At 43.8% G+C, this 120,246-nt stretch overlaps 8 protein-coding genes and 2 long non-coding RNA genes across 21 annotated transcripts; 2 read left to right on the plus strand and 8 right to left on the minus strand.

Moving 5' to 3' along the window:
* The first annotated feature begins 1,434 nt into the window (after positions 1 to 1,434).
* YTHDC1 (YTH N6-methyladenosine RNA binding protein C1) lies at positions 1,435 to 22,629 on the plus strand. 2 transcript variants are annotated; one of them, XM_050338802.1, is made up of 17 exons: positions 1,435 to 1,544; positions 5,462 to 5,563; positions 6,188 to 6,516; positions 6,649 to 7,003; positions 8,284 to 8,373; positions 8,875 to 8,928; positions 9,534 to 9,628; positions 11,435 to 11,543; positions 11,644 to 11,761; positions 12,870 to 12,954; positions 14,869 to 15,035; positions 17,513 to 17,595; positions 18,993 to 19,029; positions 19,122 to 19,161; positions 19,264 to 19,326; positions 20,873 to 21,007; positions 21,618 to 22,629. In XM_050338802.1, exons 1-17 carry the CDS (start codon positions 1,517 to 1,519, stop codon positions 21,840 to 21,842), a joined length of 2,115 nt encoding a protein of 704 aa, XP_050194759.1. In that variant the 5' UTR covers positions 1,435 to 1,516; the 3' UTR covers positions 21,843 to 22,629. The 2 variants fall into 2 exon arrangements, with proteins under 2 accessions (XP_050194759.1, XP_050194760.1); XM_050338803.1 differs by lacking the exon at positions 8,875 to 8,928 and having other exon boundaries at positions 1,462 to 1,544.
* A 1,609-nt stretch (positions 22,630 to 24,238) lies between these two features.
* LOC126652179 (UDP-glucuronosyltransferase 2A2-like) lies at positions 24,239 to 43,454 on the minus strand. Of its 6 annotated transcripts, XM_050338808.1 has the most exons (8): positions 43,385 to 43,454; positions 36,196 to 37,094; positions 33,724 to 34,346; positions 29,658 to 29,806; positions 28,216 to 28,347; positions 27,702 to 27,789; positions 26,892 to 27,111; positions 24,239 to 25,622 (listed from the first exon to the last, which is right to left on the minus strand). In XM_050338808.1, exons 2-8 carry the CDS (start codon positions 36,933 to 36,935, stop codon positions 25,346 to 25,348), a joined length of 2,229 nt encoding a protein of 742 aa, XP_050194765.1. In that variant the 5' UTR covers positions 36,936 to 37,094; positions 43,385 to 43,454; the 3' UTR covers positions 24,239 to 25,345. The 6 variants fall into 6 exon arrangements, with proteins under 6 accessions (XP_050194765.1, XP_050194761.1, XP_050194762.1 ...); XM_050338804.1 differs by lacking the exon at positions 33,724 to 34,346 and having other exon boundaries at positions 36,200 to 37,094; XM_050338805.1 differs by lacking the exons at positions 33,724 to 34,346; positions 43,385 to 43,454 and adding an exon at positions 40,668 to 40,799 and having other exon boundaries at positions 36,200 to 37,094.
* Positions 41,132 to 43,692, minus strand: LOC126652180 (sulfotransferase 1B1-like). The gene is made up of 8 exons (XM_050338811.1): positions 43,385 to 43,692; positions 42,728 to 42,879; positions 42,375 to 42,503; positions 42,176 to 42,273; positions 41,873 to 41,999; positions 41,692 to 41,786; positions 41,434 to 41,614; positions 41,132 to 41,360 (listed from the first exon to the last, which is right to left on the minus strand). The coding sequence occupies exons 1-8, from the start codon at positions 43,675 to 43,677 to the stop codon at positions 41,248 to 41,250; spliced, it is 1,188 nt and encodes a 395-aa protein (XP_050194768.1). The 5' UTR covers positions 43,678 to 43,692; the 3' UTR covers positions 41,132 to 41,247.
* A 226-nt stretch (positions 43,693 to 43,918) lies between these two features.
* LOC126652184 (sulfotransferase 1B1-like) lies at positions 43,919 to 46,463 on the minus strand. Its single transcript, XM_050338814.1, has 8 exons — positions 46,243 to 46,463; positions 45,383 to 45,531; positions 45,070 to 45,198; positions 44,879 to 44,976; positions 44,646 to 44,772; positions 44,452 to 44,559; positions 44,208 to 44,387; positions 43,919 to 44,134 (listed from the first exon to the last, which is right to left on the minus strand). The coding sequence occupies exons 2-8, from the start codon at positions 45,528 to 45,530 to the stop codon at positions 44,022 to 44,024; spliced, it is 903 nt and encodes a 300-aa protein (XP_050194771.1). The 5' UTR covers position 45,531; positions 46,243 to 46,463; the 3' UTR covers positions 43,919 to 44,021.
* Positions 46,464 to 47,842: 1,379 nt separating this feature from the next.
* Positions 47,843 to 50,761, minus strand: LOC126652182 (sulfotransferase 1 family member D1-like). The gene is made up of 7 exons (XM_050338812.1): positions 49,288 to 50,761; positions 49,088 to 49,213; positions 48,885 to 48,982; positions 48,663 to 48,789; positions 48,469 to 48,563; positions 48,205 to 48,385; positions 47,843 to 48,080 (listed from the first exon to the last, which is right to left on the minus strand). The coding sequence occupies exons 1-7, from the start codon at positions 49,427 to 49,429 to the stop codon at positions 47,968 to 47,970; spliced, it is 882 nt and encodes a 293-aa protein (XP_050194769.1). The 5' UTR covers positions 49,430 to 50,761; the 3' UTR covers positions 47,843 to 47,967.
* A 143-nt stretch (positions 50,762 to 50,904) lies between these two features.
* Positions 50,905 to 52,843, minus strand: AP5S1 (adaptor related protein complex 5 subunit sigma 1). The gene is made up of 2 exons (XM_050338813.1): positions 52,604 to 52,843; positions 50,905 to 52,155 (listed from the first exon to the last, which is right to left on the minus strand). Exons 1-2 carry the CDS (start codon positions 52,759 to 52,761, stop codon positions 51,729 to 51,731), a joined length of 585 nt encoding a protein of 194 aa, XP_050194770.1. The 5' UTR covers positions 52,762 to 52,843; the 3' UTR covers positions 50,905 to 51,728.
* Positions 52,844 to 54,633: 1,790 nt separating this feature from the next.
* LOC126651848 (uncharacterized) lies at positions 54,634 to 61,493 on the minus strand. Its single transcript, XR_007631792.1, has 3 exons — positions 61,274 to 61,493; positions 60,556 to 60,750; positions 54,634 to 55,960 (listed from the first exon to the last, which is right to left on the minus strand). It is a non-coding gene; the product is annotated as an uncharacterized LOC126651848 (long non-coding RNA).
* On the plus strand, positions 60,011 to 71,206 carry SH2D4A (SH2 domain containing 4A). The gene is made up of 9 exons (XM_050338217.1): positions 60,011 to 60,688; positions 61,455 to 61,614; positions 62,133 to 62,292; positions 64,100 to 64,165; positions 64,566 to 64,701; positions 65,901 to 66,117; positions 66,509 to 66,639; positions 67,060 to 67,280; positions 68,808 to 71,206. The coding sequence occupies exons 1-9, from the start codon at positions 60,514 to 60,516 to the stop codon at positions 68,898 to 68,900; spliced, it is 1,359 nt and encodes a 452-aa protein (XP_050194174.1). The 5' UTR covers positions 60,011 to 60,513; the 3' UTR covers positions 68,901 to 71,206.
* Positions 61,499 to 64,494, minus strand: LOC126651849 (uncharacterized). The gene is made up of 3 exons (XR_007631793.1): positions 64,271 to 64,494; positions 61,994 to 62,218; positions 61,499 to 61,551 (listed from the first exon to the last, which is right to left on the minus strand). It is a non-coding gene; the product is annotated as an uncharacterized LOC126651849 (long non-coding RNA).
* A 923-nt stretch (positions 71,207 to 72,129) lies between the features above and the next one.
* CSGALNACT1 (chondroitin sulfate N-acetylgalactosaminyltransferase 1) lies at positions 72,130 to 116,362 on the minus strand. Of its 6 annotated transcripts, XM_050338213.1 has the most exons (14): positions 116,352 to 116,362; positions 115,838 to 115,914; positions 114,733 to 114,801; positions 114,086 to 114,209; positions 101,943 to 102,098; positions 99,721 to 99,979; positions 89,416 to 89,672; positions 86,847 to 87,768; positions 79,858 to 80,074; positions 78,595 to 78,696; positions 77,626 to 77,804; positions 77,173 to 77,267; positions 73,963 to 74,044; positions 72,130 to 73,604 (listed from the first exon to the last, which is right to left on the minus strand). In XM_050338213.1, the coding sequence occupies exons 8-14, from the start codon at positions 87,478 to 87,480 to the stop codon at positions 73,321 to 73,323; spliced, it is 1,593 nt and encodes a 530-aa protein (XP_050194170.1). In that variant the 5' UTR covers positions 87,481 to 87,768; positions 89,416 to 89,672; positions 99,721 to 99,979; positions 101,943 to 102,098; positions 114,086 to 114,209; positions 114,733 to 114,801; positions 115,838 to 115,914; positions 116,352 to 116,362; the 3' UTR covers positions 72,130 to 73,320. The 6 variants fall into 6 exon arrangements, with proteins under 6 accessions (XP_050194170.1, XP_050194169.1, XP_050194168.1 ...); XM_050338212.1 differs by lacking the exons at positions 115,838 to 115,914; positions 116,352 to 116,362 and adding an exon at positions 115,290 to 115,431; XM_050338211.1 differs by lacking the exons at positions 115,838 to 115,914; positions 116,352 to 116,362 and adding an exon at positions 115,057 to 115,212.
* Positions 116,363 to 120,246: the final 3,884 nt, after the last annotated feature.

Raw genomic sequence — 120,246 nt, forward strand, 5'->3', positions numbered from 1 at the left:
AAGAAAAGAAACCAAAAGAAGACTTAAGGGGTGGAGATAAGGGGGGTATAAAAAGTGAAGTGTGAGCTTGCCTCCGGGCAGACCATTGGTGGAACAGGAATTTCCTCTGGTCTCCCAGGGCGCTGTTTTGCTTATTTGCTTTTAATAAATTTCTACTATATTTTCAAAATACATCTGGTCTTTTGACTATAACACATCCACAGCCTTTCCCTCATCCACTAGGCAGGACACCTGGTCATGAAAGGAGACAAGGTTGGTCAAAGATGACCTGCCTTTCCTACACCCATGATGCGGGTCTGATCCCCTACTTGACCTGTAAGTACTAATAAACTACTGAATGCCACCTAAGTGGCCAGGCTTCTTCATAAGCTGCCTGAAAAAAGGGTAACTAAGATGAGGTGGTAAAGTTTTCTCCTGGGTTATGGTAGGAAAGAATGATACCCTAACCCCACATTTCGTAAAAGATAATTTGGATGGATGAAGCACACTTGTTTCGTATTTCATAGAATCACAGGATGGTTTGGGTTGTGAGGGACCTTCAAGATCGTCTAGTTCCAACCCCGCTGCCGTAGGCAGGAACACCTTGCACTGGACTAGGTTGCTCAGAGCCCCGTCCAACCTGGCCTTGAAAACTTCCAGGGATGTAGCATCCACAACTTCTCTGGGCAACCTGTTCCAGTGCCTCACCACCTTCAAAGTGAAGAATTCTTTCCTAATATGTGTTCTAAATCTACGCTCTTACAGTTTGAAGACTTTCCCCCCTGTCCTATCACTACACGCCCTTGTGAGAAGCCTCTCTCCGTCTTTCCTATCGACTCCCTTCAGGTACTGTAAGGCCACAGTTAGCCATGCTGAAGCCTTCCCTTTTCCAGACTGAACCATCTCAGTTCTCTCCGTCTTTCCTCATGGGAGAGGTATCATATCCCTCTGAACAACTTGGTGGTCCTCCTCTGGACTCACTGCCAGGAGAAAGAAGGGCGTTGGGGGGGGTGGATGGGGAGGGAAGGGGTATAAAGCTAAAAAACAACAGAATCCCAGAGAACAGGAACACTCAGCGCCAGGGGAAGCCACGGTCGCTTTGCCCCACTCAAGGCTTTCAGGAAGGGCTCGAATCAACACCCGAGGGACCCGCCTGGGCACAACAGCCCCGTGCCGTGTGCCCTAGTGGGGCGACCTGCTCGGGCAGGGCGCTTGTACCGGGGTGACCCACTGCGGTCCCTTCCAGCCTTATCCATTCTGTGCACACGTATCTGTGCAGGGACGAGAAATAAAAGCCTCGCTTTTTTATTTGTTTGTTTTGGTTTTTTTGAGAGGGCGGGGGGGTAAAAAAAAAACCCCCAAAAAATCAGCTCAGGGGCACCCCTGCCAGGGACTAAAATGGCGGGCGCGCCCTCAAGCGCCCGCCCCCTCCGCCGTGACGCGCGGAGCGTAAACAAAGCGGCGCCCTGTGGGAAGAGGGAAGCGCTACGTGCAGGAAGAGGGAGCCTCCATCTTAGGCGCTCGCCGCGGCGGCGGGATGGCGACGGATAGCCGGGAGGAGAAAGGTATGAGGCGGTAGGAGCGCCAGCACTCGAGCTGGCCCCGGGGGGGAGGAGGGAAGGCTCGGGCGGGAGACGGGGGTTCCCCCGTCTCCCGCCCGAGCCTTCCCTCCTCCCCCCCGGGGCCAGCTCGAGTGCTGGCGCTGGGCCTTCACATCGGGGGACATCCTCCTCCTCCTCCCGGAGGGGCGTCGGGGTCGGGAGTGGGTCTTCGAGGGCGATTTTCACAGGGGAGCGCTCCCTGTGCTGCGCTGGGGGTGCTGGGGGTGGCGGGGCCCCGGGTGACGGGGGCAAGGGGGCAAGGTGACTCGGGCGGGGGGGATAAGTTCGTGGGCCCTAAGTTTTGCCCTTTCGGCAGCTCCTTGATGTCTTCCCGCAGAAAGTACCCTCTGTTTTTATTACTATTATTGTTATTATTATTATTGTTATTTTTAATTATTATTATTATTAGGCCTTTTTTTTTTTTTTTTCTTGCTTTTTTGCAGGATTTTCTGTAGAGGGATGAAGTTGCTTTGCTAAAGCAGGAGCTGGCGTTGGAATATTTTTTTGGTGGTTTTCAGGATTGTCAGATTTGGCTTTTTGCAGTCAGCTCTGCTTTCTGGGTGCTGCGGGAAAATGTGTTTGACTTGAAGGGAATCTGACGTTTTACAGGCTCATTGCTCCGGAATAATAATCTGGGTTATTTAATTAATCTGGAATAATTGCTCTGGAATAGTATAATCACAGCTCTTATAACCGACTGCCGCTATGCGGGCAAGCTGAAGTGATCCGCGTGTTATCTGTGAGATTATATCAGTCACACCTCACAAAATTGTCCATTTAACAAGCAAACCCAAAGTTTAGATGTAGAGGATTGCCGTTTGGTGGTTAGTGCAGATAGTGGCAGAGTTATAAAAAAGGTGAAGTATCACTGTGGTGTTGTGGTTTGCTTCGTCTTGGTTTGGATTTCTGTGGGGAATACGTTCCCTGTAAAGATTTTTGCAGGACATGTGTCCGTGAAACAGCTTTGTCAGAGTGGTGAAGGTTTTCTGTCTCTAATATTTAGTGTGAAACTGTATCACATGGAGTATTCCCAGTAGATTGTGTTAGAGCTGATACATAAAGTTATTGCTGGTGCTCGATCCTTAATGGCATCATTGTAAGTTTGGTAAATTAGGATACAGTCAGGTTGTGTTGAAGCAGATCTGATCTGCCACCGTGGATGAGCAGTGAATTTGAAATGTTTGCTGTTGTCCTCTATAAATTTCTGTTCATGTAATTATTTATCCACTTAGGCTTGAATATTTTTTTTTCTTAGTATTTTTTAGTCACTGACAGTGGTCAAGTCATGGGTAGCAGATGAGATATTTTTGGTTTGTGCTTTAATTTGCTTTTAATTCTTTGTCCTATGAGGACTTTTTGGCTGAATAGCAGGTGTTGATGCACGTTTGTTTGCAACTGAAGCTTTGGCTGTTTGTGCTCCCTTTGGAAGAGAAATGCTATTTCACTGCTTTAAAAAGGTAGAAATAAACCTTGCAGACCTGTTTAGTTTGAAATCATCTGGTCTTATCTTCTGTGTAAGCCAAATCAGATTTTTGCTTGACCCTTCTGGTGAATAGATCTAACACTAGTGGCCAGTAGAGGAGAAATGGCCTCCAGGGCTACCTTACTTGCTGTTTTGGGTGAGCTACACTTGTTCATGGAGGGATCAAAAAAAAAAAAAGATAAGTTGCAGGAGAGCCCTGTTAGGACTATCTGTAATGAAAAGGACTCAGTTGGTCCTTTTCCCTTCAGCAGTGATGAACTGTAAAATAATCTGTCCTCTTCCATTTTTCTGCTTCTGTGTTTTTCCTGATACTTCTCTGAGATAATTTAGCTCATCGGGTTGTACACTAGCAGTGGCAGTTCAGTGAGAGGAATCATTTTGTGGAAGTCAGCTGAGCAGTGTTTTTAGATAAAACAGGTCAATATATCTACAGAAGGGGATGGGGGAAACTTGTCCTTCTCCTGTCTCTTGCGTACTTGTTTAAGGTTCCAGCTACAAATGAGGCCCATCTAACATGGAAGGGATTTATCAGGGTGTGTGCCAGACTTGCATTTTCTGTTAAATTTTCCTTCTGGTTTATTTCTGAATGAGCTGATACAGGAGTCTTTTACCACCTCTGAATGCTACTGCAGTAGGTGGGTTAAATGTCATATACTCAAGTATGCTGCTGTCTCACCAAGAGGGAAGTAAACCTGACGTTCAATATGTGTGATCTGAGATGGATGTTTAATACATTTAATATTTTAATCCTAGTGCACCTCTTTTTCATTAGTATCCAGTTAAAAAAGTCTTGTACTCTGGACTTGACAAGTCTTCCTTCTGAGGGGAAGTGGAATGCTGCAAGCCAGGAAATTGCAGCCCACGTTTAGCAGTTGCACACCCATGAATCTGACTCTCATATATTTATCAGTAACAGCAAGAATATTTGCTGTGGATATATAAGTATCTACAAACATAAAGGGCTGTTCCCAAGAGAATTGTGATGCAGGTTTGTGTTGCATTTGAATGCCAGCCATCTATAAACTGCCAGGAAAGGTTTCATCCACCTCTGTCTGCACAGCTTCCTTTGCATTAGCTACACCAGTTGGGCAGCTCAGGGATCACTGCATTCCCCCGCCACTGCAAATGTGGAGAAATGCCAGCAGGAAAGTTAGCACACATGCTGGCTTTAGATTTGGTAGTATATAGTAGAGAGATAATTATAATACTAGCTTTTAATTGTGTGAATTGTGTATTTTTTTTAATATCAAGCTGAAAAACTGCTTTTGTTTCTCGGCTCAAGATTTTGTGATAGACAAGTTGCCAAACTGTGGAGGGCTTGGATTTGCTGCATTGTCCCAGTTTCATCCAGTACAGGAGTCCTTACCTGTGTCTTCTACAGACACTGTCAACTAGCTGAATTCTTGGAATTTGCTTTCTTTTTCATGAACATAGAAAACAGAATTGATCATAAAGTGAAAAGAACTAAGAATTTTGGAGTTTAGGAGAAAAAACAGGAGATTCCAAAATTAATACCTTTTTATTATTTTTCCCTTCATGTGCTTAGGCTTAGTTCACTCCTGTTTTTTAAAGTGCTTGAAGCATAGATCTGCTACCTTAAAGCTGGTGCGTCCTTCTGCTACAACCACCATATATCCTTTGGTTTCCGGCAAAGTGAAACAGTTGGAAACAGTTGAAACAGATTTTAAAAGTTGTGTGACCAAGGGTAGTATTTACTGCTTCTAGCATGGATTTTCTTAAACATTTGCCCTTTTGATCAAGGTGCATTTGTTGTGTTGGTTTTTTTGTGGGTTTTTTCTTCAGAGCAGTTCAAGAGTTAATGATGCAGCAAATAAGTACTGCTTTCCCCTTCTTCAGTGGGGTGACCTAGCTTATATTCTTGTTGTTAAGTTACCCTGTTGCGTTTTTTTCTACTTGTAAGTGAACCACAAACCTCACCCTCCTAACACATCAAGGACAACAAAAATAGTGGACCAGGAAGGGAAATAATTTAAGGTGCAAGTTTCAGGATTTTGAAGAGATAGGGGTCCCTCCTCTTTACTAATGGCACTCAGACTATCTCCCAGTCTCTCTTTTTCTCAGGTTTTTTACAGGACTTTATGTTAAGCTTTCATTTGTAGGTCAGCTTTCCTGCAAAGCTTGTGTGACGTGAGGAGCCAACTTGGATCTTATTCAGAGGTCTAAGTGTGTCCTGTGATGTATTTTAATTCTTCTATTTGCTTTGCTTGCTCTTTCCAGTTGAAATCGTGGAAATAAATCAAAAAGACGTTAACTTTTGCTTTGTGGCAGGTCTCTAACCGTAAAGGAAATGTTTGGGCTTCTAAATACTCGTTCTGTAGTTTACATGTCCAGACTTCTTATAGTCGTTTTTGACTTTTTTATTTTTGTGTATTTTCAGATGGTGAACTGAATGTTCTGGATGACATTTTGACCGATGCTCCTGACCAAGATGATGAGTTGTATAACCCTGATAGTGAGCAAGATAAAAGTGAGAAAAAGGGTAGGTGACTTTGGTAGTGAATGTCCCTAAGGAACATAAATGGTAAAAAATGCCTGTCTTATTATAGTTTTAATCTTTGGAGTAGCAGATTTTATAACCTGATTCAAGGAGTGAGAGTTTCAAAAGTCTTTATTTCCACGAACATGAGTTTTTTTCATCTGACCTTCCAAACAAACCGTCAACTCTGTTTCCTTTTGTCTCAGAAGCAATTGCTGAGTCTGGCTTGTTTTGAATTGATTTGCTGTTAGAAAAGGACTGTCCTTTTTGGTTTGATGAAGTGAGATGGAAGTGGAGTAAGGAGGTCCCAAAATCTGGTTCCAGCTTGGTTGTTGATTTGGCTTTAGGCCAATCCCATAAGCATTTAATTTAAAATTCCTGTATATAAAATTTAGAAAACACCTACCAAAGCCTAAAGGATTGCTCCGATGAAGAAAAATATATGTTTTGGAACATGAACTGTTCATGAGAAGCAGTTTTGAGTGTTACTGCAAAGCCTGCAATTGGGAAATGCTTCCTATGACTGCAGCAGGGGAATTAGCTAAAATAGAGGAAGTAGGAGCCTCTGAGCAGTTTTTGTTTTGACACAGGAAATAACATTGAACTTGATATTTCTTTCTATTTAAGGATCAAAAAGAAAAACTGACAGGATGGAAAATGCTGAAAGCAAGAGGCAAAAACCTTCTGTGCATTCATCAAGGCAGATGATGCCAAAGCCTCCCAGTTCATCAGTTAGCAATAACAAGAGAATAGTGAGTACCAAAGGAAAACCAGTATCAGAATACAAGAACGAGGAGTATCAGAGGTCCGATAGAAACAAGCGCCCGGATGCCGATCGAAAGCTGCGCATGACAGCCAGTTCCAGGGAACCTTATAAAGGGCAACCAGAGAAAACCTGCATGAGGAAGAGAGATATTGACAGAAGGGCAAAATCTTCTACGCCGGATGGTTCAGAGGTATTAAATATTCTTGCTGCCTTATAAATGAAGCGGTTTTGTGAGACTTTTATAAGGCACGTTCTCTTAGGACTGTGTGTGCATCCTGACAATGTTGTATGACTGCTGATTCACTTTTTCTTTAAACATCAGAGAATCAGGCATGATGTGGATAGAAGACCAAGCAGATCTAGCCATTCTTCTAAAGAAGAGGTGAACTCTGAGGAATATTGCTCGGATCACGAGACTGGCAGTAGTGGTTCCTCTGAACAAGGCAACACAGAGAATGAGGAGGAAGGAATGGAAGAGGAGGAAGATGATGAAGGGGAGGAGGATGAAGAGGTGGAAGAAGATGGGGAGGAAGACGAAGAAGAGTACGAACAGGATGAGAGAGATCAGAAGGAAGGAAATGACTATGACACACGGAGCGAAGCCAGCGATTCTGATTCTGAGTCTGCCTCTTTCACAGATGGGTCAGTCAGATCTGGGTCTGGTTCAGATGCATCAGGTAGGCAGCATCATGCATGCTAGTCTGAAATACCTTACCATTCAAAGTTTGGCTGCTTTTAAAAATAACCACTTCCTGACTATGTCAAAAGTAAGCTGTGGTAGCACAAGTCAGTAAGATGTTAATTATGAAATACCATAGGCAAGGAAAAAGTACACTGGAAAGTGGTATTTTCTTACACCCAAACTTTTGAATATCTGGATTACCGTATTGAGGATTCATAGTGTTCTTGACTGATTTGACCTTGCTGTTCAGTGCTTTAAAACATTAAAATCAGTGTTTTCTTGAGTACCTAGTGGCTTAGCTTCCCACGCAATTCATTCTAAATTGGTGTTAAGCTGTTCAGTATTCATCGGGATGAGTGACCAGGCAGACTGGTGTAATAAAAGCATTGTCTCCTCGGGGAAGTATGACTGAATCCTAAACAGTGACTGCCTTCAGTGCAGGAAATCTAAACCTAAGTTGAAAATGTTACCTATAAGGGCAAATTTAGAAGGAGAGAAATGTTTTAAGCAGAAACTGGAAAGAAATGCTTTGCAGTTGTATATTATGACTGGTCCTGACTTACAGATGTGAAGTACTAATGACGTAAATACTTTTGGGTTTGGCTGTTCATTGTTTGTTTTTTCCAGGAAAGCAACTTGCAATCCTGTTAAGATTCCTATTTTGTATCTTCCTTGTCTGAAGTCTCCATAGGTGGTCATCCTCCTTAACATGCTGCCTTTTTTAGCTCAACTCTGCTGTTTGGAATTAGAGAACAGCAAGGTGTAACCTAAAGACAAGTTCTAGAAGCTGTAATAACTGTTCTAAAAAGCCCTGTGGTATAACGATAACACTTTTTTAGAGTGGAAATGATTGCCTGTGTGCCACGGTGTTTTGTTTTCTTATCTCTTGCCATTTTGTTGAGCTCTGAGCAAATGAGCCCATATCACTACTGCAATGCAGTTTGTGCTTGATGTTGCACATTTGGGTAAAGGCTGGAGAGAAGAGCTAACCCACCCTTACTAAAACACCTGGAAGATAAATTCTGTCTCTAAACATTGCATAGAATTACTATTTTTGTGGTGGTCATCATCTTTTGTGAATGAAAAGCTTGAGTAATCAGCATCTGCTTCTTTTGCGCATGGTAGTTTTGCAGCAATGACCACAATTTTAATGAGCAAACCAAATGCTAACTTCACTTTTACTAATGTTTTTCTGTCTCAGTACTTTTTAATCTCAATTTTGCCTGACACTTGGTGTTTAAAATATTGCTTTTATTTTTTATGGTTTCTTTTTAGATGAGAAGAAGAAGGAGAGGAAGAGAGCTAGGGGTATCTCTCCCATTGTTTTTGACAGAAGTGGAAGTTCTGCATCAGAATCATACGCAGGTATTCTTTCTTTTTATTGCGTATCATCGTGACTTGCATCAAATCTTAAGGTGTAATCTAAAATAAATGTAACTGGCTGTAGAGATTTATGGGGTATGTAGCTTTGTATAATTTGGTATTGACTTCTGGCATGTTGTGTGTGGATACCTTTTGGGGGGGAGTAGGCTTTCTTTAATGCTATTCTGTTGCTTAAGTGGAATTTTCACTTTTTTTTTTTTTTTAAACTTGGAAGATGATGATTCAGTGACTAGTTTTCTGAGTAGGAAATTGTTCAAATACTATTTTAAAAACCAATCCCAAACCAAACAACCCAAAAACGAAACCAAAAAAAAACCAAAACAAAACCACTCGTGCACATTGAATAGTATTTTTTGTGTGTGTGGGTGCGCGCCAGAAAGCATAATTTGTCATGAATGAAAATTGTATGTGACAAGGCTGTAGAAATTGTATATTATCTCTATTAAGGCTCAATCTGAACAAATGTACTTTGGCTAAACACAGGTTCAGAAAAGAAGCATGAGAAATTATCATCTTCCGTTCGTGCTGTCCAAAAAGGTATCATTTAAATTTGAATTTTTAATGCATGCCCCATAGCAAGCCATTGTCTCTGTTGATTGAATTACCTGTAAGTAGTGATGTTCCGATATAAATCAGTTTGAGCACGTAATTGTTCTGAGTATGATAAGTGAACCTTGAGCTACTTTTGCATGTGTTGAGAGTGATATGCAAAAAGTTCAGTCACTTTGCTCCTTGCAGAGGCAACAAATTAGAAAAGAAAGTGCTTAAATCTGAAAAGAGGAACGTTTCAGCATTCTCTATTGGACAACTTGTGCTTGTTGTGTGTGTTTACCCAGTATTTGCTCAAAGACTCTTTAAGCAAGGTAATAAGTCCAGTATATCGGAACATCACTGAATCATGCTGAGTTTATTTTTTTTTTTTTTTACCTGGATATCTAAGTTTTATTTTTGTTTTCATTTCCCCTGGCATTTTGTGCTCTACAGCTTAGACTTGAAGTTGGGTGGTAATGATAATATATCAGTAGGAATTGGGTGGGATACTGTGTATTTTGAAGGAAGCAAACAACCATCTACACTCAAAGCAACATGCTTGGTAACTAAGTATTTACACTTCAGCTTATTTGATACTCTGTTTTTTTCAGACCAAACCAGTAAACTTAAATACATTCTCCAAGATGCAAGATTCTTTCTCATCAAAAGTAATAACCATGAAAATGTATCGCTTGCTAAGGCAAAGGTATGTTGAATTTTCTTCAAAAACTTTGTTTTCAAACACACCCATCTTAGGATAGAAGAGCATGGGTTCTTTTCTGCATCAGATCTCAGTAGGTGCAGAGATAAAAGCTACTTCACTCTGGTGGTTCTGCTTCCACTGTAACCTAGAAAAGTTTCTAGACCGTCAGTCATTTATCTTGGTAAGAGTGGACTTAAAACGGAGCCTCGGGGTCTCTTTGATAAGGTCCTAAGCCAACATCCATCAGGAATGCTGGGGTGGTGTTTGCTCCCCTTCTTCAGCACCCCTCTTTGTATCGATGTACTGTGAGGAAGTTCAGAAGGTTGTTTTGTCTAATGCTGTAAAAGTAATTTTTCTCAGTTGATTCAGGGAGCTGAAGCCTTACTGTGGAAATGTATGCCTGGCAGTGCTTGTGTGAGTTCTTTGGGAGGAATTCCAGAGCACTGGACTTAAGTTGTTGAGGAATTGCACTAGGTGTCCGTTGCACTAGTCCACTCTGGTGGTTTTGTATTGGCATGGAACAACTTACAGAGGAAATACCGTATTTGCTGTTACACAATATACACAGAGTAGGCAATTCTATTAATGAAGATTTTTTAAAATAGGATGGCATTAAAATGATTAAACAAATCTCAAAACTCCTGGACAGATTTGGCTTGTACCACTGCCCCCACCTTTCTGTATCTGATCTGTGCAGTGAACAGCATTGTGACTGGTTTTTGCTTTATCTCTGTAAAGGGGTATATCCTTTCTGTGTCTCATCCATGCTCGGGTCTGCAGTAGTATTCTTGTTCTTAAAGTTCTTGGAGGGAATGTTTTTTTCTCAGTGTATAAGCATCAGTGCTTTGCCACTGCATTTCTGTGAAACTTGCTTTTGTGGTGCCACTACAAGACATTGTTCTACTTCACAGCAGCCTAAAGCCATACAATCTGACTGAAAGCTAGTAAAAAAACGCCAGATAGTTATCTGGTGACTCTAATGAATTGCCAGTCAAACATTGATCTGAGCTCAGAGCAGGACATGTATACACACCTTCACTAAGAACAGTAAGGGGAGGAACGTTTTCCTTGGTATATCCTAGATCCTGTTCTGAGGCTCAAGTTTGTTTGCCCAGAGAATGGGCTGAGAAGTAATTCAGTAAACTGGTATTCTGTATCTCAGCTCAGCTTGTGCCTTGAAACAGATTGGGGTTTATTGTGCATGGCTAGATAATGGCTGGTGGAAGAGGTAGTAGTTAATAGGTGGAGATGTGGAAGGCTGAACCAAGTGGTTTGAGTTGTCTTGTCAGTTTAAAATGTTACTCTGGTATCTTTCATGTTGCTGGCCTTTCACTGAAACAGTTTTAAAGTCTGCTAACTGCCCCCAACAAATCTGCAATACTATATTGAAGTCTGCCTGCCCACCTTTAAGTATATATGCTGCTGGTTTTTCATAGTTTGTGTATGTTATATAATACATGAACTCCCAAAGTCACTTAAAACATACATGAAAACCTTTGCCTTTAGTATTTTTAAGGTATCTGTCCATCATTATAATGTTTTGATTGTAATTACAGATGGTCTCAAAGCATCTTACAAAAAAAGTTTAAAAAAAATTGAAAAACCAGTGTTCTAAAAGTTTCAGCACAAGGCAGGCTAAAATTATTTCCTGAAGGACATGAAGCAATATGTTTCTCTTTGCATTATCTTCTATCCCAGTACACTGTTTTGGTCTTGTTTTCCTCATCTGCACTGTATATTTCTGTTAGCTAAATCACTTGAGATGAACTCTTATGTTTTGGTGGTGGGGTGGGTGTTGTTCTGTTTTAGGGAGTATGGTCAACACTTCCAGTGAATGAAAAGAAGCTTAATGCTGCATTTAGATCAGCAAGAAGTGTTATTTTGATATTTTCTGTAAGGGAGAGTGGCAAATTCCAAGGTAAGGAAAAGTGATTTATTACCAAGGTAAGTGAAAGTGAGTTTTATGTGCCATAGATTTTCTGTTGCATCTTTGTTACAATTCATATGAAATCCTTTAGGGTTTGCAAGATTATCTTCAGAGTCCCATCATGGAGGATCACCTATACACTGGGTGCTGCCTGCAGGAATGAATGCAAAAATGTTGGGAGGTGTCTTTAAAATTGACTGGATTTGCAGGTAATTGTTCGTTTATGTTGCTGTCAGTAACAAGGCATTATAATACCACTTCTGCATGGTACTCGCTCGAGTGCTGACCACATCCTTCTGAAACTCGATTCAACTCAGAGATGTGTCCTCCAATCTCCCCAAAACCATGCCTCCATGTTACTCTCCTTGGGACTCAGGTCTGTACCTGGCACGTGCAATGGATAGTACATTTGTTTGGTTTTTTTTAATGTAGACAATGCATTATAGAAAGAATATGTATTTTTTTAATGTAAACAATTTTTTAACACTTGATGCATTCCTTCACTGATCTTTTGCACTGAAACCAGAAAATTGTATTCTGAATGTTTGAGTAAAATAACTGCTCACTTGGACAGACAGCAGTGAATGTAAGGGAAAAAAAATCCTTTAAGGACAAATCTGTCTTCATCTGACTGAACAAAGAAAATGCTACTGTTGTAAAAGAACATGAAATAGTACAGGTATTTTGTATAATGTTCAAGTTGTGAGCAGTATGTTCATTGATGTAACTGAGAATGCTTTTTGCCAAAAAGGTTTTAAAACTCTCTTAAGGAAAAAAGTTATAGTAGTCCTGTGTGATACATAGTAGCGTGGTTGTTCAAGCTCTTCAGGCTGCCTGAAAGACTGAACACAGGAAAAGTGAGACTTTGAATTAGAGAAAAATCTAGGTTGGAAAGGTCCTCTGGAAGCTGTTGACTCTCACCTCCAGCTCAAAGCAGTTCTAGCTTCATAGTTAGGTCACATGCTCAGGGACTTTTTTCAGTAGGTACCATGAGCTACCATGTCACACAGAGACTGGTCAGTTTATTCAGATGGTGAGATAATAAACAAGCACGATCTCAGTAGTGCACAAAGACCAAAAAAATTTCCTTTGAAAAGATGGCCTGACATAGTATGGACTATATAAGTTAATACTGGAAGAAGACAAAGTGAAATCCCCAGTTACCAATACATACTACATAAGAATACGTTCAGAGACCTAACAGTACAGAGGATAACGATGTTATTTGGTATGCAATGCCCTGCTGTATGCGTTTTTAAATCTTTCCTTAATGAAAAACAGAGGCAAAACTATAAATGGTGCCACTTGCATATTTAGGCGGGAATTGCCGTTCACTAAGTCTGCTCACCTGACCAATCCTTGGAACGAACATAAGCCAGTAAAGATTGGACGCGATGGACAGGTTTGTTAATTATTACTTTTTTTTCTATAACCCATGTCTTCTAGTGCTTGCTTTCAGCTTTGTGTGTGCAGAAGATTAGAAATGTTTTAGATCAGTTGTTAACTTGCAGTAGAGGGCTGTAGCAAAGGCACTCTGCTTCTTTCTAATGCTGTTGTGGAAGAAGGAAAAAGAAAACAATATGGTGCCAGTTCTGTTGTCATCTTTGTGATTAGCAGTGTTTGCTTCAAAACTGTGATATTTTGGATTTGAAATGTAATGTGCCTTGCATTGTACAGTGTGCAAACCATATAGTATCAGTTTTTAAGAAAAAGTTCTGATGTTTCCAGCTATGTTTTGCATTGCAATCTTTTTTTTTTTTCATATGAACTATTGCATAGGAATTAGACTTCCATTAAAAAGTATATGCTAAGCATATTTTAAGTGGGGGTGGCTCTTTGTCTTGTCAGACGTATCAGAGTGCAGGTATGTAGCTGCTGTCGTCGAGTAACCGGGCCTTGGGTAAAATAACGGGTTCTGCTTTCTTGCAACAAGGTGGGAGTTGTATAATCCCCATATTGTATGGAAAATGTCAATTCTGTACTACATTGTTTTGCCCACACATGCGTTTGCTTCGTTGTGTAGCAGAAGTAAAACAGTAGTATCAGTCTTGTTTTTAGTTTAGAGTGAATTTAAAAAAAAAAAAAAAAAAAGGGATTTCAGTTAACTTTGTTTCTTTTAAATGGTCAAGGAAATATATTTTTTTGACGTTTTGTCCACTTCACAGTAGAGTTACAATCAGGACATGGGTTTCATCTTTTTTTCATCAGATTACTATACTGTTAGGTTCTGGACAAGCATTGTCTGATGCTTGCTCTCCCTGATTTCAACTCTGCTTGTTTCCTGGAGCGGCTGTCATTTATCCATTTACATTTATGTAAGTCTGAGTGGATCTCTCTTCTGAGGATGTGTACATTGAATTCTGCCTTTACAGCATCATTTGGGAAGGCATTACGCAGGCCTGCTAGTCAGCAGGTTGAAGAAGCACTTTTTTGTATTGTTTCGCACCTGGCTGCTGCAAGTTTCATTTGATGGCCCCAAGTTCTTGTACTGGAAGAGAGAGTCAGCAAGTTGATCTCTCTCCTTCTCTCCTCCAAATAACTTGTGGTGTCCAATGCTCCCATTATATCCACCTTGTTCCCTGTACCCCATGTATTTCTCTTTTAATCCAGGCTGAAGAGACACGCCATGCTCAGACATTGCATGTGGGAATTGTTACACTCATTCAGTTATTCTTGGTGCCCTGCTTTGAAGCTTTTCCTTTCTACTGTTCCCCTATTTTTTTGAGATGCAGGGGCCAGAACTGCACCCGATATTTAAGGTGTGGGTGGAACATGAACTTCCAGTGTGGTATAATGATTTTCTTGTTTGATGTTCCTTTCCTAATAATCCTGAACACATAAATTGCTTGTTTTGACTGATGTCAAACATTGAGTCAGTATTCTCATGGACCTGTCTACCATACAAAGAACTCATTTTGAGTGGTAATAGTGAACCTCATCAGGCCACAGCTTTATATGTGTAGCTGGGGTGGATTTTTTTCCTACGTCTGTCACTTTTCTTTCTGTAATAGGTGATCATTTTCTTTGTGATGAAAAACAGTCCTCTGATTTTTGTAGCAAAACAGTGATGTGGCCTGTATGTCTGATGGGAAGATATGGTTGCCCCAAGTGTTGGATTAATTTATGAAAATTCTAAGTAGTGGCTAAAGAGTGAAAGGTAATGTAAGTGAATTTTGCTCTGTCTCTAGAGATACTGAAATCTCATCAAAGTGTCTTTTTTTTTTTTTTTTTCTTAAGTGTATGTTGTCAGTGTATTTGGGGAAGAGTTTCATTTCTTCGGTTTATAAACCCCTACTGAACTTCTAACTAATTCTAGGAAATTGAGCCGGAATGTGGAACCCAACTTTGTCTTCTCTTCCCTCCCGATGAAAGTATTGACTTGTATCAAGTCATTCATAAAATGAGGCACAAGAGAAGAATGCACTCACAACCCCGATCAAGAGGACGCCCATCCCGTCGAGACCCCGTTCGGGACGTGGGAAGGTTAGAAACGTTCTTTGGACTGATAATAGGCACATGTATCAGAATAACGTGATGGAGGAATGTGATTCGTCAAAGCTTTCCCTGCGATAAAGAAGAGAGAAAATCCTCAAATCAAGCTGCATGGACAAGTTTGTGGCTTCATTGAGGATTTCACATGGTTCCCCGGTCTGTCATTTTTCAAGAGGAAAATGGGGATCTTTGCTTTGCAGAAAAAAGCTCTTAAAGTGCTGTCTCTAGTTTAGACTAGATCATTTGTTGAGCTAATGCAACATGTAATGCTAGCTGTAGGTAAGCTTGGCTTGATTATGAGCAGGCTAGACGGAGAGGAGGAAATATTTATATGCCAAAAATGTGTTAATATCTTGTAAAAGCCTTTTCTTTCAGGTGTGTCTCTGGATAAGCCTTATCAAATATGGGACTTTTATAAGGATCACTTAGAATTTTGCAGAAGATGCCGCCTCATTTTGAGGATAAAATATTTAAGTTATTTTGATATTCAAGAGGAGCATTATTGGGACTGTTTCAAATTGTGTCACCGTGATGTGTTAACCCCATTGCCAAATATTCTCTAACATGTAACCACTGAATTCACACATCTTGCTGAGCTTCTGAAAACAGTAGGTTCTTCCCAAAAGGGATCAAGTGGCCCTTGGAGACCCGGCAACAAACCAAAAAGAATGGCTGTTGCTGTGTCTGTATATACAACCTTTCCAGATGCTGGCAGTACCTGTGGACTTAAAATATTTTTAGAGGATCGACATGGTTATTGATCACTGCTATATGAACTTAACATCACTTTCCAGAAAAGAGGGGGTATAACTTGTTACAGAATTGGAGAAGTCTTGGCAAAGAACTGATATTAGCCCTTCTGCCAAACACCTTTTCCCCGTGGTAGCCACTTTGCATACAGACTGATGTATGGTTTGGGCTGAAACCTTTGGTTAAGTTTCCTTTCTGTGGAAACGTCCTGTGGTAGGTACAGAGCCCCAACAAGAGTCCCCATTTCCTTGAGCTTAAAAAAAAAAAAAAGGACACTGTAACGAGTAGGTAGGAGGAAACCTGGCAGCACCCCCCTATTTTTGGCTTTAAAGGACTGAACACCGAGATGGCTTTTGGAGTTAAGCTAAGAGGTTTCCAGTGCAATAAAGTATATACAAGTGAAGGTTTTGCAATGGACTGCAAACTATACATATAACACCACCACACCTTCTCAAGCCTGCCAGGGCCTCCATTTATGTGTGTGGCTTACAGCTTAAAGTCAGTAGTTGGACTACTATATGAACTGTTTCTATCATATTTTATACCGGTCGTAAATGCACTCTCAAAACTACAAGAAAGCGGTATGTTTATTCTTTACACCAGCTTTTATTTTCTTTGATCTGAATTTGCTGTAGATGCAACTGCTTTGGTTTTTGGGCTTATTGCTTATAGTAAAGAATCTGCTTCCATATTAAAAAGCTTAGTAACTGGGTTTGGTGGGTTTTAAAGACTGAAGTCGGGAAGCAGGGGGGTGGGGGGGTGGAAAGAAGTTACTCTATTTATTAAACTAAAAGCTATATGAGCTTGTTGCTCAGCCAGCAAGTTGCACAGTAATTAAGTGATTTAAGAAAGTGTTAATGTCTTGTCATTATATTGCTGGGGTGGGGTGGGGAAAGGATCGGATTTGTAGCTACTTTGTGTTTAGAAGCATTTATGTTAGAATTGGAGTCTCCCATTAATGTTTATGTACCTTGATGGAGCAAAATTAGCAGCCTGGTTTCAGTTCTTTATTAAACATAACAGCAACTGAAATAGAAGTTTGTAAGGAAGAGCAAAGTCCTTAACACCTCCTCTGTCAAAGAGCTTTTGTATAAAAAGGAACCCTAATTATTTTAATTACCAGGAAGCTTAAGCAGTCCTAAACTCTAAAATGCACCAATGCATTCCTGGTAGATTGCTTAGAACAGAAATTATTAGAAATAATTTAATTGGCCTACCCAATTAGGAAAGTTACAGTGAAAGAAGCAATTTCACACAGCATGCAGAGTTTTGTTTATAAATGTTATGGAAATAAGACCGTTTATAGAATTCTTTACCCCATAGCTATCAAATGCAGCACTCTCCATGCCCTGTGACTGTAATGTTCTGTGAACTTTTTTGTTATCCAGTAGGTTGTTTCAAAATGTAATGTGAAAAGTGTAATGTTAATGCCTTAGTTTGAGTTTGGTTTAGACAAAATTGTTACCTTTTGTTTGATACGAAGATACAGTTGGGTAGAGTTCCTTCCTTAACTGCCAAAATTCCTGTAGACAGAAAGTAACAGTAGAGGGTATGTAATTGAGCTGTTCCTGATTGTATCAGTTCAGATTTAAAGCTGTAGAATATTTTGAAGCAAATGGAATTCAGAATTATTAAATTGAGATCCTTGGTAGCTCAAACTATGCTGTGACGAATGCTTCAAGCAACCTTGTTTAATCTTTGATATCTAATTTGTGTAGGCGTCGACCAGAAGATTATGATATTCATAACAGCAGAAAGAAACCAAGGATTGACTATCCCCCTGAGTTTCACCAAAGACCAGGTTAATATCTTACTCTGAAGATTTGTGTGCACCAGTTCACAAATGTTTTCTTTTTTAGCATGTCCTCATTAATTCGAAAGTAAACTATTGATGCGACTGGAATATAGAAACGTGACTTGTCCCAAGCGCTGCCTGCTGATTTAACCCACCTCTCAACAAGTCAGTGACACTGTTTCACTGGTTTGAGAGAGAGCTGAGTTAACCTATGCTGAGCCCTTTGTAAGAGCCTCAGAAATGCGTACATTGTTGTGAATGATCCTCTCAAATGCTTTGTTAATGTGGGTGCAAGAATTGGTGTGATTGTCAAGATGCTAATCATCAAATGAATCCAGCTGGAAAAGTCAGCTGTTTAGAGATGACCGTAGATGTTCAGTTCTGTTTTCACAGAGTTTTTTTACAAGCTTGACATGAGGAGGTGAAGGGGAAACTTCCCTGCATTTTACAAGAGGATCTAATGATGAGTTTGAGAAAGGAATTGTGTTGTTGTCCAAAGAGAAACGTTTGCAATGGCAGTGCAGCAACAGCACTGGTCATAGGGCAGTTATTTTTTTCTCTTCATAAAGCAACTGTTAAAAAAATTGTTACTTTTAGTCTACCAAATCGTGCCTCATGGCTGTTAGAAAAGTGTATTCCACTATTTCAGTGGTAGATTTCTAAATCTCGTAAGAACCTGCCTTTATCTGTCAAGCCTGTCTGCAAAGCCTGTGTTCTTTGATGCCAAAAAGAGTGTTGTTGCTGCTCTTTCTAAGACCATCGTTTAAAGAAAAAGAAATAAATAAAAATAATGAAGCTCAGAAGCATTATTTTATTAGCACAAGCATGCCTGGTGTTTTGCACCATTTTACTGAGCTCTTTAATGCTTACTTCCTGGGATTTACTGAAGCTGTAAGAATTCTTCTCCCTGTGGGGCTTTTCCAGATGCTTCTTAGGTTGTTTTTAATTTTCTGTGTAACATTGTACCCAAAACTTATTACGAAATCAGCTTTAAGGGTTGTCCACAGGAACACATTCTACTGTTAATAATACACAGTTAATAAGTAGTAGCAGCTACGTACTAACTGCCAAGAGGCAGTACTCTTCAAATTCATGGGCATTCCCAATTCATTTGACTAAATTTCTTTATTTGCACAGTTACCCCCTTGCATATTTGTTTGTACTAAGTGCAAATTCCTGTGGGTTTGTCTGTGCCCCTTTTTTTGTTTTACATTATGGTATTTGTCTGCACTGTCTCTAAGAAGTTCAAAGTTTTTGAGAGTTAGTTTAAATGTGAGGATAATAGCAGGTATACAGAATTTCATAGCTGGCACAAAATAAAAGGACAGTTTCTATTGAGTATGTTTTTAAGAGTGTAAACTTGAGATGGTAAATTGAATTAATACTGCTTGATGTTCGAACAGGGTATATAAAGGATCCCAGATATCCTGAAGTAGACAGGTAAGGTGTGTTCATGTTACTCATTTTATGCCCTGGTAACTTGTCTGTATGGATAAATTGGATTTAGTTCTATAAATTTTTATTCCCAACAGACGATTTTCAGGAGTTCGACGAGATGTGTTTTTAAATGGGGTAAGTTGGTGCATGCAGATTTTTGGGGAACTTTTATATTCAGCTTTCTGCGCTTCCAAAGAACATTCACACAAATTTTAATGCTACTGTCTTTCATTTTAGTCCTACAATGATTACGTGAGGGAATTCCACAACATGGGACCACCACCACCGTGGCAAGGAATGGTTTGTGTCTTGTTGAATTCGATTTTTCTCTGTAGAATATGGCTTTTCATGTTTCCCTCTAGAGGAGCCTGGCATATTCAGTGTGCATTCAACTCTCTCCTTTTCCTAAAATGTACCTTTGCTGTAACTATGTAAACATTTTAGGGGAAAAATATTAATATCAAGTATTTTGAAATTCACTTAGCTCTCAGCAGTAGTCTGGCATTCTGGTAAACAGCAAGGTAGCTGAACTCTGCCTTGGTTTGAATCTACAAGAAACTGAAAGCTCTGAGGAAATAGTAGAACCCTCCTTTAGCCTACACAAGAGGGTGTAATGACATCTTGTATTCTGCTAAATGTTCATAGTAATTGGCTTTCACTCAAGCAGCAAATGCATCAAACAGGTGGATTGTTGAAGAGGCTGACGGAGTGGGCTGGTGTGCTCTAGCGCTGTGCAGTGGCTTGCTTTAGGCTGTGGCAGTGAAGCATGCAGGAACGTAGCAAAGTGGACTGCACAACATAATTAAAATAAGTCTTCCCGTATTACAGCCTCCACTGAAATGTAATCTTCTCCCAGTCAGATGAGCAGATACCTGAGTGCACATATCTACATCTCTGCAGATAGAAATTAACTGGTAGTGTGTCAGGAGGAGTAGTCAGTATGGCGAGTTATTTTGGTTACATCTAGTCTAGTAAGTCTGGCCTGATTTTATATAACTATAGTGAGTCTTTTGGCTCTTGTATACACTGGCAATGAGCAAAAAGCAGTGCCAGATGTAGAGATGCTTCTACAACCTCCAGTTTTTCTCAGCTGAAACACAGCTGTACTTTGTTATAACTGAAGGAAGTGAACAAGATTGTCATATGGGGAGAAAAATGATTTTTCAAACACAGCTAAACCTCCAGAAACTTTTTTTCACCCACCCCTCTTCCCTATTTTGTATGCTGTCCAAGTAGTCATCCTAAAATCCAGCACGTCCACTTCCTTTCTTTGTAACAAAAATGTAAGCAATGGTGGTTTCGTAATATGGGAAAGGAAGGCCTTGCTGACTGCAGAAATGGAAGCAATCAGCCCAAATATGTCATGTTAAAAAAAAAAAAAACCACCCATTTGTCAAATAATTTGTCTTGCAAAGTAGGGTTTTTTCAGTTAAAATAGAAACATACTCATAAGGAGTGACACTGAAAAGACTCATTCTGTAAGAGCTGGCTGGTTTGGACAGAATTCATATTCCATATGCATAGTTTAAAAAAACCAAGCCCACTACATTTAAGTAGCAGAAGTTTTATGTAGTATCACGTTGAGGCAGATATGGAGGGAAGGCATGTTTGGTTTTGGGGAGTGTGTTGACCAAGCTTCCAAAAGCAGTGGTAGAGAGGTAGTAAAGCATGCCAACTTAATGGAAAGTAGTCTGCTATTCAGTTAAGAGGCTGTGATTGGATATATTTAGTTGCTGTGTTTTCCATTGTAAGCAAAGTAACCTGTGTTCTTCATTACCAGTGCTCAGCCTTGTGTGCATTCCTTAGCTTTGAAACACTCAACAAACTTCCTGTAACTTTCTTGTAGCCGCCATATCCAGGTATGGAGCAACCACCACACCACCCTTACTATCAGCACCACGCACCTCCACCTCAAGCTCACCCTCCATACTCAGGACATCATCCTGTACCACATGAAGCGAGATACAGAGACAAACGAGTGGTGAGTGTCCTCAGAGACAGAGGGGGACTCAAGTCTGGCAGAGTAGGAGTCGGGGGTCCAGGTACAGCCTGACCTGAGCTTTGTTGGCTGTGATAAACTCCATTTTTATGACCTGTATTACAGTTCCTTAGAAAGATTGTTAGATTGACATTTCCAGCAAATTTGAAAACCCTTTCTCTCCCAGGTGAGGTAGAAGCACAAAATGTTTCAGACTCTTAAACTGAGAGGTGTTTTTTAAGTTGGCTTCCAGCTGTACAGCTCTGAATGTTCTCATGCTGAAGCCCAGTTTGAATAAGGACACGGCTGTCACATTGCCTGTGGTCATGCACAACAAATTACTTTATCAGCAGAAGTCTGTGTTCTACTATTTTTTATGGACACATCAGAAAACAGGGCAGATGGTTAAACTTCTGTCAGCTGGCTTAGAAGGTTGATCAGCTTTCAGGTCTCTTGCTGGCATCTGGCATTTGAACCCCAGCTTCTGCACGTGGGATTTGTTTGGGTTTTTTTTAAATACTGGGCTTTCTGAAGAGGTACAGCCAACCCTATGAATAAGGGAGGGAATTTTAATATGGGAATGGAGATAAACAGAGCTGTCCTTTCATCACAGCACGACTATGATATGAGAGTAGACGACTTTCTTCGTCGCACACAAGCAGTTGTCAGCGGTCGGAGAAGCAGGCCTCGGGAGAGGGACCGGGAGCGGGAACGGGACCGCCCTAGAGACAATAGAAGAGACAGAGAACGCGACAGAGGCCGTGATCGGGAAAGGGAGAGAGAGAGGATTTGTGACCGGGACAGAGACAGAGGTGAAAGAGGTAGATACCGAAGATAATCCATCTGGAACCAGTGCTCACTTGAAACGAAAAAAGCTTGTATTTTTTTGTGTGTTTACAAGTAGTACATTTTATTTTCAGCTGTCTACTTAAAGTTCATTGTGTAGAAGGATTTATAATGACCCTCTCTATTCCAAGCATGCAGTGAATTATGAACTGGAAAAAAACTCAAATAGGCCAAAAATAAAATACGCAAAGCTGACACTCAACTTCACGTTTCTGTTGGAACAGAGTTGGAAACAGCTAAGAATGTACATACTGACTAATTCATTCTCAATAAGTGTTCATCTACTTAGTGACTTCATTCTAGGTTTTTGAATACTGATGGATAACTGCCTTTTTTTTTTTTTTTTTTTTTGCTTTGATGTTTTCTTCCTGTAGTTTCTATGGTTCGATGGGAGAATGCTGCTATCAAGTATGCAAATATTGAAGTTTGAAATTATTTTTTTTTTTGACTGTATGGCAGTGTTGTAGCAGCCTTTTTTTTCTTTCCCCGACCCCATTTTTTAACCCCATCTGTAAAGTCAAGTGTTTTTTTTTCAGTCTTCAGTAATGAAAGCAATATTAAGAAGACACTATTGATACCTAATTTTTAGCCTTTTTTAAAAATCTTCCCATGTTCAGTAACATTTTGGTCAATTCTCTTTGTCTAGTCTCCTTCCAAAATGTACACATTGCTTGGAATGTTCACAACCTGCGTGCGTGGAACCAGAAAATATTGCTGTATTCTACATTGCTACCATTTTTTTTATAAAAATAAATTGGTAACTATTGAAATGTTTAAAACGTCACATCAGGTTTCTTTATTTTCTGAGCTTGCTAGATTTGATAGATCCTGGCAGTTCTCGGAAAACATTTGTGTTCAAAAATAGTTAAAATGTTCTTGTGGTAGGTGAAGTTGATTTGAAGCCTGAATTTAGGGAAAGGACTGCTGAAATAAAAGGTGATTGCTTTTCTGTTTTGACAGTGATGTAGTCAGCTTACAATTCCTGCAGCTCATCAGAGCTAGTAAGGCCTTACATGTTCATCTTAATTATACGATCTTTGAGCTATTGAGAGGCTCTCTTTAGCCACAATCATATCTGTCTCTCAGGAGTGTATTAGTTTTGCAAGATCCAGATGCTCCCCATGTGTTCTTTGTAGTAAAAACTGCATCACTTTTTATTTCTCTTAGATAGGAAATATTTTAACTTAAATGCCAACAGTAAAACTTGGGTGGGGAGAATGTAGGAAAGTAAAACTTATAGTGAAAGTTCTTCAATTTCTTTAGCAATTTCCAATTTTTCAAGACTTTTAAGAGTAGCACTGCTTTGGTGGACTCGATAAACTTTCTTCAGCATCTGATCAAGTAACAAAGCCAGGCTGTAGCATGTGTTATAAAGACCCAAGTTCCACCGTGCTGGGCGCTGCAGATGTTTTTATAACTGGCAGTACAGAATTGACCACAGTGTGGCAGTTGTGGAAGAGTTTGTTTTTTAGATCTGGCAATAATTTGGGCTCTTGTTTATTTTAGTCTACAATTCCAGTAAAATCTACATGTGTTAAGCAAAAAGTTAGACCTCCAGTGTGCAAGTATGTGTGGATTCTTTTAAGCAGCACAACAAACTGAACATATGTTTGGTTTCCTTAGAACAGTTTATTGTTCACGGAGAGGTGTGCACGCTAGCTGTAGGGTCAGATCAGTGTGACAAATTTAATATACCTACTGTGTCTAATGGGAGAAATACATCATAGACCACCTTCCTGCTTTGAGATCTTACTCTGCTTTATATACAGATTTTAAAATGAAGAAATGAGGAGAGGTTGTTGGTTTTGTTTGGTTTTTTTGGTTGATTGGTTGGTTTGGATTTTTTTACTTTTTAAATTCAATACTAGATAAGCTGAATTTTTCTGAGTAGGTTACAGAAAAGAAGCACCCCTCCTTACAGTGGCTATGGAGCACTTTCTCTGTCTGACTTTTCCCAGCTATCCCGTTTCCAGTGTCCTTTGTTAGCCCTGTCTGACCAACGTCCATGGAGTGTTCTAGGAGGCTTGGTGGCTTTCAGGCATCCGAGCTGACATCTCTGCAGCTGGGTGATGGGGGCTGTTAGTGACCAAGCTTGATGGAGCTGTGCCTGGGGACCCAGCTGTGAACAGTTACAGCAAACCCTTTCCAATCTGGCGCCTGGATGTCACACTGTTCCATTTTCTGTTCACTATGCATATTTCAAAATGCATATTCCTGCGTATGATTCCATCGTGACGGTAGGAACAGCGTACCAGAAATTGCCATGAGATGCAGTAGTCTTGTTCTAACCCTTCTTCAGTTTGGAAACAGTTCACTTGAGCTTTTGTACGTGTTGTAGTATGAAGAGATTTAATCAGCCATTGAAACATGACAGTGCTAATAAAAAAGTTGATGTGGTATAAGGAGTTTTATTATGTAAACAAACAATCATGTTTTCTCAGCTGGTTCTGTTTGAAGACAATTCCAGAGTACAGCAAATATCAGTTAAAATTGGAGCAGGTTCTTTCTTGAGTAAGCTGGCACATCATAACCTTACATAGAACAGGAGACCTGAACTAGCAGCATTTTAGTAGACACCTTTAACAACTGAAGAAGTACTGCAATTGGTACTGGTCTGACCTGACCCAAGAGCAGCATTATTTTCCCTCAAACTTTTCAGGCAAGGCAAGTGATTAGTGCACTGTTCCCACTTGTGATGTTGCTGCTTTGCAAGTTCCCTGTCTAGAGCTTTTCTTGCATGGCTCAGAGGCATTTGGGGGTTAAAATGGGCAAGTTCCTGACAGAGGTGGTTTTCACATCCCTGCAGTGTTGCAGTTAGAATGATGGGCCTGTGCAGCAGGACTCCAGACTGAAAGGAAAGGATAAATGGTTCCCAGAAAAATAATTTCTCTGATTTAGTAATTTCTCTTCCAGTCTTAGGACTCTGGTCTCCTCTTAGCCCCCAAGTAGTCAGTTCATTTGCCACTTGCAGTGCCCCATTTTTATGATCACGGCCCTTCAGATGGGCACTTTTAAGGAGCCTGTGATCTTAGCTTCACTGTCCTGTCTGGAAAGGGAGACTCTGACAGGAGAGGCATTTTGCTTGTGGATCATCAAGCCTGGGTGACACTAGAGGAGAGGACAGAGTTAAGGTAAGGAGGCCAGTTGCACACCCACAGTACTGCACAGAGGAAGGCTGAATTTATGGAATATACCAAAATGAATTTAAAAAATTAGAGCAGTAATTAACATGGTAGGAACCATGTATGATCAGCTAACACGGTCCCAAGGGCTAAAGCAACTATAATTCAGTTTTATTTAGGCCAGAAGGAATTTGCTGGCTAAGTGAGCAGATCTGCCCTACAACAGCTTTGTGTCATGACCCTGTTCAGTGGGGCACTTCATGATATGCCCAGATTAAAGTATATCCTAATAATTTTATTCACCAAAGAATGTTCATAAATGCCTTGCTGAATCAGCCTAGCAGAAGACAAAGTGCTGGTGAGAACAGGATGTCTATTCTTTCTTCCTCTTTGCAATCCTGCCACGTCTTCTACAGCAACATAAACAGCACTTAACAAGAATGAAGAGAGTAATGGCTACACAGGTGAACAAGAATGCCAGAACATCCAGGGAGTGGTACTGGTACCAGGTGAGATGGTGAGAAGCTGGCCTCAAGTGCTTTGCTCCTTTGTGGCGCATGACAAATTCAATCCAGAAGACAGCTCTGTCCAGAGGCTTAACTGGCTGGTCATGTTGTATCTTGGATAACTTTAGAGCATTTTCCTTATAGCTGGGGGGAAAAAAAAAAGGAAGAAACCAGGAAGATTTATCAATGATTCCTGAAACAACCCATTCAGCACTTGGCAGTCCTCTTGAGGAAGGTAGACAGCCCTGCTTTTATTTTCAGCAATCTTATCTAAATATATTTGAAACTGGTCCAATTTATTCCTGTACGCATAAAATTGGATTAAAATTACTAATGGAGAAAGCCAGTATTTTGAAAAGAAAAGTTAGTAGAAATTATTCCAGATACTCCTTTAAAAAAGCAGTGTGGAAACATTTGCAGTATTTTATGTTCCAGTATAATACAGTGTGCTGGTTTTGGCTGGGATGGAGTTGACATTTTCTTCACAGTAGCTGGTGGGGGCTATGTTTTGGATTTGTGCTGGAAACAGTGTTGATAAAATCAACAATAAAATCAAGGATGCTTTCCTTACTGCTGAGCAGCCCTTAAACAGAGCCAAGGCCTTTTCTGCCTCTCACCCCATCCCACCAGCAAGGAGGCAGGAGGTGTACAAGGAGTTGGGAGGGGACACAGCTGGGACAGCTGATCCCAACTCACCCAAGGGCTATCCCAGGCCATATGGTGTCATGCTCAGCAATAAAACTAATGGCAAGATAGGGGAGGCTGCATACACCAGGTATCATCCAGGTTGTCACAGGTCACCTCCCATATGACTAACTCCCTCAAATACTAGATATCTCCATCAGTGTTGGTCTGCTTGCTTCAGGAATTTGGAAGTTCATATTGAAGGAACTCCTGTCACTCACACTTGACAGGAGTTGCTGCCAAAGACTGAGGACTCCTGCATTTTTTCCAATTACTTTGACAGTGGCCTTATCTTTAGCAAGGCATCCAAGCTGCTGGCCTTCCTTACCCTTGTAAGTCCTGAATGATAGTTATGGTAACCTAAGGATATTGGTAAGTCAGGGGTAGGAGAAAGAACTGTTGTGACTACAGGCCGAGAAGACCTAATACAGCTAGAACTGTCACCCAGTGCTTCCAGAGGATTTACACTAGCAGAGAACTGTCTCAAGAGCTGCTCTGGACTTTCCAAGAACTCTTTCTTGAAGGGATCATAAAATATAAGGAAAACCAAACTGCTGATCTCTCCTAATTGAGAAATGCTGATTCTCAGAAATGAAAGATAGTTTTCATCTGAAACCCAAACTCAGCTACTCTGCATTTTCCGTCTGAGAAGAGCTAGCAGAATTTCTCACATCAGCAGCCCAGGATTTCAATAACCTCAGCCTACTGCAAGGCAAGAACAAAACTCACGTGGAGTTGTAAATGACTGCATTCAGTGCATCAACCAGATCCTGAGTCTTCAGTGTGCCGAAATCCACTTGAACTGCAGCGCCCTTTGCTCTTACATGAGCAATGTTGTCGTGCTGGTCAGCAAACATGGGAATCCCAACCATGGGGATCCCATGGTAGATGGCTTCATAGAGCCCGTTGGTCCCACCATGAGTAATAAAGGCCTTGGTGGAGGGATGTCCTGGAACAGGGAAGGAGAGGTGCATGTAACAGCAGCTGTGGCAGGCACTGAGTGGGATGTGAGCACTGCAAAACCGTGGGGCAAATGCACTGCCAGAGAAGGGAGCAGCCCCTGACCTCTGGCTCAGCTTTCATGCATTCCTTCATTTTAATGCAGTGTGCGAATCATCGTGTCCTGCCAGACTACCCCAGTTACTTCAGCCCTCCTGCTCTTGTGTAGTTCTAGTTTTCACATGTTACCAGGTTCACAACAGCCCCCTGCTTCAGCCTTGCTTAGGTCAAGCATTTTGAAGAATAAGCCCTGGAGATTAACTGCAGAGGCCAGATCCAGCTCCAGGGTACATCGCTACTTGGGTATTTACTCCTGCCTGCAGGTGCTTTTGAGCCTTTCTACACAACTGCCACCAAGATCTGTAAGTCAGAGCCTTTTAGGAAATTAAGGCTCCCAAGAGCAAAGCTCTGCAGCTTAAGTTATGAAACTAAGTGTGTCTACAAGTGTTATGTGGTTCTGGTCCTTGAATTAGCCATTTTAGTGGAAAAACAAACAGTTTTTCCAAGGGTACAGTCCGTCTCAGATAGAATCAGTCTTACCAAGCAGGTCATTTTGGGGTATCCAGTCATAAATCCTGGTGTTGGAGCCCAGAGTTTCTGGTTTTTTCCCTTTGTACCGCCAGAGGACCTTGAACAAAGGCAAAATAAGATAAACAGGGTTCATGCAATGTGCCATTCTATATTATTACATGTGATGTAGGGTTTTATCTCAAACCCATGTGCCTTTTCCAAGTAATGCAAATAGCTTTGGCTCCTGTTGAACTCTTTAATTAGTTATTATGTGCTTATTATAAAATCACCTGGAGTGATTTCTGTATTTTGGCCTATGGACACAGCTCCACGTAATTTGGTTCAGAGAAGGTGAAACACCAGAACTCCCTGTGAGGTAGCTCAGCAGTCTGCCTGTCTGAGAGAGCGCCCAGCATCCCGGCTGGAGCCCATCCAGCAGGGATGCAGATGAAAAACAGGCCAGTTCAAAAGCAAAAGTCTCCCCGAAGGCAACAGGAGTGAAAAAAAACACGGCAAGTTGTTTTAAGCTTGAAAGGAAATTCACCTTTTGTGGAATCTGGCTGAGGGCTTTGGCAATCACGTTACTTTTTTCATCACTTAGGTTGTAGACCATTGACCCAAGAGAGAATACCACAATGCCATGTTCTCCAGAGCTCTGAACAAATTCTTCCATTTCCTAGGAGAGGCAGAAAACATATACCAAGAGCAATTAGGCCATGCAGATTGCACAGATTTCTGTGAAAGAAGGGCAAAACCTTTTTAGCTTATCAAGTTGATGATTGTGGTGTGTGAGCACCTCCACTGACGGAAGGGTGTTACAATGACAGGCCTGGCCCTGAGCAAAACGGTTTCTCCCCAAGAATGAGCACAACAAGTTGAGACAGGTGACAGACACTTTGTCTTTTGGAAAGAAAATCTAGCAGTTTCAGGACACATTTATTTTGGAGCACAAGCAGCAGTAATGGATCCTGGCACTGTCATGAGCTGGCCGTACTCTGGGCCCCCTCCCTAGCATAGTCATGGTTCTGGATTTTCCTAGAAAAAGTACTTGTCATTACATGAATCTGCAGGAAGGGACCATGCTAAAACTGACAGGGTTTTTCACAGATTCATTGAGTCACTGCCATCATTTCATTAGTCAGACAGCTCTCTTATTTCTTGCAACACACCACATTGCTCAGCAGATTTTCTACAAATCAGACCAATAGGTTTTCCTGTTCCCTTTTTTTAGTTAGTGTCATGTGAAATGTCAGTAATATCCAAAAGAGAATGGTTATCCATTTCTACCAACCTGAACCCTTGCTGCAGGGGTGTGGGAAAGGAGTAGAGAGTTAGAAGGTTATTTTTTTAGTAGACAACTTGCCCTGAAAATGGCCTGCATCTTCTGAGGCTCCTACAGGAATGATAATCTAGACCAGATCTTGTCATGTTGCCATCATTGGTATCTGGGAGTTTCAAATTCCCCTGGAATATGGCCATTCACAGCAGAGCATGGGCTGGAGATGATCAAGTCTTTTACTCCCTTTAAAATGTCTTAAACTAAGTACAATAGAAAAAGTGTTTCTCACTCATCTCTTTCTGCAAGTCTTGACTCCATTTTAGTTAAAGAATTTGTCCTGTCACACAGTGCCCTTTTGCATCAGGTATTTCAGTGTTATCCTGGGCTGCAAGTCTGTATCTTATAATTAAATCTTACACTTAACTACTCTGAGGTAGCCCCTATTTTTCCCAAAACAGACACTGTATTCCACCATGCTGACATCAACTATCCTCTTTCAAGAGTGCAGGCTGTAACCCTGTAACCCCAGCCCTCAGCTGGAGGGACATGGACAGATACTAAACAGCTCCATGCTTCCCACCAGCAGCAGAGCATTGCTTTAAGAATGAGCTTTCTCAGGACACGGCTGGCATGGTTGATCAGGGAGAGAAACAGTCTTTGTTCTGCTGCACAACCAACCAGCCAACAGCAGAGCAAAGCTGGAGTACCTTTGGTAGTGGCTTTGCAGGCTGGCAGTGAAGTCCTCCAACAAACTCAAAGTTGGGCAGGAAGGGGCGTGGAAATTCAAAATCCCAGTAAGTTCTGATTAACCATATCTCTGCTTTCCCCATCGTCTCACACAGGGTCGTGGGCCTTCCTGCGGACAAGGTACAAGAGGTTTACAACATGCACGGGAGTTACCTTGTTTGCTGTAGATTGAGAAACAGGAGCCTTACCTTTGTCTTTTGGCACTCCCAAACAGTGTAATCTATCAAGCCATGCATAAAACGAAAACATTCACAAATCTGGACCTATTCCTTGCCCTGTCCTGTGTTCAACCTTGGCAGGTGGCCACGAACAAGGCAATACAATTGTTAAAAGGATTTTGAACCTTCAGGATTAATTTAGAGCAGGACAAGTGGGAAGCATTTATTATCTGTAATATAGGAGTGCAGTCTTGTTGCTGGAATTCTTACCACTGAAAGACTTCATTACCTGTGCTTGGAATAAAAATGCACTTTGGGGAAGAGAATGATCATAGAAAATTTAGTTCCAAATAAAAAATAAATTAATCACAAAATGATGATCAACTGTCAGGGGGGAGGAAAGTTTTTAAATTAAGTTCTGTAGCATTTTTCAAATGGTGACTCAATCAGTGGCTGCTCAGACAACAATAAAAGACAGGTACAGACATCCCTAGTTTTCTTGAGGACTTGGTCAGCTGCTTCTGACACATATTGGGAAAAATGGCCAAATCCATAGATGCTTTGAATGTCTTTTTATGCAAAATACATTGCCTCTAGAAATCTATCTACAAAAAAAAAAATGTAATGGTAATCTAATGTTTTATAGCTTCCCATTTGGAAAAATATATATTCTTAGATACATGTTGCAAGTTGTCTTTGCAGTATTTTCTACACAAAGCAAAACTGGGGAGTATAAGTTATAGAAATATTGATAAATTATTTCCCAAATGCACCCTAATACAAGCAGGAATCAAGCAAAATAAGCAGCAAGATAAAAATTATCTGACGGGCACCTCCTCATATTACTTGATCAGGGTAATAATCTACACCAGTTTTTTTTTCTTTATAAAGAGTAATGAGTGAGTTACAAAGTTGCTGAAGTGAAGTCTGTATTACATGTAGAGTGATATAAAGGTGTAATTAAGTCTTATGTGGTATTAAGAAAAAATATCAGTCCAGAGAAGAGGGACTGGTTTGCAGAGCACAGAGCGTTCTTGGCAAACACAGGGAGAGATTGGACAGCAACAAAAGAGATGCCCTTTTGTTTGCTGTTCACTCGTTATCTGCCTAAACTGGCAGATATTCTGGACAAGATTCAAAGTCCATTGAACTAAATGGTCTGATTAATGGACTTTTGAATCATGCCTGAGTTGTACTGTGTTGGAGCAAAATTTTCAGGTACGCATGTAATTTAAGGAGACTGTTTCAAATTCTGAATGGTGGATGAAAGGGAAAGGTGACAGCCCATAGTATTTCTTGTTCAAGAATCTGAACTCATGCTCAACATCCTGCACCGTGCAGCATTGCGAGATACTTCCAGACAATGCGCGTCGTGTGAGTGAAGGGTGCTTTCTTGCTCTGCAGTTGTCCAGAGACAGCCAGTGCTCCCAGTTACAACAGGACTAACTCCATCCCTATGGTGCTAATGGAGCTGTCACCAGTGCCTTACATTTAGTTAAGGAATGATTTTGCCCTCCAGCCTTTATCTTCTGCCATCTTAATTGTAGAAGTTGGTGTCATCAAGATGAAAAGGTCCTCTGAAAGCACTAAAATGAGCATACAGCTCAGTGCAAGAATTCACCAGCAGTATCATCACGGACAGAAATTAGAACTACGTGCTCTGAAGATCTTCAAGAGGAACCAGAGCAAAACAGCTCTCATGTCTGACAGACTAGATCAGACCTAAAAGGGAAAGCAGAGCCTCTGTGAACAAAACAGGATTGCTGCCTCTGCTGACCTCTGAGAAACAGTATTTTGAGACAACAGCATTGAGGTCCCAAAACATTCAAAAGGCACAACCTATGCAAGAGAAGAAACCACTCAACAGATGCCTTACCTAAGACATTACTGTAGTACTCATCCCATTCATCGCGCCAAAACTTCAAGAAAAATAAATCCGTGTAGAAGTAAAAGAGGAAGTTCTGTAGTCTTTCCATAAAGGACATGTGGTGTGTCAGCCCACTTGTGCTAGCAGGCACATAGGAAGGTGGGGATGGGAGCCCACCGCACAGCCGCTCTACCACATTCCCATCAGAGAAGCGGAAGCTGTAGACAAAGGGGATTGCTAGGATTTCTGCTACGAGCTCCCCACCTATAGACAGGGGGTCAGCAATCAGAACATCAAACTTGGCCTGCTGCAGCTTTGCTATCAGCTGAGAGTTCATCAGCAAGGTGTCACATGTTTGCTTTGACATATTGGTAAAGATCTCCAGGTCCTTTTTTATCCTCCACATGACCTCCCAGGGGAAGAGAGTAGAGACTTCGTTCAGCCAGAAATTGAGGAAGTCCTCCATGGCAGCATCCAGGGTCTTCTGGCTAAAGGGGACTTGCAGGACCTCAAAGGTGAAGGGTGAGGAGGTGTCTTGGTAGTTGATGAGCAGATTGCTTGAGGCCACGAGCACAGTCACTTCATGACCCCGGAGAACGAGCTCTTGCAGCACCACTTTCAGATTGATCCAGTGACTTGCATCAGTGGGCCACACCACCACCTTCCCACAAAATCCAGTGCTCCAGCAGCATGCACAGGCCCAGAGAAGCCAGGGCAACTTTGACCTCATCATCTCGGCATTCCGTGTACAGCTCCCGACTGACTGAACTGGAAGCAGTTTACTGCTTCACTGTGCAAACACTCAGGAGCCAGCCAATGAAAGTGGCATACATTTGGTGACAAGATTGGCAAGTGTGGCAAGAGGGCATGTCCTAACACAAAACAGCACTCATAAGAGGACTGGGCAATCAGCAAATCCTGTTCTGGAATCTCCTGCAGAGCCACAGCATTAAAGAATCCCAGTGTTATCAACACTGTTTTCAGCACAAATCCATCATGTAGCCCATGCAAACTAACAAAACAGGTATTGCACATGAAGCCTTAAATGTTAAACCCCACGTTTAACAATAAAAAAAGACACCACAAGATCCAAACAGCTCTGAGACTTACACAACAGATCACTAAACCATGCTTCTGCCAGCACAAGATTTTCTTATCGTGTCAAACAGGATAAGTATCACAAACACACAGCTAGGTACTCTAGTAGTAGGATATCTCAACTGCTTAGCCCTCAGCAGAATAGACCATACTAGTGAAATAAAAATAAAAACACTTCAAAGTCTCATATTGAAATTATATTCATTTTATCTGCCCACCAGCAATGCACATATGTTTGGCCTGTTTCCTTTTAAGTGTTACTATAATCACTTAGAGCAAAAATGGGAAAATAATTATGCAACTATTATTAAAAAAAAACCAAACCAAACCAAACTAATAAATAAATACAACTACCCTCTGGTATTGTTTTAGATACTTTCAGAAAAGCAAAGAACCGTGTTTCTGCAAAGGTCATTTTATCACTGCAAATTGCAGTTCATCTGAAATCACAGGCCTTTAAAGGACCAGAGGAGGTCTTTATCTCTCATTTAGAGATGAGCTGGAAAGCAAAAAGGGTGCTATGGGAAAACAGGTAGTATTCTTGCATAGCTTTCCAAACCTAGTACTAGTGTTTGGTGGGTATACAGCATTATTTTGCTGTTCTTAGTATTTACCATGATTCATCTATGAATAAGACTGATGAGCTGTGCTTCAAGTGACTTTACCACTGCTTTACCTATCCTGAAAGTGCCTGTACGGACTTAGCTGAACTAGTGTAGCAGGTCAGGATTAATGGGCAACGTTTGTACTTGCCTGGATTGTTTGACTTGACACAGGAATTTGAAGGAAGGAGAGTAAGTTCTGAGCTGTCTTTCTCCTAATTTGTGCCTTAACCTCTCAGCTCTGGGTATTTACTCTTGTGTTTACAGCAGATCAAATATTTGGAAGAGAGAGTAGTCTTACCTAAAACATCACTGTAGTATTGATCCCAGCCTCCCCAGAAAAGGTAATGATATAGGATATCCTGTAAAGTGTACGCGAAGATGTTTTTTAGCCTTTCCGAGAAGGTCATCCTATCTGTTAGGCTGCTTAGGGCAGCTGGTACGTAGGAAGGAGGTGCTGGGAGTGTCCCACAGAGCCGCTCCAGCGTGTTTCCTAGGGAGAACCGGATGGTATACACGAAGGGGATACCCAGCTTCTCAGCAAACAGCTCCCCACTGGGTGTCAGTGGGTCTGCCAAAAGCACATCAAAGGCAGCAGCCTTCAGTCTCTCCAGCAGCGCCTCATTCTTCAGGACCTCATCACAAATGGTTCTGCTTACATTCTCCAGCTTCTTAATTTGTTGAGCTACCTTGTAAGCACTTTTCCAGAATGGTAGCACTCTCTCCTCGTAAAACAAAAAATTGAATGTTTCATCCATTAGGGCAGCCATCTCCTTTTGGGTGATCGGCACCTCAATCACCTCAAACTGGAAGGGTGAGGGCTGCGTGCGGTTGAAGATGAGGAAGCATGAAGGCATCAGCACAGTCACCTCATGGCCCCGGAGCACAAGCTCCTGGAGCATGGACTCCATGTTCAGCCAGTGGCTGTTGTCAGCCGGCCAGACCAACACCTTCCCCCCGGAGCCCCAGCCCAGCACGGCCAGCAGCCACAGCACTGCCACCTCCTTCCCTGCCATGGCCTGCGCTGTGTGGCAATGCACCCGTGGCCTTCCTTCTCTGGGAGCAGCAGTGCTTCCCAGCTGGGCTGGGCATAGGTGACACTGCCTTGGTCCCAAGGGCAGGGAAGGTGGCCTGAAATCCTGTGCTGGATAATAGCCTGTTTTCCTGGGGGGAGGGGGGAGAAATAAGTGACTGGCACCATCTAGCACCCTCTGGTGGTAAGCACTTCGCTTAAGATGGAAGATCTGCTTCCCCTGGAGCAGCAGAGTCATCAGCCCTGGGGAGGCTCGGTCCAGCGAGGATTGTGTCCTGTTGGTAATCCCAGCCTTCCTGCCTGTCTAACTAGAGTCTCTGTGTTATTTGTTTGGTAGAAGAGGTGAATTTTTCATTCTTCTGGCTCTTTGAAGCACAGCTGGATGCACAGCAAAGATGTTCACTGACTGCATGGGCACACTTTTGCCACTGAGTGTCCTATATAGCCACTATAAAGCCACTGAGTGTCCCTTTACAGCCCACTGGAAGTGGTGATCCCAGGCTGCAGCTCAAGAGTTGCATCTCGAAGTGGATGAAACTACACAGCAAATGACTCCAGTACAACTGTCCTCAAGTGAATTTGCCTCTTCCAGAGTACACATTGTGGGAGGCCAGAGCTGGTCAGTGATTCTGTGGGCTCCCTGCCTGCCACTAACTGCCAATTATGCACTATAAGTTGAACCAGAAAACCTGTTAAACAGTTTTATTTATGGTCCCTTCTGATGTACAATTAAGAAAGAGTGTAAGTCCTCTTCACTGTGCTAAAAATCGTTATTTGCAGGGTTTCCAACCAGCTCTGTTACACAATGTTTCCTAATGTCGTTGTGCAAGGCTTTTGCTACGGTTTCCTTGCTGCCTAGAGCATCCCTTCTGGGATGAAAATGAGGGTGATGGAAACAGCTGGACTGTGAGGAGCCAAGCTGAGATATCTCATCTACTGTGCACATGACAACGGTTTGGGGTACTTCTGGAGTCCTGCAGCATGCAGGTACATGGAGGTGGTTTTTTGAACACTGAGAGATTTGCAAGTGGTCTTTCTCAAGAGCCCAGTGCAAGGGTAGTAGAAACAGCTTGTTGATCACGTGATTAATAACAAGCATATTTTTCTACATATTCACTCAAAACAGTCCAGGAAAAAAGCCTGCAGAGAAAAAGACTTGTTGTTTTCACTGTTTGCTTGTGGGTGAAGGGTATGTTTTAAATAAAACTTGTTTTGTTCAGAGAGGATCGGTTTTCTGTGACCAGTGACATAAGTGAAGTCTCTATTACAAAGCCACAATGCATTTCAGTATTGCTGCAGAGAGTGGCAAGGCTGGCTTGCAATTCACCCACTCCCCCCTCCTTGATATGGTACTGTGGACTGGGAAAACAGCTCTGTTCCTGGCTGCCTTCTGTGCAAGCAGTCATTGGAGGGGGAAATGTGTAAGCTGAGGCTCCCTTGCTGAGGGCCCTACATGGTGTGGAAGCTGTATGAACCTCCACATTAAAATTAATTATTACAAAAGTCAAATCCATCTATCGGGAAGATTCTGATCCTGCCTCAATGCAATGGCATAGCAGCACAGCACCCTGACAGGGGAGTGGGTGCAACTGATGGATCCCGGTGGCTCCTTCCCTTTTTTGGGGCATAATGATAAACCTCTTGCAGACCTCTCCCTTGACTTTGTGACCCTGCCAGGTTCCTAGCTCTGCAGGTCATAAGGGTGGAGGCCATATAATGAGAAGTGAAGTATCAGAAGACTTACCTAAGATCTTGCTGTAGTAGATATCCCAATGTCCCCAGTAGGACTGGAAAACATAGTCTTGCAGATGGTAAGACACAAAGTTTTTTATTCTCTCAGCAAAGGACATGTGGTCAGTGAGCTCAGACAGGGCTGCAGGCGTGTAGGACGGTGGGGTTGGGACCTTGCCACAGTGCCTCTCTAGAGTGAAGGCTGGAGAGAAGCGTAGGGAGTAGACAAAGGGGATGTCCAGCTTGAGGGCAATGAGTTCCCCGCAGGGGGTCACCGGGTCTGACAACAGCATGTCATAGCCAGCCCCCCGCAGGCGAGCCATCAGCTCTCGGTTGGTTAGCACTGAGTCGCACATCAGCTTGTTCATCTTCTGCCAGTCTACGGACAATCTTCCCAGCTCCCTGTAGAATTGCCAGAAGGTGAACATGGTCGGCCTGTTATCGAGCCACAGTGCCACTATTCCGTTAATCAGGCTCTGAGGGAAATCTTTCTCATAGGGTACGTAATAGAACTCAAACGTCTCCCCAGCCTTAGCCTTGGGTTCAATGAAGAGGGTAGCGTTGGATACCAGGATGGTAATGCTGTGCCCACGGTGGATGAGCTCCTGTATAATTACATTCATGTTCAGCCAGTGGCTGCCTTCCGTTGGCCAGACCAAGACCTTCCCACAGAAAACAGGGCCTAGAAGAGCAACCTGAAGAAGGAGCAGCTGGAGGTATTTCTTTGAGCCGGTGGTTTTTGTGGCCATGGCAGAGTTAAGGGTTAGATAGCCTGGGAATTTTCCCTTCCAGTTAGGAGTGCTGCACCTCTGTGTTGTGTTTGATGATTCCTTACTAGCACTCTTAGCAAAAGCAAGAGTTTGCTGTCACACAGGTGGGGCCTTTATAGCCCACGTTTGGTCTCAGATCTGGAAAGACAGAAAAAGATATTTGGTGATTCACTTTTCCCTTTATGCATTCTACCCAGTTAGTTTCCCCTTGAGGGAGCTCCTTTCCCTGGTTAGCAGGGTGGCAGCAATCCTCACTGCTGTGAAAGGAGCCAGTCCCCTGAATGCCAGCTCTGAGGCTCAAACAAATCCCTTGCGTTGTTTCCATAAACTAGCAATGCCAGAGGCAGGACAAGGAAGGAGACACCACAGGGCTAGCTTGGAAGTGGCATCCTTTTTCACAGTGAGATGCTGGAAGTGCTAGTATTTCCCATACTGAAAGAAGGCAACAAATCATTAATTTGGTTGATGATAATGCCAATAATAAATGCAGATTGTTCTGATAGGTGATGGGTGGCTTCCAGTTGGTGATGGGTGGCTTCCAATTTCTCCCAGACAACTCTCGCAGGGAGTGACTGGGGCACATCACCACCAACCTGGCTGTGTTGTTGGCTCAGTTCAGGTGTCCAAACATGGGTCTGGCCCCTCAAGGTGCTTCTCAGAGCAAAACCTACATCTTCCAGGATGGCTCTTACTTGGAAAGGTGTCCTTTGAATGTAAGCACTACACCCTGCAAGGAGGTCTTCACCACCAGGAGCCAGAATTACAACTAAAACCCACACAGATAATGATACGCTCCAACCAACACAATTTGGGGAACGAATGCCATGCAGCAAAAAACTCTTACCTAGCGTAGTCTTCCAAGGTACATAAGTATCGTGCTCTGAGTTGCAAGGTGCAATCTGCTATGCCAGTTTGCCTCTGTTCCTTGCTGCTCCCCTCCTCTGTGCCTGGGCCGCTCCAGTGGGATTGGTTATCAGGCAGAAGGAGCTTAAGTAAGTTACCCTCTGAACTGAACTTTTCACAAGGAGGAAGTAATAAAATATGGGATAATGTCAACAAAGCACGTGTTCTGTGTTTAGTTATTGCTTTGTTATGATCTGGGAATGTAATAGTTGAGATGGTCTTCCCCATGCTAGCGTGTATTATAATGTTATTACAGAGCCAGATTCTCAAGAGGACTTGGCATACTGTAGCTCAGAAATATGATGCCTGACTGCTAAAAAGATTTTTTTACTCCCCATAGGATCTAAGGTGGCTAAACAAAATTGTTTGTTAGGTAATAGATTTGTTTATAAACTGTCAACAGGAACAAGGAGAGAATCTTGTAGTTTGTTTGCAGAGGTTTTTGAAAGTCGGTATGTTACCTGTACTGGCTGTGTGGCCCTTGATTCTGGAGATCTATCCAAGTTTCTAATAACCTGAAGATATAGGAATCTAAAGGTGCATCTTCAAGGTCTTTAAATATTATCCATAATATTCAACAAGGCTTTTTCTAAACCCTCAAAATCCAGGGCAGTTTTGCCACCATGTTTCAACAGTAGGTTGGACTTACAGCCAGGAATTTCACTACAGTCTCTCCACAGACCTTTGTATGCAGGATAATTTTTTTTTTTTTCAGGCTAATTTAGCTTATTTTGTAAAGTCCTGTAAGAAATTTACAGCTTTTCCAGCAACTATGGAAAGGCCATGTTTATGTGGGCTAGAGCAGATCATAGAATCTTAGAATATCTGAGGTGGAAAAGACCCACAAGGACAACCCCAAGAGTCACACCATGTGCCTGAGGGTATTGTCCAAACACTTCTTGAGCTCTGTCAGGTTTGGTGCTGTGATCAGTTCTCGGACAGTAACTAGGGTTTTGTTTCCAATCCCTTAGTAAGGAATTCCTCCATAGCAAATGAGAGCTATTGCTAGGGGAACCAGAGGGTTAAACTTGTCTTGTTTCCACGGCCAGCTTTTAAAGATGATACTCAGATTACTCAGATCAGGGAAGATAAGCATTTTGAGAGGATTAAAGGACAAAATCCAGCACATGAAGAGAGAAGTGGGGCAGAATAAATACAGGTTAAGTGCCTGTATTTCACACATCTAACATTACTAAGTAGAAGTGCTGCAGACAGTGATGCAACCCCCAGCCTTGTTAAATAACAACAGGCTTTTCAAGGCTAAGGCCCTTAAGCAAAAGTTAGGCAACCGCAAAGTAGTGGTTTCTTACCGTTCCCTTCACCATTGTGCTGGCTGGCTGGGGGTTATGGTGTGCATGGCACCTTTAGCCAGCACCTCAAAAAGTCAGGGACAGGGTGGGAAAGGGAAGCTTTTGCCCTGAAGAAGCACCAAATGACTCTCTGGTTTCCCTTTCACTTAATGCAATAAAGCAGCTACTGGTCTGAAAGCAGACTTAAAATTTTGTCTTGGCTATCTTTTTTTCGGTGGAGGGGAGGAGGCAGGAGGAAGGGGAGGAGGCTCCATTGGGAAAAATTCAAAGCTGGCTCATCCCTAACTACAAGCAGAAGTGAGTGGATTGAGCAATTCTGCAGAGCCACGTGTGTACGTGCTCAGTAACACATCCATTTCCATGTAATCCCTAGGGTATAGGGAAACTCCAGATGAAGGTAATGAGCTGAAATAGCCTCACCATGGCCATCTTTCTCAGACAAATGGTATCTTTATAGCTCTACCCTGCAGCTACAGAATGAAAATACCAGGGGCTAGGCTTATAGTATTTCACTTGGATTTTTTGATTCAGTTTAAGATTTTATGAACTGTCTTTGCTGCTGCAATGCTGCAGGGACACCTTGGCATGTAAACATGCAGGCACCAGGGTGGTTCACAGTGGAGCCATTTCCACTCTGCAAGCCAGAACAATAAAGAAATCAGAGAAGGTTTGTGCCGAGCTTTATGTCCCTGCTAGGAATTGTGCATTGGTGGTGGAGAATAGGTGCTGCAGCTGTCCTTGTCAGCCCTACAGTGAAGAGCAGCAGCAGAGACTTGCCAAAGCTACCTGCAGATATGGTACACTGTCTTGCCAGAATGTATCTGATCCCCCAGGGAAAGCTCTATTCTATGGTGATGGGCAAGTTTGCAAACCCTGAGGGTATAGACATGATGGGACTCATCTAACAGCTCATCAGCCCACAGAGGAAGAGTTGCTCTCTCTCCTCTACCTTTTTCATGCATGTTTGCTGTTCATGCGCCCATGGCAAGCCTTTCCCGTGACAAGTCAGCTTGCCAATGATTTATAGTAGCCAGTTAGTTTGCTGATGGGGCATGAAAGAGCTGGGCAAAGAACATGCAGTCTATCATGTCCAGGGCAGCCCGGGCACATGGCACAGAGCCTGCCCAGAGAGCAGCAGTGATAGAACCTCCGCAAAGACCAGAGGTCACCACAGGCATTGCTGCACCCATTGTTGGGGTCAGGGATCCCATTTGGGGGGATAGGAGCACACTTAGTGCTCCAGGGAGGGCAGGGGATACCCATGGGGTGCCAGCATCACCCAGACCAAACACCTCTCCCATTGCCTCAGCACCACAGGGGAGCAGGGAACTGGGTCCCAGGGGTTATTGCAGCAGACCTCACCATAGGGGAAGGTTTAAGGTGGCTAATTACACCCAAAAGTACCCCAAACCCAACAACCTGGACCCCACAGCACACAGCTCTGTATGGCTGAGCATGGGCAGAGCACCCGCAGGGCAACCCAGGACACCCCTCTCACCTAACACGCTGCCGCTCTGCACCGGGAGAGTGACGGTGGGATGGTGACACCACGAGGGTGACGGCAGTGGTTTTAACAGGGAGAGGCAGGGTAGCAAGGGCAGTAATGTTTGCCAGCGCTGTGGCTGCTGGGAGGGAGGAGCAAACACAGTGAGAAGCCAGCAGCCAGTGACCTGCAGGCAGGGCCACAGTGGACATCTCCAACCTCCAGGTCCCAGACGGCGCCTCCCCACATGAGGACAGGGAGGCCACCTCTCGCTACCTGTATCCAGCTGGCAGCTTCCTCACATGCATTTTTGCCACAGCTCTCTGCAATCCCATGAGCTGCTGGTGGCAATCCCCCCACCACAGCAGCTGAGGGGAGACACCTGCTTGCCCCCAACACAAGAAGAGGCTTGGCAGCCCCAGGGAGATGGCAGGGTTGGGATCCGCACAGGCACAGGGTAGTGAGCACCCCATGCAGGGGTCAGGGACCACATTTTATTTCTCTCCAGCAGTCCCAGAGGAGGGGAAGCAGCCCCTGGTGTGGGAGCAGTGCCTCCAGCATGGGGTGGATTTGGGAGGTGTCTGGCAGCGTCTCCTCAGATCTGAGTGCGGAAGCGCAGGTCGGTGCCCGACATCTTCTGCGCGTAGTCCTGGTCGAAGCGCTCGTTCTGGGCCACGGTGAAGTGGTTCTTCCAGTCTCCGGTGGTGCCTGCGGCCGGGCGAGGTGGGGCTCAGCAGGGGCCGAGGGGACAGGGCGCCTGCAGCCCCCCAGAGCTGCTCACCTTTGCGCATGAAGGGGGACACGCTGTGGTCCATGAGGTCGGAGGGCACCTTGCTGTAGTTGGTGGTGGGGTTGTCCCGCATGGCCTCAAAGGAAGTGTGTCTCGTGATGGTGTCCAGTGCCGTCTCCGACAGCTCCTGCCCCAGGAACTGGGCCACCTTGGCAATCTCCCGGCGGAGGTCCTGTGGGACACAGGCCAATGTTCACTCCTCCTGACACCCCCCTAGATGCCACACCACCATCCACCCCAGTCCATCACCTCCTTCAAGTCCTCGTAGAAGAGGTAGAGAATGGGGTGATCCTTCCTCCTCTCCCAGTAGCCCTTGACGTGGTTGTACCAGGAGCCATATGCCACTGCATGGGGAGAGCAGCCAGGGGATGGCAGTGGGTGACAGCACCCCACAGGGTCCCCACATGCCCCCGGAGGTGTCCTGTCTCACCTCTGCCAGCCATGAACTCCTCCAGGTACTGGGCCCATGTCCCAGGGTGTGGTTGTAACTTGTTCATAAGGTCGAAGTGGTAGTAGGAAATGGCCACATCCTTGGCATTGCGCCCCACATAGATCATCTGCAGATGGGTCACAGGGTGTGAGAGCAGCCCCAGGACCCCCAACAGGGAGGATGCTCTACTCCCAGAACTCCCATGCCCACTTAGTGTGCTGAAGGGAGCAGTGGGGGATCCTGTCTCAAGGGAACAGGGGGACTTAAATGCCCCTCAGGGCAGAGACCAGGGCTGGGAGTTACCTTGCAGCGGTTTTCCCAGAAGGATTTTGGCAAGACATCTGCCGGCAGGTGGGTCTTCACCACACGGGGTGAGGGCATGGTGGCCAGCAGGTCTGTCCCTGGGGGATCCCAAAGCACTTCCTCATTGGGCCTTTGGCAGAGACCCCCGGGACTCAGCCCCTGTTGGGGTGCCCATGGTCAAGCCCCCACACACCACTACCTGCTGGTATCTTCCCAGGGGCAGAGAACTCCAGCATGGGCACCCTCTTGCTGATAATGTCCCGCTTGCACTTCTCAGGGTCTCCACCTTGCAGGATCATGTCCACAATCTCGCTGACCCAGGTGGTGCCTGGGGAAAGGAACCCATCAGGGGGCATCCAGGGTGGCACTGGGTGTCTGATCACTGACAACCCCTCAGACTTTAGCCAGATGCTGAGGGGGCAAAGGGGATCCTGCACAGCTCTGTCCTGACAGCCCCCAAATGTGCTGCATTTCCCCCACAAGTGGGCCTCAGACGTACAGCATACTCACCCACACGGTAACACAATATCTGCTGGACTCGGGAATGCTCACCAGATTTGGGGAAGGTGACCACCACAATGTCCTCAGGGCGACTCTGGAAGGTGTCGACACGTTCCCAGTTGTAGGTGAAGGCGTTGACCATGGGAATGCCGTGCACTGTGGGCCAGGGCTGACGCAGGTAGGGGCCTGGATCGGCCATCCGGCTGGGGACAGCGACATGTGTGGGGAGGCTCACTGGTGAGGGGGGCCCCCCCTCACCCTGACAGGGCAGCACCAGCCAGGGCAGCCCAGGCAACTGGCAGGGTGCCTGCCCTGGGAGCGGCAGTGACAGCACCGGCATACAGACCAGAGGTCACTGCAGCCATCGCTGCACTCACTGCCGGGGACAGGGGGCCCGTCTGGGGGGACAGGGGTCCCATCTGCAGGAGAAGGAGCACATCCACAGCAACCCAGCGAGGGCAGGGGGTACACACGGGGTGCCAGCGTCACCCAGACCAAACACCTCTCCCATTGCCTCAGCACCACAGGGGAGCAGGGAACTGGGTCCCAGGGGTTATTGCAGCAGACCTCACCACAGGGGGAAGTTTAAGGTGGCTAATTACACCCAAAAGGACCCCAAACCCACCAACCTGGACGCCACAGCATGCAGCTCTGTGTGGCTGAGCATGGGCAGAGCACCCACAGGGCAACCCAGGACACCCCTCTCACCTAACACGCTGCCGCTCTGTGCCGGGAGAGTGACGCTGGGACGGTGACACCACGAGGGTGACGGCAGAGGACAGGGGGACGCGGGGCCCCGCAGCAGCTTTCACAGGGAGGAGAAGGAAAGAGGCAGGGCGGTGAGGGCAGCAATGTTTTCCTGCCCTGCGGCTCCCGGGAGGGAGGAGCAAGCACAGCGAGAAACCAGCAGCCACTGACCTGCAGGCAGGGCCACAGTGGACATCTCCAACCTCATGGATCTTGCCTCCCACCCCCAGGTCCCAGACGGCGCCTCCCCACATGAGGACAGGGAGGCCACCTCTCGCTACCTGTATCCAGCTGGCAGCTTCCTCACATGCATTTTTGCCACAGCTCTCTGCAATCCCATGAGCTGCTGGTGGCAATCCCCCCACCACAGCAGCTGAGGGGGGACACGTTTGTCTCCAACACAAGAAGAGGCTTGGCAGCCCCAGGGAGATGGCAGGGTTGGGATCCGCACAGGCACAGGGTAGTGAGCACCCCATGCAGGGGTCAGGAACCACATTTTATTTCTCTCCAGCAGTCCCAGAGGAGGGGAAGCAGCCCCTGGTGTGGGAGCAGTGCCTCCAGCATGGGGTGGATTTGGGAGGTGTCTGGCAGCGTCTCCTCAGATCTGAGTGCGGAAGCGCAGGTCGGTGCCCGACATCTTCTGCGCGTAGTCCTGGTCGAAGCGCTCGTTCTGGGCCACGGTGAAGTGGTTCTTCCAGTCTCCAGTGGTGCCTGTGGCCGGGCGAGTTGGGGCTCAGCAGGGGCTGAGGGGACAGGGCGCCTGCAGCCCCCCAGAGCTGCTCACCTTTGCGCATGAAGGGGGACACGCTGTGGTCCATGAGGTCGGAGGGCACCTTGCTGTAGTTGGTGGTGGGGTTGTCCCGCATGGCCTCAAAGGAAGTGTGTCTCGTGATGGTGTCCAGTGCCGTCTCCGACAGCTCCTGCCCCAGGAACTGGGCCACCTTGGCAATCTCCGGCGGAGGTCCTGTGGGACACAGGACGATGTTCACTCCTCCTGACACCCCCCCAGATGCCACACCACCATCCACCCCAGTCCATCACCTCCTTCAAGTCCTCGTAGAAGAGGTAGAGAATGGGGTGATCCTTCCTCCTCTCCCAGTAGCCCTTGACGTGGTTGTACCAGGAGCCATATGCCACTGCACGGGGAGAGCAGCCAGGGGATGGCAGTGGGTGACAGCACCCCACAGGGTCCCCACATGCCCCCGGAGGTGTCCTGTCTCACCTCTGCCAGCCATGAACTCCTCCAGGTACTGGGCCCATGTCCCAGGGTGTGGCTGGAACTTGTTCATAAGGTCGAAGTGGTAGTAGGAAACGGCCACATCCTTGGCATTGCGCCCCACATAGATCATCTGCAGAAAGCTCGGTGGCATGTGGGGACTTGCAAGGTCCCAACAGGGCAGGTACCCCTCTTATCTCTGCTGGATCCCTCCAGGTGTGGTAACTCCACCCTGTTACCTTGCAGCGGTTTTCCCAGAAGGTTTTGGGCAAGATGTCAGCTGGGATGTGGGTCTTGATGATGCGAGGGGATGCCATGACCTCCAGCTGGTCTGTGCCTGCAAGGATTTCCCCCAGGAGCAATCTCACTGCCAGTGGTGTACCCCCTACCAAGCCTATGCCCCATCCAGCACTCACTGCCACCCCATTACCTGCTGGCATCTTCCCAGGGGCAACAAACTCCATCATAGGCACCCGGTTGAGAATGTCATCCTGCTTGCATTTTTCAGGGTCAGCACCTTTCAGGACCATGTCCACAATCTCACTGACCCAGGTGGTGCCTGGCGAGGAGAGGCTGGGTGTCCAGTTGATGCCACTCCCACTGGAGCCCCATCTCCGGCACCCGAGGGCCACCATCTTCCAGCATTGCCTTTTAACATCCCCTCCAGTCCCAGCCTCAGCATCTGCAGGTTGGTACCTCCCTTTCCCAAGTGTGGCCCCTCTCTGTTGCCTGGGGATGCTCACCAGACTTGGGGAAGGTGACCACCATGATGTCGTCAGGGCGACTCTGGAAGCTGTCAATCCGTTCCCAGTTGAGGGCAAAGGCGTTGACCATGGGAATGCCATGCACTGTGAGACAGGGCTGACGCAGATAGGGGTCTGGATTGGCCATCCTGCTGGAGACAGGGACACATGGCAGGGCTGGCCGGCAGCAAGGAGCATCACGGGGCCCCCTCTTTCCCTGGAGTCCCCAAAATGCCTGCTGAACCCAGCCATCCTGCCCACAGGAAGGAAACTGTCCCCTGCTTGTTGGTGTCATGGGAGGTGGCACCTGTCTTCTCCGGGGATTTTTGGGGCCAGGTGGCTGTGCAGGGAGTGTGGAGGGACATGGCTGGCTCCGGGGGGCTCACGTCATCACAGGCAATGGGGCAGCTACCTGTACCAAGCTAGTACTTTTACTTGGGTGTAAAAGCTCACAGGGGCTTTCCTGGCCGGTGTTTCAGGCTGCTTTCCCTCTGTCTTTTCCTCCCCATCTCTCAGCTGTAGGGCAGCTTGGGGAAGCCTTTTTTGCAGGGGGCTGAGTGAGGGTTTGAAGGAGACAGGAACGAGGAGCAGGGCTCCCACAACTCTCTCTTTAGGAAACCTTTCCACCCCCCAGCCAGGATGGAAACACTGGATATAGTGGCTGCAAAACACCCACGCTGAGACTTTTGGAGAGAGGCTTGGTCACTTGCTTCTGTTTTCCAAGGGTTTGCAGGGACACTGAGCCCCTCTGAGCCCCCGCACCTCTCCCCCCACCCCACCACTCAGGCTCTCTGCTTGTGAGGCCAGGGCACCCCAAAATGGGCCAAGCCCCCTGACCATGACCAGAGTCCCCCCATTACCTCTTCTCCGGGTGGTCCGGCAGGGAGGAGGAAAAGCTTTGCCTGCCGTTTACGGGGCGGGATTTGCTATTTTCCCTTCCCTCCGTCGAAGATGGAGGCTCAGGGAGGCGGGGGACACCGCTGGGGCAGGAGGAGGGCAGGGGAAAAGGTAGGCGGAGATGGGGACTGTCCCCAGATGCCTGTGATGAGCTGTGCCGTGCTCAGCAACCCCCGGTACGCACACAGGAGGTGGGAGTGGAAATCACAGCTGCCCCGTCCACCCGCAGAGGCAAACAAAGGGAGGAAATCCCGACCCACATCCCGGGGGATTTAACGTCACCCTGTCCTGATCCAGGAGTCACCTGAGTGGACGTCCCCAGTTCCTGACACAGACGTGGGGCTTGCTAGTGGGCTGTGGGGATCAGGCTTTGCTCATATCCCTACTCCACTCAAATACGGGTCCAAAGTTTGCAGGATTGCAAAGCACAAGTGCTTCTGGGAAAGGTGTTTAAAGTGCCCGTGGTGGTGAAATGCTGCTCCTTACCTGCTTCCCACAGGCAACCTCCGAGCCAGGAGGGAGTGGTGAGGGCAGGAAAGATGACAGCTGGGCAGGGACAGCAGCTCACTTGTTTTCAGCCTTGATAGAAGTCCCTGATTTGGTCCCAGGTCCAAATTCCAGGTAAGGTGGGACATGCCATGCCAGGCATTCAGGTGTTTTGCAGGCAGGTACATGCATCCCTGCCCGTCCATCTGCCCATATGCCAGCAAAATTGGCTGCATGTGCAAACACTGCAGGCAAAGTCAGGAGGTGGGGAAGCACGGAGATCTCCATTGGCATTGAAATAAATGTCTAGAAAGGATTCATTCCTGTGAGTCAAGTCCCCTCATAGCACTGCTGCTCTATAGGAGTCAGATCAGAGTTGCTTCTCTTTGGGGATAAAACAACCCCATGAGGCTGTATTGCCAAAAAGTTGCAATCTTAGAAACTCTGGATCAGGCCAGAAATGGAGTGTAAGTGGGGGACTTGGGACTCCAAAGCACATCCTTGTCCCAGTGGGACAGGGAGTGGTTTGCTCTGGCCATCCCAGAGCAAGGGCTCAGTGCAACCAGGTTGGGGGTTGCAGGGTGGTTTCCCTATCCAGCAAGGATGGTGATGTTGCTGAGCCCGGCCATATGCCAGCAGGGAGGTGTTTCCCTTCACCTTTGTTCCATAGACCATGGGCTGCCAAACTCCAGCTGGGTCAGGGAGCCTGGGGAGAGCCTCACCACCACCCACTCTGTCAAGAAACCTGCCACAACCTGGAGCCATGAAAGCTCCTGTGCACACAAAAGCCGTGGCAGCAGCACGTTTGCTGGTGCTTTGGGGTTTTTCCACTCTTCACCGGTCTTTGCTCCCTCCAGGTACCCTAGTAGGCTGGGACTGGGACACCCAAGGTGATCCACCCAATGAGGGGTTTGGGGAGGATGCACATTCCCAGTGATGCCTGATCATCACCAGCTCAAAATCCACTGTGTGCCCACCCTCTCTCCCACTGACCACGGAGGTGCTCCCAGACACTGCCTGGAATTTGGGGGGGGTTCAGCCTCCCCGCTGCCTTTTTCTGAAGGCAATGACTCACTCTCCATTTATAACAATTTATTGCAAGGAGAAAAGTAAATCAGTGCAACGATGCTCCATCTGGACCCACCCTCCCCAACCAGTGAGAGAGGAGAAGCAGAGTCCTCCTGGAAAGGGGGATAAGCCCCTCACATCTCCATCTGGAAGTGGAGGTCGGTGCCTGCCATGTGCTCCTGGTAGTGCCGGTTGAAGCGCTCATTCTGGGCCACAGTGAAGTGGTTCTTCCAGTCTCCACAGATCCCTAGGGGCAAGAAAGCAAGCGGGGCAAATCTTGAGACACACAAAATATTTGCAGCCACGGATGGGGGCTGAAACACAATGCAGGGACATTCCTCCCAAGCCCTCCACCACTGGCCAAATCCCACCTTTACGGAGGAAGGGGGAGAGGTTGTGGTCCATCAGGGCAGTGGGCATGGTCTCATAGTTGGCAGCAGGGTTCTTCTTCATTGCCTGGAAGGAGGTGTTCTGAAGGATCCTCTCCACTGTTCCCTCCACCACCTCCTTGCCCAGGAACTGCAGGATCTTCTTCACTTCCTGCCGTGGGTCCTGCAGGGCAGTTGACATGAGGTGGCTGCCAAAAAAGGCTGCGGGGGACAACCAGGGCACCTTGCCCCTCATCCCACCCTCACCTTCTTCATGTCCTCATAGAAGAGGTACAGGATCTTCTTCTCCTTCCTCTTCTCCCACCAGCCCCGCACATGGTCATACCAGGACCCGTAGGCCGCTGTGGAATATGGTCAAGGGATTAACCGAAAAGCAGGGCAGCAGGGCATGTCCTTCCCACCAGCACTTCGGGGTGGGCATCCTGTGGCTCAACCCCCACCTTTGCCAGCCAGAAAGGTCTCCAGGAACTCAGCCAGTGTGCCAGGGTCAGGGTGTACTTTGGCCATCTGGTAGAAGTAGTAGTAGGAGATGACAACATCCTTGGGGTTGCGGGCCATGTAGATAATCTGGAGACAAACAAGGATGTGGTTGGGAGATAGAGTAGTGCCTCCTCCCTGCCAACCCAGATGGGTAGAGAGGCAGGGGGCACCTGCAGCACTACCTTGCAGTCCTTCTCCCAGAAGGACTGTGGGAGGAGCTGGACCGGGAGATGGGTCTTTACCAGCCGCGGGGATGGGGTGTTCTTCAGCTGCTCAACACCTGTGGCACAGGGTGCTTAGAGGTGTGAGCCCCAGCACGCTCACCCCCACCCCCAGCTCTGCTCTTTCCCCACCCAGTCCAGGCAGCCAGGCTGGGGAAACTCACCACTCGGTATCCCAGGGACCTTCACTTCCAGGAAGGGCACACGGTTGTAGATGGCATCCCGTTGGCATTTCTCCACATCGCCATCTTGGTAGATCATGTCCATGATCTCGCTCAGCCACGTTGTGCCTGCAGCACAGGGACAGCGTTGCAAAGGCTGGTGTCACCTCATCCTCACTTCACCCTTCCCCAGGGCCACTCACCTGATTTGGGGTAGGTGGAGATGAGCAGGTCATCTGGGCGGGCTTGGAAATCCTTCACCTGTGGCCAGCCCTCGATGAATACCTTGTAGAGGGGAATACCGTGGAGGCTTCCCAGCTCCTCCCTGATACGTTCCTGCCCCATGGCTGATGGTGGGTCCTTACAGTGCTGGCTGTCCTCCCTGCTGGCAGCCTCGACAACCTCGGGACTTGCTGGTTCCTGTGGCAGCACCGTGCCAAGGGCAGTGCCCCACCAGGCAAAGTTCAGCCTGGATCACATGTGGCAGAGGTGTTGCCAATGCCAGTGCCAGAGCCAGGGGCATGGCCTGTTCCCCAGCAGGATGCCACCCTGACATTTGTGGTGCCAGCCATGCACTAAGCCCAAGCCGTGAGGGGTCAGGAACAGAGCCCACCATTACCTTTCCTCCCACCTGTCTGTGCTTCTCCCCCAGCTTCAGCCCCTTTAATAGGTGCTACAGAGAGCTACAGAGACACCGCTGCCACCCTATCCTTGCTGCAGCTGTACCTATCAAGATTCTGAGGCCTCTGGTGCCCAGGAGCCTTGGCACATCCTCCCTCCCGCCTCACCCAAGGGGTAATGGTTAACGAAAGCCGGCTCGGCTAAGGAGCATGGAGGATGGGAAGCAGGTTCAAAAGGCAGCCAGGGTGTGGGGCAGTTTTGGGGTGGGCTCTGCCTCCCTCCTCCCCTGCCCTGTGAACACTGTGTTGCCCTTGCTTGTCTTGGCTGGGGACCAGACTGGCTGCGACCCGGCCAAGGGTGCTGCAGGCAGAGGGGTGCCTCCCTCCTTGCCCTCCTGGGTGCTTCTTTGAGGTCTCTTTCCTTTAGGAAAGTGCTGAGTATACTGAACTTCTCCATCCTGGGTGATGTGACCCAGGTTATGCAGTGCTGGGACCTGGCATGGTGGAGCAGGTGCTTCTCCTGCTGCAGGAGATCGAGGAGAAGCAGAAGGATAGTGGTGCCTGGCCCAGCTCAGGTCAGCAGGGCCTGTGGGAAAGGGGGCACCAGTGTAGGATTTAGAATCTGTGCCATTTGAAAAAATATGATCTCACAAGTCTGACTTTTTGTATCCAATAAAGGAGTTGGAAGACAGTAAATGTATTTATCACCCTACAAAAAGTGAGATGTTGTAGTTGTCATCTGATGATGAGGAAGTAACATTATGACCCTTAATTAAAACTGAAACACAACTAAGAAAATAAGACCGCAACAGCACAGAAGCAGGCACATACTGTCAACCAAAGGTCAATATGGTGGGGGGCACGAAACCATCCAAGATAAGCAAAACCCCCCTGACCCATTTCCAGAAGGGTGTGGAATAATAGACTACATGAGAACTAATTTGCATAGAAAGCAAGCAAGAAATCTGTCTTCAGGGCAGGGAAACCTATCTATAAAAAGGTACCCCCAAGTCAGGGTTGCATCCTCGGGACCCTGGACATCCCATCAGTTGGATCAATGCTGAAACTAGGACTGGTGATCCCTTATCTTCCTCCCTTCCTTTTTTCTTTCTTCCTTCCTTTCTTCCTTCCCCTCTTTCTTTCTTCCCTCCTTTCTTTCTTTCTCTCTCCCTTTAATTCATCTCTTCTTTTCTCTCTTCCTTTTCATCCTACCCCTTTTTCAAAAACCCACTACCATGTGCTCGTATAGGAGGTCAGGAGGTCCTACGGGCAGAGCCATGCATGCTGCATCCTGGTTCCCTGACTCTCCCAGCACTCAGAAACTGCTCCCCACTGCAGCCTGGTGGCAGCTGGGGGAGCTGTGCAGGTGGCTGCCAGCTCCAGCCACCTCCCAAGGTGTCATATAGGTCCCCTGGTCCCAAGCAGCATCACCCGGGGACAACCACCCCGCTGTGTCAGGCCCACGGCTACATGATGCCTCGCTGCCTTTTTATTTAATCCCCCACCCAGTGAGCCTGATGCACCAGGGCTGGTGGTACACTCCCAGCTTCCCCGTGTCCCCTGGGGTTCCTCCTGTCCTGGGGTGAGCTCCCCTCCCACAGCAGAGGGGTTCTGCACTGCCTACAGCCACGTCTCCCCGGCCAGGAACCCCCCCACCTGCCCCGTAAGATCCAGCTGGGGTAACCTGGGATCCCTCTTTTAATGTCCATTCATGGCCACACGGAGCCACCACCCACTGTCATGTGCGCCCGGAGTGGTGCAAGAACACAGCGTGGGAAAACCGTGCAGGAACACGGAACTGTTCCAGCTCCAGATGGATTTATGGGGATGGCTATTAGCTCTCCCACAACCAAGGTGGGGGATAAATGGATTAAAATCCTGCTCTTTGCTGGCATGTTGCTCTTTATTCCTGAGCTACTTTTCCCATCCATCCTGCTGGGGCTTGGCGACCATCTTGGATCTTTCCCTTGTGTCTCTCCACTGAAAAATATCCAGGGGTGGTGGGCAGGGATGTCACCTGTAGCTCAGCGGGATGCTTTGATGCCCAGCTCCCGGTCCATTGCCTGGAGGAAACGTTCATTGAGAAAAAGCATCTGCCCATGGGGCAGGAGACGATCCAGGAGGGCATCGGCGGCATCGGGACGGAGCAGGACGTCAGCGCCAGGGCTGAGGAGCCGCAGGGAGACGAGCAGGCGAGGAGCCAGGCGCCGCAGGGTGATTTCGGCCAAGGACAGATTTTCCTGGGGGTCACAAACCAAAGCAAAGGCGAGGGCCATCACTGATAACCAGACTACGGTCACCCGGTCAGGGAAGGGGTCTCCAGGGGGCATCTGGAAAAGCCCCCCCAGGGCATCTTGGAGTGACACCGGCTCATCAGGCAGCTGGGGGAGTTGTGGGGAGGACGGGCGGCCCAGGGATGACTGAAGCAGCTGGCACTGGGAAGCCACTTGTCTGGAAGAGAAAGGGGGAACCCTTGCGTTAAGGACCCCGGCCTCATCCAGGGACAGAGTGACCCCCTCTATTGGAGGGACAGGGTCCCCCTGTCGAGCCCAGCACCCCCAAATAAGGCGTATCTGATGAATAAGGGGGGGTCAGGGTCACTCCTGCAGAGCCCTGTCCCCCCAAAAGGGGGCTGCCATAGTTCTGGAGGTCCCACTGAATGCAGGCTCCTCTCAGGAAGGAAGGATGTCCCATAGTTATGGGGTATCTCAGCCCTGGGGTTCCGGCAAAACCAAGGAGTTCTCCCTCCCCCCCCAAACCAAAAAAAAACAAAGGAGGCATATCCCCCCTTCCTGGGGATGCTGGTCACAGGGGTCCCACCGAGCCCAGCATCCCCAGGAAGGGGGTTTCAGTGGAGGGCGATGTCGCCGCCCCGAGGCGGGGGGGCTCTCCAGGCTACCTGGCCACGACCAGCAGCTGCTCCTTGCGGCGAAGGCGCTGCCGGGGACCCCCGGGAGGGGTTCCGGGAGGGATCCCGAAGGCGCGCGCGTACAGCACGCGGCACGGGGCCTGGCCGGCGGGCCCGCCCAGCGACAGCAGCACGAAAGCCCGGACCATGACTGGGACCGCGCCCCCCGGCCCGGCCCGGCCCGGCCCGGCCCCCGCTCCGGCGGAAGGGAGCGATGATGGATCGGGAAAGGAGCGGCGGCGGCTCAGGAAGGCGCAGCCGGCGGTGGGCGGAGGGAAGGGCGGAGGACGCGCAAACGGCGGGTTGCGATTGGCCAAAGCCCCGGGGCAGCGAGAGCTGATTGGTGGGCAGCGGCCGCTGGGCAGCGGCCGGTGGGCAGGGCAGGGAGGGCGCAAACATGGCTGGAGGCAGTACCCCTGGGCAGCGCTCTTCTGGCTGTGGAACTCTCCCGTGCCTTCTCCCGACCCATCCCTGCTCCTGCTCCTGCTCCTGTTCTTGCTTTTGCTCCTGCTCCTGCTCCTGCTCCTGTCTCTGCCCCTGCCCTGGGCACAGCCGTGACCCACGCTTCCTTGCTCGCGGTCCTTCTTACTGGCGGGTGCCATGGCAACCACTGCCTTCTCCGCGGCTCGTGTCCCGCCCTTGACCCGGCCGTGTCCTCCCCAGAGCCCCCGCCTTGTGGAGGGACACCGCGATGGCTACACCGGTGGCGGTACCGGGGGCTGCGGTGCCGCTCCCTCCCCGCCGTAGGTGCCCGGGACGGTGGGGCCTGCCCAGGGCTTTTTTCCCCGGGCGGTTTGGACACCGGCCCGGGGGTCCCGGCCTAGGGAACAGCTGCAGCTCGGCCGCTGGGGCTGGGAGTCCCCGGCAATGCTCCGCTTTCCACCGCGGGATCAGCCCCAGCTCCACCACGCCGGCGGCTCCCGGTCTTGGCTCCCAGCCATGTCCCTCTGGCAGGGATAGGGGTCTCCCGGGGCGGCCGATGACCCCTCCTGCTACAGCCCTCCCTGCTCCCACCTGGTTTCTTCTCCCCAGCTCTTTTGCGGAGCCGCTACCGGCAGGACAAACCCCTCGTCCCGGCCCTGGCTCTGCTGGAACCAGGTAGAGGTGGAATCGACCACAGCGGGAGCCACTTGTGCCCGAGAGCCCCGCGTGGGGTGTGGATGCCCCAGGAAGAAGCCAGGCTGCCTGCCCTCTGCACGGCCCGGCTCCTGGCTCAGCCTGCCCGCAGATGCTGCGGGGACTTGGCGGCTCCAGCTTGTTTGTGGCTCCAGCTCGTGGACGTCTGTGGCTACGTCCAGCTTGTTTATGGCTCCAGCTCACTTGCAGCTTCAAGTTATTTGTTTCTGTCCCCAGTCTGTCTCATGTCCAGCTCGTGGATGGGTCTGGTTTGTTCTTGCTTCCAGCACATTTTAGGCTTCAGTTGGGTTTAATCTTCCTCAGCTTATTTGAAGCTCCAGTTTGTTTCCATCTGCAGTTGGTCCGTGGCTCCAGTTCATTTCCATGCTGGCTCATTACAGCTTGTGCTTGTTCAAATTATCTTGGCCTTTTTAACAGGGCCATAAATCAATCACTGTCATGACTTGAATAGGAATGGACATAATTGTACACTGTCTAAATATGGACTAAGCTTCAGGGACCAATGCAGCCAGACCCTCGGCCTTCAGAGGGGTTCCACACAAGTGCCTCCATCCTGGTTCCCACCTTGATGAATAACAGGAGCGAAGTTCCAAATAACAAGATAAAGAACAAAGTGGTTAGGCAATGGAAGCAATAACCATGGGAATGTGGAAGACAGGAAATTGATGGCCTAAGTTCATGAAGGAGGGAAATGAAGATAAAACCCTTCTTGTCTGGGGCATGTAATGATGAGCTAGAAAAACCCCTGTTTTGACTGGTTCTGTGGTGAGAACTTGCCCAGTGATGAACTTTTGCTTTTTATAATAGTAAAAAAACACACCCCAGCTCAGGATCCCCCTGCCCACAAAAAGACCACCACTCACTGAGCATGCGCTTTGATTTCTTGGGACACAATGGCTTTAATTCAAAGCAGAGAAAGAATGAGCCAATAACAACTTAGCCAAGTAGTGACTTCAGTGAGATATGCTAATAGCCTAAGATTGTAACTGTATAAGTAGGCCTGCTTTTTTGTGTCTTGGGGTGCTGGATTTGGGAATTTACCACAGATCACCCCTTTCTGCACAGAACTATAAATTAAATTATGTGCCATGCCTAGAAAAAAATCTCCTTTCTTACAGTGGCTGAGTTTGGTTGAGTCTCTGATCCTATGTGTTAACCTATAGAAGCCCTCACCCTTTTCACCACACTGGTAATTCCCTCAGTAACTTTAATATAGGAAGATGATCAAGAAATGTTTGCACACTATTCTAGCAAGGAAGACAACTTTTTTCTTGAACATAGAGCCCTGGGGCCTCGAACTGTGTTCAGTGGCTGCTGCTGTATCAAATTATTTTTCCTTGTTGCCGTTTCCATCCATTTGTACCTGCTATAAGATAACCACTGCTCCCTCCAGGAAGATCAAGGGCCTATAGGGCAAGTTTGTTCTTTCAAGCATTATATGCCAGCGTTACTCAGAATCCAGCATCTAAAAGGGCTACAGGAGAGCTGGAGACAGACTTTGGACAAGAGAATGTTGTGACAGGACAAAGGGGAATGGCTTCAAACTGACAGAAGGCAGGTTTAGATTAGATATTGGGAAGAAATTCTTCCCTGTGGGGACGGAGAGACACTGGAATGTGTTGCCCAGAGAAGATGTGGATGCCCCATTCCTGAAATTGTTCAAAGCCAGGTTGGATGGGACTTGGAGCAACCTGGTCTAGTGGAAAATGTCCCTGATTATGGCAGGAAGGTTGGGACTAGATGATCTTTAAGGTCCTTTCCAACCCAAACCATTCTACAATTCTACGATTCTAAGATACAAACAGGTCTAGTTCTGTCTTCTGGGTGCCAAGCTTATGCAGTCATGTTTTCCTTATGACCAAACTAGTTTTCCTTTCATCTGAAACAGAAAACAGTAGGCTGAAGTAAAATTAAACTGAAAGAGAGGAATGAATCATTTCCCTATTTAGAACAGGATGAGGATTAAAAAAAAAACCCAAACAAGAACAAAACAAATAAACCAACAACCCAACCCCAAAGCACAGAAGGATATTTTGGTAGTAACCTTGCTGGTACAGCTGCTAACATAAATACTTCCTGACAAAAGTGCATTTTATGAGCAATGTGTAACAGTTAACCCATGAAGACTTGTGCACTGAGAGCAAGGTTTGGGAAGCCATTACCTTTGGCTGCACTGATTTCAGGTGGGCTTGGCAATTTTGTTTCACTTCACTTCTGAAAAAAAATCAGAAATTGCTTTCAGAGGTCTGGCAGGGAGGTGATGGCACTGGAGTGGCTGGAACTGGAGAAATCCAGCAAAACCTGAGCAAAATACTTCTTCAGTGCTTCAGGACTTAGTTTGGCAAGTGAAAGGAAATTCAAGTGCACTCTCATGGCTCAGCCTCTTAACTAGGGAAAAGAATTCCCAATGGTGTTTCTGAAGCCACTTCTTACTAAGCAGATGACCAGCTCCAAGGAGAAGCTCTTAATTCAAAATAATATAGTTCCACCATTTTCTGAACAATGTGCTCTTACCTGCTTTTTTATGGGAAAAACTACTTTATGACAATAGAAATCCTCTCAGCTCATCAGTCTGTACTCTGAAGCCGCTTTTCTTGTGTTCTCTTTTCTCTTCATCTTTGAGTTTCTTGTTCTTGGGTTATCCTTAGCATACAGTTACTGTCACATTTACAGGAGAGGTGTGTGCAGCCGGTTGAAGAAGCCACCTCCCAGAAAATCAGCACAAGACCCACCATTCAGCTTGTCCACTATTTCGTTTTACACCCTCCTGCCTGATTTCTTGGTGTATATCATACCAAATGCCTATCTATCTGCCTGTTGTTTTTATGGAGAATCTTCCCCTCATCTGGCAGCATTGATGGTGAGGACCAGGACTAGTATGCCAGAAGGGAGCGTCGGTGAGCCTGTCGGTGACTGAGTGTCACCCACTGCACACGTGAGCAGGAGCTCATGCCAGTTCTTCTGAAAAGTGGTTGTGCTTGTGTATTCATAGACTTGTTTCCCTTGTTAATGGTAGATGATTTACAGGAGCACAGGGAAGAGGCTGCTCTGCAGCAGAAAATTTAAATGCTGTGTGACCTTGCTTTTTGAAGGGTCATTCAACCTTTGTGTTGTAACTTACCTTTATGGCTTTCAAGTCAACTATCTTATATATAAGGGGCAGAGGCCCCAAAGCCCTGTTTTGGCTTCCCACCTCCCCTTACTTAATTTTTGCTGGTTTTGGCTACTCCCAGTTCCCATTCCTCCACAAAAACAGCACCCATCTAGCATGAAAAAAATACAAGTAGTAGAAAGTTTAACAAGACCTCTACCAGGGTTTTCCTATGAGTTACCTGCTTGGAATTCCCACCGTCATTACTATAATCTGCGGCTTCCCCAAATTTGAGCTGTAAATATAACTACTTGCAGCTGGAACAGCATCTGCAAAACCACTTCTCTCCAACTGATAGTAACATGGGTTTGATTCAAACTTTGAATGACTGCTGTTACAAGGACTTCCAGCTCCTAAGATCTTTAATGAAGTGACTGCTAAAAAAATACTGCAAACCTCTTGAGATGTATATGTCATTTCCCAGTGTTAAAATAGCTGTTGCTTTAAAGGGTACCTTTGGGATACAGCGTTATAAATTTCCTCTTACAACCAATTTGTTGCAAGGAGATCCAAATCCGCAAAACTGCATCAGTACTGTGAAACTTGTTTTCTGAGCACCCTTCCTTCTTGCCAACACACTCTGTCCCCAGGCATGGAAAAAGGGACTACCAGTTTGTCACCACTTTGTATGTCAGAGGACATCAAGTCCTACAAAGTAAATGCCATAGCAAAGCCATTCCCGCTCCTGAGAAACCAGAACAGCGTGGACGTGCTGCTGCATGCATTCTGCTTCTCATGTGTTGTGTCCCAGGAAGCCTAATTTAACTAAGGAAAAGACTTGCAATCCTTATAAACCCTGTCTCCCAAGTGTTTGGGAGAAACAGGTAACCTGGTCAGGCAGGAGGAGTCTGGTTGGATACAGATGATACAAGACGGAACCTTCAGTGACAGAAGCACATCCCAGAGTGAGGAAGAACACCTAAAGCATCAAGAGGCAGTACTGGGAGAGATGGAGAAAGGAATACCATTTAACCAACACAGCTTTGCTCACTGCAAATTTTAACTCTGCAACATAAGCCACTCTAGGTCATGTCCAATGCCTCCTGTGCAGCCAAGGGGTGAGGAAGAAGGCTGATGTGATGGTGAGGTGGATCCAAGCTGCCCACTGCTATACGAAGAGCAGGGTGCAGGACTCAAGCTCGTGATTTACACTTGAAGGGAATAGAAGTATCTCACCTCCCCGCAGGTAACAAGTCTCTTTTATTAAAAGCCCCTTCAATTTTAAACATTGTGATTAATTTCTGTCAGCCCATGGAAGGCATCTCTGCCACACCATCAAGCTCAGATGGACAGAGAGCTATCCTACTTCTGTTACTCTTTCAAATCCACAAAGGATGCACAAATAAGGGTTGAAGAAATGCTCAACAACATCCTCCCCACAAAAAGCTCTTCCCTTTCTACAGCTGCTACCGCCATAGCTCAAGGACAGCCCAAGCCTTTTCTGCTGCTGAGCTGCAACAATTCTGCTATTGTGGGGTACTCAGAAAGCGTTGCCCAGATCAGACCACCTCCCCAAATAGCCTTTGTTTTATTTAAATCAAGAAAGCCATTTGTTTAAACCAAATCAATACAAATTTGGAACATCAGCTTCATGCTTCCTTCTGGAATTAAATTATCATTTTTAATAGGGCAAATAGTAAACAATTAGAGAACCAAAATAGAAATGAGAAGACTCATTCCCAACTTCTGATCACTACACCTTCCCAGAGACTCTTGTTCCAGCTCCTGGCCTCTGCTGCAGGCAAGGCTATGCTGGGACTGTGGTCTGCTCTGTCGATACCTTGAGCTCTTTGGGGAACTTCTCGTCTCCCTGCCTACAGCTCCTCCAGCTGCTCCAAGCTCCTTTCATGCTCTCCCTGCTGAACGTGCATGGGGACTACACTGCACTGTGGCTCCAGCCAGCTCTGTCTCCAGCAGTTTTAATGCAAGCCATGGTCAGAAGCAGGGGGATGCTTGGGACAGCCTACCTGATCCCAGCATGGATGTGAGACAGAGGAAGGTGGACCAACACAGCATATATTGTTCTGACAGTCTGACTTTATGAAGGCTGCCGTTGTGCTGCCCCATTTCATCTAATTAAGTGTGCTCTGTGTGTGCTCCCTGGAAAGCTTCAGTACTGCACTTGCTGGCTCCTCTACTGCCTCTGTTATTTTATGTGGTAGAAACCAAGCAGTCATACTCTGAAGCTGAAGGTGCTCCCAACACTTTTCTTCCAGCATCTGGGTCCCTAGGGATTCAGTCTATCTCCTGTAACATGGCTAATTGATTTGACCCCATTACCTTAATTTAATATACTGTCCCACTTCACCCTGGCAGAGGTTCTTCTGCCATGCCTGTGCCCTTTGCACCTCCACATTACTGCCTCACCAACTCTTCCTTCCACCTACTGTGCTATGTCCTAGCATGCTTGTTCCTTAGACTCCCAAGATTTGTGCAGAAGGACATGAATAATCCCACTGGCTTAACCTCCTTGTAGACTGATGGCTACAACATTTCCCAAGAGTTTGTCCAGGAAGCCTGTGTCATCCCTGGCCAACCACCCCTGTGCTCTGGTCTTGCACTTCACACATGACTGTCAACCGCCCTGTATCACCAAAAGCACTGCCAACCAATCTCCCGATCTCCTTGAGTTTATCCAGATAAGATAAGGAAAAGAACTGGTTTCAAGGTCTTTAGTCCACATTTCTATTTTCTCGTTTGGTATCTTCCTAAGTGACAGGAAAGCTCCCATTTTTTTCAGCGAAATCCCTGTTGTAAATCCATGAGCACATAGCAGAGCTGGGTGGGTGTTAGTACCTCACCAGCGTGCACCAGGCACAAGCCAACATCCTGGGCAGGAACAGGAGTGCTCCTTCTCCCCATCTACTTCATCCTGTCAGGCAGGGATGTCCCATGCCAGGCTCACCACGTGGGCAAGGTGCATCAGCAAGATGTGTCAGACCAGGAGCTGTCTCAGACACTGACCATCCACGCTGTCTTTCTTCAAACCAGCTGCACCACTTGAGCTCCCTTGACTTGCTGCCTTTGATGGATGGGAGCACCCCAAAATTCCCACTCCTACCTCAGAAGCAGAGCTGAAAGTCCTCCCCATCTTTCTTTGGCAAAACAAGGCAAGCTAGGCTTTTGATCATCAAAGTTTTCCTGTTTGGAAGGAGGAGGAGCCGTCTAGTCATGGGTTCATTGATTCCTTGCCCAGCAGGAATGTTTGCTTGGGCACAACTCAGCCGCACCTCTGATGACTAACAGGCAGTGCTCTCTCTCTTTGATATACTATCAGCTGGGTTTATCAGAGTATCAACACAACCTCCCCACTCCTGGACTCTCCCCTTCTAGCCAGCTCTCCTTGCAGAGCAGGCAGGGGCTGCGTGGGAGCTGAGTTTACCTCTTATTTCAAGGAATCCTAACAGCAGGTTTTAAGCTACTTATTTACTTTTTTGGTCTGCGCAGGAAGTCTGAACTAAAAAAAAAAAAAGACAGAAGCATAATTACTCTGGCGTGCCTGCATTCCTACTTTAGGCTCAGACGGGCAGGGACTCTTTCTCGTTGGAGCCAGGAAGAGGATCTTATCCCTGGAGATCACCGCCACAAACGTGTGTAACTGAAACCTGCAGCCATGCTGAAACAGATATTATCAGACATGTACATCGATCCTGACCTGCTGGCAGAACTCAGCGAGGAGCAGAAACAGATCCTCTTCTTCAAGATGAGGCAGGAACAGATCAGACGGTGGGAGGAAAGAGAAGCTGCTGCGGACAAGGCTCCAGCAAAGAAGCCACTGCCAAGAAAAGGTAAGTCTTTGCCTCCTGGCTGCTTCACCCTCTGACACATATCTGGCCTAGTCAATTGCTCCCTAAAAATAGGAAGTAATGTATGTTAGAGTAATTTCTTCTCCCAGGGACATATAACAGGCTTATCTCCAAACCGTACCTAAACCCACCTGCAATGGGGTAGTTTTGGCCAGACACACTATTGTTTTACTCCCTGACCCAGACACTCTGTCCTTGACCAAATTGCTCAGCTCCCCTAGCTGGGAAGACAGGGCTTATTTGCCTCCAGGAGATGCATCTCATTAAGTTTCCCACTAAATGGGGCCTCTGTCTTTAACATAACCAGGGATTTGAATATCTCTCCTGAGGCATCAGATCTACAGTTCCCACTGAGACTTTAGATCTGAAGTTCCCTTGCCAGGCTTACACAGCATGCTGACTACTAGGAAGATAGCACTCTTCTCCCAGCTCTCCCCCACAGTGCTCTGTTTGCAGGTGGTTCACCCTCACATAGTTTGGGGAGGGCAGTGGCCAGTGATTAAAATAAGAAAATAAACAGTAGTGAGCCTTCTCCTTTGCCCCTAGATTCAGACTTCCTTCACTGACCTGGCTTCAATAGCATGAAAAAAAATGTGAAGTGTGAGCTGACTCCCAGCAGAGTGTTCCCCATGTATAGTTGCTTTTGGACAGGTTCTGTCATCAACAGCAGCCAGTAGGGCACAGCAGGTGGGACACAGACCCTGCCATCCAGCAAACAGCATTTGCCAAAGAGCTGCTTCTTTTCCAGCCAATGGAAAGTCGGTGACATGGAAACTGGGTGCTGACAACGATGTCTGGGTCTGGGTGATGGGTGAGCATCCTTCAGATAAACCGTATGCAGCCATCTGTGAAGAGATCCAGGCACAAAGAGCAGAGCGCTTGGCGAGAGAGCAAGGCAAGGAGGGCAGGTAAGCACCCTTCAGCTGGAGGACTGAGTGGGCCAACGAGGAGGAGAAGGCTTTTCTAGGGACCCAGAGGCTGGAGTCTTCTCTGTAGGGGCTGTGATTACCACTGTCACACTGGACTTGCAGGCAAAAGGCACAGGCAAAGGTTGGTTGGCTTTCTGTGGGGACACACAATGCTGGCAGAGACCAGCTCCTGCCTGAGACTTGCTCCGGCTCATTGAGCCTCCCATGATGTGGCTCCCGCGCAGGGACCACAGGAAATGCCAGCACTGTTGTTGCGCCAGGTGGTGAGCTTGGATTGCACTGATTCACTGACAGGTGCCAGTGTGCAGCCTGACAACAGCTGCTCACCACAAGTCTTTAAATTAATTGCTGCACCTACCTAATTTGGAGATATAAGTGCCCATACGCACATGGCTTCAATGCAGCGCTGCTCTGCTCACGTGCAGCTTCCTTGCAAGATGCTCATGGAGCAGAAAGTGACTCCCTCGGGTTCCTAAGTCCTCTCTCTTGCATTTCAGAGAGACTGACTCTTCTGTAACATGGTCCCCACACCCACAGCCAGGACTACTGGGTGAGACAGATCTTCATGGGAATAAGAAAAGCACTGTGGAGACAAAGGAGGAATTTGGGAGAAAAATGACTGATACAACAACAGGGAAAAGCCAGGAGCTCACAAAGGTAGTTTTCCTCTTTTCCCATAACTATCAGAAATACATGTTTTGAGATCTAGGAAGTGCAGCAAATCCTGGTTGTTGTAAATAGAAATCTGAAGAAAAAAATCTGTTAAGGCTTTTCTTCTGTAGTCAGAGAAGAAGCCATGCTGTCACATCCTTCCTTAGGACTCAGGAGGTCTCAGGTAGGAGAGATCTACTCTGTAGCAACAGATAAGTTACTCTGAATTCTTTTGCTTCCATTCTCTGTGGGTAAAACGAGGGGTGCAATAACTTCCCTCCTGCACTGTGGCTGGTTTGGATGGCTTTTGGGGCAAGACAAGGCAGGCTATCCCAGGATCTGTACATGCAAGGTCACAGCCCTTAGACAAATTATCTACTTTTATTGGAGAACAGATGAAGATAATTTTACCAGCATCATCTGACATGCATATTTTAGGTGGTTCTTAGGTTTTTCGGTCTTCTAAAATAGTAAGAAAACAGCTTATGACCCTGACAGCACAGGACAATTCAAAATGCAGTAACTACACTGTCTGCTTCACTTTGGTGTTTCATTACAGAAATATTTTTCTCCAGCAATAAATACATTTCTTCTTTTTAACTGGCTACAGAAAGCCATTTGAAGAGAACTACCCATGCAACCACAGTAGAACAGAAGGAACAGAACACCCTACCAATTTAATGGGAGAAGTCCAATCTCATTCAGCAGTTTCCATTCAGCCTTGAATGAACTTGTACGAGTGCATATTCTTTTATCGTACAGCCACCCCATATTTTGGTATAAAAAGCAAGATAACAGAAGGTTGGGTTTTGGCAACATGCTCTCCTGCTGCTACCAAAATAGTGAAGAGAATTTGGAGTGGCTGTTTCCTTTATCAAAAGCCTCTGAGTCACATGGGGCTTTTCTCCACACTGTTTGCTGAAGTTGAGCAACTGTGTGGGAGATTTTTTTTTTCGAAGGAAGTTATTAGTCACAGCTGAAAAAAAAAAAAAAAAGAAAGAAAAAGAAAAAAACCCCATGCTACCACCAAAAATCTAATTCCAAAAGATCTAGTTCCCATTTAACGTAAGGGATCCAGGCATCGTGCTTTGTCTGTTGCACAGAACAGACAAAGATCTAAGAAAGAAAGCAGCTTCACGCACATTTGAAGTTCCTAGTTTCCTGGAGGAGAAAGAAACTGTGAAGCCGTATTCATATTAAATATTAGCCAAGTAGGTGACAGAGCTAAAACAAAGCGTGTCCTTGGTAAGCAGTGTAGTACAGTTACCTCATTACTCACTGTGCCGTGGGAGCAGTCAGGGTCCAATGGGGAGGTGGGTGGGTGTTTACTCAAAGACAAATCTAACTGTTCACCTTCAAAGTCAGGTCTCAGCTAGTGACTGCTGTCAGGGTAGCCAGACTGGTTTGCAGGGGAGAGCAAACAGGAGATATGCAGCTAGTTGGGTCAGTCTGTTGAGGAGGAGTTTGCAACACCCCAGCCATAGCTACAAAACAAGCACAGGCTTGTAAAGTTGTGGATGGCAAGTTCTGCAAGGGGTTGATTTAGGGGGAGGGAGGAAAGAGACTGCTCCCTGGAAGCACTTGGAAGCTTAGCAAATCTAGACCTGCTTATGGCAATCCTGACACTCCTGAGGTCTCCTCATGTGGGATGTTAGGCCTAATATGATGGAAAACCGAATGTTTGTCAGAGAAGGCTGGCAAAATTTGTTAACAAATGTCATGACTGCCTCTGCATTATACATCTATTGCTCCAAAAGAAGAGCAATTGTCCTAACATCACATTTATTTCTCACCACTCTTTTGCTCTGCTCAGAGGGGAACCAGAGATGTTCACCAGATGCTGGCAGACTGTCATATGAGAAAACTTAGCTTTCAAAAGGTAAGTGGCAACCTATGATGCTCCTGACACATTGAGTGGGGCCCAGGCTTTATCCTAGAGTCCCAGTCAGCCTCAAAGCCTCATCTGACCTAAGAATGTTCTCACCTCTTGGACCAGTGTTGCCATACTCCTCATGTACAGTGTGACAATTGGTGGTGATAAAAAGCAGACCAGACTGGCAGACTGGGGAGTAGCACAAGGAGATGCTCCTGATGATTTCTGGTACACTGTTTTCCCTCACTTCCTCTGTTGTCACCTGGAGTAAAGACAGAGGATCTGTATGTTGTTGAAGTTGGAGAGATTCACAGTACCGAACAGAGTTCCCACTATTTGAGGGCTAGCTGAAAAGCAGGATTAAAACTTGCCTGCAACAAAGCTGAACATACTGTTTCTTTCGTAGCCAAAGGAAGCACAGAGAAGAAATTCCGAAGAGACCACAGACCCCCAGGAGGCAATACCACAGAGTCACCCCAGCACAGAGAGCCAGAGAACGTTGCAGAAATCGGATGAGAATGAGCCTGAATGGCAGGAATTCTGTAAGATCTTAGGATAACTTTTTCCTATGAGGCTTGAGAAATCCTAGGGCTCTGTGGGGTCATCTCAATCCTTCTGCTGTCACACTGGAATTGAATAATAGGTCAGTGGGTGGAGAGTATTGCCAAGAAATACAGCACTGCATTATCAGAAATATTTCTGAGTCCACGCAGCCTTGAGACTAGAGCTGGGCAGGGAAATGGAAAATTTTTCCTACTGATACTATATTAAAACAAACAACAAAGGAACCACATGAGTATAGACAGGATAATTAATCCTAAACTAGAAGCTGGCCATTTGTAGGACTTTGCAGTAACCGTTGCTCTTGAGGACAAGGATAATGGGTGACAGGAACTAATTAAAAAGAGCTTCCCTGTTATCCAAGTATGGTCCCATCTAAGCAGAGCCCTGCTGCATTATCTCGTGTAATGAATCCCAACAATAGGAAGGAAAGTGGCAAACAGTAAGAGACTTGCAGTAGCAGCCATCAGTACTGCCAAATACTTCCTGAGGGAGAACCTGATGAATTTTTTTTCCCAGTTCCTCCCCTGCTGCTCAGTAGATGGCAATGCTGTACCACCAGTTGCTTCCACTTCAGGCTAGGGGTTCTATTTTCCTGACTGATTAAAAAAAAAAAAGTTGACTGGAGAGCTGGTTTCTCCTACAGTCTCTAGGGTGAGGTGGACCTAAACAATCAAGGCAGTTTTACAGAAAAAAAAAAAAAAAAGAAGAAAGCAAAACACACCCAAGTTCTCCACATTACATAAGAGTTTCAGCAAGGCTCTCCCCCACCCTCCAAAATGGATCATCCCTTTCAAATCCTTGAAAAGTTTGATTTTAGGTCATTTCAGCAGCTTTAATTCCATATGGCCTGCCCCTCACCAGCTTACAGAAATCTGTATCTGAACCAGGAGTCAGCATCTGAAACAAAAACCAAGAAGTGTCTAAGTACAAAGGGACTTGGTATCCAGAAAAAAGCCAGATTTTAGTGTCTTGAAGGAATAAACACTGTACCCTGTTAAGTGGCAGATGCCACTTAACACGTGGGAGACACGTGGCAAATGGTCTCACAACTGAGTGAATCTTTCAGCTTGTGAAATGGATTACTCTTCCACTTCATCAAGCAGGAAGATGGCCAAAGGGCAGCAAGCTTTAAACCTGCCTGCTTGTTCGCTCCTGTAGGACTCCTTTTTTGTTCCAGTGCGGAAATCCAAGGCAGCAGATGAGAAGAGACGGTCCCTTGCACGGCAAGCCAGGGATGACTACAGGAGGCTTTCACTGCAGGGCATCCACAGAGGGAAGCAGGCAGATATTTCCAAGGGTGCCGCAGCAGGAGATCGGCGACCACTCCAGTATCCACCTCTCCCCCCCAAGCCTAAACTTCTACCTCCTGTGACAGCAAATGGGAGAGCGATTAGGTAAGGAAGCCCCTGTGCCCTGTGGAGGGGAGAAAGGATGAGATTCTTCTACTCTAGCATGGGATGGTTGAGATGGGAATGGTTAGCTCTCCTCCTTGTGTGGGAGAGACACCCCACAAGGAAAAATACAGAGCCTAGGCTATGTTCCAGCCTAGGGTGTGATGAGGCCCTCCTGGAGGGTAACAGGCTTATTTAGTAGAGTGTCCTAAGCCTGGAGTGCATATAGCTTTTATGATGCCAGATGTCTGCTAAAAAACATATTCTACACAGCTGCACTACTGTAAGCTGCCTGTTTATGGATGTTCTTGAAATCCTAAGCAAAAGGTAAGTTCAGTGCAAGGACTCAAAACCTGTTTGAACCTGATGCACAAACCACGGTCTTTTCTAACAGGAAAGAGGGAATCCAGAGGACAATCTCCAATTCCACTGAAGAAAGCATCATCAAGTGGTTCAAAGAGGAGCAATTCCCTCTCCGAGCTGGCTATCTGAAAACCACGGACACAATAGCACCTTGGTTCCATGGTGAGTCCTGAGCATTCCCACCCCAATCCAAACTGTTTAAGGAGTTGTTTCTGTTAGACGAGGCTGCTAACACAGGATGGGCCCAGGAATAAAGCTCCTGCTATGCTGGAATCAGTGTACAACAAACTGCAGTGCCATTCTCTCTCATAACACAGAAACTGTCCTTTCAAGACCTGTACGTTTGTCACCCATAGCTGGCCAAGTCTGGAGCAGTTATCACAGAGCAACTAGCCTGTGGCCATGGTCTGTTACTAGCAATGGCAGTACTGTTCTTCCTGGGCTACTGGGCAAGAAAACAAGGGATGGGAGTGCCACAGACCGGGTTTAGAGTAGTAAAGCAGATTTCTTGTGAGAACTGTTCTATCCAGTCCTGCACAAATTGCTTTTCTCCATTCAGTTCTGTGCTTTGATTTTGAACAGGTATCCTAACCTCTAAGAAAGCAGAGGAGCTTCTGGATAAAACAGTACCAGGGAGTTTTCTGATCCGGGTCAGTGAGAAAATCAAAGGCTATGTGCTCTCCTATCGAGCTGTGGAAGGATGTAAACACTTCCTCATTGATGCCTCCAGTGATTCCTACAGCTTCCTTGGAGTGGACCAGCTGCAACATTCAACGCTGGCTGACCTTGTAGACTACCACAAGGTAAACATCTATCAATGCATTCATTAACTGTTTAATTGCCTCAGGGCACTCCAAAATAAGAAAGAATAGATGCAGTTATTTTGAAGTAGGTAACTAGACCCATTTTAACTGCTGTTGGGTTTTAACTGCTGTGTGCTGCTCCAGGAAGGGTATGTCAGCCTGATCAGTACATCTCAGGAGGCCTAACACGTCTCAGACATCTTAGATCTGACTCATTCACTCTGAAGCACACAGAATACCTTGCACACAGGGCTCAAGTTACTTTCGTGCTACTTAGAAATGTTGCTCAAGTGAGAGGTGACAGCATACTCATATAGACTCCTTTCTTTCGTATCTTCTGTGGTTTTGTGGTTCTGGCAAGTTGGGTAAACAGAAAATCCTGCTTGCATCCAGCTTCAGCGTGGAAGAGAACAAGGTATCTTTATAATCTCAAAGCAGACAAGGCGTGATACTGAGCAAAGATGATAAAAAAATAGAAGGGAAGGAAGAAGGTTGGCAGATTTTGCAACAATAACAGTAGTGTCTACCAGCACTGACAGCAGTTACATGGGCTCCAAGGAGAGCCAGATGGATTGTTCATTCCTTCACTGTAAGAGCTGCCCAGACACAAGACAATACTTTTTCTTACAGGTTCATTTAAAATCCCTGTTTCTTTTCAATAAGTGCCCAACCTAATACAGACATGGCTAAACAAAATTTGAAATGAGGACCATATTTATGTTCGTTTGCTCTACAGAACTCTACCTGGGCTGCCTGAACTTGCTTCTTGCATGGTTTTCACAGTTCAGGCTGAAATTACTGAAAGTGGAAGCTACACAGCTATTGATTCCAGATCCAGGGGATTTAAAGTCTGGCTGTGCATAGCTACATGAAAGATAGAGCCATGCCCATAGTCTGTGATGAACCCTACAGAGCCCCTGCACTACAGCAGATGTGGGCAGGCTAAACCCACTCTGCCGAAGTGAGCCAGTGGGTTCTGCTTATCACCCACTGGGTGACCATGAAAGAAGGCAAGTCCCCACCATGCATCTGCTGCTAGGATGGAGAACAAGACTGGAAGCAGAGACTGTACTATCAGGGAATTCCCTGGTTAGAACAGGATTTGCCTGAGCAGACGGTATGTGCTCACTCCAGGATCCACCCTTGTCCCTCCCACAAACACAGCCAGAAGCACATGGTCCTGCTTTCCTGCACGCTGCACAGTCCTTGCTCCAGCACTTTCTAGGCAGGGCACCACTTCATGTCACAGAAGTTGTAGCTTCGTACAAAATGAGCACAGCTCTTCCTGAGAACTGCCAGAGTTGTGTCACTGAGTTATGGCACTGAGCACAGACATTTGTTATGAAGACAGAGGACACCCATTTGGGTCGTCCCCCGAGTTCCCCAGGGCACTGAGCTGGATCACACAGTGGCATGAGTGAGGCCACACACCATAACAGAGGCAGGGAGACTGCTGTCCACCCCATGAGGTTGTAACAGGTAGGGTCTGTTTGAAAACTGGTGTTTGATCTCATCCTATATCAACAGGACGAACCCATCACTTCCTTGGGGAAGGAGCTGCTGCTGTACCCATGTGGCCAAGAGGACCAAGAGCCAGACTACATCTCTCTCTTTGCATGAACCTCCCAGTCTCACTGTGCAGTCCCAGGCTTGTATTCACAAAGACTGAACTCGGAACTAGAGCTGCTGATATTCACCTGAAACCCTAAGTGCCTCTATTTTATATCCTTCAAAATGAAGCAGTAGGAGGATAAGTACTGCTGTGGGTTTATCATATCAGCTGAGTTGAAGGATGCATCTGCCCAGCAAGCTGCAAAGCACCTGGATGTATCCAACACAGTGGAGTGAATGACTTGATTAATAGTCAATTGAACAGGAGATACTGCCACAGATTTTCAGTGTGTTTTTGCAGATTTTTTTTCAGGGACTTCTGTATTCAAGCTGTCTTTTGTTCTTGAATGCAAGGTTGTGTGCCATCTGGGAAGTAGATTAGTACCTACAGTTGAATGAGATCATACCTTCCTGAAGGCACATAACAACTTGGAGAGGTGAATCAATCTTGATATGTAATTTGCATAATGTGAAGCTTAATTCTGTAAAATGCTGTGTCCTTGAAATGAAGGACAATCAAACTGAACATCCAAGCAAATCCTGAGTGCCTTTCAGTGAAAGGTGCTCTCTGTGATGATGGATTTTCATGAAGAGTACATTTTTTAAACTCCTCTAGCCTCTGAATATAGATCCTCACTCTTTTAACCTGTATTTAAATCCCACACAGGCCTTTCTGCATTGAGAGGGATTAACCTTTTGAAAGGGAAAGAAGGGACAGAGGCATTTGTATAAAAGACTACCGTAGGTACAGAGCATAAAAAATGTAAGAAGCAGCACCCATATCAGTATTAATACAGTTTACAGAAGAGTGTTTGCCAGTAAAGAATGCTATTTTCCAAAATGGAGCTATTTATTGCAAGTTGTGTCCGGATTACCCAGATGCATCTGGTGCAAACTTCATTACAGAACTTGTTCTTTCAATGTTATATTCTCTCTTCTTATCTGTTACACTGCTCTTTAAATACATCGTTCAGAATATTGGGGGAGAGGCTGGACAGAATCACATAACAAACTAGTCCTGAGATCCCCTCATGTTGTTGCACATGACAAACTCTACAGCTTGTTGTGGTTTGAATCTGCTAACATAGTGTTTTAGAGATGCTATCCTCAAATAGTGAACAACAGTCAATCCCATTTCAGTTGTTTACCTGTTTTTACCTGTTTTCTTTTTTTCTGTTAGATCAGGGCTATTCTGCTTAACTTGAAGGAGCAGTCAAAATCTTAGTCTTAGACTGATCTGTGTTTTGTGGGATACAGATTAAAAGAAATTGTAATCATCTGGTCTTAAAATTTACAACTACACTGACAGGGGATTTCCATTCAAGGAAAGGGAAAAACTCCACTCCAGTTACAGCAGGTGTACTTTGCTAGAAATAAAGCCTCAGTGTAAACTGAGATTCTGAATCTAACAACACTCTGGCACTGCAATTGACTTAATGAGCTTCTTGAGCATTATATCATATGTATCAAAGAAATAACTTCAACATAATCTGCATCAGTCATGAGAAGGGGTATTAGATTATTTGTAGGGGTGAAAATATCCCTCCTTCCCTCTTTATGAACTGTTTATTTTAGAAATATGGCCAAAACAAAATGTCCTTCAGACACCCTAGAGAAAAGCATCTGTTCTGACGTGGAGAATGTGCCATAGTTGTTATCCTGCAGGAGACAAATCATGAAGTGTTTTGCATACCTATGGGCTGGTAAAGACAGAGGAAAAAGTCTAAATGCATCTAAAAAAGGCATTTTGAGAGGCAGGGTGTTAACTTGCAGAAATAAGGTCCAGGCTGATCTGGCATGGACACAGCAGAACTTAATCAATTTTAGCTCTAAGATCTATAGTAAAACTCCTCAGGGTTTGCCCTGCTGAACAGTGGACCAGTAGCTTCACACAGCTTTATATTAAACTACTTATTTGCAAACGTTGTCTCAGTACAGCCCAGGAAAAAACACTCTCCATATTCACATCTATCCCCCGTTTGAGAGTCATGCCTCAGTTTTTCAAGGATTCCCAGCTTCACCTGTCTTCTGTGAGGAAAGAAGTGTGAAGTTTTGTACCTACACGTTAAGATCACTGCACTGACTGCAAAGGCAGCTATCCTGCCACAACAGATGCCCTTGAGACTGGCTCTTCTATTGTTCCAAAATCTAATTACCAAAAATATCTGTGGAGTAAGGCTAACTTGCTTCACATAACTTGTGAAACTTGATGGGGTCTTGATGACACGCTTGCTAAGGTACCCAAAATAATGAAGAGTTGAATTTAAAAGTGTCCAGTGCTTAGCATTGGAAACTAATATAGGTTTGAAAGGGCCTGTGGAGATCATCTTGTCTAGCCCTGCTAGAAATAGTTGAGGCTAGGCTTGAGGCAGGCTATGATTATGAAACTCTCATAATATACAACAACCAGTTTCAAATTCAGGTTAACTGGGACTGTTGGAACAGCTGCCTTGGAGCAGCTGAGTTACCATAGCTTTAATATGCACTCAACAAGCCATGCCTGTCTCCTCCTACTGCATAATATTTGTAAAGACACTTCATCAAAACAAAGCCCTTTATAAATAACTTATCATGTGTTCTGGGAACAAAACAGTTCTTTGAGTGATTGCTGAAGTTTCTATGATAAGTAATGTATTTTGGGGTTAAGTATACAAAGTTTTCATTCTTTTTGTACTTTGGCAGTGTTTTGGACCCTTTTGATGATTTGCAAGGGGAGTGCAGTGCAGATCGCTGACATCCAACAAAAGACAAACACATACAAACATGTGTCAGGGGAAAAGGTACTTACAGCGGCATGGTCTCCGTCTGCAGGCTCTGCATGCAGCGCTTTCAAAAGAGGTTCATAAGTGCTCTTCCTATTGCACAGTGGCACATCAAAAAGTGGTTCATTCATTGTTCAGTGCTATCTTTCATATTTCTTCCCTCGGCTTTTACAAGTCAAAAACCAAATTAGAATCTGTTTCAGACTGCCTTGTATTAACCTGAAGCTATAAACCAAAGAGGCTCAGAGAAACAGCATTTAGGTAAGCAAATGGGATTTCCAAGCCCATGCAGTTCTTGTTGGCTGGTATATATTAAAATGATAAATAGCAGTCAGCATTAAAAGAAAATGCTTTATAAGAGCAGTAACTCAGACTTTCAACAGTTATAGGCAATTGAAAAAAATCTATTAAGAAGATGACTAATTTTTAGGATTAGTACCTATAATTATCATAAGAGAATTTGCAGGGTCCAGTAATCCATCAAAAAAATTTATTTTGTTAATTACAAAAAGCTTTCTGTGCCCTGGGCAAGGCTCTGTATTTGGTTTAGAAGGAATACTTTGGTATAAAGTCAGAAAATGTTCATCAATTTTGGTATCTGGTGTTCAGAGTTCAAAGCCTCCTAAATCAGGACTGCAAGTTGATAATGTATTTCCTTTTCTTCAGCATGATAAAGCTTCTGTCTTCCAGTACCCAGGTTGTGTAGAAAAATCCCTTCACTTATCTGAACCCAGATCCCATCCATAGGAAACACAGATCTGTAGAGTGTTTTCCACATGTTGGAAGGCTGTACTGTTTCCTAGTAAGGCTAGAAGTAGAAAACCTGAAGTTTGACAAAATAATTCCCAAGCGAAACCAACTTCATTTAAAAAATAAATCTTGAGATACATACAGTATTCTAAAGCAGAAATACACCATCTGGTTCACATGATACAGATGTGGCTCATTGCTTTTTGTTCACCATCCACAGAGGAGAACACTCCCCCTCAAGTGCTTTGGAACCATCACATTTGATCAGTAGGGTTGTCTGTTTCTGAATTTGAGAAAGTACTTTCTGAGATACCTCTTTCTCTGGATGAACATCTCTGAACATCTCTGGATGAACTAACAGTGCCTTGTTAGTGCACTGCTATTGTCCCCCACCTCATCCCAGCCCCTTAAGAGAAAAGGGTTTTTGGTCACTCCAGCTTAACCTTCGTTAACAATCAGATGTCCTTCTCACAGCAGGAGCTCTGTACTTATTCAAAAATAGCCCTTTTAAGATATATCAGGTGAGATGTAGAAAAGAACTCCTAATTCTTGGCCTACAAACAGGTCAATCTTTTAAATAACTGTATACATCTTATAAACATTTCAAAGGAGGAACTCGTCCATTTGTTATTGTGAATACCACACTGGCATTTATGCAACATTCATTGTCTCCATGACATGACCTTGAGTCTCATCAAGTACTCAAGTCTCCCCTAGAAGAAGTGCTGAAAAGTCAGGCTAATGGAGTATTGAAAAGCCCCATTAGAATAAATATAAAAGTAAGGAGGACAAACACTTTCCCCTCTTCTCCTTTTGCTGCCATCTTGTTGAAATCTCCATCCCCTTTCAGCCTGATTCCATCTTCTCTGTTTTTACAAAACAACCTATTCAGAGGCTCTTGGCCTCCCTTTCTGGTTTCATGTCTTCTTACTACTCAGTTTCTGTCTGTGCAGATGGGTCTCAATCTCTTGCTTGAAAACAAGCATCCCAAGCTGGCCATGAGAAGCCTCGTTCATGGCCTTGGACTGCATGCACATTTTGTACTGCTCCGGGGTCAGCTCGTCCAGACACTGCTTTTCATGCCACAGATGGAAGAGACCCCTGACAGGCGTTCGGATCACGATGAGGTTGCTGTGAAGGTATTTGCGGTACAGATGTACATCTTCACCACCCCAGCCTTTAATGTCCAGGTCAAAGCCACCTGACACAAACAAAATACAAAATAAAAATAGAAATATATACTAGGAAACTCAATGCTACTAATTACACTGCAGCTGTTTTCTGGCTCCAATCAGCCCTTTAAAACAGACACATTTTCTGTGAACATCCAAGCGCCCAAATTTCTCAGCACCAAACCTTTAACTATCAGACAAAACTTTATTTGTACTGAGCAGTGCCTAGATTCTGGTAACCTCTATGGCACCTAGGAATAGTCTGAATATCTAACCACAGCACTTCTGCAATTTAGTGACACAGACACACTGGCCAAGGAAAGGGAGGCTGATTGTTATTTTATGTTTTAGTAAAAAGGCAGGTGTATTGGAATGTATTTTTCTTACCTATGTTGATAAAATCAGATCTGTACTGGCAAGTCATCCCAAAACCAAAGTCTCTCCAAAATCCAGTTTCTTTTTTAATAATCTGCATGGAGGGAAAAGAATGTTTACATGGAAGCAGAAATGCTTTCAGAGTGAGCAACAGACAAGCCCCTGAATGTGGTCAGAAATAGGAGCAACTGCCCTTTTATTCTTCCCCATGTGAATCCATGGCTGATCTCGAACCTGTTTTTGTAGATACTCATTGCATATATCTGCCTCCAAAAAACAGCTGTGTCATTAGCCATCATGGACAAAGCCCCTGATCCGAAATCATCAGATTTTGCTCCACTCCTGCTGTCATAGACCAAGTAGAATATTATCACACTGCTCTCTGGAGTTTACCTCTTTGCAGGCAAAACATCCTCCAAAATTGTTAGTTTCTTTCTGTGACATTCAAATGTAAGAAACATATTGGTAAAGCAGGGAAGCCAGACTCTGCTGTAAGAGCAGATGGTGGCACCTGGATTGCGGACCCCAAGAGCTCTGGAAGAAAACTGTAGTTCTAATCTTGATCGCACAACTGATGGCTTTCTGATTACCTTAATTTTGACAAAAATTAGGAAAGTACCAAGAATAATTTTCCATTACAGAACTGCTATATCCAGCTAAAACTGAAGTCCAGAAATGTTAGGCTATACTTCCCATAAAAGTCTTTGTGAAAATGAATGAACAGTCTACGTTACTGATATGAACCATGAAAATATTATGTATTACAGGTAAAAAATCAGAGCACTGAGAAACCATGGCTATAATTTTGAAAAGCAGAAATCTAAGTATAGATCCCTAGCATCATAAATTCCTGAGTGTGAGTGACCTAACCCAGTCTGGTGAGACATCCAAGAGCTTCAAGTGACTGGGCCAGGTGTTTAAAGCCTCTGAGCAAGTCAGCAGTACTTCACAGTCTTGAAGGTTTGGTTAGAAACCTATCCCTTAGCAGCTGCTTTGGAAAACTCTGACTTCCCTTGTGACAGAATTATAGAAGATAAGGAGACAGAATTTCCATTTCTGGATTTACAAATCCGAGTGTTTCCTTTACCAAGAAATGCTCTCCCAAAGTAGTCTCTCCTGATTTCTTGTTCATATCTCCCCTTTTTGTTCATAACTCTTGTCACTTCAATAGCTTTTTTTACTGCTCACATTGCTATTGCTTTCGTTTCTCATTTCTGCTTTCCTTGAAAAAGCCAACTCACTTCAGAAGCCAATTAAAAGGGAACAAAATTGTATCTGTCAGGTCTGCACTGTAACAAGTCTCCATAACGATGTCCTTACAGCAAGCCACTCAAATGCATTAGCATTATTATTTCGCATTAGCAAAAGTGGCTGCTGCACAAATCAAATTCTATCACAGATTTCCAAAGCTTTGGGTTTTTTTCCTCAGCAGCCCAAGTACCAGGACAGAGAGGTAACACTGTCTTGTTTTAATGGCATAGATCTGGCCTCATGCCTGGGAACCAGTGTGGGCTAAAAATATAAAAATCTGCATAAAAATGAGATTGGCTGTACTTCTTTAAATCAAGACGCTTTTCTGATGTAAGTATCACATTTTATGATTCAAATATTAGCTATAAATATTTTCACAATCCTGGCAACATACTTTGTGGACTTTATGCTTGCTTGAGAGTTGAACTCCATTTTATTCCCTAAGCACAATGCTTACAAGCTTGAGGATCCCTGACAGGGTCTCATCAGAGAGAGAAAAGCTAACATGAATCCCATGGTATTATCAGAATAAGACTCCTCTGAGAAAAAAACAGCAGAAGGGATTTTCCAGACTTTTCAGTAAAAGGCTTTCTGGCTACATGTTTGATAACACAGACAGCAGTAGACAAAAAAAAAAAAAAGTATTTTCAAACTCACATTCTTCATTTTTAAAGAGGAACTCTTACAAGGTGGGGGTAGTGACAGACGACTGGACTCAGACCCCAAGTGATCTTTTTCAGCTGTAGCTGTTTCTGGGCTCACAACACCACTAATTCCTATCTACCACCTACCCAGAACAACAATAGCAGCTGGGATGCTCTGGGGACAGTGTCCAGTCTGGGACATGATGAGCCCTGATAAGTGCAGTGCCTGGCAGTAACAGGGGCAGATGTGGCATTTTGGGACCTGAGCCAGAGAAACTGAATGAAGCTGCATAGCTGGCTTATGCTTCAATTTGAAAATTCAGCCACTTAGCAGGACTAGTGGGCAGAGGACTGTGACCCATTGACTCTGGAGAGAAGCAAGAAGCACTTCTATCAAGCCCTTAAATTCAGGACAGTGCAACACCAGAGCACAAGAGAATGGAGAACAGTGTCTGCAGCAGTGTCAAGCAATGCCTCTGTCAGTAGCATTCATGTGAACCTATCTCTGTGTGCTCTCTTTCTTCTTCACAACAGCTCCCTCCTCACCAAGGAGGCTCATGCATGCCACAATCGTATGCCTTCTGGCTATGTTTTTAAAAACACTTGCTTTGTTCTCACACCAAAAATAAGCAGGTAAGGTGGAAATCAGTGGAGTTATGCTGTGTTGTATCAGTGCCAGATTAAAGCCAGAAGGGACAGCTCCAAGCATGTCATTTGACTCCGAGACAACGTGGTACACCTCAAAAACAACCTGCTCACAGGCAGTGGGATGGGAAAAGCCACTGTAAGGTGTTCCAGTAAATGAAGGAAAAACTGTGACAGCCCCTGGAATTTTGTTTTCACTGACTCATCTAAGGATTGCTATGCTTTTTACAAACATCAGTTCTTCAAATGCAAATACTATTCAGTGCAAGGAAGAAATAAGAGCAGGATCAGGGACTGTCACCCCGAGACAGCACACCATGGAGGAGCTGTTCACTGATTAGAAAATCCCTTCTGGCAGAGAAACAGACACAATTCAAATTCTTAGGTTCCATGTAAAAACTTTAAAAAAGGGTTAAAATAAATGGTACCTGTGAAACACAAAATCACAGAATCAACTAGGTTGGAAAAGACCTCTGAGATCATCAAGTCCAACCTATGACCCAACACCACCTTGTCAACTCAACATACCTGCAGAACTCACCTTAAGGTGACTGCCATAGTTAATTTTGTCTGTGGTGGTCACTGTGCACAAGGAATAAGGGGATGTTACCCAAGAGCACATGTACATTTAAAAAATGCTTTGTTTAAATAAAAGCAGGCATTCAGAGAAGAATATACTTACCAGCTGCTGTTCTAAAGATGGGATAGAATCATGGTGGCCATAAATTATACTGGGGTTATACTGGCTGAAGAGAACAGGATAAAACACCTTCTTCCCTGGAAATGACAATGGGTTATTTTTTTAAATAGCTGTATAAAACACACTTCTGTCTCTTACAAGATACTGTCCAGACCAGACCAAATCTAGAAAAAATTACACAAATTTTGCACTGACCCTATATTCTTTGCATAATAATATGAATGTGAGGACATAATTAACAAAAAGATCCTGTTCCAGAAAGCAGATGCTGAAGGCAAGGGATTCAATCACAGTGGGAGCAGGAATTGTTACAATTGATTAACAACTGATTTACAGTAGCTTCATTACCAATTCAAAGACAGGAATACTATGGTGAAGGCTTTATACAATAGATAGAACCTGTTGAAAGATAATATACTTTGTGAGTTGCAGTACCTGGCTGGGTGTTCAACCTGCAGGAGTTCAGGAATTCAGCTGTGAAGTATATGTCCACATCGCAAAAAAAGAGAACAACATTGTTTCCTTTCCAAAATCGAGCACCAACGTCTAGTCCTTTGCCCCTGGAAAATTCTTCATTCAACTGGATGAAGGTAAAGTTCTTGAAGTTGGCTGACCTAGAAGGAAAATATTCAGCAACTTACCCTGTTCATACAACTCTTCACACAAGTCAGGGGTGGGAACCGAATATGAAAGCATTAACCTAGAAAGTTGTAGTGTCACAGTTTGAGAGCTGTTTGAGGGAAGAGGTGTCCTCTTTGACTTTTCAGAAGATTTCCACTGGGTCTACATTCAGAGCTTGACCAGTGAACTCACACACTAGCATTCCTGTCATGGACTTCCTTTGTGCAGACCTCACAAAAATCCCAACAAGGCTTAGGCTGACAAAAATATCTTTAATATGCCAGTATAAATTACCTGTGGTCATATGACTCTATCGATACAAGGGTGTTCTTCCTACATGGAGACGATAACAGAAGACTACACTGCCACATGATCTTTACAAACACAGCTATGTAAGCAAACTCAGTAGACCAGAACTGGCCAAAAGCATCCAGGTTCTGTGTGCTCCACCTGCCTTTGGAAGTCAACTTTCAGTCCTAACAGTTAACACCACTTTCAAAACCACTAAAAGCTTATCAGTGTGGGGGAAAAAAGAAAAGAAAAGCTGCATTGAGGTAAAATTCAGTAAAATCTATTTGTGGTTCTAAAAACCAATGTCACAAAACCACAGGTATGGGACTCTCTGGGTAACAATGTTTTTAGTCAGGAAAAAAAGAAAAAAAGAGCCATTTTCTCCAATGCAGTTTAGAACTTTTTGGCCCAATTACAAGTCTGAACAGTAGTGTAGTCTCCACAGTACAATCCAGTGTAAGAACAGCACACATCACATGTTCAGGTACTTACCTCGAGGTATTTTCAAGTATTGATTTGACTTCATTCATTTGTTCTTTTCCAAAGTAAACTACAGTGAGGTGAATTCTCCCATCCTGCTGAATGCCCGTTTCCCTAGAGAACAGAGACAGATCTCTGACTTGGTCCAGAAGTTAGCTTTCTTCAATAACCTACATCTGCTGGGGAAGGCAGAGTAGGGTGAACCTTGGAGGCATTCCTGAGGGCATGATTCACTGACAAGAGATCCTTGTCCTGACAAAGGAGATCACTTCTTCTGTCAGATGGGACAGAAGTCTATCTTTCAGGCAGAGTAGGATCAAGCTCTCTAAGCATTGTTTGTTATATTAACAGGAGGACATTGATAAAACAGGCCATCCAGCAGCAGCAAGAATGATCAGGCAGGCAACAACTCCAGCACTTACAAGAATATGAGAAGGGGGATTTTAATACATACCTTACCTCATAACCTTGATCTTTTGTAACAGATACTCCAGAATTCAGATCTCTGGCATTTACTAAAATCTAAGTATCAACCAGAGATCAAATGCGTAGCCTAAGGGTAAGACCAATCAGAACTAATGCTAGACACTATGCATCACTTGCACAAAGTTTAGTCAGCAAGAGTTCATCTATAATCAGCAGAGAGATCAGCATAACCAGACAGCGATTTTTCTCAGGCTAAAACAAGCACCAGTCAGATGGCTAATTTAGACAAGGAGCCTATTTTTAGATGGCTGCAATTAGGCAAAACAAATCCCATTGTAAGAGTCAGTATCTGTTCATAACACAGTCCTATGGGCAGCTATTTAAAGCTACATCTCCAAACATCTCTGTGCTGAAGATTAAAAGAAGTTTAAAAGTAACTATCCTCAAAGTTCAAATACGTTTCCTTCATGCTTCTTATTGCCTTAATATTTTATCTAATGGGGTCTGATGTCTGGGAGCACTGATTGCTCTTTTCCTTAGAAATGTTCCTTTGCAACTACTGGCACGAAATTCTTATGTTGCCACAATTGTGTGTGTCCAACAAACAGTCTGAGACATATAAGTCAGGTACATGCAAATCAGAAACCCTGATGACTGGACTATAATTGCTTTTATTGCTGATCACAGTGCATTAAGCAGCCAAATGCCTTTCAGTCTATAATCTCAAAAATTAATTAGTGGCACAATGAACTGTTATGTAGAAATAGCAGTGAGTGAGGATAACTCCCAAAGTTGCATCTTACTTCCCAAATAAGAAAAAGCATAGGCAGTACTGCAGTGGAAACCCACCTGAAATTCTGCATGAATTGCCGAAATTTGTTGGCTCTCTTGGCCAATGGCACAATGATGTTAATAATCGTGTCAGCCATATTGATATTTTCATTTTTCACTTTCATTACAGGACCAAATGGCCGGAATAAAACAATCTTCTTAAACTGATGCTTTGTGTCTCCTTTGAAAGTCAGCTCATACAACGTGCCTTTATTTTTTTCTGTGCGGTAGATCCCTGTGCAAAAACAAAAGTGAAGAGATTTTTGGATTAAAGCTGGCTCCTGGATGGAAAAACAGGATGCAGTCTTCACTTGCTACACCTAAATTGAAAACACAGCAGAAGCATGAGATATTTACTTCTAAACTAACACACGATCCACCATCATTTGGAGGAGGCCATCACTCAGGCAGGGACACAGCCCTGGGTTGCAGGAGCTATTTGGTATTCTTGCAGGCACACTTCTAGGCTTGGCTGGGTTACAAACCCCTGAAGGTTACCAACTGCTCACACTCAGTATAACCCAGCAGACATACTGTCCTTATTTTTCAGACTGCTCCAGTTGCACGCTGCAGACACGCACGGTACTGGGATGCAGAGACACTGCGAAAGGCATCCTGCCTCCCTGCAGTAGGAGTGATTAGGCCATCTCCCAGGAAAGCAATTTCCTCATGAGCACATTAATTTCCTTCATTCTGGGAGGTTCTCTGGAAAGTCCCCTAATAAAGATAGGCAACCAGGCCTCGTCAGCCATCAACTTCACCCACTGCCAATCAGGACAAAACTCTCCTGTTACGCAGCTCTTGAGAGACTTTTATTTCCTTTGTGGCAATGATGCGCACTCCTGGTCAGGTAGTGGTCTGCAAGGATGATGCTACAGAGTTTGTGGGAGGCTAGTCCCAGGACACAATCATGGAGACTGCATTAAATGGTTTCCAAGGATATTTAATTCGTACAAACATGTATTTATTTTCCGTATGGAATGAACTTTTGATATAGCCCATGGGTGAAATTGGTCCCATGCCGAGGGACAGCATGAGCTATGGAAGTCCTGGTCATACCTCACTGAAACACTATTCTGACACTTTAAGTGAGATCAAGTGTCAAAAAGGCTACAGATGTTACCCACTCTAAATGATACGTCACTCCCTACAGTGCATACTGAAATAAAGCTTTTTCATTGTCAGATCCATTAGGTTTAAGAAGGAATAATCGATGCTAATTCTAACTACTCATGAATCCACTGTAAGCATGTTAACAACTTAATCAGTACAAGAGTATAATTGCAATGCCTTCTATCTCTTGCAGGAGTTAAAGAGACAAGCAAAGAATGTCTGGAAAAAACCTCCTCTTGACTTGTTTTTCTTTTTTTTTTTCCCCTCTCCATCTGGTTATGAAGCATAGTTTCTTCTCATTATGAAAAACAACACCAAAATAATGCTTTTTTTTCCATCTTGTTCATTCCCTGATGTGTAACACTGCTATGCATCTGACCCATAGACTGTCAGCTCTGTCTGTTTTTCTTGTGGAGGTCTGTGTCAAAGTTTTCATTGAACAGCAAAGTGACACAAGCTCTTCATCTTGTATTACAGCTTTTACGTTGATATAATCAAAAGACTAATGAGGTGTGATTTTATCTGGTGAGAGTTCTGAGGACTGTCTTATCTTCACTATCACTGTGTTTTTTCTTAACGAATGCTTCAGTTGGTTAATATTTGGTTCAGATTATTGGTTCAGATTTACTGATCTGTTATTCACTTCATGTTTTATTTTTTATATCAGCTGAGTCAACAAATGCTCCAATCCTCCTTCTAGCATAGCAGATGAATCTAGGGAGATAGCAGCTCCATCATTCTTTTATTGTTAATCTTTCAAAGCTGTGCCCTTGACTCCTCCTACGTTTTCCCATATAGTCTGCCCAAGGTGCAGACCAGGAACTAGATCTGTTATTGCACTTGAGGTCACCTGAATGGTGACCCAGTAGTCCCTTCATTTCCTCCTCATGGTGGACAGAGAATGGAAATCTTGGCCTTTGAATTCTGCTCACCCATTCATCCTTACAAAGCCTGCTGATGATCCAAGTGTGTTGTTGGCCTTTGCTGAGGCAGTTTTTGAACACAGATTTTACCAAGGCAGTTTGTGCTTGAAAGGTTAAGGCAACCTTTTGACATTAAGCTAAACAAAACTGGAAATTAAATCTGATTTGCATTTTCTCTAGAGAGAAATAGATATGACTGTTTCACACGTTTTACATAGTGAACTGACATTTTTCATAACGAAGACCTACATTAAATTAACAAATTTGGTGATACCTACCACACAACATCTCAAAGTCTTTGCTTCTGGATCCTGTTCTAACCCAGACAAGAAATGACAATCGCAAAAATCCCCCTTCCCCAGAGATATGTACTACCCCATGAAGGAAGTCTTGACAAATAAGAAGTACCTTAAAGCAGAATGCATGTTGTGACCTGAGGGGGTCCCTCCTAGTGCTATACACACAGGCTGTTTCTAACTCTGTAGTTTTGTTCTTGTTCAGTAATTCTACTACAGCTGAAAGCAAGCAGGTTAGGTGAAGGCAAGGTTCCCTCACACAAAATGGTAATCCAAGAATTTATAATCCTAACATTTTATATTGAAGAGAACTGTATGCAAGTTTAATGCCTATAATTTGTTTTCCATTTTTAAGCATCTTCTTTCCTTTTTTAATTATCATCTTTCTAGAAGCAGAGAAGAAAGTGATTTGTCCAAGATCAGGCAGTGAGCTCAGAAATGAGTCTGAATGTCCTGAGTCAATCTGGGTACTCACCCAGCAGAACATCCTGCCTTTAACAATATTTTTCCATTTCTGAAGGCTCTACTTCATTTGTGCCACCAGGACTTTTTAAGTGATTCAGAAAGCAGCCTGATTTCTAAGATATGAGCTACAAGGAGAGGAAAAAAATAGTGTCAAGAAAATAAAAAAAACCACCTTTTCCTGAAAAGATTGCTCCTGAAATGAGGGCCTTGGAAAGGCTAGATGCTCACTATGGACAAAAGAAGGTTAATTGATCATCTATTGCTTCCATTACAGCAGCTACATTTCAGAATATGCACCACTCCCTTCAGAGGCAGGGAGAAAAGTTAAAGTCTTTGGAAACCCAATGTAAAAAAATAAACAGGAGCTGTGGGTCACCAGAGAGAGTAGCCCTAAAATGAAAGAAAAGAACAAGTGAGAAGCAAAAAAAGACCTCGGTTGGAGGGTTGACTAAAGAGTGGTAAGTGTCCAGTCTTCAGAGCAGCAATTTCTAGGGTTCTCTAAAGAAATGGAAAATACTTGATCTCTCTTCAACAGGACAGGCAAACAAGTTGCACCTACATGGAATGGGTAACTAGCCAATAGCCATGCATTCTTAATGTTGTTGAGTGGATGACAACTTTAGCCTCACTTCCACAGACCAAAGGTTTCAGGACTTCCAGTGTCACTAGAAACATTCTCTGGACCCATGCTCATTACTCCTCTTCTGTTAGATGTTGTAGGAATCACTTATTAGGATTTATTAGCATTCATTGTCCCCATTTTAACTCTGTATTATGATGGTCTTTCCACTTCATGTGCAGTAAAATACAACATGTTATCCTTCGAGGAAAAGCATCATCCTTTCTCCCAGTAAGCTTTCAGGGCAAAACTGTATCAGGCAGTCCACCAGTCAAGCCAACTTGAGAAAGCAAAGCTACTCTTTTCCATTTGTATTTGACACCTTATTTAAATTTTCAGTCACTAGATAGCAACGTACTTCAAGTAGAAAAACTTACAATACAGCATATTTGACAGTATCGTGGCAGGGCATTTCTTAAGCAATCCAGGGATTTTCTGGAACTGTTCCTGTTAGGAAAGAGTATCACCAGACAGTGATTTGATTCACTTATGGAACACACCACTTAGGCTTGTCAGAGTCTCCAGATTATTATCATCTCCACCTTTGAGAAAATGAATGACTCCCAAATCTATTCAGCTCTGCTGCTATTTACATAAATTAATGATCAGACCTGTTACCTGCTCACTGAGCAAGGGGCTTTCTATTGGAAACAGAGTGGTCCTTTGCCTCCTTATAATACATAGAGATTTCTGATTTTTTCCATGCTGGTTTTTCCTGACTCCCCATGGCAGAAAACTAGTGAACTTGGTCCAAAAGTGGGAGGAATAAGGGGGAGAGGGGAGCACTGTAGCAGCTGAACAGCTCAACTGCCTCTGTAAAGAGAGAAGCAAAGCAGAGCAGCAGCCAGATGGATACATGTCAGGCTCCAGGGAGAAGGTGTGGCTCCGTTGGCTTTGAATAAGGGGGGGAAAATGGAAAATTCCACTACGTGTCAGCTATTACTCTGGAAGGAGAAGTGTCTGAGAATCCTATCCAAATTTCATGTAACAGCAATTCTGCTGAGGAGGAGTGTAACTCAGATGTAATATACTAGGGTCACAGTCTAATTCCCACGCACAAGTCGCTCTGTCTAGAAACTGCAGAGGATGCAACACTTATTTTAAGAAATCCCAGCCACAGAGACAAAACATATCTCCTTAAATGTAAGAAGTGTTTGAAGAAACAGTTTCCCTCTGCAAAAGAAACAAATAAAGGCAGAAAATGTAAAAAAAAGGGAGAGATATAGACCCTAACTTGAGTTTATTACCCCATACCACCACCCTGCCTAATGCTATATGCTAGCAAGGAACTAGTATTGAAAAAGTGCCAAATATGACCCACAAGAACAGAAAAGTCTGCATAAGAGGCCCAAGCAAACAAGATTAACTTACACGACACTATGTTCTGGTGAGAGTCAGGATCAGCAACACATTTTAGTGAAGCTGGTGTCAAAGGCTCTGCTGAATAGAGAAGAAGCAAGTACACAAATCTCACAGAGAGCAGGAGTTTAGGTTTTTAATCCTGTCTCTGACCCTGATTACCTGATTTTCATTTCAGCACCTGATCAACTTTAAGACGAGGACAGTAAGGCTGCATGTTTAGCACAAGAGACGCACCCAGCTTTTGTGTGCTGTTATTGCTGAAGTACCTGGAAGATAAAGACTAAGAGGGTTAAGTGATATTACTTTCAATGCAGACCTGGGCCACATCTCCCAGAAAGCTCCAGATATCCTGGGCAGTTCCAGAAAATGAAAACAGCTGGCTTGGTGGCTGGGTAAATGCAGCTCGTGGTTGCTGTGTTGCTAGATTTATATTAAGCTGCCAGAAGCTGACATAGAATCCAGCCTATTACTAACTTGTTGTGTAGGCAGTAGCACCTGCAGAGCACTGTTTCCAAAACAAGTTCTCAGTCCAAACTATAACTGAAATATCAAAATGGAAGTGAAAACTCAGTCCTCCCTTCACTTGCTTGAGTCACACAGAGCAATAGATTGTTTGTGCTTCGATCAGCGGGTTTTGCCATTCTTGGAGAATGGAGGGTGGGGGAAAAGAGAGTAACAAGAGATGACAGAGACTTCCAGAGGAACTTGGCAGGAAATCTTCTGGCAAATCTCTTTGTTTACAGTTCCAGTGCATGGATCCCTGCATTTGCAAACAAATCGGTCTGCACTGCTGAGTGAGAATGAGAATTTGTTCCCTTGCACCTACAGAAGCAAGGGCCTGCCCTGCAAGTGAGGACACAGGGAAGGTTTCTTGAGCTCAGACTGACCTGCACATGGGGCTTCAGTTTCTTGAGCTCTGAGTCGCATGCAGGGCTTCCTCCCTCTGGAATATTTCACCATGGTATGTGAAAGCCAGCAAAACCATTAGTGCATGAAGAACCTCCACAGAGCCAGTACCGCACTGTCCATCTCTTCCCCAGGCCTTTCTGCACATCAGATTCTGCCTTGTTCCCCAAGCACGGCACTGGTATCCAGTCAAAGACCCTTGATGGTGCATAAAGGTGGGCTCTAAACTTAATGGGGAGCCCCTGGTGGTCTAGGGGTAAAGGCGCCGCGCTATCACCGCGGAGACCCGGGTTCGATTCCCGGTCAGGGCCACTCCCGGGCAGGTGGGGCTCGTCAGCCCTTAAAGGCAACCCACCTACGTCCTAAGGACCTCGCTGCCACCGTCCAAGCTCGCTTGGCCCCGGCAGATGAACCTTAGGATTAAAGGGTGGGCTCAGTTCCGCGCACACTGTGTCTCACCTAAAAAAATCCAATGCGCAGGCTGGAAGGTGTAAAGACCTTCCCCGGATCTTCGCTCGCGAAGACTGGCCATTAAAAAAAAAAAAAACTTAATGGATATTAAGCATCGTATGGCAGGAAACATCTCCCATCTTCTTACCCTCTCCCACAGAAGAGCTGATCATACATGCTTGTTCAGCCCCTATAATAAACTATAGAAACGTATTTTGAAAAGATAAACTGAACGACAAACAGAAAGGAGGAGAATGGAAGCATGTAGCTCCAGGATGCATTCAAATGCACTTCCCAGTTCTCTGCGCACCCCCTGGTCCTGTGTCTGAGCAAGAAGAATTGGACTAGAGTGGAAGAAGTGCCTGGAGCAGTGGGGAGCAAGGACCTGCCTCAATGAGATCTCCACAGTCTAAGCAACTCACATCCCTGCCATGGGAGGAACCTGCCCAGCTGGTAGGTACATCCAGCATGGCTTCAAGAACCTACTGTCACCACCAGAGAAACACACAGAGTGGAAATTAATGACTGGCCAATGCACAATAGCAGTAGTTTGTCCTCATCACATGGAGGATGCATTTTGCTATGTTCTATTCATAAATGCTTGGTGAAGAAAACAGTCCACAGCAAAATCTCTAGTGATTTGGGATCAGCACATGAGAGCAGTCATTCCATAAAAGGTAGGCATCTTACCCACATGTTCTCTATCTCTGCAGCACAAACATTTGAAGATGAGCAAGGCAAGTTTTTTCTCCTATGCTAAATTCACCTAGGTCAGATGTGGATTAAAATTCCCATGTCCCTCAGCAAATCAGTCACACCAGAACTCCTCACCAGCACTATGTGGCCCTTTTAACCTGCTGTCTGCATACAAACCTTCAACGAAGTCGGAGGCTGTGTATACACGGTGCTTTGCATTGCCGGCACCCTCTGGTTTGTTCAGACTCCCAACTCCTAATTCAATCACCTCCATCAACTCATCTCGCTTATCCTTCCTTACGGGTTTCTCTTCTGGGTGGCGTGTCAGCCCTGTCTCCAGCTGATACACCTTCTGCAGGGTGAAGCTCTCAAAGGGCACAGCCGCGTACTCCGTGGACAGCTTAACACCGCTGTGCACCTCTGCTTTGTCTACTTGGGAACGCAGGAAAGCCAGCAGGTTAGCCTGGGCCTTCTCAGGGTTGCTGTGGTCAAGCCAAACATCCAAGGGGTCTGGGTACTGGTTCTGCATCTTCTTAAGCTGCTCAGTCCTGCCCTGGAGCTCAGCCTTTAACTGGGCAATTTGTTTCTTCAAGCTGACGATGTAATTGCTGTGTTGCTCTTCTCGCTCTTGCAGAACGGCTTCATATCCCTCCTTCACAGTCGGACTGTGCACCCTGGGCAAGGCAAGCTGTTGGTTGTCACCCTTGGGTGTACAAGCCAACATATAAACAATAGACATTGAGCAACAGGCCACCACCAGCAGGCCTACAAGTCGGGGGAGAAATAGGATAAATCCTCGTCGGAGCATCATATCTCAAAGAGCAGAGTCTAACCCCACACGTGCAAAAGTTCTTACATCCATGCAGTGCCACAGAGGCCTCTGGACTTGGACTACTCTTACACAGATGCATGTATGTGCAGGAACTGACTTGTCAGCTCTCTTAAAATGTCTGCTTTGCCTCTATATCGAGTTCTCTCTGGTGTTTACTCAGCAGGACCAAAAGATAAGCTGTGAAGTAGATAGGACACCTCCTGATCCTCATGGCAACACCTGTGTTGCTGCAATGTGATCAGATGGTGGCTGATGGAGCCTGAGGATCTGAAAGACAAATGACAAAGAATTTGGTCATTCAGTTCAGATCATTTAAAGTGTTCTAAGAATTTACCTTGTTTCTCAGCTGCTCTGGCAGATGTCAGAGCTGTGAAGTGCTTGGGCCAAGACCCAAAAGATGCCTAGATCCTTATGTTGGAAACCCTGTATGAATGCCTTTAAAGTTAATAACACGACTTGGCTCATTGCCAATGAAAAACTAGTCCAGGCCTCAAAGTCTGCCATGCTTTAGAAATACTAGGAAGTGCCTAGTGGTGAGATGCTGAGTTGTTCAGTTCATCCGAGCAGTGATGGCTCTCCAAGCACTCTCATCTCTTGGAGCGTTCAAGTTTTGAAAGGAAGGCAGTCAGTCCCACGGCTACCACAGACATTTTAGCTTCCAGGCATGTTTTTCCAAAACACCAGGGGGTAAATACGGTCCATTTGAGCATATGAAGCCTGACCTTGAGCAGAAATTTGATAACCAAGAGACTAGAAACTTTTATCAAGGCCAATTAGTGCAACTAACATTGTTTGACATATCCTACCAGACGCTCCCAATAAAAAGCGAATAACTACAAACAGGATTTTTTTAGGAACATTCAGACCAAGTCTTACTCAAAATCAGGGGAAGCTTTGTTTCTGTTGTAGGAGGATGTTCTCATTGTGCACCATTTTAACTTTTCAAGGCCCTCTTCTGTTTCTCATAACATTATAAAAATGTAGGCAACAATGTACAGTACTACTGGTTTTTTTTCATGTGTACTCTCTGCCCAGGACTACAGAACACAGAGAAGGTTTAGGGAAAGATGGTTTAGGTATTTTTTAAAATAAAAGAACTTAAAACAGGGAAACATTATTATTTTTAATAAAAATTCCTCTAGTGTATGTAGAAACAGGAAAGAAAAATTAGATAACTGAACATGAATATGGATCTAGCTGCAAGCTACATTAAAACAATTGTGCTGAGAACATTAACAGTGGGATTTTTGAAATCCCTCAGTTTTGGCCCAAACCCATGCTGGTGCAAGGAACTTCATGATTTACTCAGCTGACTGTATACTTAAGGCAAGGCTGAGTAACATCCTAGATTACATGGTGGCACTGCATTGTTACACTCAAACACAATCAAATTAACCCCTCGATGCTCTCCCCTCGGATGCATGCATGACATCATGACACTCTCTTGAAAAAGAGATTCACAGACCTTTCAGGCATACATCCTTGATGGCAGACCCTTAAGTAAAAACAGTTTAACTAAGAATAAGACTTTCAGTGTTATTTTCAGTTATTTCTAGTCCTGAGTCAAAGTCTTACACAGGACTTTTTAACAAATGCCACGTGACTTCCCCTCCTCTGTCTTGATTGATTATTACTCTATATACAGCAGTTATGCAGAGATATTTCTGATGTTTGAACTGTTATCATTATTTTATCAGTTTGTAGAGCTTCTGGAAAAAAACCCCAACTTTTAGAGTAGAAATTGAGTAGGCTAGAGTGAACTTTAAAAATAGTACTGTGTTTTTCTCAGAGTAACACTGAGCATTTATAGGATTCTCCAGAAAATGCCAGCGTTTCCAAATGAAGAATTGCTGATTTTGAAGAAAATATTCAAGCAGCAGGAAAAAAAGGATGGGATGAAATTGGTGCTCTTACCTTTTTGGTGTGATCTTGTCTTTGGAACATCTTCATCTGCTACAGCTTCTTCTCAGCTTTCCAAAATCATCCCCTGTTTATCTCCCTTCTTATGCCCTTCCCAGAAAACGGGCGTACTATGAAAAGCGCTGTCAACCTCGGAACACCTCTTCATTGCTTTCACATTTGTCAGCTGCCTACATCCTCAGTCTGTCTCCTGTGCGGTGAAAGGCTGTAGTGGAGACGCTTCCTATGGATGCACTATAAAAGCTGACCTCCTGCAATGTAAAGGAGCTTGTCAAAGCAGGGAAAATTAATCTGGGCATTTCTAACTGTACAACAGATCTGGCTAGAAGACTGCAAGAAGGTAGTGTGCAGGGAGACAGGGTCAGGAAGTGGTGAGATGTAGCACATAAAACACTGCTGTGCTTGTACGCTTCACTTCACACAATTAGTCCATTGACTGAATTGGCAGAAGCTGAACATCACTGAAAGGATTAGTTGTGCTAACATGGTATAAACTGAAATTACATCTCAATGGCTTAGATAAACATACTAGTTCATTTCTATAAGCAGCAACATATTCCAGTTTTGGGTAAAGAGCTCTTCAAATGTTGACCTTAAAATATATGTGTGTGTAGATAGCTATCTTCACTAAAACATAGTATGTCTCTCTTCAGGGTACTCCTTCTTTTCTATATAGTTTTCCGGTTTGTAATCTCACCCATCAAAGATGCATCTTTATAAACATTTCAGGACAGTAAATTAACAGAGCTATTTTGTCCTTTGAACCACCATTCTCCTAATAAGGAATTGAGGCCATGGATTTTCACCCTCTTCACAGGGATTTTATTGTCATGACTGGAGTCATCCTGATAACAAGCATTCATTGCTTGCCCTCTGTTGCTGGTTCTGTCTTATTAAATTTTACTGGTGGCTTCAGTGGCACTGCCTTACAGTGACTGACATTTAACTATACAGCTGTTACTGTACTACTATCTCATGGGCATGCTTGTGAAAGCAGTCCTGATCCATGCCCGTGCCAATAAAAGCAGATTACTTTAAGTCAACACTGAAGGTGGTCATGGCTAAGGCATCCCAGCTGCACAGACAAGTACCAGAAAGCCAGGGACGGTAACTCCTCCTAACAACCGTTCTGTTGATTTCACCAGACCGACAGTTTCACACCAGCTGAGAGAGAGCCTGGGTTTAAGAGAAGACAAACTGAAATGTCTTTTTTTTTTTTTTTCCAGGAACTGACAAAAACGCCTCTGTATTTCACTGCAGTCAGCTGCATCAAGTAGTATTAGTCTCTTTGCAAAAAGAAGCTGTAATGAATACGCAGTGATTGGTCTGACAGCTGAGGAAAAGAAAGGTAATGCTAAAAAAGTCTCCTTTTGCAAAAACATCTTCAACCTCAGCTCAACCTGTTAGCCCAGCCAGAGGTCAGCCCAGCTCACAGAGGTGCTTTTCACTTGCTTTCCAGGAGCCTGGGTCCAAAAATCGATCCAAACATCGAAACAGATTCTGTCATCACTGTAAGCAGTGTGTAAACAACTCCGCACAGTGTAAGGTGATGCACCCAATCACAGGGAGAGGCAAAACTCAAGAAAGTTAGTTGGTTTGAAATTTTGGATGGTATGCACCCATCACTGTTCCTCACCAACATCTGTATTTTTAAGGGACTGTAGAGTTACAGGAAATTTATCTCTGCACAGAAATGACAATGTGTTTCAAGTTTGAATTTTTGACTCTCAAAAATCACACCAAGAATTTGTGCAGAAGAAAGGGACTCAAAATATCTCTGTATATCTATCTCCCCTCTGAGCTCCATAGTTTCCATGCTCTTCAGGTTGAGGACAGAAATGAATGGCAAAAGCATTTGCATAGTGACTGTATTTGCATAGGCAGTGATCTCTCAGCACATATGGCATGGGTAATGCCAAATAGTTCCACTTTTTCAAGTACTTTCTGCCACAGCTTCTTATTGTAGGTGTAAATCAGACTGGCAACTCTCATTTTAGCTCACAAATCGTTTTGAAATGCCTTTTTTTTTTTTTTTTTTCCAATAGAGGCAGGAAATGGCAGAAGCTGCAATTAGGTTTTGTGTAGGTGTTTGAAACATCTTCATTGAATAGCAGCACACGTCACAGGGAGATTTCACTAGAAGCATATTAATCTCTGAAATGAGCTGCAGGGAGGAGGAAACAGATGTTTCACCCAGACTTTAAGTGCCTTACAAAAATAGAGAAAGACATTCTGCAGCCACTTGGCATTTGCCTTGAACTTTTTAATTATAAGGACTGTGCGTAGCACTGCAGACAAATTAGTCTGCTTTAAATGTTAGGAACAAGATTTTTGCTCCCTCAGCTCCTTGACAGAAATTCGAGCCATGCAGCAGAATGGAACATGTCACAGGGATTAACACCTAGTTTCACACAACAGTTTAACGTGAGTGTGCACTTTATGCAAAAATAAATTATACTTCTCCTTAATGCCAAATCATGATTTTTCAACTGCTTCTCAGCCCAGTTCATCTGCCCAGGGCTGAATTAAACAAAAGGCTGAATAAAGAAAAAAATCTGTCTGATAAACTGACTGGGTGCACCTTCATAACCTTCCTAGATTGTCCCATTAAAAACTCTCTCACTGCTCCCTCTTTGGTTGACACTCACACATTCCAAACCAACTACTTAAAATCTTAACATCTAGTTTGCAATTTTAAATCCAAATAAAGGATTGTTAAGAACTAGTGTCCAGAGTGAAAATGCTAAATGCCAATACTTGAAGACAGTAAACAACTTACTGTAAAGCTCTTCATTTCCTATTCTTTGATTCCAGAGTCATCTTCAACAGAAAATCTTGCTTATATTGTCACATGTACTCCCAAAGAAAAAAGTCTCATTATCTAACCCTGCCCAAAGAAAGACAGTTATACTGTTCCCCTCGATGATGAACAATTATAGTCTGATCATCTTGCAAACAGGTTACAACACACATCTGTTAGAAGCTGACTTCAAAACAAGACAAGAAACCCTCAAAAGCATTAACATTCCTGGAAATACTATGTCTTCTTGAAAGGGAACTGAGAAGTAGCTGCTTCATTCAAGAAGTAGCTTACGTTCAATATATTGCTATAGGCTTCTCAGTCTGAAAGTTACAAAACCAAAACAGAAGTGAAAACTTTTGCCTTTGTTAGTACTCTGGATCCCACTGCTGCTAATTCAGTTGAGTTCCTCTTGCCAAGGTAAAGCAGTAACGTTATTTAACAGGACCATCTGCCATGCCCCTTCAGCTGAATTCTGAGGTCCATGTCTAGTTGTGTTAGACCATCCACTTACACGTGGTCTCAATGCTCGTGAAGGTGACTTTCCCAAAGACAGTCTAGAACAGAAATCGAGGCACTCTGAAAGCCTTCTGCTGGTATATGCAGTAAACATGCCAGAGTTGTTACAACTTTTACAGTAGCCATTATTACTATTACAGTAGACATCCAGTAATAATTATTTCTTCTACAGTACCATTACTTCTATTTTAAATAGAGCACTTAAAAGGCATATTGAGGTCCCTTTGTCCTCCCAGTGCATATACATTCTGTGTGTGGGTTTATCAATGTGGATACACAGACAAGAGTGAAAGTGCCATTGCTTTCCACTCTCCACTGTTAATCAAACTAGTTTTAAAGTTAAAAACCCACAAAAGTTAAACAATTAACTTCTAGCTACAAACTTAACACCTACAATTTAACACCCACAATTATCTCCAGTAACACCATTTCTTCTAATAAAAACTCCAATAATTTTTGTTGCTGCAACAACACTGCTTTCTCTCTCCCAGAACTGCTTTATCTCTCCCAGAACAACGTTATCTGTGAAAGACTTGGCAGTTTTCTACAGATCAATAACCAGCAATTGCAGAGGTCTGTATGTATTTTACTCATATTTCCACTTTACTGCCACAATATACTACCCCTCTCTGTTAAACACATCCTCAGTACAACTTTTAGCTGGGAGTACTACAGGTCACTTCCAAAAGACTTTCTGTGCATTTCCACCACTCTGTGTATCCTTCAGTAGGCCATGTGACAGATGCATGCCTTGTCAAGCTCCTAAGAGAACATGCAGAGAAGAGAGGACAAGCATGCACTGCTGCTTCAGAGATGCTCTGACTCACAAAGACCATCGTCATGCTACTTCGAGACAGAAATTACAGTGCTTTTTCTCTGAAGGTCTTTTAGTATTTCCTGATTAAAATAAATATTAGGATAAATTTTGCTTATCCATTTAATTCTGAACTTGGGAAAAAATGCTGTTATTTCACTTTGAAATGTTTACTCATGCACCCTCGGTGATTTACACAAGTTAAAGAAAACTGACTGCCACCACAGGAACAAGCAGTCATTCCTTTTAAGAACGAAGATGACCACAGTTTCAAAAAAAGAAACTCAGGGCAGCAGGAGCAAGGCCTGTAAAAATGAAGGGATCTAAACCTATGTAGGGACACACCATGAATGTTTGTGGATTTAGACCCGTCTCTTCATGACCAAAATATTTTCTTGTACAAAGTGCATACTACAGTCACTCTGTGCCAGGGGCCCTAAGGATTCTGCCAGATGTACATCACAGCACCACAGCCAGACTTCCAATGAAATCTGAAGCCCAGTATATGCACACTCTTGGTGGTCATGAATCCCTGAAGGTTTAGCACCTATCTAACGAAGCAAGAGAGTTGTTTATCCATTGCTAAAAATGAACAAACATGCATGACTAAGTTGTGTTCAGAAACAGGAAAGCCTAGCTGGGCTGAGCTGCAGGGCGGAAAGCAGTTTGTGTGTGTCACACTATTTATCTAGGACTGCTTTAGTCCGCGCTATAAAAGCACTCATATGTTTAGCTGCCACCAGTCCAACCCTTCAGCTCCAACTGCACAGTGAAAGCCTGATGCTTTGAGAAAAGCTGTTAGGTGACGAAGAACAGTAACAGTGAATTAAGGTATCTATCCTATCAAAGTCCTCGCAAGGTAAAGATAGAGGTTTAAGGTGTCTGAACAATCCAGCCTGACCTGGGGATTACATCTTCCTCTCCTTGCCAGAAATCCCTGGTACAGCTAGAATGCCCTGTACCAAGCTAGATGTGTACTTGAACTTCATTAACTCCAGCAGAGCTGGCAGCAGAAGAGGTTTTCTCCCTCCTGAGTCCAGCATGTGGGAACTGAGAAGAGACATCTGGCTCCCACAAGTCTAATGTTATATTCTTTTGGTAATGCAGAGCCCTTAATTTTGAGACTATTTGTACCTGAAATGAAATTTGCTGGGTAGTGTAGTATCAATACAGTGCTTCAAATAAAATAAATAAGAGTAAGGGTGACAACAGAAAAAAAAAACATCTTGGTAGTCAAGGTATTAAGGGTTAGGTAGATTAATTAGACTGAATAAGAATTATCAGGATAGGGACTAATTTTGCTGACCAAGATTACTGTTCGGCTATGGTTTATGTTACAGAAGAAAATCAAGTTCTAAACTACAAACTAATAACCAGGATGCCAGAAAACAACTGCAGCCTGGTTCAGTATTAGACAACTTACCCAAGCTCCACACACAGCTCTAAATTATGCAGCATTAACAGCTCATGTACCAACAACCCCCAAGCTCCACTGATCTGCATTTCCCTATCAGTCTGGTCTGTACTGATTAACAGGAAGAAGCCAGGCTCCTGATTCAGCACCCATTTCCTTCCTGCTCCAGGTTAGTGTTTACTATGAAACAAGACATGCCACAAGGTCCCGTTTAGTTCATCACCACTGTTTTGATATGTGATTTTTGTCAAAGACAAAAATTTCCTTAATATACCAGAAAAGAGTCTCCTAGCAATTCTTTGAGAAGCCCAAGCTCTTTCAGTTGTTTCAGTAAAACAGTTTTTCTCTTTCTTGCAAAACTTTTCAAATATCTTTTTTTTTTTTTTTTTTTTTTGGGGGGGCTTACACAATACTTGAACCTCACCATTTTCACCTTCATCATTAAACTAGCCAATTCTTTATTATGGGAACTTGAAAAGATAAATTACAGTAAAGTCTCTGCAGAAAATGTCTAGGCAGAGAGGAGAAGAAAGGAAGGTTTCCTATGTTTCCTATTGTACAGTCTTCTATCTACCTGTCCATGAAATTCGTCTTCCAAAAAGGAATTGAATAAAACCCTGAGGAAAATCAAAAAGTAAAGAACTATCCTGCAAAATACAGCTATCTTCAATTGACCAATTCAGGTCAATTGATTTCAACAGAATGAATATATTTATCTTTTTATGATACTTCATCACTTATATGAATTTATTTTTAAATAAAATATTTCAATAGGTTGACAATGCCTACTTTGTTTTAACTTAACAAATCATAGTGCTTCAAGTTTCCAATTCATGACAGGTTTTGTGGATTTCTCTGAAGATGGCAGACTGCACACAGGCACACATAAAACTGCTTTTGGTCCAATGGCTCTAGGAAAAATTATTCTTTTAATTTTATGAAAAATGTCATCACATTTCTATATCCTTGAGTTAAGTAAACCAAGCCACATTTTCAAGTGTTAATGAGTCACCTGCTCAAAGTTACTTCAGTTTCTAAGTCTTCATCTCTGATCCTCAAATCATATTGCAAATGGGATCTAGGTTTTCAATTTCTTTATAAACTACCTCAATTCAAACAATCAGTCTGATATACTACTTTCACAGCTGTATGATATATTAAATTACAGCCATATATGTCATTTCTCATTGGTCATCACGAAATTTCAGTTCCCTCATTGACTGTATTGGTAGTTGGGTTTAAAACTGTAGTTTATTAAGGAGATTTTAACTGCAGTTACTGCATAGTTGCCAATAGCTCTTGAAAACCAGCCATTCAGCTAGAAACACATTAAATGTTAACAGTTCACGCAAGAAGCATCCTGGTTCTCTAACACAGAGATGATTGATAAGTAAAACCAGTTTCCCTTGCCAGCAAAAGCTATCTATTTTTTCCCCTTTTGTTACACGAGAGAAGTACACCCTGAGGTCAGGTCAGCATTTCCTGAAAAGTTCCAAAGAGCCTACCCCTTGAAACAACTTCACGCTTCAACCAGAAGCAAAACACATTTCATGCAAAGTTGTGAAATAGCACACACAATATAAACTCACTCTATAACATTTTTCCTCACTGTACCACAAAGGTATCTGGCTTGGTTTGATTTGCCAAGTCATGTATCAAAGTTGATGCAAACCAAACTCTTTTTTTTTTTTTTTCTTTTTTTTTAAGATAGTTTGTTTGTTTGTTTGTTTTTTAAGAAAAGAGTTTCCTGCAATTAGGTACAAAGCTTTCCAGAAAACAGCAAGAGAGAAAAAAAGTATAATCTCACAGCCTACAAGAATATTTGAAGGAAAGAAATTTCCTTATGAGATGAAGCTTCATGCTACTTTGTCTTTGTTTCTCTACATATGGAAACCTGCCTGCAAATGATAGCATTATTTTTTATTGCAACAAAGATTGGCTAGAATGTGTGCTAGCACAACTACATAAGCTAATGAAATAAAAATAATCAGTTGCTGCTGTGCCTTTACAGATTTCTCCCTTCCCCTCCTCTTAATACAGATTTCTGTAGAATATTAAAATCATACTATTTTCAACAAGAACCTGTAGCAGTTAAACTCAGAGAAAGATATTTCTGCCTATCTTCTAATCCATAGAAAAGGAAATGTGACTGTTTCTGTAGTCTCCTACAAGTGTGCATTGTCCTATTAACTTCTCTGAAGGGTTTAGTGTAATCATGCAACACATTCTGGATTACAGGTTTAAAAATGTAAATTCCTTACAGTGATAACCAACTTCTATTGATTTCATTGTTAATAACCTGTAACACTCAGCTGAGGAATAGATATAGAGTTACAAAACCATTTTAATCATAAAATGGTTTGGGTTTAGAAGGGACCTTAAAGTTCTAAGGGACCTAGTTCAACCCTCTGCCACAGGCAGGGACACCTTCCACTAGAGCAGGTTGCTCAAAGCCCCAGCCAACCTGGCCTTGAACACTGTAGTGGATGGGGCAGCCACAAGTCCTCTGGGCAACCTGTTCCAGTGCCTCACCACCCTCACAGGGAAGAATTTTTTCCTAATATCTAATTTAAATCTACTCTCTTTTGATTTAAAGCCATTCCTCTTTGTCCTATCCTTACAGGCCCTTTGTAAAAAGTCCTTCTCCAGCTCTCTTGTAGGCTCCCCTTAGGTACCAGAAGGTGCTATAAGATGTCCCCAGAACCTTCTCTTCTCCAGGCTGAACACTGCCAACTCCCTCAGCATGTCTTCACAGGAGAGGTGTTCCAGCTCCAATGAAATACCTGAAGGATTCTATTTTTTTTTTATAATTAAATTTCCACTACTTCCTTTCTTTATATAGTTCTATTATCACAGAACAAGGGTTCCACAAGGCCTATTAGAGATGGCAATGAAATGTCTCGCTACAAATGTCTCTAAAACAATAACTGTTCTCCTACTGATGTGAAAGCATCTCCTTTTCCTAGCTGCAATGCATTGGCAGTTTTTCAAGACTGGCACCCATAAGAACAAATGTCGAGAGAACTTATCAGTTTCTTGTCTAAAAGAGGAAGGAAAGCAACAGTTCATGGAAGATGTTAGTTGGAAAACAGCAGCTGAAAAGTCCTATAGGAAAGAACAAAATATGAACAAATTGGTGTTAGCATGTGGACGTGGAGCAAGCGAGAAAAAGTGAGTCATATCTGATTTAAACAAAACTCACACAGAGGGATAACTTTTAAGCACTAGGTGAGAGTGATTTTGGTGCTTTAGTTCTCTCCTCTGGTATGTACCCCTGATGATGAACTTGGTTTGACTTTGCATTGAAAGCATGGCAAAAAACTCAGTGAAACTGGAAAGCTGAGGGAAATCCCGGTGTTTTTAAAGGAAAATATAGATTAAAAAAGCTGCTTGACAGAGCAGATGAAATCAGCCATCTATTTAATGGTTTATATTGCAACTCATAGAGGATACCAAACGTTTTGGAAGATGCAAAAAGACTTGTATAGCAGAAATTCACTTTTGTGGTTTTGATGATCCACCTATTCCCTAAGCATACATTTGTATTTTGTAACAGCCATACACAAGAAACAATTCTCCTTTTTGGGAACTGTTACTTTTCTTCATTACTCCTCTGGATTTTTACCATGGTTTTGACCATTGCCTCAAAATTGGTGTTTTTCCATCTCCTTGCCAGAGAAGCCACATGCTTCTACGTGTTGAGGTAGTTCTTTTTAGCTGCTTCTGAAAAGGGATAACCATTTCCAACAGGTACTCTTCTTAATTAGTACTTCATCTGATTCTATTAAGTTGCAGTCAAAAAGGACACAGAAAAGTGAATGTAATGTAAGTAAATGAAAAATTCAAAGAATGTAATTATCTTTCAGACAATCATAGGCAGAAGTCTCCCTTGTTTACTTTAAGTGATATGCATGCTGGAAGATCTACTCACATTACCTAAGGTCAGGCTCCTGGACTTCATGTACCCACAGCAAGAACAAGATTCCTGCTGGGAATCTACCTGTCTAACTTAACCAGTCTTTCAGATGCCGATGGGTGGCTGGAGCAAATTATCTATGCCCCAGACCTCCTGTGCCGTGTGATTATTTACTGAAGAGCTCTCATCACACTATGCCAACTAACTTAGTTTACATAATTACAGTGTCTTCATTACTGCAGAAAACCACAACTCAACAGGCGTAACGTGCCAGGAAGTGAGAACCCTCCTGACAATTTTGACACACTGACTTGTTCCCTGTAAGACTAATACAGTGTCCTACTGTTCATACATTTTATTACTGACTTCAGTCACTTTCACAGGATTACTGGATATCAGGCAACCTATGCAGTGCAATAGTTCAGCATATCTCCAGCAAGTCCAACACACCCAAGATGCACTCAGCAGAAAATGGAAAAAATATAATGAAAACTGGATGTTCCTGACCTCCCCTTTGGTTTTATACATGCACTTCTGCTTTATCTCAGATATTCTACCTCAGAAATGTACAGTTGCCTCAAAATATAAAAAGAAAAGGCAAGAACCAAGCACCAATCTGAGTTAACAAGCTGCTTGCCAGCTGAGGAGTCATGCATACATCCTTTATTACAAGTCTAAAAATAGCAATCTTTTGAGAAGTTGTTAGAACAGCAAAATGTGGCATGTGGATATAAAAGTAATATGTGGATAAAAGAAAAAGATGGTGAGAATCTATTGCAAACAGATGGTTAAAGAAATAAAGCCATTTCACCCCAGCTTCAAGTAGCAAATATTACCGTCATTATCAGTGATGTCAGAGCCAACTGCTCTACATGGGGTCTTGCTGCATTCCCTTCAGAATGTCCAGGCTCCCAGGCAGTGGGGTCTACTCCAGAGGAAAGCTACGCAGATTCCTAGCACTCCTTCAACACTCTTTTGGTGTTCTTTCTACACATTTTGTATCTCCACCCAGTAAGCCTCTCCAGAACAGTGTTGTTCCTTGCTGTTCAACACTTTGCTCTGTGGAAGCCACGTCCAGCTGGGGCCTCAGTGAATCTGTTGTGACGAAAAGGCATCAAATACCAGATGCAGCCCATAGCTTCTTCCTTCTCCCTAACAGATGCACAGGCCATTTCAGAGGTTCTGGCAGAACCAGCTTGGCTGCTCTACTGAAACGACACATTAGTGCTGGCAATAAGCCTGGAAACTTTAAATGTGGTACAAACTATGACTTCAGCCCAGAGGAGGAAGGGTAAGAAAATCATAAATACCTTGAAATTAGAACTCTGGAATTTCATCCAGCCTTCAAAAGTAGGAGCCTAAAACTAAATACTGTGCACATATTGCAGCTACACAGTGAGGTTCCTCAGCTGTGTAGCTGCAGATCTGGAATTTCACACCAATCTGTCACACAGGGGCATCTAGAAGGAATTTGAGGAGCAAATATGAGGCAAATGCCTTGGCTGTGATCTCAGAGCATCGTTTTCATTTGCTTCTTTTAAGAAGCACATGACCTCAGGATCACTGTTTTGATGTGTGCACTGTTTTCTGGGTGGAGGCTCTGCTCACTTCTTCTTGACTTTCAGAGGAGATGCCCTGTGAAATTCACTCCCTCCAAGCACTTTCTCCTTTATAAGCTAGAAACTGTGTTCTAAGAAGGACAGCTACAGACATAACCCCTAGGCTGAAGTGACAGAATGGGCCCTTCTATATCCATCAACACAGGAAGAAAAGGATTCACAGTCTGAAGGGAGACAAGAGGAGCAGTTGAAATGTACCTTCCTCAGATGCTGAACTGTGTATGGGGGTCCCTCTAGATATGGGTGCCTAGTACCCAGCCAAAAAGGGCAAAAGTAAAGACAACTAATTGTAATGAGTGATAAGATTTATCAGTCATTACTGATAAATTCAAAGTAATTCAATCTAAGAGTTTTTTCCTGAGTACACACTGCACTAGAGGCTCATCCAATAGAGCATTTGTTAGTAGTACACTTTATGGCCTGCAAAGAAGTAAAGTTCAACTGCTCACGCTCCAAAGCACTGGCAAAACACAGCCATCCCTCAGCCCAAATCCACACTTCAGCACAACACTGCAAAATGCAGGCTATATTGGTTCTCAGGCTTGATCCATTTCAGTCGACAAAACTGACAAAAAAAAATCACAAAATTACCGTAAATTGCTTCTACCACACCCACAGAAGACAGCCCAGCTTGTAAAGTTTGAAAACTTTCTACACCAAAATGTGTGGTTTTGAAGACCCCATCATGCCCATTTCCTGGTGTTATAAAACACCTGACCAGTCTCAGCTGGAAAACACTGCATCCATCACTGGGAACACTGAGAAAGCTCTCTAAAGGACACACAACTTTTTTCACCAGTGTAGCAATGAGGTAACTAGAAAAGGCTTCTCACAAAACTAAAACACTTCATAGTCAGACTACCTGAGACAAAGGGCTTGCTAAAAGTGTACTATGTAAAACAGAGCTTGACTTTGCATTTCACTGAAGAGGGATGTGGAAACGTGTAACAAAAAAAAAAAAAAAAAGTAATCCCACGAAAAGGATACGAGTGGGGTTGTGATTGAATTTATTTTCCTTTGAAAAAGGGATGCTCCCCAAGGAACTAAGGTAATGATGGCACCACACTAAAGGAGGAACACTTGTAACAAGTAGTACTAGTCCTACTGTAACCAAAACCCACAAAGACACACCTGTGCTGTAGATAAAATACACTGTAGTCAAAGAAATATAACATCAAGAACACTGATGTTACAGTTTATTAATTCTTGTCCGATAACATGAGGAAATCACACAGATTACTTCAGCAATGACTGATAAATCAAGTGAGAAAGAATTTACAAATTGTAATTTCCTACTAAAAACAAGACACAAGTTGTGGTGATGGAAAGCAACCCTTTTCACACCTCTGATTTTATGCCTCTGAGGTAGATTTCAAAGCCACATCAGACACAACATGAAAATTATTCTCACAGCCTTACAGCTGGATACATTTACTTACCTTTGGCTAGTTTCCCCCCTGTAAACATGTGCTTTCTCTATAACTTTTCCCATTTATTGTGGAATGCCATCTCTATCAGGCATCAGGACACTTTGGGCTTTTCTTATTTCCCAAATCACTTGGACGAAAAAAATGCAAAGAGTGTCTATATACGACCTAAATGGAAAAATTAAATTATTACCAATGTCATAATGATTTATTGTGGAAGTTTTAGTTTCATTAATAAATAAATGAATAAATAAAATTGAGTTTCCTTTCAAGGCATAGAACAGTATTCACTGCCAAATATCAATCTATTTTTCTGGCACTCATTATCTGTAAAGTATTGTGTTGGTCCAAAACATCAGCACAGTAGTAGTAACTGCTATTACTGAACAATGAAAGTAAACCCTCTGACAAGATGCCATAGCCAGGAGCCATTATTTAGACTAGTCCATGTTCTGTCTTCATTAAAAAATAGAATAATAATAATTTTTTTCTCCTTAGTTCATCTATTCAATATCAAAATGTCAAATCACTCTGATTAGCTTGACACTGTAATTGAACACCTGAAAGGAGTTTCAAAAAACACCAGCTTGGTTTGTGCTTTCACACCACGTGCACAAGGGTCACTAAAGAACAGAAACACAAACTTTAAAATTCATTACCCAGCCTATGCCATTTAAGCTCAGCAATCAAATTACAAACTTTGTGTATGCAAGAGGGGAGATCACTTGCCAAGATGACATTTACATTCAAAGTAAACAAGAAGCACAGCCTAGATTTCCTAATGCATGAGGCTGTTTGCAGGCTCTGACTGCTGATGTTCAGTGCTCAGACCACAGGCATGCAAAGAAGCAATAGGCTTCTGAAAACACATGCTCTAACCTGAAACCTTCATTCTAGGAAACAGAAAGGACTGGGTTAAATTCTAGATTGTGCTGTCCTCAAGCATTCCTCCACTCTCCTCCATTAGCACTGATATACCCTAGCTGGGGCACACAAAACTCACTTTGCTATGCTAACAGGATGGAACAATGTGTTTGGAAGGAAGAACTGAGGAGTAAACAAATGGGAGACAAAAAAATGAGGATATTTGTGGAACCACTTGGAATCAGCTGTTGCTAAAATTACCTTGCAATGTGAGGAAATTGGCTGTGAGTATGTTCACAGCTACGAAGAACCACAAAACCTCAATATGGTTTGAAGTGGTTTTGCTGAAGGGAAGCAGCTGTAGCAGCTGGCTTGGATTCTGAAATGTGTTTGGGAAAAAACCACAAACAACAAAACTCTCCACATGTTAAAGATGTACATATCTGCAGAGAACATCTTCTCATGAAGGAGTGATGAGTGGATGGGGAGCCTTACTCAGGTTACTCTGTTATTTCCCTGTGCAGCCTCTACCAGCAAGGGACTCTCAGCTTTTGTTCTTCACAAAGGCAGGCTGGGTTAGGAAGCTCTAAACACTCCCCTTTCCACTGAGTATATTTATCTGAGCAAGTCCCAATGGGCCTGAATCCAGCTATAACAAACTTTCTGGGCACTTCTGACTGTTATGAAATGGAGTGACTCAGCTGAACTACATCTGAAAGAGAACGTATTTTATTTGTTCATTGGAACTTAATAAGCCAGGGGAGGAAAAAAAAACCCCACAACAAGTGTCAGAAGAGACACATCCCCGCATATCTTCATCTTATAAAGCTTAGCCCTTCTCTCTGACCTTATGCAGGTGTTGCTATCCGGCTTTCTGTCTCCCCAAACACTTTTGACTGCCTGGCTCCCTTCCCAGAGCTGCAGCTCTGCACTTCAGACACTCTTAGCCACCTGTCCAGTGATGCAGTTGACTCAAAGGTATCAGTGTTTATTTACCAGCAGCACTTCCCCACTTATTTCCATGGTGAGCAGCAACAGAGCCTGAAATATAAGGTCAAAACATAGCCTAGATATCTCCCACAAGCCATATGGAAGAATCGTTTTTTGAGGAAATTTCTGGCATGGATTTGCACTTGCTCTCTAACAAAACACACCTCAGCTCAGCACTCTGGACTCCTAACTGAGCTCCTGGGACATCAGGAACAGTTAACATTCCTGAAAAGCTTTAACCCAGATTTCTCTCCAGGAGCTGGAAAGGAACTTCCCAGTTCCTTATAAGTCATCCTCTTGGATTTCTGTCAGCCTCATTATGTTTCCTTCCATAGTGTGCAAGTCCAAGTTCTCTGCCACATACCTGCACTGCTTTGCCAAGCACCCCAACACCACTTTATAGGAATAGAGTATTATTTTCCATCTTTCAGGAACTTTCTAGCTTATCCTTCCACAAACTACAATGGTAACATACGACAATATATGTTTGATCTGAATATAAGATTTGTGAAGACAAAGCAGACCTCTTCCCCAGCTACTATTCCACTGAAAATGAAATGTCAGTCAGCTCATCTTGGATTACTCAGAGATAATGCAATTAGCATCACAGTACAGTTATGTAAACTCTTAATCAAACATCAAGACAGAGGGGAAAAATAGGAGATATCAAATGAACCCTGGAGAGAGACACGAAGCAAAGGCTGTCGGGACTGCACATGGTGAAATTCCTCAGTAATGATGAAAATTATTGTGGTAAGTACATCATGATTTAGGCCAATCTAAGAGGGAGGCTATCCACTTGGTAAAAACCTGGACCAGTGCACATGTTCACCATGAGAGACTGTGTCCTGGAGACAGTTATGAGGACACAAAGTTTCAAGCAACAAGAAGAGGCAGAAACATACCAGCATACAACTGTTCTGTCCTGCCTCAGCAGGAGTCAAACTTCAATCACTAGGACCTACCAGAAAATTGGATTTCAGTGTAAACTGACATTTCTGAGTATTAAATAGGATTATTCAATAGATGAAAACACAAAGTGCAGTATTGACAATAGTGGCAGTATATCACAGTGGTGATATTGCAGCCCAGTTGGGAATCCTAGGCTTAGATGAGTTATACACCAGGCAAGACAGAAGCTTTTCACTTCTGTGTTACCTCCTGTATCACCTGAGCCTCATCTGGATTAATTTTAAGACAGCTATTTTGGGAACTCAAGAAAGCAAAAGCTGTTTCATGTCCCCTTTAGCTTGGGAGACTGACAAAAATTCAATTCTAACTGCAGACTATGTGGAATCAAATACAGATTCAGGCCTTGATTTTGACATACGTATCACAACACAAGAGACATCAGCTGTTTTTCCATCTGGGAATTGCACAAAACCTCCTCTACTGATAAGTTTTGATGTCCTAGCTGCTTTCTGATCTGAGAAACAACAATGCAATTTGGAAAGTATTCTCCTCTACCTTGAAACACAATCCTGAGGAACCTAAGTGAAGGGTTCATTTTAATCCAAATCAGCAGCTAGATGTAACACAATAAAAAAAGGCAGATCAAAATTAAGGAAAGGGCACAGTATGCTGAGCAAAACAAATAAAGATTTAGCCAGAAAATGGGTGTAGATCAAAGGAAACTGCACCGTGTAATATAAAAAGTATCAGTGAAGGGTTGTGAATAGTTCTTGCCTGCTTTTCTCACTCCATATCAAAAGCACGCTTCGATGTTTTGTTGCTTCAGTCCTAAAAAACTGTGAAATGCTAGGCTTGAGCTACTACTGATTACGCACATCAGTTCAATGAGAAAGACCAAAAGTTTAGTAGAAAGTTTATACCATAAACTTAGGAGCAATGACTCAGAAGTTGTGTCATTCGGCAGACAACGATTACACTACAGCCCCTCACACATACACCCACTCTTGAAAAAAAAGCCCATGAAAGTAAAAAATAAAAAAAGGTCACTAAGGAAGAGCAAGTGCTCTCTCAGTGCATTGAGGTGACTAGCATGCAGCACATCAGAACCTTTCAAAAACACTACTGTACTTTCTGGGTCACCATGGGCAGGTTTCAGTGTCTTTCGCAGGACAAAAGGGTCTGTAAACTGGTCAGGAAGATAGTCCTGATTGACTCCTAGATGACAGACACACACATCATTATGTTATAGGACTGAACGGTAGCACATGCAAGCAAAGTCTCCTTCCTGAAGGTAATATGATCCTGTGCAAGTCATTTTCATGTCTGCTTCTTGATATTTCCGACTGTAGCAAAGACAATATTATGCATATATTATGCAAAGACTGTATGATCCATTTAGATAAGATGGTGAAAGAAAACACAAGTGGATATACACTCAAAATGAAATCACTCACTGTGGCTTCTTCTCTTCGCTGACTCTCATAGAAACCCACTCAAGGAAACTTAACTAGACAATGAACTTAAAGACATCTGGAACTCGAAAATCCAGATTCAACCCTAGCAGTGTAAGAGTTAGCATCATTATTAATATGCTGAATACTACTTCTCAAAAAAATCTCAGTGTGAAATACCAGAATCTCGAATCTTCTAGAAAGTGGGGCTTTTTTCCCTCCCCACTGGGTACATTATCATAGATATTAATTGGAAAAAACCTATTTACTTCAAACACGAAGGGAAAAAAGTGCTAAGACTAGAGATGCCCATGACAGTTCCAGTGAGGAACAAGAAACTAAAGAGGTGTAGACCAACACAAAAGCTTTTAACGTACCACTGTAAAGATTAAAGTATCAGCTAGACAGATTTCTTCATGAGTCAGCTGATCTTATTACAAATCACCTTAATGGTGGTGCACACTCAGATGAGAGGAACCATGGACACAGTTTCGACTCTAAGTATTTGAATCAGATTTGTTTGTTTGTTTGTTTGTTTTTGAAAGACAAAATAAAAGTGAAAGCAAAACTTCTAAAAAAGCAGCAGGAAAGTCTTGCTGAGCAATCACACAATACCAGGTTGGAAGGGGACCTCAGAAGAGTTTTGCAGTGGCACTCACAATAGGCAATGCTCACCTCACTGAGTGCCACTCTACAAGCATGAAATCATGCCCACAAGCTTGTAATCTGACCCAGGGACTCCAAAGAAAAATGTAGCTGTCAACTCAAGCTGATGTTCACCTAAACAGTTGTCAGTGACAAGAAATTGGCACAGCACAGCTATGTATTTATCACACCAGGTCTCTGTGACCTGCCTCACCCACACCTTTTCTCTTTTTCCTCTTTCCTTGGTAACTCTGGAAAAGAGCTTATCCTTCCCTTGGACTCCTTTTGAGAGCAAGGGACATCCAGATAGCTCTCCCCAGTGGAAGGAAATTCTCATGGATCTAAGGTTGCCTGTAAAAGTAAAGGCTCACCTATTCTCCCTGGTTGTCTGAGCACATGAATCAGCCCAGATGAAGATTATAATGGATGTCTGGGCTCCCTGATGACTTTCCCCTCACAGTCAATTCTCTCCTTTGATGTTTTACAAAAGTTGAAATATTTATGTGGTAATGTACCAATATCATACTCCCATTAATGATTTTTTAACTCTAGGATGGAACTGCAAAGGAACACTATAGAAATAGACTTAATCTGCTCTGTGAGTACCAGCACTGCTGTAAAACAAACATGGCAGTGATTAAGGACCTCAGAGGACCCAACAGTTTCTAAACTCAATCTCATACAACATAAACACAGTCCCATGACTCATCCATACTCTTTCCTACCTCCTCTAACTGATTACATTTGAATCATGCATATTAAAAAGTACATCAAGACAGTACCGTTATCTGCACTACAAGTTGCAGAAGCACAAAATGGCATAAGACATCTAAGCCTGATGATAATGATGCTGTTCTCCACTGCAGATCACCTGGCATGCACAGTTTGTCTCTCTGAAAAAATAATTCAGTCACTCCCTGATTAAATTACTCCGGGAGTGAAAAAGACATTGAGCAGCCTGCCTGATTCAATTGGCTGTGTAGTGACTGAGCTCAAAGAATATGGAAATAACTGGAAATCCTAGACCAATATAGAGGAGGAGGAGGAGGAATATGTGACCCACATAAACAGCATGCTGGAGTTGCCTGAAAGTGAAATCATAGTCTGATATTAAACAAGTGAAAAATCCTTGGTATTGGGAATAGAGGGTAGAAAACAAATAAAGATTAGTTTAGGAAAATGCCAGAGGGGCTAGAAAACAGATTACTTCAGTAAAATACCAGAGGGTTCCAACAGAGTTCAAAGCCTTTTCAAATGTACATTACAGCCTGTCATCCTAGGAAAGAGGTGAAACTGAGAATATTTAAAAATCCTAATTCATAACTCTAATCTACACCTTTGTGTCTCTTTGATATTGAGGTTTAATATGTTTACAAGATTACTAAGCAGTTGCCAGACAAGCTTCTTTGACTTGGACTCTGAAGCTATGACCTTTTTAGTAGTTCATAGCCAGAAAGATTCTAATCAGAATATAAGAAATGGACAAATACCTTAGAAAAAGAACAAGAAGCTTTACCACCAGATGAGCCCATTTTCACCAACCCAAGCAGAAGAACTGCAGAGAAGGTAAGAAAATTACAGCCCTGAACTTACTGGAAAAATTTCTGTAACTTACCTCCATAAAATCTCTAAAAAAAGCTTACATTTTCCTTGGACACGGCTCACTTGCCCACCTGTACTAACCACTAATAATTAGCACCCCAGAGTAAGAGGTGCTTTGGTGAAATAGAAATGGTCTGCTTCCCACATACTCCCTGCAGCTGGAGTACAAGGCATGTTCAGGAATCCCACATAGCTCTGTCCCTCCTGTCACATATACCACTCCCTGGAACTGCTGACAAGCAAAGCATGTTACAGCAACCTCCTTAAGCTTCTTCTACCTGGCTGTCACAGCAAAAGGCAGGTTGAAAAAGGAAGTCTAAACATTGGACAAATGTAAACATACATCCATGTGGACTTCTAATCTCTTTATGCCCGTATCTAAAAACTAGGACCACCAATTCATTATAATACTTTTAAGAGGTTCTGAGATATGCAGTCAAAACACAGTTTAGCATGTATTTTACATTTGCAATGATCTAGGTTTTTAGTGTAGTTAGTTCCTCAGGATTTTAGAGCGAAGCTTTATTTTTGCTTCTCTAATATTAAAAAATTTTCCTTTCATTCCTTTAACATTACATAAGTGCTTTTCATTTCCTGAACAATTTTCAGAGAAAGCTGGGATATTTTTGGAATAGCTTATTGATTCATTAATAAATTTATATATGTGGTTCAATTAAATATCTGAAAACTTCACTACTCATAGGATCACCTTACATTGTCCTGCAAATTGGAAGGTAAGTGACATGTTCTTTAGACCATTTTCTATTCCTGTAGCTCAAACAAATCTCTGCATCAGTTTCTAAGCTAGTAACCACGACTTATATAGTAAGTTCATTAATCTAAAACATCTCTGTTTCAATTTGCTAGGATTTGAGGTAATATTCTGATGTGTTCCATATTCCCATTTTCTACTTAACAGCAGTCTGATGAGAAAAAAAACCAGTGCAGGCAGGTAGCCTGATTCACAATACACTCCTCTGCATATTTTGTTAATAGCTTTTTACAAGCTTCCCCAAAGTTGATTTAAAATCTCTTCCCTGAAATCAAGAGACTTCACCTTCTCACAAGTAAAATAATACTAAGTTTCCTCTAAAAGGGTGTTTCTAAGCTGTTACCTCTATTTTCAGACTATTCAAACTAAAGAGGAATGATTTTCTAAAATAGTGGCTCCACATTAAAAGTACATACAGGAAAGACTATTTGATAAAAAGTTCCTCCTTTTGAAATCAATAGAACTTTTAAAGTTTCCCTCTGTGAAGGAAGTCAGTATCTATGTGGTCATCCTAAATGTTAATGAAAAGATCAGTTGTAGGATACATGAATGCAAAGAACCCAAATGTAGACATACTCTAGTTTAATGCACATACAAGCTGAAATCTGACAGTCCTATCAGAGGTTGGGTGACTGGTTACAAAAGCTAAAAAATAAAAATGCACACAATGCACCCTTCATACCTGGAAGCTGCTTTGTTTGCTGAGTGATTACCATTGATTCCTGGCACAAGCAGTTCTATCTAATTCTGTTATGAGCACCATGACCAGCACTTTCATAGTTATACTTCTCTGAAGTAAATTCATAAGGGAAAATGTTGAAAAAAAAAAAAGCTGAAATTAAATAAGGGCTAAAATCCCACTTTTAAGACTGAAATGTTCTGCCTTGTAAGCCCTCCCAGCTGTAGTTGAAGTATCACCCTGGCAGAAGAAATGGCAGCACAGGTGACATAACATCTCCTTACCTTTCACCATTCACATCCCAGCAAAAGATGTCAGTGCAACACAAACCAGTGACCATCAGTACTGGTCTGAGCAACATGTGAAACTCTCTGAAGCCATCTGCTTTAGTGTATGAGCCTGGGAGCCCTTTGGATATTCAATCCTGTGGTTTGAATATTTTGGTCTACAATTCTTTATCAAACCAACCTTCAAAAGCAACGGTCACTTAATAAACGATGTCCAAACCAGGTGGACTTACAGATGGCTCAACTCTTTTGAAAACTAAGTGATTCTAATTTCTAAATATGGTTATACAATGAAATATAATCTAGTAGTCATAGCTCTGCAAGGAAATGCAGGAGACTGAAGTCCCGGTTCTCGTTCTGCCGCTGGCCCACTGGCGAACTCTGTGTGAGTCTTTTCACTCTATACAAAACTGGAACAATAAAAGAACTGCCTCAAAATCTGAGCAACATTAAAAGTAGATGATTAATAGAGATATCTGGCTGCAGGCTTTTGGATTTGAAAATCTTGATCCAGTTTCTCATCCTGGAAAGGAAGAGAGAATTATTCAGTTTAAGAACTGTCAACTATTTATAGCTTTAGCTATTAAAAAAAGAGGTATTTTCAGAAATAGCAAGCCAGTAACCTCTTGTTGCCTCAACCATCTCCCATAGAAACAACTCCCAGGGTATCTGCACAGTGTTCCAAGGCTGCTGGAGTGCATATTATTCCATGTCTGCTTGCCAGTAAATTGCAGGACCACTTTTAGACACACAACAGAGAGTAAAAAGGAAAAAAAATTCCCAGGAATTTCACTTCAGTAGAGTTTCTATCACTGTTCTGTTATTCTTTTCTTTCCAAATAGAAGGATGATGCCCACGTGCAAGTGATTTACTTACATTTCTCTGTTATCAAGGCCAGGCAACATGAAGACAAGGGCGATTCACATATCGGAAGGGGAACTCACTTTGTCACAGCCACAGACTTGGAATGAAAGCTACCACTTCTTCTATTTGCTATCGAAGACAAAAACTTCTTGCCAAATTTTTCCAATTGTTTATCCCCAAATCTAGCTCACAGACATCACTAACCAAAATGAATGTACTTGAATACTTGCATTACTTTATGCAATCTATTTGTCCCTACTACACTCATACCACCTCTGCAAGCACCTTCTCTTGAGCTGGGAGCAGGCCACCAATCAAATGAGCAGAAAAGCTGTACAGCTTCAATGGGACAGCAGAACTGCAACTTCAAAGAGTTTAGGGCAGACTGAATACTAGGCTCAGCAGTACTGCTGAGTCCTGCAGAGCTCTGCAAACGCAGAGTACTGCATCCAGCTCTGGGTCCCCCAATATAAGAAGCACACAGACCTGTTAGAGTGTGTCCAGAGGAGGGCCGTGAAGATGATCAGAGGGCTGGAGCACTTCTCCTATGAAGACAGGCCAAGATAGTTGGCATTGTTCAGCCTGCACAAGAGAAGGCTCCTAGGAGAACTTATAGCAGCTTTCCAGTGCCTGAAGGGGGCCTACAAGAATGCTGGAGAATGGCTTTGTATAAGGGCATGTATGAATTGGTCGAGAGGGAATGGGCATGGCTTTAAACTGAGAGAGGGTAGATTTAGATTAGGTATTAGGAAGAAAGTCTTCACTCCGAAGGTGGTTAGACTACTAAATGAGTACTTAATGAACAGAAACACATGGAAACCTGCAATTAAGGCCTTAACTTTCAATGTTTTGCTGCAGCTGAGGTAGGACACCAGGAATAAAATTCTTTCAGCTTGATTAAAAGCTTCATGGCATTTCCCAAAGCAGATGCTGACAACTCTCATTGAGGCTAGTCAAGCTCCATGGAGGTGGTGGGAGACACTCAGTGTGGTGTTTTTATCCAAATCTTTATTCTCAAGCCTGAGTGCAATTAAATCACAATGAAAGGATCCCACTCAATCATACAGATAAGCAAAACCTCTGGAGTTCACTCAGTCCCTCCAAAAGCATGGCATTCTGCCAAAGTCCTCTCTTCAGACAAAGACATGACTTCAGACATGACTCCTTATTAGTAATACTATAACAGTGCTGAGAAGCCCTCACAGGTGCTGCAGTCATGCAATCTAAACTGAACATGGGGAGATAATCTGGGTGAAATATTTGCACCTTGAAAAGTTAAAGAAAAAGCAATTTCCCGAATGTGCTAGAGATCCATTTCTCTCTAACCCTTGGTCTCTCTAACCCTGTTCAGTTTGTGCCTCCCAAGTCTTGTCACTGACTTCAGGGGGCCGGCTCATCCTTAAACAGTAAGACACTGCTTTCTTCTGACAACTAACTTACTGCCTCAGTGTCAGGAGAAAGCCAGTCAGAGCTCTGCATAAGATTGTGTGTGTATATATGTCAGTATAGTCATTGGTAGAGAATACAGCTCACCATGAAGACATTTTTTCTGAAAACTAAGCCTTCCTCCAAAAAAGTAAGTCCAAAGGGAGGTAAAGAGATTTACTCTCTTTTTGACTAACCAGTCAAGCATAAGAAGGTTACACATACACTTGTAAATGTATCTGTCAGTCTCTAATAATGAAATAATTAAGAACAATGATGGCATCTTATCTGGATAGACACAAATGAAAAGGTTTGGGGATGAAAGACTAACACTGCCTTGTCTGAAAACTTTCGTAGATGCAACTGAGTGAAAACTGAGAGTTTCCTCAAGAATCAGAAAGTGGCCTGAGGTATGCTCCCAAAGACATGGTGTGACTAAGCTTTCTTTCATTAGAGGAGGCTCGTGAACAGACTTTTTCTAATAGATGTGACCTGAAAGGTATACTACATGCAAACAAGGAAATCTTTTCAGAAGAGGATCATTTCGGTGGGATGGGGTAAAAACTTTTCTAACATAAGCTAGGTATAAATAGATTAAGCATTTCTGCCTTATGTTTTTTGTCTGTACCTCGCAAAAGCGTTGCTAAGTGTGTTGCCAGTTTTAACTGTTACAAATAAAAGTTCTGAGTGCATTTCCTCTTAACTCTTGGCCTGCGCACTGATTTAGACTAACTAACCTTTTGTTACTAAGGCTGTGGCAAGTCACAGACCAGATCACTAGTGTGATAAGAACAAGCACCCAGTGAACGTGACACTGTTCAGGGCATGCAAGGAGAAATACAGCAAGCCATGAGCTTGCTACATTGACTAGGTAGAAAGCTGACAGCACAAACATCAGGAGAAACAATATACCTTCCAGTGACCATTGGGAAACAAGAAGGATGGAATCCAGCAAGATATTGCTTCAACTCCAAAGATTCCAAAGAATACGCCAAGGCATCCATATCACTTTTCCTCCTGTCCCATTCAGGTTTTCTGGCAAAGTAACGTCTATAGAAATGCCAGCACACCGTGGTGTGACTCTCATAAGATTCTTTTTGAATAGCAGGACTGACTGCCTCACAAAAGTAGAGATCAGAAGGGAAGGAATGCAGCCCAATACACCTTCTAGCAGTGATGCTGGATCAGAGATGGTATGTATCTAATTTTTTGAGAAAAAGGTTCAGAGAACATGCTATATAAAGATTGCCTTAGTTTATTATACTGCTTAATGTTAAGTTTTTTTAAGGTACATTCAACTTGAGATAACTTCGGCAGTAGGGAATACGGTGGGGTTTTTTGACAGTAGAAAACAGGTCGCAGGCATAAGCTGTATTTGCACTGAGACAGGGTATGGATTTATAATACAAAAAAATCATGTCTGCCTTAAAACACACCTTCCCTTGTAAGAGATGCCACAGAGACTCAGATGGATTGATTTAAATAATGATAAAATTATAAAAAGCACATGCAAAAATCTTGAATTATAAAAACTGTAACCTTGCTGCAGAAAAGGGTAAGAGACAAATTAACCTCCCTTGAATGGCAAGCTCTTAAATTGATTGAAAATAAATATGAACAAGAAGTAGTATTTTCTAATTACCCAGGCTCTAATCATAACTCACCAGCAGTGGTATCCCATACAAATTCCATTTTCAATGCAGTTGCATCGGCCAGTGTTGCAGTGACACCTTTTAGCTACACTGATACTCATAAATAATGATTCAATCTTCCAAAGTGATATACTTCCTGTAACAGGCAACAGTAAGTGGAGAAGGAAGTAAGCAGTCAGATATGAATTATTATTTGTCCATTTTATTTGGACTGCTGTTAAAAAAGAATACACCAAAAATGCATTTTATATGTTTGAAAACAATGTTACTCAAGTTAAACATTACCATAAAAGTCATCACAAGGAAAGTGATTCACACTGGAAACAATGTCAAACTCAGTTTTACAAAGTTTGCATAAGAATTGCCTAGACAGGGTAAGAAATACACTCACTCCCATACTTAATGTGATAGAGGAAAAAAACAAAGCAATTACAAAAATGAAACATTTAAGATGAAGATATGTAGGAGATATTGTTGAAATAAAAATATAGGATTTTAAGTATCACATAGACAAGGAAGAGCTTTGTGACAAGTATGTACACCTTTTAGCAATAAGATAAACAGATAGCAACAGGATAATCCTAGTAACTATAAAGGAAAGAAATACTGCACTTACTTCATATTTTAATTTCAGAGATAAGGATAGAAAATTGCCTTACCTCAAATACAGCTCGAAGAGAGACATTAACAATATGCCTACATCCTTTCTTAGTTCTCTTGACAGCAGCCTAAGAAGTAAGAAAAAATAGCAAATAACTATCTTTCCTGCAGACAGCATGTGCTCAAGAATAACATGCTTCCTAGTAAAGTGTGCAGAAAAGAAGTAAAAAAAAAAAAAAAAAAAAATTAAAATTCAAAAAGACAATCCTTGCAAAATATAAAGGCAAAAACTTAATATTTGAAATTCACAGTAAGGTTTATTGTATTTTGAGGGAGTAGAGGCATTCAGGAGCTAAATAATATAGATATAACTGTGACATCACCTCAATTCTCAGTAAAATATTAATTTGGTATATTTGTCTACAAAAGAAAGATTGTAAATTCATCTGTGCAGGACTCCGTCACTGGAGACCTGAAAAAATTCGTATTCCAGTAGTAGCCACACATGGGTTCAAACGATACAGCCTTGTTAACTTGCTTTTTCCTCCCAAACTACAGTGCTTGCTAAAGCGACACTCAAATGTTAAATGCTTTGGTCAAGAGTTCAGTCACTGACCTGCAATGAAAGCCTTGTGTTCAGCTCCAACATTTTCTAACAGCAAACAAGAAAAAAAATGGTTTAACGGAATGAACTGTTAAAAAAGAAAATCCTCACATAAGCTTTCCCCGAGGGGGAAGAAATATCCACAAGCTTTAAATTGGCCAGGCGGATTTAAGAGGAAGCAAAAAAAAAAAAAAAAAAAAAAAAAAAAAAAAAAAAAAAAAAAAAAAAAGCAGCTCTTTCTGTTGCGTCAAAGAGCCCACTGTGCAATAGGAACAGTGAACAGAGTTGTTAAACTGGCAAGCTTTTGCTGAAGACAGCTTTTCAATATGCTCTCAGCATCGTCTCCCAGGGCTGGCTGGAGACAGTCCCACTCCTCTTATATGAGCTATGCTCCTTCAAGAGGCAATCGCTCTTTAAGGACAGTTTCTATAAACATGCCGTTCAACTGGTTTGGCTGCACATGATGAGGGTAGTTGAGCACATATACACACCTGCATTCCAGGATCAGACCTGCGTGCTCTTGGGGAAAATGCAGGCACGTTTAAAGAAGCGATCCTTACCTCAGCTTAAGAGCAGGATGCTATTGATGATTGACTGCTTGCTAAAACTCCCTTCCCTGCTTAGACCATTCAGTATGCTGTTGGAAAACAATTTTGAAATGCACAGTACTTACAGAGGAAACCTCTAATGCAATTCCATTGAGACGCTGTAGCCCAAGCAGCGCTCACTGATTAAAGGAAATCAGTAATCACATGCTGCTGACTAGCTTTGTGTTCAGTGCAGAGAGCTTGGATAGCCACCAGAGACTGCAGCTACGAGGGATGAGTTAACTGTCCCTCCTGGGAATGATGGCTCCACGACTGAAGATATCTTTAGGGGCTGAACCAGCTACTGTGAACGGAGTAAGGACACTGAGCAACTTGGTTAAACATTCATAAAGCCACATTAATCACCTCATAGAGGAAATTACCACACAGATCTCTGCAGGCGAGGACACCACCCTGCATCCCCCTGCATCCCCTTTACAAGCCATGCAAACCTAAGCAAAGGCATTCAGAGCACAGTTCAACCTACTCCAACCTGTGTTTGGTCCCCTGAAATGTCTTCTGGGCTTCACGCCTACAGGCGGACCTACGATGGCTTCCACAAAAGGAGGTTGCAGGCAGCAACATTTTTTGAGATGAGTGCCACTCCAAGTGACAAGGCGATGAATGCCTGTGACATGTGCACAGAAAGAACTTGCAAGGAAGAATGGGATTTGTAAGAGACAGCAATAAAAAAGGGAAAACACAAACCGTGGAATGCATTTTACAACGTGACTGTGGAATTAAAAGTGGGGACAAGCATATGCAGCCGGTTAATTTAGAATTTCTTTTCTATTTATATGTATTTCAGAGTTGCCACGGGGACATTATGAGCTTGAATATGTGGGAAGGCAGCAGAAGGAAAGGAAGTATATCCAGGAGTTAAATTCTCCCTATTCATGCTCTTTCTCTACTTAGCAAACTTCTATATGGAAAAATTACTTCTTTAACAACTTCTCTTGAAATCCTTCCAGGTGAAAATGAATTTCTCTCCTAAAAAGTGCTTTCATAAATGGCAGAGTAAGCTTCTGCAAGAAGTACCTTCAACTCAGAAATAAAATACAGCATTTTCTAAGCTTTTAACCTGTAAACTTAATGCAAGGTCCTATTTGTGCACCAAGCAGTATGCTGCTTGATTAAGCTCTCATAACACCACACAACTCAATGTGTCCAAAGCCCCAGCTGTAGTGTCACTGCAGCCATATGATCATAGCTTTGGCCATATTAGAGTACAGTGATTAATAATTCTGTCTGCGCTGTGTGGAAGATAATTACAATATGGTTCAGTTTCCCAGATCTAAAAGCTAGGCAAGTACTTTAACACATGTCATAATAATAATACCTGCTCATAAGACTACCTAAACGTTTTCCCCTATAAATGTTGACTCCCCACCACTCATCACCGTCAAACTGCAGGCTGAAGGAAACTGGTAACATTTGCTCTTTTCTTGAAATGGATTTCTGGTTTATCTTAGTATCATAAAACAACAGTTATTTCCACTTTGAGCAGGTGGCTGGACCAGATGATCTCCTGATGTCCCTTTCAACCTAAACTATTTTGATTCTGTAAATATGAGGTCAATTATTAAAAGTTACCTTAGGCTATTACAGAAATTAGGTGGATTGTGGCCAACTCTAGTGTTGTGAAGCCAGAATTTGGATTCAACTGTGAAGATTATACACAACTCCAGAGCGAAAGATCTCCATTCTGTCATTTCATGAGAAGTTACCAGATCTGCTGAAACATAAGCATTTGTATCGACATTGTCACCTACGAGGTCATTAAAAGTTATCACTCTGTGGAGAGGGCTGTGTTGGTTTACCTGATGTTCCACCCTTGGATTCTCAGTCTCCTTTGGTTTTTCCCTTCCTATCTGTCACCCAGTCATCCAATCTCATTCTACTGTCTTTCAGGTGCAAGGGACAAAGAAGACACTTGGTCTCAACCTCAAATTCTCAGTGACTGACAGTCCAGATGACTTATTGCAGTTGTAGAAATAGCTCTGCATGAAGCAAAGGGCACAGAATTGGTTAAAAAACCCCTACAAAACAACAAACCCTTCAGCATGTGGTTTTTGGGTAGACCCCACCACACTGCTAGCTCAACAGTCTCTCTTCTCAAAGGCCTCACTCATAAGATATTAAGGAGATCGATTCTGTTCAGTATTATGCAATGCTTTAGAAAAGAGAGTAGCGTCCTTGCCCCCCATGCCAGCCAGCAACTCCTAGTGTCCAGGCCTAAGGAATGGCTATCAACTCAAGCCCACACCATGCAGCACAGCAGTTGTCCAAACCTTTGCACCTCCACATTATAGACGGCTTTTTTCCATACCGCAGACCTGACCTACCTGCCCATAGGGCTTGTTGTCAATTCACTAGTTCTGTGTAAGTGACAACAGCCTATGGGGCCAAGTCAGGAAAGCCAGCACAGAATGGATGCCATCTGCTGGGATTATACTGATCCAGAAACCTAAAAGGTGGTGAATGACATTTAAAACCCTGCACTGCTGTGAAGTGCCAAACTAATGCCTTCTGGATGTTCTCTTGGCTCATGAAGCCCCTCAGCAGTGGTGTGGAAGCACTTTGGAGCACTACCACCAAGGTCTGCAGTTCAGCCTTTGCACACCTCGTGCGTCTCTGTCCCTGTGCTGCGTCAGCCACACCACCTGCATCCACCATGCGTGTTATCACTGTTACTCACAGGCCTTCCTCAAGAAATGGGACAAGCTTCCCAGGGAAAAATCAACCTTCACAGGGTCGGATGACTCAACTGCCTTGAGGTCAACGCTGCCTATTTCCTACCACAGAAGGCTACAAAGCCTCTTCCTGAAAAACAAGGCTCATGTAGGCATTTCAGCTGAGTCCTCTATTCCTGCAGGAAGGAGGTTGTGTGCACTTCCAGTTGTCTGGCTAAAGCGTTGGGACCTTCAGCATGCCTTGCACTGTGGAAATCAAAACAGCACAATCTGGGCAAGAACTCAAGAAAGCCACTTTAAGTGGAGAGGAAGCTTCAGACCCTGACAGAACTAGCACAGTCCCACCATGACCTACAGGTTTGGCCCCTGGAATGGGACATGAGCATGCAGCGCCATTGGCATATCAGCGGTTCAAGTTTAGTGTGGCAACAGCTCCAAACAGAGCTTGGCTCAGCTAAAAACTATAGTTTATGTTCCACGCACCTTCAAATACTACCCCTATGTCAGCTGATAGGGACACAGTGTCCATATTCTCAAAAAACACAGAACAGTGCTCCCCTTCCTCCAACCCACAGGTGAAACATCAGTGGTGTTTCCTGCTTGCTCACTGACATCACTTGCCCCAATCTCCTGCAATTCTGATCTTGCTGCCTGTCTTGTATCTGTGAGAGGATCACAGAGCAAACAGTTCCTTAGTCTGAGGGTTGAGCATCCTTAATGTCAGTCCTCTGTTATGTCTAACATCTTTCAAGCCTGAAGAGTCCTCAGGTGGTTTCTATCTTTGTTTATGCCCTCTTCAGACTTCTTCCCTCATGTCAAGTTACACTGTTAGTATGATGCATAATTGGACTCTCAGCTCCTCCTTTCCTGAAGGGACTGAGTGGACAGGCAAACACATGGAGCTGTAGAAATAAATACAGAAGCAGGGATTCGAAATCTCTGCAAGAAGCAGCAGAGTGCCTGGTTTGAAAAAACCCAGATTATTCACAGCTTCAAGAGAAATGAAAAAAAAATATCCAAAGTGTCCAGCTAACACACACACACACACAAGGAAGAAATTAAAAAAAGGGAAAATGGGTGTTCTTAATTCACTGGAGGTATTCCCCTTTGCCTACATCTTGCTTTCAGGACACCTTGTGAAACTGGTTTAGAAACTGCCATCCCTCTGCCTAGCTTGTGTTTTAGGGGTGATTCTGCACCAGCAATTTTTCAGGGGACTCCTCACGCAACCATTCATTTTCAAAAGTAACTTTTGGTAACACCCTGCCATCCATTTCACACTTGCAGCATCCTAATCCTGGCCTCATAGGCAGCATATGGGGAATCCCAAACAGCCCATCAGTCCTTGCTGGGCAGTTTCTGAAGAGACAGAATGCACACCTTTGTTACTGTATTCAGCCCCACAATGTAAAACTCTTTTTTTTTAATCCAATTTGTCGATATGCATCTGCACAAGTACATAGGGAAAAGCTTGAAACAGACCTACACACACCAGCCAGTGATTAACACTGCTGCACTTGCAAGGGATTGCAGGGCTGTGAAGCCGTTTTTTAAGGACCTGTGCCACCCTACGGCAGACTGTAGATTTGATAGCGAGGGCAGGAGAGGAAGAGGAGGTGCCTGTTTTATGAGAGACAGCTGACTTTCTGCTGTGGCTTTGTCACCTCTCTGAATGGAAAAGCAATTACG

Source organism: Myiozetetes cayanensis, unplaced genomic scaffold, assembly GCF_022539395.1.
Source record: "Myiozetetes cayanensis isolate MyiCay16 unplaced genomic scaffold, myiCay2020 scf7, whole genome shotgun sequence".
Lineage (NCBI taxonomy): Eukaryota > Metazoa > Chordata > Aves > Passeriformes > Tyrannidae > Myiozetetes > Myiozetetes cayanensis.

Excerpts from the sequence above, each read along its gene's own strand:
- YTHDC1 (XM_050338802.1), top strand. The coding sequence starts at position 1,517 with ATGGCGACGGATAGCCGGGAGGAGAAAG. Across the intron at positions 1,545-5,461 it reads GGATAGCCGGGAGGAGAAAG|ATGGTGAACTGAATGTTCTG; the intron begins GTATGAGGCGGT and ends GTGTATTTTCAG. Across the intron at positions 12,955-14,868 it reads AGATTGGACGCGATGGACAG|GAAATTGAGCCGGAATGTGG; the intron begins GTTTGTTAATTA and ends AACTAATTCTAG.
- LOC126652179 (XM_050338808.1), bottom strand. The coding sequence starts at position 36,935 with ATGGCCACAAAAACCACCGGCTCAAAGAAATACCTCCAGCTGCTCCTT. Across the intron at positions 29,807-33,723 it reads ATACTACAGTGATGTTTTAG|GAAGGCCCACGACCCTGTGT; the intron begins GTAAGACTACTC and ends CCTTGTCCGCAG. Across the intron at positions 27,112-27,701 it reads ACCCCAAAATGACCTGCTTG|GACATCCCTCCACCAAGGCC; the intron begins GTAAGACTGATT and ends TCCCTGTTCCAG.
- LOC126652180 (XM_050338811.1), bottom strand. The coding sequence starts at position 43,677 with ATGTGGGGAGGCGCCGTCTGGGACCTGGGGGTGGGAGGCAAGATCCAT. Across the intron at positions 42,504-42,727 it reads GGTCACCTTCCCCAAATCTG|GCACCACCTGGGTCAGCGAG; the intron begins GTGAGCATTCCC and ends TCCTTTCCCCAG. Across the intron at positions 42,000-42,175 it reads TCTGGGAAAACCGCTGCAAG|ATGATCTATGTGGGGCGCAA; the intron begins GTAACTCCCAGC and ends ACCCATCTGCAG.
- LOC126652184 (XM_050338814.1), bottom strand. The coding sequence starts at position 45,530 with ATGGCCAATCCAGACCCCTATCTGCGTCAGCCCTGTCTCACAGTGCAT. Across the intron at positions 45,199-45,382 it reads GGTCACCTTCCCCAAGTCTG|GCACCACCTGGGTCAGTGAG; the intron begins GTGAGCATCCCC and ends TCTCCTCGCCAG. Across the intron at positions 44,773-44,878 it reads TCTGGGAAAACCGCTGCAAG|ATGATCTATGTGGGGCGCAA; the intron begins GTAACAGGGTGG and ends AGCTTTCTGCAG.
- LOC126652182 (XM_050338812.1), bottom strand. The coding sequence starts at position 49,429 with ATGGGGCAGGAACGTATCAGGGAGGAGCTGGGAAGCCTCCACGGTATT. Across the intron at positions 49,214-49,287 it reads CTCCACCTACCCCAAATCAG|GCACAACGTGGCTGAGCGAG; the intron begins GTGAGTGGCCCT and ends CCTGTGCTGCAG. Across the intron at positions 48,386-48,468 it reads TCTATGAGGACATGAAGAAG|GACCCACGGCAGGAAGTGAA; the intron begins GTGAGGGTGGGA and ends ACTGCCCTGCAG.
- AP5S1 (XM_050338813.1), bottom strand. The coding sequence starts at position 52,761 with ATGGTCCGGGCTTTCGTGCTGCTGTCGCTGGGCGGGCCCGCCGGCCAG. Across the intron at positions 52,156-52,603 it reads CAGCTGCTGGTCGTGGCCAG|ACAAGTGGCTTCCCAGTGCC; the intron begins GTAGCCTGGAGA and ends TTTCTCTTCCAG.
- SH2D4A (XM_050338217.1), top strand. The coding sequence starts at position 60,514 with ATGCTGAAACAGATATTATCAGACATGTACATCGATCCTGACCTGCTG. Across the intron at positions 64,166-64,565 it reads GAAAACTTAGCTTTCAAAAG|CCAAAGGAAGCACAGAGAAG; the intron begins GTAAGTGGCAAC and ends TTTCTTTCGTAG. Across the intron at positions 66,118-66,508 it reads GCAAATGGGAGAGCGATTAG|GAAAGAGGGAATCCAGAGGA; the intron begins GTAAGGAAGCCC and ends CTTTTCTAACAG.
- CSGALNACT1 (XM_050338213.1), bottom strand. The coding sequence starts at position 87,480 with ATGATGCTCCGACGAGGATTTATCCTATTTCTCCCCCGACTTGTAGGC. Across the intron at positions 77,268-77,625 it reads CAGGTTGAACACCCAGCCAG|GGAAGAAGGTGTTTTATCCT; the intron begins GTACTGCAACTC and ends TGTCATTTCCAG. Across the intron at positions 74,045-77,172 it reads CATCTTTAGAACAGCAGCTG|ATTATTAAAAAAGAAACTGG; the intron begins GTAAGTATATTC and ends CCCTCCATGCAG.